We start from the raw sequence: 144,179 nt of genomic DNA on the forward strand, positions 1-144,179 counted from the left end.
ATTGAATTTTGTTTTATTTTTAAAATTTGTTTTAATCAAAATCATTAAACTTTCTTTGGGAAAACCAAAAAATCACAATCATGTATACTGTGTTTAGACTTATACGTTTATATTGACTTTACCACTTGCAGATTTACGGATAAAGTAATTAGTCTCCATCTAGTGATAGGATTCAAAGTTGTGTTGAACGGTACTTAAAGTAGTTGAAACTAGTCTGAATCTTTTAAACAATTGAATGGTCTTTTTTAGCTTATTATTGTAACAAAAAAATTGTTAAAAATAAGCCAATTAATGACAAGGTAATTTAAAACATTTTTATCATTCACTTTTTGTTTATTAGAGCATTGTTAATTTTGATCGAGACGGCTGGACAAGTAGAGTCATAAGTGAAGTTAAGTTTACTACAGTTCTTACCAATGATATTATAAATTATTGAATTATTGTATTAAAAACTTTACAGTGTGTTTAAAGTTTGAAAAATGAAAATTTCATTTAGACACAAGCAGTTTAATTCACTATTAATTAACTTTATTGTAAAATAATAGTTTAGTTATTGTAACGCATAAACTGATCTAAAAGCTGCTGCGTAAGAAAAACAAGAGTTAATAATCTGAAAATTAAAAGAAAAAAAATAGGAGATTGTTATAATATTTTGTTTAAAACATTGGCTTCGCAATGTCTTCTTGCCATTAACTTACAGAACTGCAGGTTTCAAAATTTAGCTCAACCAGTGGTCCGGCAGTTAGGGCAAAAGATTTTTCTGTTCTCATCATTATGAATAATAATGTCTTTCTTATTTTTGGTGGATAAATTTCAAAATGTAGGTTACAGCTTTTATAAAAGAGCACTTTTAAATTACTTTTTAATCACTTTTTTAATGATAAATAATAAAATTAATTAAATCGTGCAAATGTTACCTGGTGAGGAACATGTTATCGCTGGCATTCGTCACTATTTGGCAAGGAAAACAAAAGAGGAAAATAACCACTATAAATCCACAAGTTGTAACAAACATTCTACCTGCGGCCGCCAAGTCTGTATCGATCGCAATCACCATCTTTTTGAAAAAATAAAATATAATTGTAAAACGAAAACATTTTTAGAGCTCAATCTTTGAACTTCAATCAACGTTTTTTTTTCGTACCGAGCTCGTTGTCAAGATCATGCAAGAACAAAGAATAAGCAGTATAGCGAACAATATTGGACTGGCTAATCCATCAAAAAATTCATAGAAACTAAATAATTATTAAATATTAGACTCACATTTGAACAAGTATAACGAAAACTTACTCTATGACAGTTTGGTGATATTGAATAAATTCTTTGAGCTGTAAACGAACCCAATTATTTGCACTTTGATCACTCATCGAAATTTTGTAACTGTACTCAGCATCAATTTCTTTTAATAAATGTCTGAAAAAAAATTCAATGTATGTTTCGGTTTTGGGGAAAATCGCAGTTGTTTAATCGTTTTTTAATTATAAATTACGTACTTCAAACCACGAACCCCTCCAATAATACCAACTAAAGATGTACAACAAATAAAACACATTGCACCTGCTATGATGCCATAATCAGCTAGACAAATGAATTCGATTATAAATATTATGAAAAAATATTTGTCTTCGTTAACCAAGAATTTTTCATGAAGGGGCAAAGCTTTTTTAAAGGTTTTATTGCCTGAATTTATTAAAGTCAATAAATAAGGTATAGCTACTGGAGCTGACCCATAACCAATACAAAGTATAACTAGAAATACTGGAAAGAAAAAAAAATACTGTAAGACTTTCAAAAATATTGAAGTGAATCAATTTGAAAATCGAACTAATATTAACTAGTTTGAACAGCGGTAAGATAGTATCCTTTAGATGCAATCTCTAAAATAAATTTTTTAATATCTTCGGTGGATTTATACCACATTTGAGCCATCATGAACACCAACTAATTTATTATAATTCAATATAATTGATTTAATTAGAACAATATTAAAAATGTTATTACTTTTAAATACTACCCTTCTATTATGTGCTTTAATGTATAAGTAAGCGCACAACAATCCTACAGTAGCGAAAAGCTGAAATACAGCTTCAATCATAGAGTTGCTAAAAATGCCTATTTCTTTCCTCTTATTTCGGATCCAAAGAGTCTTAAAATGTTATAATTATTACTTAAAAGTAGACGAATATGCTCGATGAATAATTACCGTAGTTATTAAAGAAAGACATTGCAGTAGACAATGACAAAGGATTCCAAGTAGATAATAAGTACCTTGGAACGGTTTCAAACAAGTGATTTTTGACATGAAATCCAATGTAGGAAAAAAATTTGACCACAATTTGTCGAATCGAACATCAATATTATCAGAATCATTTTTCCTACTTTGAAAAAATCATATCATTTCAAAATTATTTTTAAATTATATATAAGACATTTTAGCGCCAACTGCAAATTTACTTGGAAATACTCTGCTCAGCTTCACACATGATAACGTAGAACTTAATAACTTATCAAGGCTTAATTTTTTATAATTTACACTTAAATATTTTAAAAATTTTATCGTGTTAACCATTCTAGACCACAACAGTAAGTAAATCTTGAATCTCATTTATAAGCTTTAGAAGTGGTTAGTATGGATATTTTTAAATGCATTAATTAGATGGTGTAGCGGCTGTTGTTCTTTATAACAATACTTACATACGTGTAGGCAAGTAAACATGTAAAGAACGTAATATTAAATTTTAAAAAAAGTAGTGTAAATAAAAAGGGATCTTTCGTTCGTAAATTTTTTTCGTTTATTTCCGAAGTAATTTACGAGTAATATTTTAACTCATTAAGTCAGGATGAGGTACTTTTTACCACATTTTTCAACCGTTATATGTACCGTGAAAATTGGGTCCGAAGTTGAGCAAACCCAATTGAAAATATTATGAACTTTCAGAATTTGATGTTAGATTCTTGGAAAAATTTACAGATAAGGTTACACATAATTTTAAAAATGGAATTGTTTTCGCTAAAAAATTTTCTTTATATTTTTTTACCATATTACTACCATTTAAGATTACAACCATTTAAGATATAATATATGAAGTTTATACAGCCTGGCCTTGAGACCTAGACTCGAAGTTATAACGATTTAAAATAAAAAAGAAGGGTGAGGCACACAAAAAGTGCCATTATAAATTTTATAACAAAGTCAAATTTAGTTTTTTTCATAACATTTTCATTTTTTTTTGTTCTCAATGCTCTATCAAATTCCTAATGTAACAAATTTACAGTAATACACAATGATCCCTACTGTTTCTTGCCTGTGTTCATTGTACTCACTATTCTTTTGAAGTGCGAACGAAGATCAGTCGATCTTTGATGCGCATTAGCGTGTTAATATTTAATTGACGCAATTTTTTATTGCAAAACTGTGTTATACAAGCATTGGTAGTTTATATTAATATTAAATTTTTTTATAATTTTACTCGATGTGATAAGGAGAATATTTATACTTAGTTTTAGAAAGTCGTAAAAATACCTCGAGCAAACCGTTGTCAAGTTTGAATTTTAGGCTGGTTCAAATATTGTAAGAATAATATGTAAACAGATAAATCGGTACCCTAATTGTAAACAATATATGATCTAAAACAATTTTGAGACTGGCCCTGGAACGCTGACCATATTTATAGTAAGATCAAATGGGTATGGAAATCAATACTAAAAGATAAATTCAACTCATTCAATTTTCGAGGCACTAAATAGAAGGATCCTTGGTTTGAGCGGGGCACCAAAATGGATAAAAGTGAGAAGGTATCTGAGGAAATCGTTTCAAAAGATAACTCAAGTGAACACGACTTTGTTGTTTCAAGCGACAAAATATACGCTTGTGATATTTATCAGGAGACATCTACATTCGAATCAAGAATGATAACACACCGAGACACAATTCACAATGAACGAAAGGATTACTCATGTGACAAGTGTGAAAAGAAATTTGAGTTCCGAAGTCATTTGAGTAGACACAAAATATCAGAACACAAAAATTGCAAAGATTTGGCATGCGATAGATGTCAGAAGAAATTTGTGAAACCATCGATTTTGTTTACTCACCAAAAATTAGTACACAAAGATCGCGAAAATTTCACGTGCCAAAAGTGCGAGAAAAAATTTGAAAATAAATCAACTTTACTTAAACACAACAAAATATTCCACGAAGTTTTCAGAGATTACTTGTGTGAAAGGTGTGCCAAGAGATTTGGAAATAAACAGAGTTTACTCTTGCACATAAAGGCAGCACATGAGCGTCGCAAAGATTTTGCATGTAACAATTGCGGAGAAAATTTTATTGAAAAATTACATTTGCTCTTTCACCTGAAGACAGTACACGACGGTCGCAAAGATTTCACATGTGACAAATGCGAAAATAAATTCACCCAAAAAAAGAGTTTGCTTATTCACCAAAAGACAGTTCACCAAAATCAAAAAGATTACGCATGTGATAAATGCGAGAAGAAATTTAGCCGTAAACGGAATTTACTCGACCATCATAAAACGGTACACGAAGGTTGCGTTATAGATTACACATGTGACAATTGTGAGAAAAAATTTACACAAAAATCGAGTTTGCTCTATCACCAAAGAATAGGCCACGAAGGTCAGAGAAATTTCCCATGTAACAAATGCGAAAAAAAATTTGGAAAAAAAAGTATTTTGCTCTCGCACACAAGAACAGTCCATGAAGGTCGCAAAGATTTCGCATGCCACAATTGCGAAATAAAATTTGGGATTAAATCAGATTTGTTGAAGCACCAAAGAGTCGTACATGAAGGACGAAAAGATCACTTATGTGGCAAATGTGAGAAGAAATTCGGACGAAAAGCTGATTTGTTGGTGCACCAAAAAGCAATCCATGAACGTCGCAAAGATTTCACTTGCGACAATTGTGAACAGAAATTTACACAAAAGAAGAGTTTGTTCAGCCACCAAAGGACAGTACATGACGGTTGGAAAGGTTACGCATGCGACAAGTGCAAGAAGAAATTTGGGGAACGGAGCGCTTTGACCAAACATCAAAAAGTAGTCCATGAAGGTCGCAAAGATTTCGCATGTGAAAACTGCGAAAAGAAATTTACACAAAAAGTGCATTTGCTAAGGCACCAAAAAATAGTTCACGAAGGTCGAAAAGATTTCGCATGTGATAATTGCGAGAAAAAATTTGGACAAAAAGAAAATTTGCTCAAGCACCAAAGGACAGTACATGATGGTCGCAAAGATTATGCGTGTGACAAGTGCGAGAAAAAATTTGGACAAAAAGTGCAATTGCTTAGACACCATGAGAAAATACAGGAAGGTTGCAAAGATTAAGTATGCCACAATTTCGGGAAGAAATGATATTGACTATTGTAAATATATATGGATATATTAATAGATTTTTTTTAATCGTCGATAAAACCTTCGTTAAAATGATTGTGTCCTACCTGAATTTCGCATACTATTAACCATCATTACATTTTTGTTTACTGTGTTGGTTGTTGCTTTGTTGGTTTTTTGGATACTTGCAGCTTTTCAAGCAACGATCGACAATTTTTTTACGTCTTGTTTGAAGCTGTAAATTGAGAAAATTTTGAGTCGCTACTAGATTTTTAATAACCCTTACGTAAAAATATAGTCGTTATGAATTTTAATCAAACATACACTTGTAAATTTATGTCAAAAATCCGTGGACGAACACTAATTATTTTTGCTAAGAGAAAAGTGATCGTAATTTGGAAGGATTTTCTAAATAATTCACCATTATCTTTAAAATAAAAACTACTTATTGCTCATGCAATGTTAACCCGAAACATTATTTCTTTGCGGATAAAATAAAATGAAAGCTACATCAAGATATTTTATCATTAAAATAGATGTAAGCGTAGCATTTTCTGATATATAATGAGTGCATTCAAGTTATGAAAGTTTTTTCGAATCTATCTCAAAGGGAAGATAGCCAGCAGAAAACGAATTCATGAATTCAATTTACACACATACTCGCAAGATATTTCAATCAGTGCTGCTGCAAGCTAATGATATGAATCAAAGCCACGTACACAAGGCGCGAGCTTGCAAGCTCGAGATTCTACTGTCTGAACGTCAAAGATTTTTAATCTCTTATCGAAAGCTTAGCCGGCGGGTGTTTGGTAGGATTTCTCATCCATCGAAAATATGTAAAAGTCTGCTTTTAAAACGCTCTTTTGACTTTAATTTCTTTTCGTAAGCAGAATTTGAGCTTTTCTCTAGGCTTCTCCAGCTATATGCACGAATTTTGCAGTCATCATACGCTTCGATAATTACGCGATCGCGCGAAATAAATTCATACAATTCAACTGACCCGAGAGTATGCGCGATGTGTGTAAGTTGGCTCTATAAGCGATTGATTTTTTTTTCCTGCACTTCCAACTTTCGCATTCGAATGGAACTTGTAACTCTTGATTCGGACGAATTGTGCACATGCGGGTACATACTAATATAATACACACAAATGCTGCTGCCACCGCTGCTGCTGGGTCAGCGACGCGCGATCTATAAACTCATCGTGTGTGTGTACGTGTGCTGTGTGCGAGTGGACACTGGGCAACGGCGTCCAATTTTGTGTACACGGGTGCGTTCGAATGTATATATATGAACTTGAGTACGCTCGGACTTTCTCTGGCACTATGCACCCGGCTCGCTTTCTATAGCGCGTTCTATGTCCCCGCGCGTGTCTGTGTGCAGTGTCGTTTGTTCGAGAGAAGCACAGATTCACGTACTATACATGTACGGACGTGCACGCAAATGGAGAGAGCGAGAGAGAGCTTGGTTACGTAAAACGACCGCTATAGATGCGACTAGAGTGTGAGAGAGAGAGAGAGAGGACGGTGGTACAGTCCTGACTCTCCTGACCAATCGATATCCTGCATCTACTCTGCACACAATCTTCTCCGCTGCACATCACACGACGCGCGGAGTACAGATAGATAGGATGGAGAGGCAAGAGAGAGAGAGAGAGAGAGAGAGACATCGCACCCTATTATGCTTTCTTGTTATTATGTAAATACGCTTACTCCGCAGATGCCGCAGCCGCAGCCACGCGCACTGACACAATTTTGAGATTTAAGCGGCGCTTCGAAACGTATACATAGTACACACACACGTGACCCGATCGATTACTTATTCCATTAATTTTCGATTATTTATTTTCCTTTCGACGCTATTAATTTCCAACTAGGTATATTCCGCCTGGTAGGAAGAAGAAAAAACGGAAGATTCTTTTTTGTTCGAATTTTATTATAATTTTTTTTATATCAAAATATCTACAAGACATTTGCACGAAGAAAAGCATAAATCTGCTCTTCGGTGTATTGTAAGTGGGCAGTACTTCGAATTACAATTATAGTTTATATTTCATTTTCCTTTCGACGCTATTAATTTCCAACTAGGTATATTCCGCCTGGTAGGAAGAAGAAAAAACGGAAGATTCTTTTAACTGCTTGGAAAATCTGGTTAACTAAATTCAATTAGCCTATGCTTCGACTTATATGATTATTTTAACTTTTCCTCTTGTAGATTTACTTCGCAACGGGTACTCTCCATCTAGCGGCGAAGATCAGCTTTAACAATGATTGAATTTTCATACATTTACGCTTGAGAGAGACAGAAAGAGACAGAGAGAAACTACGACGTGAATGGCTTTACGGAGGCATACGGGCTACTGTAGTGAACGCGTCGTACGATCGCTCATTAGAAAGTATATTAGTCGCGCGTGTTCGTAGGGCGATGCGCGCACATGGGTCTTTGGACCCAAGCGCCCATCGAATGAACTTTCGTGCATGGAAATTGATTCAGAAACGAGAGCGCGTTATATACTGAAGCTGGTAAAGTGTAATTAATGCATGCAGTTATCAAATAAAGTTAACCCTTTTTTTACCTTAATCATTTGGGCTATAATAGAATGACTAGTACTACTTATTATCAATTTTAGCAGCTCATAAATTTACATTTTGCGGTAAATTGTTTTAACGTATTATTAAAAGAATAAATAAATAAATAACGATTCAACCCACTTACAAGTATAATCTAAACAATTTTAATATTTTTTGATGATTCGTTAATTTTATTAAATTTAATTAATTTGATCGTTTCAATATAATGCATTATGAAAATTGCATCTTTCCCGCGGCTTTTAGGCTCGTGTGTTATAAAATATAGCATCCAACTTGTGCAAATGTACTTTATCAACACAACTGTAAAGGAAAAGCACATCTTCATTTTGTATGAATACACATCAATATGTATTTCGATAAATTTCGAAATATTTTTGTACGCACGCAATGCATAAAATGTAAAATATAAAATACGCACGCATGCAAAGTATAAAATGCGTCAACTAAAATATTACGGTCGCTGCTTATACTTATATAATTATTTTTACTTTGCTACTTGCAGATTTCCAGATAATGGTACTCGCCACCTGGTGACGAAGGATTCAAGTGTTATTAATGAGCTTAAAGTGTCTGAGAAGTGGTTTTTAATTTAATTGAAATAATTAAATTTTCATTTTCAGCTTATTTAAAATGCGCTTAATATTTTTAACATAATTATAAAAGAAAATTCGCCTAAAAACAACCTAGTAAATTAATAGTAATGTATGTAAAAATAATTGCAAAAAATCAAAGCACGGTGTTGGAGAAATTGATTTTTTGTATTCTGTTGGTATATAAAAAATTGTTAGCCAAAAAAAAACGTTGAGCATTAGGTGGTTATGAAGCGTTACAGTTATCGTTGATATAATACGTCCGGTTTTGATAATCCTTTCATGTCCCAGAAACTTTTTCGTTGTCAAAATATTAGATATAAAATTTTTGGCATGTCTACTAGGGGAATTCGTGCGAATTTTTTCAATTAAAAAAAAAAAAAAATGTAAGTTAGAAGACGATAAATTTTTTAATAATTATTCGCAAAACAAATCATTTTGACCCGTCCTTATCTCCAGACCAAAGCTATCGATTATATAACGATAAATTGCGCTTAGCATCTGCCGCCACATTATTCAATATTTAGCAAAGATTCAGAAGTGTGAGGAGAGGAAAGAGAGCAAGGAGAGAGAGAGAGAGAGAGAGAGAATCAAAAAAACTTGATTAAGAGACACGCTCCGGTAAGTACAAATACACCCGAGGCATCTTTAATCGAGCCACGCGCGCGTCTCACGGTCTTCTTATCATCGATTGCGAAAAATTAATTAAGCGTCAATTATTATTTGCTCTCGCGTATTTTTAGACGATATATAGCTGTGATATAATATACAATCCAGTGCGCTGGATTAGCAGCGCAGAACATTTCGTTCGCGTTAGCCGTGAAGACGTCTTTGAAGAGTCGCCAGTGCGACTCCGAAAAGGCACTTGTAACAATATCATCTTATCAAATTCAAGGCGGCGCATAGAGAGCCGAAGAAAGACGAGAGAAACGAAGGAGAGAGAGAGAGATCAGAAAAGAGACAGAGAAAATATATACGTATTTTTCGCGAGTCAAGGGCTTAATAAATTAGGCTTGCGCGCGCGCGCAAAAGGTGAGCCGCACACAGGGTTGAAATATGAAGAAAAACGACGTCTTATCTGCCAACGGAGCCGTGTGGAAATTAATGCCCCTGAGAGTTTCTACGCATACACATAGAGTATTTTTCAGCTCTACGCTTCTTTTCGCGACCGCAGTCCTGTGAATTCTTTTTTCGCCTCTATGATTTTTGCCGCTAATTGAAAAAGACATGTATACACAAGCTTTGTGTTACAGTTTCTTTTACATATAGAGATGCTACAACCCAACGAAGTATTGATTAAATTCGGTTTTGCAAAATTCGCTTGTTTTTCACGTACCATGTGGTACTTAGTTCGATCGGCAAAACGAATCGATCGAATTAGCGCTCAATCAATCGAGAAATCGAATAAACTCGAGCTCTACGTATATATATTAAAATTGGAGCGAGTCGAGCACGACGTATCTTCGTAGTAAATTTGAAAGCCGCACACCCATAGTACTACTCCCATATACGAGTTTATACGTATCGCATGGGAGATGCCACCGACTGCTGCTGCTGCTGCATCATCCTCGTGTTTTTGCCCCCTTCGCGAGCGTTATGACTGCGACAATGCGCGTTTCCATCCGTGCGCGTCGCGATGTGTGCAGCCAAAACTTATCCCGCTGGCGCTGCCGCCGGATTTCGAGCTGGGAGTTTCGTTGTATCCTATATAGGCGACGCAGAGACGCGACGGCGGCAGTCGCGCGCGGTGGCAGTCGGAGCCTGCACTTTATTTTGGCGGGACTCGGTGGCGCCGCGTGTACACTCACCCCGTCGTACATACTACCTACCGTAAAATACTCGCTGGTCTGAAATGCACCTCGGCTATTCGAAAGGCCACGATACACCACTATTATGCTGAATATCGTGTGCAAATACGACGATTATAAATACGTGGTGGGCTTTTATAGCGACGCTATTGTATGATGAATTCGAAAGCACGGCTCGAAATAACTCCTTGAGCGACTGAACAACCATGATCCGAATTTATATATGCGTTTCACGAGAGACAAGAGATTTCGCTCGACAGCGTTGACCTTTTTTTTTACTGAATAAATATTTCAGCATGGAATTCGAAGGATCTTTGGATTTTGTGTATTGTACAGCGGCCGTGACAAATCTCGAGAGCGAGCTTTTATTCGAGGGCATTTTTTCGATCGCGGAGCATCAGGGCTGCGATACGCGTGTGTGTGTGTGTGTGTGTTCGAGAGAGATCGAAAAATCTTGTCGCGTACGTTCTTTTTACCGATACAGAAATCCACGCGGTATTTAAGAAAAAAAAAATAATGTCGCAAATAAGTTTGCGTGGTAATCGATCGTTCGATTCCACGAAATCGTTTTTTAATCTATCAAATAAAAGCTATGCAGCAAACCCTACATCGAATCGATAAACCGAATTAAAACTTCGAATCCTCGGAGTTGATCCGATAGAAAACAGAGAATTAGAGCGCGCCCATTAGTTGATACCGTTTCGAATGGAAGCTCGCGCGCACGTATGTGGACGAATGTATGCGTCGACACGCACTTTTCACGGCGCCTCTCTCCAAAATATCCCGTCGTATTCATGCATAGTCACGTTAAGAACCGCTGTCAATAAATTGGGAAAAGAGAGCTTATACCGAAAAATTTGATAATCTCGTTTTTATGTTTGAAAATGTTAATAAAAGAAAAAATAATTTTATTTGAAAAGTGATAAATTCTAATAACATTTCATTTAGACATTTTTTTTCAACTGTTTGCTCGGACGAAATTAGACAGAAATGAAGACGTATTAGCATTTCAAATTATTCAAATTCATATTTCAGTGTCACGTTCAACATAATACATATTCGGCCGCGAAATAATTTTGTCTCGTACGTGTTAATAAATCTTTTCAGTGATTTTTATAAATACTGCTTTGATGCAAGCTCTGTACGGATAGAAAAATTGCACTGCACGCGGAAAAATTCTGGTCGGCGCATCGAGTAACCTTTTATGATGTGTTAAACTTTGAATGTTGCCATTGCTAAATTAGCTAAATATGGAAAATAATTCGTAAAGACTATTTGAAGTGGGATTGTGCGTAAGTAAAAGCCTTTTCTAATTCATTGAAAGCGAGCCTCTTTCTATAGAAAATAAGTATTTAAACATCATAGTCAAGATTATTGCACTCAGTCACAAAAAAATTTATTTCGAAAAATCGAAAAAAAAAATTTCATCACAATTTCGATTTGTCGCTAATGAGACAATGTGAGGACATCCATGTATCGCAGTGAACTACTGCGTGATGGCCAGTCGATAGTAGAGGGGGAAAGTATCGTCAAGAAGCTATCACAGAAGCATAGGGTCTCCTTGCTAATATGCTAGTAGTGTGTTCAGTCGCTAGCGAGAAGCTAAATTCCTGTAGATGAGCAAGTGTTTACAAATAATAACAGTAAGAGAGCATAGATCTCTGCCTCATCGAGCATCAGTATCGACTACTCGAGGTGTATAACCTCAAATATTTTTTCGGTGAATTCCGTGGAAATTTACAGGGGAAATACATAAAAAATCAATCCAGCGATGGATAGCAGAGAATACGCAGTTAGGTATAATACTTTTTATGCGCGTCATGATATTTTTTAAGCAATCGCTTGATAAACATTTCGTTATTCTTTAGTGTGAAAAAAGAGCCGAATGATACTTGGATAGATGCAGATGACGATTGTAATTTCTATTCGGTGGGCTCGCGTAAAGCCGAAAACGTTGAAACACGCATGGATTTCAAATCTTCGGTAAGTTTATTGATTTGAGTTATGTTCTGTTTATCCGCAATCAAAAATTATTAAGCAATTTTAATTTTAGGCTGACCCAGTGAATGAGGCTATGGGATCACACAAAAAATTACACGAAAAAATATTCGTAGATTTTGAGTGCAAAGATGTGAAACCTGAACTGAAGTCTTTATCAACAACCATTTGCAAAACTGAGGATCAAAGTTACCCATCTATTGTAAAAATAGAAAAACCAATTCAGACCAATTATTTTTATAACAAAGGTCTGATAGTTTTGATAAAAAAACAGTTTGATTATGATAATGACTGTCAATTCAAAGTAGATTCCCGATTAAATGAATGTAGAATTTGTCATAAATCATTTGGCCGCAAGTATCACCTTAAATCTCACTTAACAGCAGTACATTATCTTAGCAAACCCTTTGAATGTGGAATTTGTCATAAATCATTTGGATACAAAAGTCATCTCAATACTCACATAATGACAGTGCATGACCGCAGCAAACTCTTCGAATGTGATATTTGTCAGAAATCATTTGGACGGAAAATTAGCCTCGAATCTCACGTAAATACGGTACATGAGCGGATCAAACCATTTGAGTGCGAGATTTGTAACAAATCTTTTGGTCAAAAAGCTACCCTCATAAGACATATCAATTTAGTGCATAAACGTAGCAAACCTTTCGAATGTGATATTTGTCATAAGTCATTTGGAGACCAACATCACTTAAAAACGCATACTGATGTAGTTCATAAACGTAGCAAACCTTTCGAATGTGATATTTGTCATAAGTCATTTGGACACAAGCATGTATTAAAAAGTCACATAAACGCAGTACATAAACGGAGCATGTGAGATTTGTCATAAATCATTTGGACTAAAAACAAACCTGGAAAAACACATAACTGCAGTACACGATCACAGTAAATTCTTTGAATATGAGATTTGTCACAAGTCATATGGCCGCAAGGAAACACTCAAATCTCCCATAAATGCAATACACGAGCTGAGACAACTCTAGAAGCGTGAGATTTTTTAGAAGATATTTGGAAGAAATCAAGACTTGCAATTAAAGAAACGCAACTTCAGACGATCTTTTTCATTGAAAAATAAATATTGTATCAAATGAAATACTTCAAACTGTTATTGATTTTGTTGCGATTTTTGAAACACTTTTTACTCAACGTTCTTACATTTACATTGAATATAAACAATAAATTTCTTAAGTATCTACTTCCCATTTGTTTTTCTAATACAAAATCGTTGCCTAGTAACAGAAACTATTTCTAAACTTTGAGCGCTTACTCTTTTCAACTAATTACAGTGTAAGCAGCATAAATGTAGATTTTTTACGTCCCGTTTTTGTAATTAATGCTCTTCACGGTTTTCAGACAGGCACATATATAATAAAATCAGACATTTACTGGGAAATCGAATCTAGTTTACAAATATCTTAATCAAATTGTTTACGGCGCCTGCTTTAAAAGCTCGTCGCCTAGCCCAGACAGCTTCTTCATTTTGAGCCGGAATCAAGATGATTGACAAACGGTGCGCCTAGCACAAACGTTTGAGATTGAGCTGCGAGTGATCGAGGATACTCGAGAGTTTGAAATCCGCCTCAACTTTTCGTGAAGTTACTTGCGGTCACGCGATACGCTTTGGACGCTGCCAGCACCAGCGACGTCTCCGTCGTCTACGTCGTCTTTTGTCGCCTTTTAATATTGCGACCTTGTCCTTTTGCGCCTGCACTGCTGCCTGCCACGTTATGAAAAAAAGGCGCGCCTCGGCCAAAATCCATCAGCAACCGATCACGGCTGGGCGGCCTAGCATAGCGGCACAGCAGCAGCCCCTCTCATATTCATCGCGGCCTCCTCTATATATCTTTCCAGACTCGCTCGTGCATAAGCTTGCTGCAGCGGCGGCGGCGGCCAATCTTATATCCTTCTGGAATTCTGTCTCGTATTTTGCAGTTCAGCAGTTTCTCTCCTCATGTTACACGTTTTAATAGGGCTATTCATTTTTCTCCGGCCTGACGTTTCGCGCATATTTTTTAAGCTCGAGCGCAGCTAGCTACCCCCCGGACTAATTTTATGTAACCGAATGTACGTATCATCGCGCTACTCGAATGTCATTTTATTAAAATCTCTTACTCGGTAGATTTTATATCAAATTTGGTCTGCTATCCGGATTTATACAAGGATGATAATTTTCATTTAATTGCGTGAATTTGACATGTATATAGCGTTTGAACGAGTCGAGACATTAAATTGTTCAAAAAATTTTAAGAAGAAGAAAAAAGTTCACGTACTACGTACGATTAATAACTTTTTAATGACATTATCTATTTTTCAAAAGCTCTTTCGGTTACTTTCGCTCGTTTAGCTGTTAATTGTGTCATAAAGCTCTGCAGTCAATTAGCGGCGTTGCGTTTTTGTCATTCGTACGCAATAACAGAACGAAACACACTTGCTTACTTTTCATTCAGAGCTTTTTTCAGTCAAATTCGTTATACGGCATAAGTAATATCTCGCATATAAAAAAAGATAAATGGAACGTATCGCAAAAAAAAAAACAAGATTTATCGCAAAGCATAAAGCAGAAGAAGAAAAAACCATCGAGCGCGCATGAAAAAAAAAAAAAAACGAAATGGGAGGAAAGAAATGATTTACTCTCGCGCCTATATTATATCGAGGCGAGAAAGTGCGTTTTAAACTTATTTGAGGTCACTCTATGATCTAGGGGCATGGACGCGCGACTTTTGGAACAACGCACACGCTCACACGGACGCAGGCCTAGGCCTTGTAGCAGCAGCAGCAATACAGACGACGATCATGTGTGTATATAGTTTAGAAAAAGGCTGGCATCTAGGAATCGAGTAGCAGTATAGCAGTGTCAGTAGCGGCGACGGTGGCCGCAGTAGTAGTAGTAGTAGTGGTAGTGGCAGCAGTAGTGGAGTAGGAATAGCTGCAGTCAGACAGTAGTGGTGCGTAGCATCAGGGGCGCAGGCTCGGGTTTTCAACGAGGCGAGAGGAGGCTGTGGGGGATGCCCTCCTCCTCGTCGTCGTCGTCGTCGTCGCACGCAGGACTACTCGTCGCGTACAAAACGGCTGCACCATCCTGTTGTATACAGTTATACACATACACACACACACATATAGATATAGGCGCTGGATATCGTCGCGTTTTCAGCAGCAGCAGCAGTAGCAGTAGCAGCTTTCGCGCATATACACAGAGAGCGAGATACAGCACACAGACCGGGGGAAAACGGGAAAAATAGAGAGAGAGAGAGAGAGGAAGAAGGGCTCGCTCGACCGCGCTCAGCAGCCGGCGCGCTCAGTTGTACGCTATCCACCCACGCTTTCGCACACGCACACGCGCCTCGCTTAGTGTAACATGTAATAATATAATATATAGAATAGCTCACCACCCCGTATACATATAAAAGCACGTTTTGCACACCTTACAAAGCACAGCTACGACACTCACGTGTGCGCTGTACTGCGCTTCGGTTATTTCTGTTGTTGTTGCTACTGTGGTTTTTGTTTTTACCGCTGCTGCTGCTGCTGCTGCTCCTACTTATTACTAGACAATAACTTTTTAGACTGGCCTTATTCAATTCTATAAGAAAATAGAGAAAAAGAAAAAATACTAGATTTCGACGATAAGCTTTTATACAATAGGTATGTACTTTTTTTATTGTCCAATTCACTTATTTAATTGAGATAAACGTTTCTACAATTTTTAAATTAAATGCATGAAAAAAAAAAATTCAACATCAACCTCTAAGCCTACATCGACTAGTCCGGACAATACAATTTTGCGAGAAAATTCCAACTATCGAGTGGATCGCTCAATCGTCAATTAAATTCTCGAGAGCGGGAAAACACGCGCGGGAAAAGTTAACGACTCCCGGAGCTTTTTTTTCTCTCTCATCGCGACCGTTAAATCGCTGAATCAATTCAGAGAGCTCAACAGTTACGACCGATCCCTGACTTTTTCAGTGCTACCGTATATATATATACCTGCAGCAGTGGCAGCAGCGGCAGTGGCAGCTGCACTTTTTATCGCAACCCGAGCGGCGAGCTACCGCTGGAGCCAGTAAAAGCTACCACGTCCAGCGGATACTGCTGCAATAATGCCCAAGTTCAAAATGAAGCTGGCTCGCAGGCAGACAGTAGCGAGCGCGACAATTACTGATTGCGCCGTCATCGCCACGAGCTCTCGAATACCGAATAATCGTCGTCATCGTCGCGCGGAAATCGTCCGCCGCTTCAGCAGCAGTCATTAGTCCAGCAACAACGACGACGACGACGACGACGACGCGTCAACGCGTAAAATTCACTCGCTCAACGTCGTCGATTGCATCACTGCAATTATACGAAAGGTGAGTGATCGATCGATACATCGCATGCGGATTTTCCATTATTCGGCGTATTATTTGCTTCGGGGCTGGAAATTTATTCCAATGTGGGATATACGGTAAAGTACAACGTTCCTGCGTCGCGACTCGTAAAAGCGCGAAACTGCTCAACTACCTGTAGATCGTGTGCAGCGTTTGGCAAATTCGATTTTAATGCCATTATATTGTGTTCGGGGGAATAAAATTAATGCGAGTCGATCTGCAGCTGTTGAACACTAAATAATTTTGATTCTCGCTTCTCCTTCATTTCGATGTCATTGAATTTGAAAATCACGGTTGAATCGCGCGATGTATTTTATCGTTAATACGTTACAACTAGACGCTTTTAATCATGGACATCGAGTTAATAATATTGCGACGAAACAAATGCTGAGGTTCACCGTAAATAATAATGTCTCTTTCGGGACACCTTTCAAAGTTAACTGTATCGTTGGGAATTAAAACAATAAATTCTACTCGACGTAATTTGCCACATGGAACACAATCGTCGGTCGACGATTCGTTTCGAGAGATAATAGGCTTACATTAAAGTTTAGAAAGTAACGTACAGTTTGCGAAGTGAATGCTCACACATTAAAAGTTGAATCTCGTCGTAATGAGATTGAATTAGGTGGCTCTCTGGATGGTATTAAAACAGTTCTTTCAAGTTTTTTTTTTTCAAGTTATAAGTTTATTACGGAGGTACAAATCAATTTCATTTCTAGCATTGACAAGTTTTAATCAGTTAAAGCGATGATCGAAAGAGATTTGCCGTGCTTTATCATGCGCGATTCCAAGTATAATTCAGATCAGAAAAAAATCTGAATAGTTGATAATGTGCCAAAAATTCTAATCAAAAACGCATCATCGAGAGAATTCAACCTTGAATTCATTTTTTATTATTACGATATAATCTTCTACGGTCCGTTTTGAGGCTTTTAGTATTCCGACGTTATTTTCAATAAAACGACTGCGAATATAAAAAGCTTTGAAGGAAAGCTTTGAATTGGGCAGGAGCACTTCTCTCCTGAAAGATGTCTGAGATACTCGCTCCGAACAAAAAAGAACGGAAGCAAATTCACGGTGAGAGCTTGGCATGGCAACGAATCCTGCGGAGACTATATATTCGACTGTTTGTTTAGTTTTTACTATACGCTGAAGCAAGTTTGTACTGTGAGATTTCACTTTACTTTACTTCCTGTACTAAATCTTGTTTTTAGTTATCTTCAACGAGAATCGTCACGAGTTTCGGTTGTTTCCAGAATTTAAAATTGATTTCGTATATAAAGTACTTGGATGGCAAAAAAACATAAAACAAAACAAAAGTAGCCCAAGACGCGCGTAATTAGGGGACAAGGCTGGTAAACACGTACTTTAGGACTTCTTTTTACGTGGTCAAGGTATGTGTCACGATTTTTCTGTGAATCCCCGGACACGAGATTAAAAAATTTTGCTTAGGCGTAACTTTTAAAAATTAAATACGAAAGAAGGCATGATTACGTAGTTAAACACAGGTGCTACCTCGAAAAGAAAAAAAAAATTTTAGAAGTTTGATATTCGTTAAAGTTTTTTCTCGTGATGAACACATTTCGAAGAATTTTTTTTGATTCTTTGAAAATTTTTTCTCCCACTTTACTTAGCAACTTTTTTTAATCTGCCTTAAAAGTATATATTTTGCGTCTTAATGTAAAACGAAGCAGAGGATTAAACTCTGTGTACTTGGTGACTTGATTTTCTAAAAGATAACTGTAAAGTTATGTTTATTTGTTTATATTTCATCTAAAAGTTTGATCATTATATACCGCTATAAAATTATATTACATTGCTATAAAATTTCACTAGTCAAAACATGTTTTTCATGTTCTACGTATTACCAGTAAAGTAACGCGGCGAAAAAAAAAATTTCATAACAGTATTTAATATCGAGTTCTTAACTCTCTATTCTATTTCCCGATGTAGTTGATATATTTTTAATGCACAGATGTTACAAAACTACGATTCCTTTGCTTATTCTCCTTTTTGCCTTTGACTCGTGATTGAGCCGATTTTACTGAAAATATGTCTGAGAAATGTATACAGGACTTGAAATAAATCTGCTGGATCATATGCGTAAAATCCATACGGCGATTAAAATACTTGCTAGGAATTAAATGACGACGTAATTTATGTTTCTCTGGATAAAAAGTGACCTACTTTTTTTCCTCGGCGTATGAGCCTGCTTTAATAAAAAACGTTCTTTTAATAATCCTTTGATATGGCATCAGCTGTTTTGGATGGTGATTTCAGGGTTTATACGTAAATGCCTTGACGCCTCTGTATCAATTTCGAGCAAAATAAAAAAGATATTGTTTAAAAAATCTTAATTTTGTATATAAAAACGAACCATAATTAAACATCAGCCTGGAGCCGAGAAATGTTTTGTTGACTGTTTACCGCTCTAATGATCGCAAGATTTGCACAACCTGAAACTAAATGATAAATATTTATCGTTAGTACATGCGTATAGACGATGCAGGCCTCAAAAATATTTGCCTTACATAAACAATTATCTTGAGATTGAAATCACGAAGTTACATAATGAAAAAACAAAGACATTTGGAACACGTTCCGAAGTGCATTTCGAGCATATTTTTTTTTTCCTGATAAAAGTTGAAAAAAATAATATCGCGTTGCATGGCTGGGCACGGCATACTTCGCAAAATTTTTGATGTATAGCATTTTGTTTGACGCGCGCTTCAAACTTTCTGCCGAGCGTGAGCGAGAGAGCACTTCACTATAAGCGAGAGAGAGAGAGTGAGACGAGAGGGATGACTTCCGTTGACGAGAAAAAAGACGTGCGCACACGACTGATCGCGCGCGCGCGCGAGAGAGAGAGAGAGAGAGAGAGAGCGAAATACTGGAGGAGCAAAAAAATTACATCTATATCTGCGCGCGACCATAACGTATAGTCACACGAATCATTGATCTACGCTTGCGGGCTGATTTATAAGGACTGGCCGGCGCAATTCGACCGGAAGACTCTCTTGCCTCTCTTTTTATGTTACGATATTTCGGTTGAAAGCTGAAATTGATTTTTTTTTCGCAGTTATCACTTTTATTGTATCAATCTGACGGTAAAGATTTATAATTATTGAAAAGTATAATCGAAATGAATTTCAAAGCTTATCATGTTACAATTATTATACAATTATTATATACTTATACAATTATTTGGACTTAAACACTTGCAGATTTACGAATAAAGGTACTCGCCATCTACTGGTGTAAAGTGGTACAATCGTATTTATGGTGATTGAAAACTTGGTTAAATTTTTTGAAACGAATAAAATTGACATTTGCAGGTCATTTATTCTTATCGGTTAGGCCCATATCAATGTTGAGCTTTTTTATAAGGGCGAATAAAGTAATATAACAAATATTATACACGTTTTACCGACAGTAAAATAAGAAACCTTAAGAGCACAATACGGTGAATCAGTACCCTTGCAAAAAAGACTTAATTGGATATCTCGAAAGAAATAATAGATTGTTAAAGCCGCTATCTCTACGTGCTAATGAAAATAAGGGAGGGTACTTTTCTGTGCGATGACTTTGAATGAAGAAAAATTCGCGTCGTTATTCAATAGCAAGCTTATTGAAGCGGAGAATCACAATCGTTTTTTTTTTCACGAGTCGGTCTAAAAGCTGACATTTTTCAAGGTATACAGAGACAGCATTGGTGGACTATTTCACTCGACTTACGAATTATGGAATTTTTAAATTAATAAACGCTGTATAATCGTTTCTATGTATAAAATTCAAACTATTTATAAAAGTTTATTCAGTTATTACAACACTTTCTAATAAAAACTTGCGCATTGAAAACAGGAGGGTGGGTCGAATCTGAATATGACACACATTTTTAGGGCGAAGTTTATTACGCAAGACAGTAAATTACAGAAAGGCGCAAAGGGAGTCTGTAAAGGACAAAATTTTGGTAACGTAATTTATGAACGCTCTCGGTTTCCTCTCGCTTCGAAAACCCAACGTTTGAACAACATTTTCCTAGCATTCTCCCTGGGCAACCAAAATTTTTTCCACGATTCTCAAATTAATCTTCGGTAATACACGCAATCGCGTATTTATATTTGTTTGATCGACGTGGAATCGGTAACGAGCTATTGAATTCCGTGCTTCGATTGAAATTCATGCATAGCTGCAGCAAACGTATTTCGACAAATAATAATATACCCGCGATAGATATTCGGGATGTGTCACGCCTGTATGTATACAAAAGCTCGCCTCGGAGTTTATATTACGCGAGCTGCGCAAGTTCAGGGGACCAGAGAGAGGACGTGTTTGATGATTTTTATTGCACGACAAAATGTCAAGGCCACATATATAGGCAACGGGCAGAGAAGCACGAGTTACAGATAGCAGCAGTCGTATAGAAATCCACCAGCAGCCCGCTGCAACGGCGACAGCAGCAGCAGTAGAACGAAAGCAAGGGGCAAAGGCTTATTTACTATAACAGTCACGATCAAATGCAGACGCTGCTCATTTCACCAAGCGAGTTTCTCTCTCTGCTCTCTGCTCTCTGCTCTCTCCGCAGCCAGAAATGTAGGAAAGGCCTTGACTATTGAATTGTTGAAAGGGCTTATTTCACTTCGGGGGTACAAAGAGCCTCGTAGATCGGATCTATCATCGAGTATCCTCATGCAAGCAGCAGCAGCAGAGTCAACTAACAACACGAAATTTCCAAAACCACATGCACAAACAGAGTCTCTCAATGATAATCCCAAAATTTCCGTTAAACGTATATACATACCATGCCCAAAGACCTTCCAGGAGGATTCATTATAAGCCATATAGGTAGAATTGCGCGCCTTTGAAGATGGCATTTCTAATCAGGCGCGCGCCAGGTGCTGCTGCTGCTGCTATCGCACTCGTCCTTCGAGACGACTTTAATTTCGAGTCTTCGGGATTATATTATATATACTTCGCGGATAAACGAGGCAGCCTATATGTGATATTGTACGTGGAACGTAACTAGAACTAATGAGCACGATAATCATGATAATAAGCAAAGCTACAAAAAAAGGGGAAAAATATATATGGAGGTTTTGAGATATCGATTCTCATTTTGCACAATGTGACTCTACTTTTCTCTCTCTCTCTTTATCTCTCCTGCGTGTATTAGCTGTAAAATATACGACTGACAAGAGATGGAATTTGTGTGCTCAGCCGGCTCAGAGCAGCCTAAGGATATCAAGGCGTGCTGCAGTGCATCGATGGAGCTCTCGGGCAAGTCTCCAATATAGCTCGATATATACATCTAAGCACACGCCTTTTTTCTGTGCGGTATATCGAAGAAAGGATGAAGGAAAATAAAACGAAGAAAAAAAAGTCCGAAAAATTCATTTGTGTGTGTGTGGATAATATACATTCGCTATCCTTATACCATTTAAAACAACAAAAAATAATGCCGTTGCGCAAATAAACTGTATCGGCTCGGAGCGCGCGGAGGGGGACAATAAATAAAATTCATTGTTAAGTGAGTCCGCGATACGGCGCGGCGCTATTTTCCCTGCTTAATAAATCAAACGGACCATGAGAAAAAGTGCACGCAGTTTTATTTATTTTTTTTTTTTTACCGAAACACAATACTTATTTTGGCTTTATGTCACATACAATATGTACGAGACTAAAATTTCGTATAAAAAATTTATATTTTATATCATGTTGCGGGTTTTAATTATATTATATAATCTTTTTTATTTTCCTTGTTTTGCGTGTGTGTTACAGAACTTAACAGCATGTCGGGGACAAATTTGCATATTGCAGATACCAGCCCAACGCGCCAACCAAGGTAAAACAGAAACACACAAGCGTAGTATGAAAATTTTTCGCAAGAATTAATAAAAAAAAAAAGTTAATTAAAAATTTATCATAAAAAGGAAAGTTGTAACTTTATCTAACGGTTTAGTCTCTTCATCGAGGCTCTGATGCATCGCTTAGACTCTCGTATGAAATGATTATTATTGAAACAATTAGCATGATTAAATTTTCACATAACAATCGTTCAAATAGCGAGTCCAGTTAATTGAAAATCCGCGAGTATGATATAAAATTTATGCTTTTAAACGATCACACACGTGCTACGACTGCTATTCAAACTTGGAGATTTTATGTCCAAACTTAGAAAGTGATTCGTTTGTATAATGGCGCAAAAAAGTAAAAAAGGCCGAAATTGGGAAATCAATTTTATGCTCGCAGACAAAACAGAACTTTCAGCGTCGGACTGCCCGCACGGAGCTCTTTGTTTCCCGATGGATTGATGCCTGCTGGAGATAGCATTGTGCCACCACCCTTGCCCCGACGACATTCAGCAACAGTAGGTTCAATTGAATTTATCTACGTAGCTTCAGAAAACTTTTTATTTCAATTGCCATTATCGGAAGATGGATTTGTACTCTTTCGAATGATTTCCGTCGCTCGAGCATAGTTAAAATTTTTGAATTATCTACTTACTTCATCGAGGAAATGAATTTTAATTAAATTTTACTAAAAGTATAGTCACAAAAAAGTTTTTTTAAAGTTGCGTAACATTGAATTTGCATTATTTTCTCGCAGGAAGTCAGAGTACGTCCGTCATGAGACACAATACAGATGCTTGAAAAGTGTCTCATGTATGATTTTAAGAAAAAAAAATTTTTGAAACGTTAAAGTCATATTAAAGAATATTTATTTTCATTTCTCAATACACTCGCAATGTATGTTACCTTTCTCATTGCAATATATCACAAACGAAACAAAATTCAATTATTTTACAATAAAATATAAAAACATAAATTAATTGTTTTGTTTTGCTACCTACTATCAATTTAACAAAAAAAAAATAAACGAAACTGACACACACAAACCTTTATTTTTCCAGATTATCAATACAAATTCACATACTGGCGGATACTAGCTACATAAACTAATAGACATCTCGAACACACAAACGCAATATCTATATCACGCAATACATAGTTCAAGGCCACCTTAATCATTTATATGACTTACCAGAGATTACACAAATTTGTTTTCAGGTAGCTATGAAGCTTATAACGCCGAATCAATCTTACACGTATCGCAACATAAAATTTACGCATTCACGAACTGCAGTAATAATCGAGCTTTTTTTTTGTATTCAAATCACCGGAACATCGTTAAATTTACTTACAAAACACACTTAGGTTCGAAATTTTCTTGGCGTCGCTCGCAAAGTCGCAAAAAAATACAAAAATATTTACAATCGAGACGGAAAAAATACATACAAGTCATTAAAAAATGTTTTCAGTCGAGCGACTTTATTCAATATATATATAATAATAATATCTCGGCACGTGATAAGCCCGAAGAGAGATAGAGAGAACTTAAGGCAACGTTGATCGAGGTCCCCACGTTTATACAGGCCAATAATGAAAGCACAATTTATCAGCCGGCAGACGTGAAACCACCAATACCAAAGCGCAGCCGAAACGAGCGGCCAATACCGTTAGTCATTCCACCACCAGAATCGCCGCCACCGCAGCAGCAACAGGTTCAAGAAAAACAACAACAACAACAACAACAACACGACCTCGCGAGAAGCCAATCCTGGAAAGAGGCTGCCAATGCTGGCCCCTTCGTCAATACGCTGTCCGATTCGAACAACGAGTGCGAGTCGGACGAGAACATCGCGCTCAATCAAGCCTCGAAAGATCTCGGCAAGAAGCTTCAGAGCATCAGCGGCAAAAGCTCGCACGGCTCTAGGCGCCAGCAGCAGCAGCAACAGCAGAATCTCAGAAGTAATAGGTAGGCCTATTTACTTCCGAGCGAATTCCCTCGGCGCGGTTTATATTCTTGATATATTTCCTCGCCTCGTACTTTTCTCTCGCTCGACGATGCTCACCTGTTTTTTTTTCAATTCCGTGTTTGTTTCCGGATTTCGCGGTGAAATTCTCGTTACCAGTGGCTTAGTCTCTATACATTCGTACACCGTATAGGAGAAAAGAAAAAGAGAAAGACACGCGCGCGAACCGAAGTATCGGTAGTATTGACAGAACGCGGAGGGGCAGGCGCGGGGGGGGGCGGAGGATCGAGTGCTTCCCAACGGAAAATAGATGAAAAGTCACGTCGCGGGGATTACACGGGTGCATTCGTACTTTACATCTTATGTCATATACGAGTGCGTCGTATGTTTGTATATGGAGAAATAATAACTCGTCGTCGCGACGAGCTTTTGTAGAGGACATGATCTGTGGCATTGTCTAGAATTTTTTTTCCATTCGCCATAGTTTATGTACCGATGAAGTCTCGACAGAGAACAAGTGGACACGTGATGTTTATGACAAAAAAAAAAAAAAAAATTACTGCTTAGAAATAAAGTAATTTCGTGTTTATTTACAAAACGATAAGATATTTTTTTTGGAGATTTTTTTTTACGCACACGCGATCTCTTTTCATAAAGTTTCGATTGTGTTCGTTAGTACGTCAAACCTCTCCAATTTCGACAGAAGCGAGCGAGCGAGAAATTTTCAGTTTTTTTTTGGTTTTCAATCGGTGACAAAATGTCATCCTATTCGTTTCTTCCAAGATCGCCCAGGAGGGGTCAGCGCTCGCCGACCAACAAGAGGCAGCAGCAGCAATTTCAGCAGAGATCGGCCGACGACGAGGACGAGGACGACTTCGATCCGAGAATCTCCTCGACTCCGTACTACAAGCAGCTCGCTCACGCACAAGCCTACAATGCCGCGGGAAGGATCTACGAGAACAATCTGTGCTCGCACTTGGCGGCTGGTCGATTTCAGGAATGTTCCACCGGCAAGCACGAGGTTGGCGTTGTTACTTGTGTACAATATTCAAACGAGACAAATGTGTCAAACTTCTTTTCTTTTTTTTTTGCTTTATCTCAAACGCAGCTTAACGATGCTACTACGACGCGCTGCATCGCCAAAACTCAAGACAAGTCGCTGGCGGGGATGGCGTCGGCGGCTGCGGCAGAGGCCAAAGCTACGCAAACGAATCTGCCACCGCCTCTGAGTTCCATCTGCGCGATAAATTCGGCGGCGGCGGCGACATCGAAGCCCGTGAACGCGCGACAAGACAGCAATGTCTCCTCGGACAGCTTCAGCCAGACGAGCTCGCCCAGCTACACGTGCAAGACCATGGAGACGCCTCTGCTGCCCCAGAGGCAGCATCATCATCAGCAGCATCAGCAGCATCAGCAGCATCATGCTAATGGAAAAGTTCCCGGTAAGAAAAAAGTTTTGCCTCTCTACGATACAAAATTTTGAAAAATTGAAAAAATTCAAGCATCGATCTTCGCGATTGGAATATTCTGTTACAGGTCGAGCTCTGCCGGTCGAGCAAGAAAATCCACCGGGCAGTCCGATAACCAAATCGATGAGCACACCGGCGAGTCTGCAGGCCATCGTCAGATTCGAAAACGAAGGGAACATGGCTATGCATCATCACGTGAGTTTCGCTTCCAATTTGATGTTTATACGATAAAAAAAATTGGGCGACACAACGAGATAATTGAGAAAACCGACGACAAAGTACCGAGTTGAGAGAAACCTTACGCGAATGTGGTCAAACGATCGCAGGGTATTATAACCGGATCGCGGCGCGGGCCACGTTGTAATTGCTTTATTGTCGGAGAAGCCCCTGCGCGTGCTTGATCAAAGAGCCCCTCTACCCTCATAGATATGTCAATCGAAAACGCGACTGCCGGGTAAATTCTCGTATAAGCTCATTGTCGACTCACATTTTATAATAAAGTCTTTCTCGTTTACAACCACCACCACCAACAGCAGTAGTAGTAGAAAATGTTTTGTTTCGCCGCATACGCGATGACGCCAAAGTGTACTCTGCAAGTCTTAGGGCTTATGTATACTGCATTACTGTACGCTTTGTTCGTGTGTTCTCTCGAAAGCTTCGAGAAAGTGTGTATATACAGCCCCCTGTGTGTGCCACTTGTGCCACAGCCGCTTAATTTTCGACTTATTGATTTTCTCATCTCACTCTCACACACTCTATGCGTTTCCCGGCTTGCATCGCGCAAAACAAGAGTTCGCTTAATTAATTGAAAGTTCTGTACGAGCTTGTACGAGATCTTTTGTGGAATTAATTTTCGAGGCGAGCGCAAAACTTTTACATAATTTGAATCTTGGACAAATAAAGATCGATCGATCGGACTTATAATTTGTTATCTAATTTACCGCGTTAAAAATCAAACATCGAGTAGCAGCTTTCAATTATACTATATAGTAAATAAATTAACCTTGGTTACACATCTCATTTAATTATGCTCAAGATGCGTGTGGTGAGAGTTTAATCGTCGACAAAATCACAAATAACACAATCGCGCCGTTGTATACATAGTCATCAGCGGCGTGTGTACCACAATTATTATCTTCGAAGACAAACAACAATTTTTAATGGACATTTTATAGCCCCCCGTTCATCTGGCGACGAGGATGTGTTCGAGTAAAATTAGAAACACGTGGATTACGTATATCATAACGTTGTTTGCAGATAATGCGAGAGACCAGGCGCCCGAGTAGTCACTACGTTACGCGAGGCAGATTGCGCTTCAGATTCGCTCAAGTCATCGCCAACGCGTTTGCTCTCATGTTCATGGCGGGCGGCTTGGCTGTCTACTTCAGAAGTAAGTATGCAATTTTTTTGGCCCTCTTGATCGTCGCGGGTGGTGCAGCTGTCTGTTATGTCACAAGTGAGTATTTAATTTAATTTATTTAATTTATTTAATTTATTTTTCGCGCGTAAAACTTGAACAATTTTTATCGTTGATTTTCAATTTTTACTGAAGACAATATTCATTTTAATTTAATTTTTCTCTGTTTATTGTTAATGATATAATTTTACTTATGTCATGAATTAAGCTTTAATTATTTGAGATACGCATTATTACATGATAAAGTTATGATAATGATTAGATCTTTATAATTCAGTTTAAATAGTTTTATCCAGATAACAAGAGTTTTTGGAAATTTTTGCGTTTGATTAGGTAATCGATTGATATAAAAAGATTGATTGAATTTGATTTTTTTTCGCTTATTATTTGAAATAATAAAAAAAGAACATGAATGTATGCGTAATTCTATACAACATTTTTAAAATTCGAGGCTGAAATCGTGATTGAAATTATTATTCATTTATTTCGCACTTGAAAAAAGTGAAATCATTTAAACTTTTTTCTGATTTTGATTTTGACTTTAGGAAATCGAATAAACCTGTAGAAAAATCCACTAGGGTTTGAAAAAATAACATTCGTATAACATTTTCGATTTTTCTTCAGTTATTCGATACTTCAAAGTCAAAAAACTCAAAGAAATGTTCTAAATGATTGCAGTATTGTCAAAGACAGAGTATATAGTAAAAATAAAAACTACTTACGAAAATGCGCAATTTTTCGTCTTCTTGAACACAAAAATAATCATAGACAAACATTTAAATCGTGGTTTTAGCTACGAATTTAAAGGATTTTTTTCACTAGATTGCATTCATAGATTTATAGATTTTTCAAACAGGTCTCGTTTTAATCCACTCATCATAGGGGATTGCAGTTGAGCCGCCGCGATACGCTCCTCATTCTCAACGTAAATGGGATTCTCAAATCCCGTGAAAATTATTTATCGTTCCCACTTTAATTTTTGCATAGATAGTTAAATTTTGAAAAGTGCTAATGATGGCTTATTGAAAGAGAAACTCTATGAAATAGATAAAAAGAGAAAAATTAAGAATGCCTATTAATTAAATAAAGTAAGCTGAAAAATATCATAAAAACCATAATTGCCGCAATCATTAACAGTGATATCTAATAATGGTATTAGGTTTTAGGCGAATTAGCGGTATTTTACATTAAAATAATGGTTATTGATAGTAACTGATAATGCGATATTGTACAATACAGTATATATGCAATGGTTTTATTAAGTATTTGTAATATTATTACAAAAGGTTGCAAGCTCAACGTAACAGATCAAATGGGTAGTAATTGCTACTTAATTGTCATTCGATCGAAAAGAAGTAATTTGACAGAATTCATAGATTTAAGTAAAAAAAACAAATGACCTTTGGTTTCATAATGATGTATTCATAGAAGATAAAATTAGTTATGACTAATTTGTAATTCATTCTAAATTTGTGTGCGAAGTGTATCCAAACGTATCACCCAAATACAACAAAACCGTTGAGCCGACCATCCCCGAACCAACAATGCCGTCGGTACCAGAGAATCCAGCTCCGGGAGTATGTTTGCCGATTATCGTGAGCTTCTGTCAATATCCACAGGTAATTCAAACAGTACATCGGGAATGAAATCAAACACAGATGTTTGAGAAAATTTTCGCTCAGACAATTGCTTTCATTTCGTCTTGACACTAGGTTCCGTACAACTACACGGTTTTTCCCAACTGGATGGGAAATTTCAGACAACGCGACGCCCAGCAAGAACTCGAGCACTACGACGCCTTGATCGACGTTCGTTGCTACGAACTCGCCGCTCTATTCTTGTGCACTATATTTATACCTAAATGCGGAAGAATGAATGGACAAGCGGTTCGACCCTGCAGAAGTTTGTGTTATGGTAAATATTATTCATTGGTGTTTTACACTGTTTAAAGAAACCTTAAATTGAAAGCAGATTAAATGTAAAATAAGTCATTCATCTTCGTTTAAAATTAATGCATTTGTGCTGATTTATATTTGTACATTAACCATGCTCATAAAATGCAAGGTAACGCAATCAAATGCATAGATTTTAATGCAAAATTAACAAAAAACGTTAACGTTGTAAATGAAAGTTAAAATTTCAATACAGATATAATTTTCGTTCATTGATTCAGTAATTTATGAAAATTCAATCAAAATTAAAATCAGCCTTTACCACTAGATGGCGAGTACCTTGATTTGTAAATCTGCAAGAGCTAAAATTAAAGTGATTGTATAAGTCAATGCACGATTTTAATACAATGCATCTTCGCCAATTTCCTGACTCGCCCGACGAAAAAAAAATCGTCCAAGAAAAAGTAAAAGTAGTAACTAACACCATGATATTAAATTATAAAATGTAATAAAATGTAAAAATATTTAAAATTACTAACGATTTCGGACAGCTAATGCATTAAAAAAGACAGCATAAAATCACATTTTCTTACACTTTTTTACATTTTCTTCAATAGGCTATCCGCGTGTGATCGCATCGTCCGCAACAAGTGAATTTCGTGCAAAAAAATGTATTGATTTTTATGAATAAATTAAGACAATTTATGATGGATATGTATATAAATCAAATTCAGTCATCTCAGTACTCCTACATCTATGATGATGTTATAAGGCTTTCTGCTGCATTAAAGCGAGTTCACTTTTTTCACAAAAATCACTTGCTGCGGTCAATTCGATCACATGCGGGCTTGATTGGAATTTAAAACTCATAAGTCAAAATTGTAACATTTAAAATTATTATTACAGAATTTTATGTTTTTTTACACTTTTTTACTTTTTCCGTGTAACTTCAATGAGTTTGAATTCATTGGGTTTTCATCTCTCTACTTATAGGTAAAAAAATATAATAAACTGTAATAAAAAGTAAAAAAGTGTAGAAAAACGTATAACATGTCCGAAATCATAAGTAATCTTACATTTTTTCTCACTTTTTTACTTTTTATTACAGTTCACAACACTATTATGTACTTTATTTGAAAAAAAAATTCCGCTAGGGTAATTACAAAAGCAGAAAAATTATATAAACACATGACAATTGATGTGATTTAAATAAATGTATAAAGAATTGTACATTAAATTTAATGTAATGCTTTCTAAATGGAATTGAATTTTTCAACGTGAAGGAAAAAAAAATTACAACAGTTTATTTACTCAAATGTATAGTTTTATCAATTATACATATGGTAATGAGTGAAAAATCAATTTTATAATTTACAGAAACTAAACGTCGTTGCGGTTTTTTCATGGACGTGTTTAATCTGCCTTTACCTGCATACATGGAATGCGATTTGTTTCCCGAAAGTCCCGATTCCAATGTCTGCGTGGGACATCACGAAGTCATCGAAGCAGCAAAAAGAGCAGCAAGGCCAAGTAAAACTCATCGTCGCCTTTTTTTTTCGAACGAGATTCGACCGAAATCGATGCTAATTTTTTTTTCTTCTCTACCATCAGTGTGCTTGAGCGGCTTCCAGTGCGACGAGAAGCGCTGCATACCGCTGGACTGGCGCTGCGACGGCCACGTCGACTGCGAGGACCACAGCGACGAGATCGGCTGCGGCGAGTGCAGCGACAGCGAGCGCACCGGCCTCGCGGCCATCAGCTCCAAGGGCGGCGGCGGCAAGAGCGTGGCCAACAGCCTGAAGAGCGTCCTCGCGCAGGCCTCGCTGCACTGCGGCGAGCGCCGCTGCATGTCGGCCACCCATCTCTGCGACGGCGTGCCCGACTGTCCCTGGGCTCAGGACGAGCGCAATTGCCGTGAGTTACGAGTTTGAACATTTTTCAAAATTATTTACTCTAATTTCGTGATTTTATTCGTTTCGCGATCAAATAGTTAGATTAAGCGAAGTGAACGGAGACACGGGCAAAGGTCGATTGGAAGTGTACAACGCGCATAAAGGAAGGTACATGTCAGCCTGTGTGTCGCGATGGACGCCGGCGACAGCCAGAGATATCTGTGGACTTTTGGGATACACGTAATTATTCTTTTAATCGCCATGCTCTTTAATTCATGCATGATTTTTTATGGTTATAAAAAAAATTTTTATCATTATTTCTGTACAGGAATGTTGACTCATTTAGGTATTTGATGGCAGAAAGCAATGTAACGCTTAATCCAGCACCCGTAGAAACATCTCCTAAGCTCTGGTATCCGACTCCAAAGAGCTCTAGAAATTTACTCCGTGAATTTCAAGAATGCACGGACGAGAAAGATTACTCCACAATTGATCTTACTTGCTCCAACTATGGTTAGAGAAATCATTTATTTTTTCTCTTTTTTTGCGAAGAAACAAAAATTTGTGGTTTACTAAGCGGCAAATATTTCAACAGAATGCGGTAAAAGGCAGAATTATGGAAATTTGAAAGCGCGCAAGAAGAGAATCGTGGGCGGTGTGGAATCAGCACCAGGTGACTGGCCATTTCTTGCCGCTTTGCTAGGTGGTCCGGAGCAAGTGTTTTACTGCGCCGGGGTTTTGATTGCCGATCAATGGGTTTTGACGGCTGCCCATTGTGTTGGCAAGTAAGTCAAAAATGTTTCATAGTGAATATTGATCGAATACTATATAAATATTAAATATTGGCACATGAAAATTTCAGTCATTCCGACACCTCTGGTTGGACGATACAGTTGGGTATCACAAGACGTCACGCTCATACTTATCTTGGTAAGAAGATGAAAGTAATGAGAGTTATCCCTCATCCCAATTACAATGAAGGAGTACCACACGATAATGATGTTGCTCTTTTCCAAGTAAGTTATTTCAATTTATGCAGATTTCTTTCTTAAAGCATATCGATATATTATACAAATTACTTTCACAATAGCTGGAGCACAGGGTCGAATTTCACGATCACTTACGACCCATTTGTTTACCACCAGCCAATTCAGAGCTAAGATCGGGCACTTTTTGCACCGTGATAGGATGGGGCAAAAAAGAAGATACTGAAAGTAGTTAAATTTTTGATATGCCTAGAGTAAATCAAAGTTATTACGCAATACAAATGAACCTAATTATTTTCAGCCTCGGAATACGAACCGGCAATTAATGAAGTCGCAGTACCTATATTAGACCGAGAAATTTGTAACACCTGGCTTCTGCACAAAGAGGTCAATGTAACTGAGGGCATGATTTGTGCAGGATACCCGGAGGGTGGAAAGGATGCGTGTCAAGTATGAAAAAATAATTAAAACTAATAGAAATTAATTCGCGATCCCATGATAAAACGTAAAAATATGTCGATAGGGCGATTCAGGTGGACCTCTGCTATGTCAATTCGAAGGCGAAGAAGATCGCTGGTTCGTTGGCGGTATCGTTAGCTGGGGTATAAAATGCGCTCATCCGAGGCTACCCGGCGTCTACGCTTTCGTGCCCAAGTACGTACCTTGGATCTCGAAGCAGATCGAGGCGTACACCACCGTCAAGAAAGGATGAGAAAAAATGATAATAATAGTATGCAGCTATCTAATGATTGATTTACAATTACCTTCAATATATGCAATCACAGAATTACAAAAGAAGTAAGTACAAATAACGATGAATTCGCGTTAAAAAGTTGATATTTTGTTATCATCGAACGAAAGTATTTTTATACTGTTAAACAAAAAAACAGAAGGCGTAGAGAGAAATTACTATATGAAAAAAACTATATTTATTTGTCGCGAACTTTCTTGGTTACTGAGAGAGAGAGAGAGAAAAAAAAACGGGGCAAGAGCAAAAATATTTCCTACATTGTTTACAGACGAGACTATCTCTCATATATATTATGAAAATGAAAACGATAAATATATGATAAATATATATGCTGGTCACACATGAATTTTTTAGAAAATAAAGAGAAATATATGAATGTGTTGATGTTAAACAAAAAATATATTAGATATATAATATAAATAACCAGCAAGGTTTAAAAAAATTGCTGCAGTGTTATTCTCAAATGTATCAAACTGTATTATATAACGATTTATGACTATTTATATTGAGGCTCTGTGCTATATAACTTATACATGAAATAAATGGAAACATAGTATTTAAACGACTTGAATCTCAAAAACGTGTAATATCGTATAAGTTGTATTAATGATTGTTTATTTTTTATTACAACTTATCGATTACTGAGACTTAAAATTTTTAAGTTTTTTTACAGCTGACTTTTTTAAATTTGGTTTTCATTTACTTTATACTTTCAAGGTTTGAAGTGACAATCTTCGTTTCGAAAGTCTTGTAAATATTTTGATAAAAAGAAATACTTTTATAGAACTGCGAAATTTGATTTGTCTCACACTCAATTAAATAGAAAAGTTCAGATAAATGGGTCCCTGGGGCAGCATTCGATAAAATATATTGATATACTTTTGGTACTGTACTATTACACATAAAGATTTCAATACTCAACACATAAGATGATTATAAATGCGCATGAAATGCGGATAAAAACATTTTGTAAAATAGATTGTAAAAAATATGTTCAAAAAAAAATAAAATTTTACACTGAGTGTCTAAAACCAACATAATATAAGCAGAAAATTACTCATAGTTACGAGCAAATTACAAAAATGTCAACTCTTATGAAGAGAATATTATTTTTAATTACAAAATTTTAAACTTTCACTAATAAAAAGGGTATCAATATAATAACTACGAAAAGTAACTTCACATCGTTAGAAACCACATTTATAGTTTACATTTAAGAAAAAACAAATATATCTGAATAAGTTAATCACATACACGTAGGACATATACCATTAAAAAAATAAGTACGATCAATGAATAGTTGAAGAATTGATCTTTTTCTTTTATTCCAATTGAATAATTTTCAAAATAAAATTGCAAGATTTTGGATTATTTAAAGATATACTTCAATGAATTTCTTACTTATCATCATTGATGATTCATCAGTTACTGGAATAATTAATTTTAATAATTTGTGTCACTGAATTTGCGTTTCGATAAAGCCTTTGCATAGTGAGTTGTAATAAAAAACGTTATAGTTATTCATTGCATTTAAAAAAATGGAAAAATTCAGTTCTTGCCTAATGTGTAGAAATAGCTTTTTCATTGTTATCACATATATAAAACTATACTAGATATATGTTGTAATGAATCAATGTTGTTGACTGAATCCTAGGAATAAATTAGAAGAATCATCTTAGCACATCATTGATTTACACGAAAGCAGAAATTTTTTTACTTAAGTTGAATGATAAGTTTGTGATAATAAATAATAAAGGGTTTCATTAAAAATGTGTAATCATATTTTTGGAACAAATTTTGATTGATAGTTTTCTACGAACCGTCTAATAGTATTAAAAGAGGTTCGAATTAAAAAAGTGAGCTAAAGATAATCATTTTCTAATAGTTTTAAAAAGACAATAAAGCTCAACTGAGATAGTCTTCCTTAGTGTCCAGACAATGCTTTTATGGTTAAAAATAAATAAATATACTTATTTATCGTAATAAGTATCTGACAATACTGTGTGAACAGACAATAACTAGAGATAAGTTTCCTAAAAAGGAATATAAGTGGTATAATCAATTAACTACTTCAAATAACGATAATATTAATCGAAGTTAGATTTAGATTTAAACATGAATATAGACATAATTCTAATAAAAGTACGTGCTACTATATCCAAAAAATTATTTGAATTGAGTTTTGAAATCTTTCTTTTACATTAACGCAAAAATAAATAAAAAAATTGGAAAACATTCGATAATATACTGATTTCCAAAACTACCTATGTAATGTATACTAAAATAATCAATTTGTAATGAATGTAATGTTAGAAAAGTATACAGTATTATTGTAAGTTGTGTAATGGACTATTAACAAGTTAAATTGTCGTTGATATTTATAATTCGAATTTAGACAGATTGAAAAGGTAAAAAATTTTATGTTTTTTACGTTAGAAAATGAAATATTTACATACTAAAGTTGACCTTGGTTTTATTAAATATATTGAAATGATATTTATGATATTTTGTGACTAAAAAGAACAGTGTTTGAATCAAGTTTATGAAAAAAAAATTATTGCGATCAAGTATGAAAAATTAAGAAGTTATCAGCTCAAATGTTAATGATGAATGATACGAATAATTTAATTATGAATATTTGGCACACAAATACATTAATTATGTAGAATATCAATTAACGAAATGTAGTTTATCATTTTACTAATCTCAAAGACAATAAAGTGTGAAACTTCCGAATCGTTCACTGATTTTCCTGCTTGTTCTTTATCTCAAACCAATGTAGAAATGAGTGGTGCCACCTCTTGTCGACTAGCTGTTCTTAACTTCGTCGCCTCGCTTGATAGCGGCGTTTCTGCATTTTCTCTTGCTGCAATATGCTCTTTTCGTTTAAGGTGGTTCTTTCAGTTTAAGTTTTTCTATAGTGAACTCTTGCCTAGAGCTGTATATTTTGTATGCGCAGTAAGTACTGCGCAGCCTGACATCAGCTGATTTATAGCAAAAACATCGTTTTTTTCACTTTTACGTGAAAAATCTTGATTTTTTGCAGCGTAAGCCCTGTTTTACGATACACAGGCTGAAAGATTAGAATTTTTTCTATAAAACCTATACACTCCGATACCCGAACAAATTAATTTTTGATTAGAAATACCATATGAATGGTGGCCGTTCTATGCTTCCCATGTTAAAATAGCATACTTTGAGATAAAATATCTCGAGATTTTGCAGCGTAAGCCCCATAAATAATTATATCATTGAATTCAGCGTGATTTAATCTATAAGATAGGATAGGTCTCATGTCTCAACAAATATTGAAAGAACCACCTTAATACCGCTCGAGTAGTCATCACACCGGCGAAGTTATTCATTATTATAATAGAGAAAATCTAGCAAATCAACACGAGAATTGTTTGTAAGGTACACTTTCTTCTTTTGCAACAAACTAACATACATAAATTAATTGACGTTAAAATTGTACAAACTATGCTCTAAAACTTATCCAATTATTTTTACTTTGCCACTTGCAGATATACAGAAAAATGTACCCGCCACCTGGTGATAGAAGCTTAACATTTAATAATCGTACTTAAATTAGTTGAAAATTTGTCAGGATTTTTTGAAATAATAAAATAGTCCGTTTTAGGTGATTTAAAGTTTGTATTCGTGTTACATTTAAAACAGAAAAATAGTCAATCAATGGTATGTTTTTTAAAACATTTTAAATGATGGTTTTTCAATTATTAGGTCATCATAAATGTTGAGCATTTCTTCCAGGGCATTTACGGCGAAAATTAAAACTTTTTAAAACAGAATGGAAATGAACGTTTGCGAAGTGTGCATAAAATCTTTTATTAAAATTATTCAAATTTCTCGACGCATCGAACAACGAGCGCAGCTAAAATGATCCGAGGATTGGCATGAACGTCTGGTGCAAATTTTTGTAAATTCAATTTTCGAACGCGCACGCGGTGCCGTTAATTCGCTTCCGTTGCGTGCACCGCCACGCAGCTATTTTGCCGATCTCAGAGGCGATATGGCGAAAATTTCTCTTCTCCGTACAGGCTCTCAACGGAACGAGCCGAGATTTATCCCGTGTTGCGAAACTTTTTACCCTCGAAAATCGCAGAAATTTTTGCACGCTACACAAGAGTCGAGCGCGTGGTTGTAAGCGCGTCCGGCGAATAATGCTGGAAAAGGCGCTTTTATCAATGAAGCTTGCGCGCTCGCAGTAGGCGCGCGCTTATCTCGCGACGTATCTTAATTCGATTACGTCGGTGTGCGCGAGCTGGTGCTGTGTATATCGGAATATCGCGCGCGCGCGCGCGCGCACGTAAATAAATTTCTCAGCGAAATAATCAGAATCCCTAAACATTGGTTCTATGCTATACGTGCCCGAATGAGCTATAACGGTTTTCGCGATGTGCGTACACGTTCGTTTCCTCGTCCGAACTGCAACTGGGTGCAGTGCACGTCGAGCGCGTACGAGTGCGTTATTACAGATGGACACGTGTTCGAGGCTGCCCAGGCTGCAGTCTGTATTCCAGAAGACGCATGCAATCTGAGGATATACGTAGGTGAGCAATTGTATAAAAAATCCTTGAAATTCGAGAATGAAATTGCGATTGAAGTTTTTTTGTCACTTTTTCCGTAAATATGATTACTCATTTCGTATTCGAGTAACCGAAATCGTTTAAAACTTTTCTCTGATACTTGGCATTGGACATAGAATATCGAAAGGAAAATCCACTAAAGTTAAAAAAAAGACTAAACAGTTAGATATGATTGAATAGTACAATGTTTAATATAATAATATAATACTAAAATAATGTATAATATAATGTTCAAATAGTATAATAATATAGTAGTATGAATAGTATAATGTTTAAATAGTATAATAGCATGATAGTATAAATAGTATAATGTTTAAATAGTATAATATCATAATAGTATGAATAGTATAATGTTTAACTATAATTATAAAAACCCTTAGAATAAATTAATGTATTCATAGTAACCGTAGCATATACACCAACAAATCTTTTATGAACAACATGATTTTCTAAAGAGCGAGAATGGTTTTGGAATGATTCATTTTTGGTAGATCTAAAGTATGTTAAAAAATAAAGCATGGAAATTTTAGCAAGCTGAACTGTGATTGACATTAACTTGATAGGTTAAAAATTTTATTAACAATAAATAATGTGTTTAATTTTCTTCAAAAAAATTGATTGATTTTTTTTTTTTAATTTAACCTTGTTTTAACAAAGTGAATATTGGATGAACTTATTACACTAGTACATATGACAATTTTTAAATTATTCTTTCGAACATGTATGTTAAATTGTATACCTTACTAAGTTGTAATGTGCAAGTGATGCATCGAATATATACGTTTATTGAGATAACCTTTTTGCGTGAATTTCCTGTCTCATGTATTGCACACATGCTTGGCACTATTATGCGCCTTATTTACGTGGATTTGGAGACTGCTCTTGAATGAAAATGCCTTTCCACATGGGTTGCACGTATACTGAGAAAAAAATTCATTGATTCAATGAAATCTAATTTAATATTTTATTTACTATTAATTTAATCAAATGATTGATTGAAGCAATGAAACTTTGGTAAAAACAATTAAATATTTTGTTGGATGAAATAAAATAGATTATTTCAATGAAATTATTTCATAGATTGTATTTAATTAAATAATTTTGTTAAACCAATGAATTTTTTTTCTCAGTGTATATTTGATACCATTGTATGCCGTATCGATGTGTCTTTTGAGATTACCTTTCCGAGTAAATGACTTTCCACACTTATCACATGTATATTTGACACCATTGTGCACCGCATCGATGTGGATTTTGAGATATCCTTTTGTTGCAAATGTCTTTCCGCAAATATCACATGTATGTTTGACTCCAGCATGCAACGAAACGATATGTATTCTGAGGGAACTCTTTTCTGAGTATTTCTTTCCGCAAATATCACATGCATATTTAACATCATTGTGCACCGAATCGGTGTGTCTTTTGAGACATCCTTTTGTTGCAAATGTCTTTCCGCAAATAAAACATGCATGTTTAACACCGTTGTGCAACGTACCGATGTGGATTTTGAGACTTTGCTTTGTTGTGACTGTCTTTCCGCAAATATCGCAAGCATAAGTGACACCATTGTGCATCATATCGATGTGTCTTTTGAGACATCCTTTTGTTGCAAATGTCTTTTCGCAAATATCACATGTATGTTTGACTCCAGCATGCAACGAAACGATATGTATTCTGAGGGAACTCTTTTCTGAGTATTTCTTTCCACAAATATCACACGCATATCTAACACCATTGTGCACCATATCGATGTGAGTTTTAAGATTACCTTTTCGAGCGAATGTCTTTCCGCAAATATCACATGCATATTTGACACCGCAAGCATTGTGCACGGTATCGATGTGGATTTTGAGATTTCCTTTTGTTGCAAATGTCTTTCCGCAAATATCACATGCATGTTTAACACCATTATGCATTGTGTCGATATGTTTTCTAAGGTAACTCTTTTCTGAGTATTTCTTTCCACAAATATCGCATACATGTTTAACACCATTGTGCAACGCACCGATGTGGATTTTGAGACTTTGCTTTGTTGCGAATGTCTTTCTGCAAATATCGCAAGCTTTAGTGACACGATTGTGCACCGTATCAATGTGGATTTTGAGATATCCCTTTGTTGATAATGTCTTTCCACAAATATCACATGGATATTTTACACCATTGTGCATCGTAACGATGTGGATTTTGTGACTTGGTTTTGTTGCGAATGTCTTTCCGCAAATATCACATGCATGTTTAACACCATTATGCATTGTGTCGATATGTTTTTTGAGGTAACTCTTTTCTGAGTATTTCTTTCCACAAATATCACATGCATGTTTAACACCGTTGTGCACCTTATCGATGTGGGTTTTGAGATAACCCTTCCTTTTAAACGTCTTTCTGCAAATATCACATGGATTTTTCACACTATTGTGCATCGTACCGATGTGGATTTTAAGACTTTGCTTTGTTGCGAATGTCTTTTCGCAAATATCACATGTATATTTGACACTATCGATGGATGTTTTAAGGTTATGTTCGTTGTTAAATTTTTTTGCAGTTCTTCGTTTCTTACTTTGCTCCACAAAATCAGAGTCCAAATTTAAATTTAACTGATCTACAACGTTGCCAAAAACTTCCCGTTTTACTTCGTCTGCGGGTTCTATTTTAATTGTATTGCTATGTGAGGAATCATCGTAAATTTTTTTAACTATTGACAAATCCACATTGGGCTTTACATCTTCACATTCAAAAACTATTTCTACTTCCTTATTCAATTGACTTTCAAGCTTAATACCACGCTTTTGAAGCGCTTGGGTCTGTCAAAAAATCAAATACGAATTACATATAATTACAATATAAGTTACACATATAATTATTAACTCTTACTAAATCATCTCGTGGGAACGATAATAGTTGAAAATTTTTAAGATCAGGTTTTTCGTCAATCATCTCGCAATCATTTTCATTGAGTAACACCTCAGTAGGCTCCTCCTTCACTCTAAAATAATTCCTATGATCAAGTATTTTGTTGTAATATTTTTTATTTCATTCTCATAAAATGAGAATTACCTGACAGCAGAGTTGAGTAGGTCACTGGATTCCATATTTTTCACTTATAACCAACTAAACACAAAAAGGTTGGCGAGGAGAGCTGTGTCGTGCTCGCTATAATTTTCCAAACTGCGTCTATGTGATAAAAGTTATGTGTGAAAATGGCCGCTCACAGACGCCCTTGTAGCGTAGCGCCACCTATGCTTGGCAAAACGACGTGTGTCAGGTGGCAAACGCAGAGAGGCCATATACGAGATGAGCGACGCAAATAACAGAAAACGAGCACTGCTCTACTTATTTGCTGTTGGTTAGTTTTGATACGTGTAGTTAGCTAAAATTTCATGTAATGAAATTTCGAAGTTTAACCAAGTTCAACGAAGCAAAACGAAGTAAAAAGTAGTTATAATTTTTTCACCAAAGAAATTACATTATGTATTTCATCTAATACATGGTAAAAATTGTCTATATTGTCAATGACTTATTATTATAAAGGTCTCAGTTATTCTTAGTAACAATATGAAGGTCGCCATAGAGCCATTTTTCGATTGGTTGAATTTAGCAATCAGGTCATTTTTATTGCATATAAAAAAAAGTAACTATAGGATGCGCTGACAGATGGCGTTGACCGCGACTGCTTACAACCCGAACCCAGGGGGTCTGCGGTAGCCCTGAGGGCAGGGGCTCTGCCTTCTGTGCCGCTAGTAATATTACATTTTCAATTCTTTATAGAATAAACTGATTACACACCATAATTAAAATTTGATTTGATCACACAAGGATAAATTAAACTTACATGAGCTTCGTTACTAAAATAGTATTTGTTTAAAAATGTCTTATATCATTGTACACATACGCATGTAAACACCTGTGCACGCCCGCTGCATACCACTGCTGTCCCAAAAGCTCACATATATATATGTTGCAGTTATACTCAACGCGGTCTTTAAACGCGTCAAAATTCGAAGATCCCGATGGTGCAAGCATCGACCAATCACGTGTACATGAAAAAATCAATCGATCAAGCGTCAAATCTCAATCGTAATTCAACGGGGAAGAAATCAGTAAGACGTATACAAGTGTGCGTATACGATCGGGGGTCGTTCTTCACCGTCATCATCATCGGAGCGTGCATATGCGCCGTCGACGCGCTAGCTATACGTAGCATAAATACCATACGCCAAGATATTCAATTTTCGATAACGGTCCAAATCTCGTGTATGATATGCATTCACCGTATCCGCGCGTGATCTGCCAGGCTCGATCATCATACGTATACACTGCACACACATACACGTATAGTATATTTACACGCTTGCCGCTTATTAAATTTCGTTAAAATTATACACGCACATATTCTCTGTATATGCCCATGTATTAAACATTGAACGATGCCAAATACTCTCGTGTGTGGCTATATATATACGTATACAAACACAGCACGTGCACATGCGAATAGTATACATCAGCGAGTTGTATACACGGCAGTCAACGCTTCATGTGGTGTGTATCATGGGATACTGGCGCACATGTGTATCCATATACGAGTCACGCGAGGGCCACGAGACGAGTAATATGCATCCTCGTATCTCTCTATGTGTGTACTCTCGGCGAGGTATTATAATGTACGAGTAATAGCGATACAGTTAAACACGTGTATATATACTCGGGCCTCGACGCAGCGCGCGGACTGATGGATTCGCGGGCTGATGATTGCAATTGACTCGTGCGGGGCTTTTATTATTCATTTTTCGTTGTTGCATAGTTATACACGTTTGCATGTTTCACGACTATGAAAGTTGGATCAGAAGTGTCAAAAAATGAGATTTTACCTGGTGATTATACTTTAATAGCTCTGATATTGGCGAACGATTACACTCAATTGGGTGTGGAATGGATCTGAAAAAAAATAAATACATAAAACGTGAACGAGTGCGTTTATCATATTATATGCTTTTCACGATTATTGAAACTTTTATGAACTAAACTAGTCGTGCCGCTCGTAAAACAAAAAAAAAAATGAATAGTGATAAAAAAAATTACTATCGGACTTCAAAGTGCGATATTAATATACTTTCTTTCGCATACTTGGCACATTTACGATATAACTGCATAATAACGAGCGATCGGCGCACGAGGTGCGCGCGTGCGAAAAGCAGCAGCAGCAGCTCGAAGTCATGAGTGCGTCCGCGCGCGATGCCAGTCGTATATACATGTGCAGTGTGCACTTGTTCGCTCGTAACGCCTGAGATAGTTACATTCATTACGTCTTATTTTTCACGCGCGCGTGTGTGTGCTATACACGATTGAAACTTGGGGGGTTACCTTCGATTGCAATTGCGGATGCAAGTCACCGCGCGCGAGAGCGAAGATTGGTCGTTATACTGCCGCCGCGTCGCGAAGAATAAGCAAAAAAAAATTGAAGGAGAAGAGGAAAGAAAGAAACGAAGAAAAGAAAAGAAAAGGGACTAAGAGCCGCGAGGAGTTTATTAATAGTAATTTTTCAATACGGTCAATCAGTCATCCAATAAAAGCTGCTTCGGATGCCGATTGTGAGAAAAAAAAAGGAGAAGGAGAACGTCGGTAGAAACGACTGCAGTTAAGGAAGAGGTTTTTCTTTATGCCCGTCGCGCGTCGCGAGTATGTATCATTATATACGTATATGCTTTGAATTTAATCTTTCGATTGCAAAGGTTGTTAATTCGGCACTCGATAAAATTGCTAAAGTCACATGTATACGCAGACACGCGAACCGACGATCCGCTGCCGCTGCTGCTGTCGGCTGCCGCTTTACAATACAAAGCGTTTTATTATATATCGGCATCGGCCGGCGCGAATGACTGTTGAAGGCAGGCGCGCGATCGGTCTCGAATATATATATAAAGGGCGTACCGATCGAGAGTAAGTGACATTGCGCATCGTCGCTGCGAGCAATACTCTCGCTTATAAAGAAGATTCGCGCGCGCGGCGACTTGTATTATACATATCGTGGCGTCACGCACTTACACACACGCATATATATATACAGAGAGGTAGGAGCTGATCGTCAAAAGGGTCGCGGCCGAACATTTATCACAAAAGGGTCCCCGGCGTGTACTTTTCCATTACTCCGTCATAATGTACTACTCGCGCGCGAGGCCCTGCGCGCGCGACCTTCAACTTGTATACTCGCGAGCTGTGCAGCTTTGTGTGTGTGTGTGTGTGTGTGTGTGTCTGTGCGATCCGTGCGTCCCGTATATACACACGTATACACATAGTCTACCTATATAGAGTCCATTAAAAAACGATCATCGCGTGGTATAGTGCAGCGGTGAGCGCAAGTGCGCGGCACCCGAGTGCACGAGCTCGGGAGGCTATAATATATACGCGCGTATATATGTGCTGCTGTACGCGCCCAGAAAGAGATCGAGAGCGAGAGAGAGCTATGAAATCATGGAGAGCTCTGTATGGTGGATTCTTCACCGCACGCGAGCTCGAATCAAGGCTCTTCTTTCCTCTCGTATATAATATAGCGAGTGCAGGTCACCCATCCCTATACATACGCGACGTGAAATTTCACTGATCGAGTCTCGAGTCGCGCGCGCATTAGCACCTCTCTCGCGAATATATACTCAATTACGTTACATACGCGGCTGCATATACGCGAGCATATACACGTGCTATATGTATAACGCGCCCAGGCCTAACGTAATACACGCATATATATACGGACGAGAGAGATCAGCGGCCTATTAGCGCCCGCGCGACCACCTGCATAGAAATAATGCAATCGGCTGCTGCTGCCGCTGCTGTTACTCCACGCGCAGGACCTTGACGCGCCTCTTCCACATTCATGTACTTTAAGTATGTGTGCGTGTGTATACGAGCCAATGCGTATTATTCAGCGCAGCAGCTTGTGCACACAGACTCGCACACATGCATAGACACGGTGAGCGAACGCGAGCGAGAATCAAGGGCCAAGGACTATCTCACCGCGAGCTGCGCTCGCGGCGGCTACCGATGCGCCAAGGAGCTGCTGCTGCTGCGATTATACACATGGGCGCACGTACAGGTCCTATGTATATGCAGGTTGCCGGCGAACGATTCTTTTTTTTTTTTGGACCTTTTGACTCCTCGCGCTCGTTTGTCTCCCGACTCTTTCTCTCGCTCGACTTGCGCTATCGTTCGTCGCGGTATACTTTGTACGTATATACACTACTCACAGAAATATCACCAGCGTTAGACTCAGCGACTCGCAATTTGTTCTTTCTCTCTCTCTCTCTCTCTCTCTCTCTTCGCGATCGTCTCGCTGCCTTTCGTGCAGCTCCTTTATATGTAAAAGGTGCAGCGGCAGCATCATTCGATCGTGAGCTTGGGCGCGGACTGCACACCTTGAACTTGCGATATTAGCGCGAGTCTTTCGTTCTGCAGTTGCTGCTGCTGCCTATGCTCCAGCTCGCAACCCTATATATATTTGTATACACTCTGTATGCGCGATGATGCGCCACGGCATAATTATATATACGCGTACCGAGTTCGTGTATACGCGCACGGAGAGCAAAGACTCTCGACTTTTGTGCCGGACGGAGCGCCTCTATCAAAAAGCTCTACGCGCGCTAATGATGTTACGATGCATTAAGAAAATGCAACATCAGCGAATAAATTGAGAACTGCGTACGCGTGTGTGTGTCCGTGCACTTGCGCGCGAAATGCAGCAGCCTCTCGAGGCGACGATTACGGCGATCGATTGATAATTCTTTGCCTTTGAAATATAAATTCGGTTCGATTAAATTTGATTGTCTACTGAGGCAGTGCGAGTCGAGGCCAATTCGAGGGAATGAATATTAACATATTTAATCAAAATTGCTCGATGTTGAAGGCGAGCTTTCTCCAAAGAAATCGTCACCTAATTCAAATATTGTAAACAAATTGTAAAACGGATAAATCGTTAGCTTAATTGTCAACAATATGCTGAGAAATGATTTTGAAATAGTCCCTCAAACATTGACCATGTTTATAGTAAAATCAAATTGGTATGAAAATCAAGCGATAATACCAAAAGCTAAATTTTACTCATTCAATTTGTGGCCCTAAATAGAAGGATCTTTTGCTTATTTCAAGTACAAAAATGTGTAAAAGTGATGGACAAGCCGAGGAAGTTGTCTCTCAAGATAATTCAAGTGGCAAAAAATATGTTTGTGATATTTGTCAGGAGAAGTTTACTCTAGAATCGAGCTTGATAATCCACCAAGATACGATTCACGAAAAACAAAAAAATTACACATGCGACAAGTGTGAGAAGAAATTTGAGTTTCGAAGTCATTTGAGTAGACACCAAATGTCAGTACACAAAAGCCACAAAGATTTTCCATGCGATCAATGCGAGAAAAAATTTGTGAGAAAATCGACTTTACTTACTCATCAAAAATTAGTTCATAAAGGTAGCAAAAGTTTCACATGTAACAAGTGCGAGAAGAAATTTGAGTTCCGAAGTCATTTGAGCAGACACCAAATATCAGAACATAAAAGCCGCAAAGATTTTCCATGCGACCAATGCGAGAAAAAATTTGTGAAACCATCGAGTTTATTTACGCATCAAAAATTAGTACACAAAGATCGCGAAAATTTCACATGCAACAAATGCGAAAGGAAATTTGAAAATAAATCATCTTTACTTAACCACAAAAAAATATTCCACGAAGTTTTCGAAAATTACTTATGTGAAAGGTGCGCCAAGAGATTTGCAAATAAACGAAGTTTACTCATACACGTGAAGACAGTCCACGAGGGTTGCAAAGATTACTTATGTAACGAATGCGAAAGAAATTTTGGAAAAAAATCACATCTGCTCAGACATCAAGAAATAATCCACGAGGGTCGCAAAGATTTCACATGTGAGAAGTGTGAAAAGAAATTTACACGAAAACCGAGTTTGCTCTACCACCAAAAGATAGTACATGAAAATCGTAGAGATTATACATGCAACAATTGTGAAAAAAAATTTGGATATAAATGTGCTTTGCTTTTGCACCAGAAGATCGCCCATGAGGGTCGCAGAGATTTCGCATGTGAGTGGTGCGAAAAAAAATTTGGACTAAAATCGACTTTGCTCATCCACCAAAAGACAATCCATCAAGGTCGGAAAGATTACGCATGCGAAAATTGTCAAAAAAAATTTAAACAAAAATCGTCTTTACTCTCTCACCAAAAAATTGTACACGAAGGTAGGAAAGATTTTGCATGCGACAGGTGTGAGAAAAAATTTGGAATAAAAAGAGATTTGTTGCGGCACCAAAAGACAGTACACGAAAGTTGCAAAGATTTCGCGTGCAACAAGTGCGAGAAAAAATTCGGACTAAAACAGCAATTGCTCAGGCACCAAATTACAGTCCACGAAGGTCGCAAGGATTTCGTATGTGACAAGTGTGAAATAAATTTTGGACAAAAAGTGCAATTGCTTAGGCACCAGAGGATAAGACACGACGGATGCAAAGATTATGCATGTGACAAATGCGAAAAGAAATTTGGGATTCAAAACAATTTGAAAATACACCAAAAAACAGTCCACGAAGGTCGGAAAGATTTCGCATGTAACAAGTGTGAGAAAAAATTTACGCAAAAATCGGGTTTATTTCACCATCAAAAGACAGTACATGAGGGTCGCAAAGACTATCCATGCGCGAAATGCGAAAAAAAATTCGGACTCAAATGTAATTTACTTACCCACCACAAGACGGTACACGAAGGTCGGAAAGATTTTGCATGTGACAGGTGTGAGAAAAAATTTGGAATAAAAACAGATTTGCTTCGGCACCAAGAGAGAATACACGAAGGTCTTAAATATTATGCATGCGACAAGTGCGAAAAGAAATTCAGACAAAAATCAAAATTGTTTGTGCACCAAAGGACGGTACACGAATGTCGCAAAGATTAAGCATGCCACAGTGGTGAGAAGAAATTATGTCTGACAATTGTAAATATGTATGAATATTTATGCACTTGTTTTTCTAAAATTTCAATAAAAATTGTGCCGAAATGATGGTACCGTCTCTGAACTTCATCAACGTGTTATCAACTATCATAACTCCCCTTGTGTTCATTGTCATGGTGGTGTTTTAATTTGGCTACTTGGTTACCTGTAGTTGTTCAAGCAAAGTTTTTTGCATATCTTCTTCAGATCTGACTTTTTAATAATCCTCACACAATAATATCGTCATTCTGAATTAATGAAATTCGCAGATAAACTGATTATTTTTGCCATGAGAATTATAAACAGGTTCATTGGATGGCGAAGTGTTTACACCATTAAGTTGAGGCCCTTGGTTGCAGTGGAAAGCAAAATAATCAAGATTATTGGGGTGCAGTCCGGATATATAGCGATAAGCCGCTAGGAATAAGACATGCGCTTTTGGAGATTATTTATAAGAGTGTAAAACTTCCATTGCACGCTACAGTTTTGGAGCGCATGACTTATCTGTATTGTGCTATGAAATTCTATTTTAATATTATTTAGTTGTGAGTGCTTTCTACGAACGAGCTTGTGCCTCCTCTTGAGTCTTGGTCTTCGTACCGTGAAATACGAAGGATGCTTTAAATAAGTAAATCAAAATAATAATTAAAATATGAAAATATTCAATCTGATTGATGAATTTATTCGAAAATGCTGAGAATCGGAAGTATGCTTGTACTTATACAGTTTGTTGAATTTGCCACTTACAGATTTACTGATAAAGGTACTCGCCATCTAGTGGTAGAGATCTAAACTATCGTATTTAGAGATTGAAAACTAGTTTTAGTTTTTTGAAACATCGTGTTATTCTTATCAGGTCTCTTGTCAGGTCCTCTCGAATATACAGCTTTCAATAAAATCTTCATAAAAAGTTCGCGAGACGAGTGGAGGCGAGTTTATATACATCCATTATTTCGATTTCGTAAAATAAATTATCCAGTGAACCAAAGCCTCCTCAATTTCATGCTAAATCTTCATTTTTAAATAATTTGTAACTAATATTGCAATGGTGCCTCTGTAATTGGGAACGACACAACAGCTCAATATTCTAAAATTCATCTTTTAAACTGTAAAAAGTAAATCAGCGCGTAAACACGCTCAACTGTATCACCATATGAATGGCGTGAAATCGACTATGCAACACGTAGGTTGGTAAAAGCAGTCGCGAGACGTATAGGTATTTACCTTGGCCGGTGCAGCCTTACGCTCTATATAAAATGAATCGAGGTGTGTGAGTGGACACGACGTCGCAGCGGCGCCACGAGAGAGAAAGAGCGAATATATAATAATAAGCTCATATATATACAGCGAGGCGCACTTGCATCATCGATCTCTCGCGCCCACGCGCCTGTCCATCTCTCGCCCATGAAGCTGCTGCTGTTGCTAATTTGCAACTTGAATGCGGCTGTATATATAACTTTGTTTCGTTTCACGCACGCCGATCGCGCGGACTTGTTATGAGGAAAATGACGACGACCTCGTCGTCGTCGTCGTTGTCGCGTAAACTAGGCAGACCCGACGAGCTGCTTTCTTTCTTTCTCTCTCTCTCTCTCTTCGTCTCGGGCATCGATATAATAATAACAGCCTTATTAAAACTCGCATATAATAGTGTCGGGCTCGAGCACGAGCGATAGCTCAACTGGTCGTTGACTCGGAATACCGAGCTTCGTTGAAAAATACCCTCGAGGGGATGATGTATCGCTGCTCGAAACGTTCGAGTCGAGCCGAAGACTATATCCTTTCTTGCAGCTCGTCTCTGTGGAATATAGTCCTGCATAGACGCACGACGGCGGCCACACCGCAACGATCGACACTTTTTCTCGTTGCGGAACTTCTTCTTTTTTCTTTCGTTTATAGTCGCTCTTTAGCGCTCACCACGCGCACTCATATATGCAAAGTAGGGGTATTTTTCGCATGTGGAATATCATGTACAGCGATATCTTGAGTATTTTGTGAGATTGGTAGTATATCACTGCGTGTAGAAATTTAAACAGTTTACATGTTTTTTCGATCGGACGGATTTGCTTTGTTCTCTGGTAGAATGCTCAAACTCATATGTCTAGTTAGTAACTGCCGAAAAATATGCTTTATCGTGAAAACGACATTAGAAACATTGTTATTATAAAAATGATTGTATTGTTGTAGAGCACATTGTATTGTTGTGGATAACAATTGTATTTATTGTATTGTATTACTTTGTCGCTTGCAGATTAAGTGATAAAGGTATTTGCCATCTAGCGGTGGAGTCGTTAAGTGGCATTGCCGCAAAAAAATATCAGTGTTTGACTAGATTTTTTGAAGTAGATGAATCGTCACTTTTTGAATTTTCGAAATGAGCTTAATATATTTGTAACATAATTTTAACAGAAAAAGTACCAAAAACAAGCAGATTCGTGGCAATCTATTTTAAAACATTTTAAACAATAATTTATTTGGTCATTAGACATTAATGTTGAGAATTTCTACGAAGGGTTGGTAATACGTTCTAATTTATAAAATTTTATAAAATTACTACGTATGGGAAGCTAACTTGAAATTACTGTTGCCTAAGAAACGAGGCCGATTTCAAATTTATCTAAAAATATTATTAATTTTACAGTTTCAAGGACAGCTACAAACTCTGTAAACTATTGTAGTTACGCTGAGAGTCGCCTGGCAAGTGTCAACAGTCGAATGTTTATAGCCGTCAGTCCGTTCAATTCGTTAGAGTCGACAAGTGCTTAAACGCTCCAATAAAAGTGTTTAGTATGTCCGAATCGAGTTCTAAATGTTGCGTGAGCGGGTGTAAAAGTAAATCGAAAAAAGGAAATTGCCTCACTTTCCATAGATTTCCCTTTAGAATGGAATCACGTCTTCGCAACGTAGTCACGAAGTGGAAAAAGGCATTGAAAATTGAAAAAGTAAGCGACAGCATGAGGGTATGCTCGCGACACTTCAAGAAAACAGACTTTCACACGTCACACGTTCCTGGGCAAGACCGACTCTTAAAATCGTCAGCCGTTCCATCGAGAAATTTATCAAAAGCCCGGGTCAATAAGACTTCGGATAAGATTTCGAATGAGATTTCGGATGAGATTTCGAATGAAAATTCGGACAAGGATCCGGATTACGATAAATTTGATGAAAGATTCAACAGGTCGCGTCTTGCTCGGTTTGAAGGAAGGGCAGCGAGAGAAAGATTCACGAAGAATAGGATAAAGAGAAGTCAGAGATTGGCGGAAAAACTCGAGAAGGAAAGCCAAGCATGTAACACGAGAGAAAGGGAAAGGAGGAAAAGTCAAATGGTGTTTCTAAAATTTGGGGAAGAAAGCCAAGCAGGGGCGAATCAGAGAATAGCTCATGAAAGCGAGGAAGAAACCCATCTTGAACCAAATCAGAGCATAGCTCACGAAAGCGAGGATGAAAACCGTATTGAGCCAAATCAGAGCGTAGCTCATGAAAGCGAGGAAGAAAATCGTATTGAGCCACATCAGAGCATAGCTCATGAAAGTGTGGAAGAAAACCGTATTGAGCCGAATCAAAACATAGTCGATGAGAAGAAGAAAAAAGGAAAAAAGAAGGAGCCTCGGAAAATAGTTCATGAAATAAAAGGTAACAAAAACAAGAAGGCAAAAGTGAAAACCGCTTGCAGAGAAAACCGTATGGAGTCAAATCAGAGCATGGCTCATGAAAGGGAAGAAGATATCATTCGGTTCAGGTGTAACTCGTGCCTCAAGGGATTTGAGGAACAAATTGAATTTCACGAGCACATAAGAGAAAAACACCAAAATGTGGTCGAGCGTTACGAATGTAAATCGTGCAATATTTCATTCAGGCACGAAAAATATATAATGAGGCACAATATAATATATAAATGTATAGGCAAACGAGTCTAAGTTTCAAGCTCAAGTTTACAAATGATAATTTTATAAATTATGCGCATCACAAAAAGACGAATTGTTGTTGTTGACAAATTTTACCGAAAAAAAAAATTGAGCGATACCATTTTATCTAAATGTAAATATGGTACGTCGATGACTCATCGAATCTTTCGATTCAATCTATTTAATCATAAACAAGTTTGTAGAATTTTCGTAAAATTATAGCGAGTTGTATACACGAAAAAATGTATATATGCATAAATATGAGTTGAAAATTCATAATAATTTTGTTTGTAAACTGAACTAATAAAAACTCATACGTAATTGGCTACTTTTTATGATTTTACTCAACTCTACGTAACGGAGTCTTTCAATTTTTTCAGTACTGGTAATAATAAAACGATCGAATTTGGATGCTTCAAAATAAGTATAATTCATATGGACATTTCGAATAAAACACATAAAGAGTAATTTCACAATTATCAGCTCGTCAAGCGGACCCGCGATTGTTAGCGGTCGTGGTGGCGCGATTAACGCCGAAGCTGGTCGTCGGTGGAGCGGCGTTCACCAGATCCTGATTCAGGTCCTTGATCGAGACGCTCTGGTCGGCCAGGACCTGGCCAAGCCTCACCTGATCGTCGTGCATTATCCTCACGGGCACGCTGAACATGTTGGGAGTCATGAAGTTCTGCAGCGTGTTCACGCCCGTGCGGATGGCCCGATCGAACGGATAGCCCATGGGATTGCGGTCCGGATAGAACTTGTCCTTGAGGCCGCATATTATCATGCCGGTCTTGCACTCGCCGAGGGCCGGCTCGCCGTTGCCTTGGACCTGTCGTATACATTTTTGTTTTCGTAAAAAAAAATCAATGATACAGATCGAACATTATGTGTATATAGCTCACCTTATCTTGGCTGTAGTCCGATATCATGACGAAGAGCTCCATGTCGAAGCCGCCTCGGCTTCCTTTGGGCAGCAGCATGTGATGGGGCCAGCCGCAGCCGCAATAATTGAAGCTGTCGAACTCCCTGTAAGAGTCGTCGTCGGGCCTGTTGGCGTTCAGATCGCGGAATATCTGCTTGAACGGGATGGTCACGCCCGAGTCGATCGATCGTCTCACGATGGTCGAAGCGCCGGGACTCACTGCGTGGCCCCACAAAATATCGTTCATTTTTAAAATCAACGCATAATAAAGTTTATTATAAAAAAGGCAACGCGCGCGTCACGTACGTTCGGCGGCAAATCGATCGAGCTCTATCATCAGAGTCTTCTGCTCGGCCAGGGTGGTGGGCAGCCTCTTGTTATTGACGACCGGTGCTATGAAGATGCGCACGGTGCCGATGACCCTGCGCCCGGTGGTGTTGTTCACGCGAATGGTGAAGGCGTACTCGTCGTGGCTGAGATGGGTGACGCGCACCAGAATCGGGCCGCGAGGCGTGAAGTCCAGGCCTCGGCTCATGTCGATGTCGCTGCGCATGAAGTACGTCTGCAGGACGTTTCTGTCCTGCCGGCAGACCTGCTGATCGTTGTACGAGCACACCTCCAAACCCGTCACTTGAATTCCTCCGAATGTCAGCTGTAACGTTGGTATTGTAAATAATTTAAAGCGACTCGATTTATCGAATTGCGGCGTTGCTCACCTCTTCGGCGGTGTAAGGCGTCAAGGTATGCTTGTGCTCGACGAACAGTTGATCGATCACTTTGTGCCATCTGTAGAATACAGGATCTCTCATGGCAGTCATCGTTTCCGACATAACAGCGGCAGATTGCTAATTTAACAATTAAAATTTTTAACAAAATTCGTTTATTTTTTAACTTATTTTTTTTTAATTAAGTGGCTATTCAAGAGACAGCTCGTGCACGAAAAATTTAATAGAGTGTCATAAAATTGTTAATTTTCGTGCACGTAAAATTTGTTTTCACGGGTTCATAAAATATTCGTGATAATCAAAATGTAATGCACGAACTGTCCTCCGAACAGCCAACAACTTTTTTTACTCACGATGTATTGATACTTGGGATCGTGTATGTAAGCGATCGCGGAATGGCCCATATTGTGCAGATTGCCGTAGTAATCGGCGTTGGGCGTGAGTATGCTCGCCTCGACCATGTTGCCGAGCACGTCGATGCCCTGCTCGTTCAGCAGGTCGATGTTCTGGCCGTTGCCGTCGAGGGCGACCTTCTTGTGGATGGCCTCGTAGATGCGCTCCTCGTAGCGCTTGAGATCGTCGATGCTGAAGCTCAGCTGGAGATCGGGCCGATTGATGTCGGTGAGGCGCAGATTGGCCGGTCGCGAGGGCCAGTCGCGGCCCGACACGTCCGAGTTCAGCATCGGGAAGTAGGCCTCCTCGATGGCCTCGTCCCACTCGAGCCGCTTGACCATGTCCAGGCCGTTGCACATGCGCTCGACGTTGTAGCGCGCCAGCACCTGATGATGCATGTAGTAGAAGAGCTCGCCGCGACGGTCCTTGGTGACGACGGCCGCGGGCCCGTCCAGCGGATAGACCAGATGCCAGTGCCAGTGGTGGAGATTGATGCCGAGATCCTCGCGGAAGTAGGCCAGCCGGTGCTCCATGTCGCGATCGTTGCCCGTGAGGTCCTGGGGTATCTCGATGGCCACGCGATCGCTGGGGCTCGCGAGGATGTCGGCCGACTCCTTGGCCTCGGCGATCGTCTGGGCGTCCACGAAGTTGTGCGGGAATATCTCCGATACGGGCGGCAGCACGAGATTCTTCGTGTCGGGCCGGTGCAGCAGGGCCGCCGAGTAGGCGTAGGCGAACAGCGCCGGATTCACGCGTTCGCGCGCGTAAGCCGCGAAAGCCATGAGATCGTCGACGCTCTTGAGACCTGCGTGGAAAAATTTTTGGTCAGCGCCTAATTTCGGTGCGTAGGTATATCGTCGTCGTGCTCTCGATTCTTACCCAAAAATATTTCCAACAGTTTGTTGGCGGCTCGATGGTGCTTGGGTACGAACAGAGAGAACTGATCGCGTCTGTCGACGGTCTGCACCTCGTCGAGCTTGATGTTCAGCAAGTCGTCGCGCAGCATCGAACTTATGTCGATTCTGCGCCCATCTTGCTCGCCGAATCGCGACAGAATTTGAGGTGCTTTCGTCTGGTACTTTCGCGGCTGTTTGACGAGAGAATTTGAAAAAATATAGATAGAAAATTTTAATATTAAAATTTACTCTGTAATTAATAAACTATTACTGTACTTACTAAATATTCCGGAGACAGTTCGATGAACAATGTTTTGTCCAAATCATTTTTCGGATAATAAACTGGCTCTCGTATACGGTAGAGCAACGACAAAAGATCGGATTTGCGTATCGCCGACATTTTTAGTCAGTTATTAAAATGAAAATCAATGTATCAGAGCGCGCTTCTACAATGATGTATAACCAATGGTTGCAAGATGCAATTGCATCCAACTATTTATACACGATTTTCGTAAACTACTGCGAACTACAAAACGATCGGGAAAACGGAAAACCACAAACCATCGACGAAAATCCACGCCAAGCGACATTCGTTTATCGTATCACGCATAAACTCTATTTTTCCTGCGATCGTTGCATTTGCATAGACGGAAAAATAATCTTTTACATATACATTGTTGCATACAATGTATCGAACACAAGTGTTACTTTAGCTACGTTCGTGTGTCATTTCCGCGAAACGAGAGATAAGCGAGGCAGCTAGTCGACGCTAGACAAAATCGCTATCGACGCTTAACCGCACGCAGTGCAACAAATGAGAGCAGTAGTACAGTGTTAGTTAATTAGTCCCGATTTTATTATTAAAATGTCTAGAGGACCTTGAAAGAGCGAACACGATTACACGTAATTATGTCGAAGCTACTTAAATTGTTCATTTTGATGGGAATTGAAAGAAAAACGGAAGTCGATGCGTTAAAGATCGCTCGATCTAACTTGTCTCAATCGCGAGAAAATAAGGTTTCTGTAAAATTAAAGCACCCAACTAAATGCTCGGAGAAAACATTTTTATGCTAAAAACGTGAGTTGCCTCTTTACTTTTGTTTTTTTTTTTTTTTTTAATCCAAGCTTATAAGCCCTTGAGAGCGAGCGACTATCGAACACACACACACACACACACACGTATATCGTTATTGACCGAACAAGTATATGTTGCAGTATTTAAATGGACGAGTTGGAAACATTGTATAGAGGCCCCGCAAACCTTTTATTGTCGTGACCTCAGGTCCGAGCGAGAGAGAAAGAGGAAATTATACATCTACCGATCTCGCTCGAGTCAGTACAAAGGATTTAAGCATGCAGCGGCAATAAAACACTGCAGCTGTATATCGGCTCTCGTGCGCGCGCGAGGGGCACGAGGTAACTAGACTAAGCGGCCAATGATTTTTCTTTATTTGTCGGTGTGTGTGTGTGTGCTTAACAAGCGATGTACCTAGGCAAAAAGTATAACGAATGTATATACATATGTCGCTCATAATTGTACTGTGCTGTACGTTTCTGATTAAATTTTAGTTTTCAATAAGCAATGAGTAGGTACAACAGCCTGACGTACAAACAACTTTTGGCAATTAATATTTTAAATACACAATACGGACCACCTATCAAGTAACTTTTGTTAGATGCCCTGCTTTGACTTATACAATCATTTGTACTTTGCCACTTGCAGGTTTTCATTATGCAGGTATTCGCCATCTAGTGGTGGAAACTTAAAGCCGCATTGTCACATTCAGAGCGTTTGAAAACTGATCTTAATTTTTTTTATACAGTTAAAATTTCGATTTCAAAATTGCCAAAAACAAGCCAATTTAAACATTTCCAACAGGGTCAGAGTATTTACTTTGTTCGACATTTATTGAAACGAAAGTGACATTATTTCAAAGCGCAATTGTAGATCAGAAAAAAGCTGCAAATCTTCATTGGTCTCCACAGTTCTCATAAGTTTCATAACCATCAGGAATTCCGCATTAAGTATGTGACATCGATCGACAAAGTGAATCCAAATACGACGCCGTTGATTTAAACATCGTAAATCCCGAGCCGATTTGACTTGGAAATAGTTTATAACGATCCGTGGGGGGCTGTGGGTCGGCACATAATACAGATACATTAACGCGCGTACATATTGGGAAATGATTTCGCAAGCACTCATATATGTATACGCGAGAGCATAATAACGTATAAATAGGTTTACGCGAGCGCTCGCATAATTTTTATAATAAAAAATTACGTGATAGGCTCGTAGGCATCGCGCAACGATCGGAGTCAGAATTTATACACGTTCTATGTATTATAGGAAAACAGCGAAGCTGCTGTGTATACGAAGAAGAAGCTCACGGCAACGATCCGCGAGGATCTGCTCACCTCCGCGAGCTATATCATCCATCCGGGTGGACAGGTGTCAGAGCGAGAGAACTGCCTATGGTGGTACCCCGTGTGTGCGATTCGAAATACATGTAGACACGCTCCGCGATCCTTATCGAAAGTATACGATATAGGAAAACCCTGCGTATTATAAAGCGGCTTATTTATAAGCGACCATCGGTAGCGTACATGTATAATATAATACACACACACACCCTAAGCCTACAGTGTTATGGCAGCTCTGCAGCACTCCTCCTTTTTTCTCGAAGCTCTCTCTCCGTTGTATACGTGTCTATGATGATGCACCTCGAAGATTCCAGCTCTCGCGCGGTTTTCCAATGGTCTCGTCTTCTCTCTATATCTCGCTCTCTTGCCAATTGTCAATGCATATAAATAAAGTAAGCGTGTAAACGCGCGCGTCCTTGAAAAGAAAGAAAGAAGAAGACTATCTCGACGAGAGGAAAGACGACGATGAAGAAGAAGAAGAAGAAGAAGCTACAACTAGTTCTATTAGATTCGCGCGCGCAAAGTCGACAGATCCCATGGATATAATCGCCTACGGAACGGAATGATTTTTCCGCTCTCTCTCTCGCGAGTCGCGCGGCTGCTGCTGCTGGCCTTCGTCGAGACGAGATATATATAAGAGAGCGAGAGCGACGAGAGAAAGAAAGAAAGAAAGAAGAGCTGCAAGAAAGAACTATTCGGTATGTTGTGTTGCCTCGCTATACAGCAAAGCTCAAGCATGAGAAAGAGAGCATTATATATTATACGAGCGGCAGCAGCAGCATCAGCAGCATTACAGATAGACGTGTATAATATATATACGAAAAGGCGTGTGTGTGTGATCGAAAAGTAGCTTCGCACGCATGTTACAAGCTCGCTCGCTCGAGTGAGAGAGAGAGAAAGAGAGATATGCGAATTGAATTGACGAGGGGGTCGTTAGCGCGCGCAGCTCGGTCGTTATCGGTCGGCTCTTTTATTCATACCCTCGTCTCTCTCTCTCGCTGTGCGCATACACTGTATTATATGCTGCACTTGCTGCGCGCAACCAGGAATTGTTGCTGTTGCTGTTGTTGCACCTCTCGCATGAGCGACTGCTGATGCTGCCGTACAGTTGCAGTAAGTAAGTAAGTAAGTACACGAGCGCAAAAGCAACGCGTGAAAGCCAAATTAGCATTGCCAGAACCGTCACAAGCGATCGCAACGCGCTGCAGCGTGTACATACGCATCACACGGACAGACTCTTGGAGAAGTAGTTTCGGAAAGATTCATGAGAATATGGAATCGCGGAGCGGATTTTGCTTCTGAAGGTTCGACGCGAGGTATATAGACACGCGTGAGCCTTTTATGTATACACGTACTGGACTGCGCGGACAGTTTGATTATATATCGGAGTTGGTGCACCGTGTCCGTATATGTGTGTGTGTGTGTGTGTGTATGGATTATCCTCGCGCTTTCGCACGGTGACAAACGAAGATGTGTAAATTTGCGCGCCAGCCGCGGACGCGCGTTCGAAAAGCTCGACGCACAGAGTCCGCGCGGTCGTTTTGTTCGCGTAATAAAAAAAAATAAAAATCGGATGCATATAAATAGCGACATTCCTTGCGGTGTACCATTCAATTATTTATAATGTGTGTACCTAGCACCTTACGCAGGGGGGCTTCGCGCGCATCTTTATAATGAGTGTCAGTCCATCTCGAGTCGAGGGCGATTTTTTTTCCAATGATTATTCGGACTAGGAATGCATTTTTTATAATCATTTCGTTAGTTTATACACTCCAAATATTTTTCATCGATAATTGGTTAATAATGTTCTATTTCTTAAATTTTTATAAAGAATTACATTGATTGCATCAAGTTTCTCGTTATAAAATGCGCTTGCTTCGATAGCACTTTCAGGCCACAAATTTTATGAAAGGAAAATCATTGCACTGGCTAAAATCCTCTTTTGATTCAATCGATGCTAATGATGATTAATTCTTTCGTACATGATTTTACCCGATATCCTGTCAATCCATCAAGTTTTCATCGCTTCACCTGCGCTTTCGACCGCTCGATACACTCGCACCGCTAGAAAGAAATCGTTCGGAATTCAACGACTTACGCGCGCACGCCCGAGTCTCGTGTAGCAATGAAGAAAAATAAAAGTAAGCACGTTCCGCGCAACATGGATAAAAAAGTCTGGGACTCTATTTATTTGCTGCTGCTACATAGCCGCGGCAGCAGCGGCAGCCGCGACGAGCGTGTCGGACAAGTGTCTGATGGAGCTATCCGGGCTTGTCACGCTTTTTTCTCGATCTCCTATTCTCTCTTTCTCTCTCGGTCTCTATATCTGTCCCTCGTTCTCTCTGTCTTTCTCGTAATGCGCGCGTGAGTCCATCATCTCGGTGGCAGCAGCAGCAGCTACCGGTAGGTCGCGCACCTATTTTATAAAAGCTTGTCACTGCTCGAGCTCTTGTTAACATTATCTTTCCAACGTAAAACGTTCAGAGTAGACGTGGATTTTTCAATCGCCGTTGGATAGCGCCTAATGCGCGCGTTAAATAGGGAAAAAACCAAAAAGTGTCGAAAAGTATTGCAAGCAATAATTTCACCGAGTCTCGATACGTATAATCCTTGAAACGGTACATGCCTGCATTTTTAATACAAAAAAAAAAAAACAATACGTAACGTGAATGTGTGTGAGACCGAGCACGTTGTTCTCTGGAGTTTGCGCTAACGTATAATATTATCGTGTGAGAATTTCGTGACGAGCACGAGCAGACAATGGAGCCGTTCGCGAGCTTCGCAGCACCGAGTAAAATGAAAAAAAAAGAACTTTTCACGCGTTGCGCACAAACTCTTTCTCTCGTTTTGTTTTTATTCATTTATATACTATTTAAAATAAGTTTCGGGAAGTGTAGAAAGATTTTGTTAAAAAAGATTTTAATGGCGTAGAAAATATTTTTAATGTCGTCATTGAAGACAATAAATTGTAATGACAATGAATTATATGGATGTTGAAAAAGTACTATAATGGCACAGAAAATATTTTTCAATGTGTGGATAGCAAGTAGAGTAGTATAAATAGTAGTATAAGTAATAGTTCAAATGAAGACATTTTAGAATTTTACGGATTTTGGAAAGGTTTCAGTGGTGCAAATAGTGAAAAGAAAATGTAACGACTATTTTAATGAATTTGAACAAAGTACAGGTCTTAATAAACCTTAGAATAAAAACAAATAAAATTACAAGAAGAGGTAATCTTATGAATGGTTTTTAATTAGAACCAAAAAACCGTTGTTACGAAAATTGTAAACACGTGTGCATTTGATACCATCATTAAACTGTTATGCCAAGCAGTAATAAATTCAGATACATTCAGATCATAAATAGAATCTTGTACGAATGAAGCTTTGTTTTTTATGCTATGCATCGACATTATTAAATTATGCTGAGAAAGGACTGGTAGGAAGTATTTATACTTTTAGAGCGTATATTTTAAACACTCTTTACCCACCAACTTATGATAAAGATTACAGAATGCAAAAGGTTGATGCATTCTCTAATATTGAACAACTTTTTTCCAACCTAATGAAAATATATCCAAATGTGAAGAGTATAATTACTTGCGAAAGGTGTCAAAATATTATTACAGAAAATATTTCAGCGGTTTCAATTCCTAACCGAGATATTGAAACAGTTTTTCACGTAGCGTGTGCAACTTACCAATGTACTTGGCCTTATATACCTATACCAAACGAGACTGTTTTGATTGCGTGTTGACGCTTAAACGGGCCACAAGCCATCTCGCGTTTGTCATCGGAATTAGTCCTCCTTCCAGGACTTATGCACTCGAAAATTAATTTGAAATCTATAAAATTCAATCAAGTTAATGTCAAATAAGTTAAAAGTGGAAGTAAGACTACAGAAAGAAAGAACCAGCGTAATTGGGACAATATAATAACTTATGTAAAAAAGCATTTTACTATGAGGAAGCTCTTTGCCAATGAATTTTCAGCGACTTTTAATACTGATAAAACTGCCGCGATGTTTTTGAGATGATAATTAGTTTAGAATTAAAATCTATTGCATAATGCACGAAAAAATGTAACGATAAAAACAAATCAATGAATAGGCTATATAAACATTCTGACACACGTGCATTTACATATTATAGGGACAAAAAGCAGCATGTAATCGTTTTGTCAATTTAGATAATACAAGACACACCAAGCGCATTTACATCTTTACGCATATAGCTTCTACTCTCGACTAGTTCACCCCAATTCGATCGATAATGCGATGATACGATTCGCGATCGTTTCCATTCTCATTTTATCGTCCGCGCAATCGATTCAGCGAATTCACGCTAAGAGAAAAGCAGCGCGAATGCAGCAGCACTCGACACACCGAACCACTATAATGCAAGATTCGATAACGTATGTAGTATTGCGTGCTCGATACCACGCGCAGGCACACGAGTTCACTCGCGAGCTATGCTGCAGCGACTCACTTGCACCCGGAAGGCGCGCGAAAACTCGCCTCGTGTGCATCGTATTATGTGGTCGCGTGTCTGCCATTTATAATGCATAAAAAGTGAACCTGCGACACGAGCAGCTCGCGCGAACGTGTATGCGCCGCGCACTTTCACTCGAAAGGAGACAGACGACGACGCACTCGTACTCGTACACACGTAGGATATACGAGCACGCGACACTTTTCGTTGTGGGATCCTATCCTCCTCCTCCTCGGCTTCGTCTCTCTAATTCTCACGCGGTACGCGTGTGCACCTATAATAATATAAAATATATACACGATGCACTCAACGACTCGATGTAAATGGCTTCATTCAAATGTGCGTGTGTCTCATTGTTCGGAACGTAATGGTTCGTTTGTATTACGAATTGGATGCATTTCGTACTTTGATACATAGGCTCCCGTTTCGGCTTGACAGTCTTGATATTAGACACGTAAAATGGAGAACGGAGTAGCGAGCTCCCGTCTAGCTCAAAGTATCAAGATGGGGTCATATCTACTATTTTATCCTCGCGATTTTCAAAAATTACTTCGTCCGCTCGAGCTGACCGTATCATCATTTATCTGTGCATCGTGTTTACAGCCTCGAGCGTCCGCAGCAGTGATTTCTTTGTCATCTCTCTCTCTCTCTCTCTGTCTCTCGCTCTCCGCGAAGACTCTCCATGCAGCGCACATCTCACACAAAGCTGCATTATGTAGTGCACGCGCGACCTCGACGACGAACGACGACGAGCCCCAAAGACAAATAAGCAGTCTCGAGTACTATATACGTTACGCTTGATAATGAAGTTTGCTCTCTCTCTCTCTCTCGGGTCAAAATAATGAAGCTGTTCTTTCGAAAAGCGCTGATCGTTCGGCGAACACGTGTTTGTGTTGTTTTGTGTGTGTTTACTGTTTATGCTCCGAGTGCCGCACACAGAGACAGCAGGCACAAGTCGCGAATCCTTTTTTTCTCGCGTATATACGACGAGACAACGCAACATCGATGTAGAGATATATAGAGAAATACCGGCAGCATCGCGACTACTTACGTCGATATGACGAAAAACTATTCGACGTATAGACGCGCGCGTGCACGCGGGTGGCTCGCGAGGAAAACAAAAACAATGCAGAATAAAGAGAGAGAGACGACGCAACTGGACGCGCTGTGGCACTTATTTACACACATACGCGGCCATTTGTAACTCCACATAGCGAGAGAGAGAGAGAGAAAGATTTACTTTGGCTAATAGGTGGCATACCGCGAGAAAATGTATATCGTAGTACTATACGGGAGCTTCGGGATTCCGCGCATATCGTGTGCCGTTGCACACTGCTCGCTCGCGATACAGCAGTACGACGTAGTAATAGTAGTACATTATAAGATACAAAACCTAAACTAAAACTCATCAGTTGCAGCACTCTCTTTCTCGACGACTCGCGAGGAGAGCTTTTAATTGCGCCGCGCCGCGCGCGCGAGCTACTCTACGGAGTGCAAGAGAAGAACAGAGGTTTCGAAGTACCGCAGGAGGCATGAAGAGAGTATAGAGGTACTAAATGAACATAGAGAGGTACACATGGTAGGAATACACCGACGACGACACAGCTGCTATTGCGCGCGCGGCGCAATTAATGAAGCGACGACGAGCAACAGCAACAGCAACAGAATGAAGGAGACAAAGCAGCTAGCCCTATATATATATACGTAATATACACACACACACATTAGCTGGAATCTCGCTATGTGTAGGTACTGCACCTCGTGCACACGCAGAGCACGGCCAACTGCCGCCGCCGCGAGGTCATATACAGACGGATGATGAGTATCAGCGCGCTCGCCTCGTCCTCGTCGTCCCCGAGCAGCAGCAGCAGCAGCCGAGGATATACGGAAAATCGAGGCTTCGTCGCTTCGCGTCGTGATGCGCTTTCAGTGGCCTCAGCTGCACACCGTATATAAAAGAAAGAGAGAGAGAGACAAGAAAGCCGGAAGCTCGTGTGCCCGTAATTCTCGATCGTTCACACTATACTACGAGTGTATCTGCACGCTGTTGTACGGGCAGACGTTTAGCCCGTTAAACGTTTGCGCGGACACTTTTTACGACCGCAGCGAAGATGTGCTGCGGGGGGCTTTACGGGTCCATTGATCTTGACGAAAAATATTAAGCTCGACTCTTGAGACTATATGATCGATTGTATTTCGTATGGGGGTGAGCGAGCATTGGCCATTTTTGCGTTAACATGCAGCAGTGACTCGAGTTTATTTGGAGGGAATTTCGATAAAATAATTTTTATACGATATAAAATTTGTCATTAGATAAAAGCAAAGACTCACCAGTCGGTTGACATGGCATCTTTTTCCGTATGTCAATTAATATATATTTGGCTGGCGACATTTCCCGAGGAGAAAACTAACAATTCTCGTTAGAAGCCTCCCCCGTATATTTTAACCTCACTACCACTAGTCACATTTACAATGGCGTTGTTACGTACGAAGGGATATTATCTTAAAACGCACTTTTTTACTCGATGCAATATGCAATATGATAAAAGGGATTTTCGTCGTTCGAATGACTTTACACTCGCGGCCGTATTCGAACGTTTAATATACGTTGCACTAGCGACGAGAAAAAGAAACAGAGAGAGAGAGAAGCGTTGGAACGCACTCAACGTTCGAATCGTTGCATTTTTTAAAATGATGAATCTGCTCATCCAATATCATTCTCGATCTATTTTTTTCATAACAAGCCAACACGAACTTGTATCGCTGCACAATCAGTTGGAAATCCCGCACGCGCGTTCCCCCTCCCTGGAATAGTACGAAAATATTGACCTTATTCTTTTGTATTCTACACTGCGTAAAAATCGACGCGCGCGACGCCAGAGCAAAAGTACGAAATATCGTACCAATGCTCTGTGCCTTGTCGGTTCCTCCGTCTTCGTATTTACGGATACACAGCAGTTACAGCACCTTGTATTTCAAGGCTACATATTCCGTGCCCGATAGCTCAACGCACAAGCGACAAATCAGACAATTGATGATCAACAGGTCCGTGTAGAAATCGTCGACTGTAATGGAAAATTTATCGAATATTAATGCTAATAAGGTATTTATAAGATTATGACAATGTTTAATAATTATATGTTTTAATGTAAATTATATCGAAATAATACTTGAAATGAGAAACATATCATCTAAGAATAAAGTAAAGCAATAAGTTGTATACATTGACGCAACAGATTTACTTTTTGAACGTTCGTAATCAATGCGCGTTAAATATTACAGTGAACTTTGTGATAAAATTGTTTTTAAGAAAAAATGTACACTGATTAAATTATTGATTAGAAATATTTGATACGTAACAACTAAACCAAAACAAATACTTATAAAAATTAAACATTGTTACAGTACATTAGCTGGGCAAATTTTTACTGTGCATAAAACTTTTTTTACTGCGGTTGAAAATTAAAATACTAATAACAGCAACAAATAGTTATCAAATGATGCAAATAACAACTTTTGATACATTGCTTTTATAATATTTTTTCAGAAGGCCAAGATGCTTCCACAAATTGTTGAGAGCAATCCCGTTGAAACTTTGAAAACCGTAATGAATAAAGTAGGATTTAATCCTAACTATGAGATTACGGAATTACCACATTGTGCAGAGAATCCATGTTTTAAGTTTATGAGCAAACTCAATTTTCAAGGAATCACCATTCAAGCTTTTGGAAAGTCAAAAAAAGAATCCAAGCAAGCTGCTGCAGTTGCTATGTTACAAAAACTTGGAAAATATCCTACAGAAGAAACAAATATTCAAGCACCTGCTGTGGCGACATCACAAAAATTTGTCAATAATCCTGCTGTAGAAACGAGTGTTCAAGCATCACCTCCACTGAATTCAGTTGAAGTAACGGAGGGTATTTTGCAATCATTGAATGTATGAATTTATTTAATAATTTTTTATTTATATCGCAAAGCAACTCTTGATGTAATTTAACTATTCTTTTTTTTTTTTCAGACACTTTGTAGTAAAGAAGGTATAGAATTACCAGTTTACACAGAACTAGAACCTACAGGACCACAACATTGTAGGATGTTTTCAATGCGATGTACCTTATTGTCAATCAGTACTGAAGGCCATGGTAAATGTAAAAAAATTGCCAAGCAGTATGCTGCTAAATTAATGTTTGAAAAAATAATACAAAATCCTAATGCTTTCAAAAGAGGAAGAGTTAATTTTATTAGTACTGAGTCAAATTCTCAAGATCTGTTACATAAGGTAATAGCGAATAAATCAAAGATAAATAATGATAGTACTGAGTCAAATTCTCAAGATCTGTTGCCAAAGGATGTAGCAAATAAATCCAAGCTTAAAAGTGATGGTACTGAGTCAAATTCTCAAGAGCTACTACTCAAAGTGATAGTGAACGGCAGTAAGCAAAGTAAAAATGAACAATCAAATCTATCTGAAGGTAGTTCTTCTGAAGGTGGTATTAAAAAATTACATCAAAAATTGTTGCATCGTTTGATGAGTAGTTTTGCCGATCCTGGAAATACTTTAAAGACATTACAGGCTATACATGCAGAATGCAATGATAATTGTTCAGAGGAAAATATGTCAAAACTTAAAACTGCATTTCAATCATTTTTAGATTCAGCAAAAATTGACTTCCATCATATGATGGTTAAAACAGCAGAGCCTTTCACAGCAATGCTTGTCATACAATTAAATACAGATCCTGAAATTTTAAGAATAAGCTTAGGTAGTAGCATGGCAGAAGCAGAATTAAGAGTCATGGGCAAAATATTGGCAACTTTGGACTCTATAGTAAATTAAAACTAAAAGTTGATTTTGTTTGTGATAATAATACGACATAAAAATTGTTAGTGCTAAATTTAAATTTCTAAGGTTTGACTTTGTACTTTTCATTTACTTGTTAAGATTGAATTGACTGATATTGATATTATTGTGTGCCTAAATGAATGATAAAAATGATTGGATTATTTTTTAATGGTACGACTGACATAATATAAGCTAACTTTAAGAAAAATTTAAAGTTTCGTTCAAAACGATTATTACTTTTAAGCATTGTAAGCATTGTTCAATATGAATTATTATTGAAAAGTTCAATTTCAGGATGTACTTAACGCAGTATGAAACTACTTCATATTGATTCATTACGTTAATAAAAATTACTGTGACTCAAACCAATATCTCATTGTTAAATTCATTTGCAAACATTCGTAAGATCTGAGTGAACCACTCGCACGAGAGCTTCGAGTCCGAGATTTTATTGATACAAAAAAAACAGCCAAAAAAAAAAAAAAAAGGTAAAAAGATAAAGACTCGCAGCAATACGAAGAGAGAGAGACAGAGAGCTGATGTCGCGCAAAAGACTCGCGGGCCGAGTGATTGTTCGTACACACTAACAGCGCTCGCGCGCGCATAAAAGAGCAATAGCAATTAGAAGGATGCCCGGAATGCGCGCGGCTTCGGAAGCGGCCGCGCGCGCGAGACCAGAGCACAGATGAGAAGAGAAGAACCGGTCATTATATTGGACGCGAAGAGAAGAAGAGAACTTTGAGCTTGGCCGCGCGCGCGCACATATAGGCATGTAATTGCAAGCGAAAGTCACATTACCGCTTTATATCGTCGACGTATTACATATAAATAATGCGTGTAAGTCTACTACTATATATATATACTCTTCAACGCGCCGCAACGCAACGCAGAGGCCCTCGCGTCGTCATCACATTTTCCCAGAAGCTTTTACAACTCAATAAAACGCTCTTGCAAGCTGTGTGCTGTGTAGTAGTAGTAGTACGTCTCGCGCGGCTTCCTCCTATATATACCAACCTGTATACATCTTACCTGCTCTGTGTGTAATGCTGAACTGTATAATACTGCCCTTACTGCTCACTTTCTGTACAGTATATAATGGTTACTGCGAGATGAGAGAGAGAGAGAAACAAGCTTCAGCGGAAGTTGACACTTGTGCTTGTGCTATATGTTATGGGTATTGGTAGGCTATACCAGGGACGACTTGGTCAGGTATAAAAAAAAAAGAAATAAGAAATAAACGCGTTGGAGCTTCACTTTTGCTTTAGCCCTGCAACCCGCAAAAATGTAAAAGTAATGGGAGGGGGTCGACGATTCATCAGCTTTTAAATAAACAATCTGCTTTAGTTTCCTCCAAAAGTTTATTGAATTTTTGAAAAATTAAATATGGTTTTTACATAACGAGATAATAATGGAGGAAATTATTGTATCATTATAAATGAACATTTTTCAATTATTCATCCATGTATACATTGAATTTTGTACGTTCATCCAGCTGTAATGCTTGAGCGATTCTCCGAATCAATGTAGAATGAAAAACGGTTCTCGGTTGAGAATGATTTGTGGTATTTGAGGCAAAACTTGATAGAAAAATTACTACAACCGCATCAAATGTTTGTTATAGAACACTATTGAGCTTCGTATTGGAATTAAATTTGAGACTGCCTCTTATTTGTGAATGTTTTTTGGCATTTATCGCATGTTCAAGTTGCGTACCTTTATGCGCTGCTTTGACTTGCTAGATAAGGGTAGATCGAACTGAAAATATTTCTCCGCAAATATTACGTGCATGTTAGACACTATTTTTTATCGTTTTGGCGTGGGTTTTGAGATGATCCTTTCGTACGAATTTCTTTTGGCCCATTATCTCATGCACGTGTGACACCGCTGTGCTTCGCATTAATGTGTTCAGTGAGACTGTGTTTGCGGAGGAATGTCATTCCGCAAGTATGGCATACACGCTTGGCACCATTGTGTATCGTATCAATATGATATCCAAGACGACCCTTTTGTGTGAATGTCTTTTGGCAGATGTCACATGCATGTCGGACTCAATTGTGCATCGAATCGATGTGTCTTTTGAGACTACCTTTCTGAGTAAATGTCTTTCCGCAAATATCACATGCATATTTGACACCGCAAGCATTGTGCACCGTATCGATGTGGATTTTGAGATATCCTTTTGTTGCAAATGTCTTTCTGCAAATATCGCAAGCATTAGTGACACTATTGTGCGCCGTATCAATGTGTCTTTTGAGACTACTTTTATGAGTAAATGATTTTCTACATTTATCACATGCATATTTGACACCATTGTGCACCATATCGATGTGGATTTTGAAATTATCCTTCCTTTTAAACGTCTTTCCGCAAATATCACATGCATATTTGACACCGCAAGCATTGTGCACCGTATCGATGTGGATTTTGAGATTTCCTTTTGTTGCAAATGTCTTTCCGCAAATATCACATGCATATTTGACACCGCAAGCATTGTGCACCGTATCGATGTGGATTTTGAGATATCCTTTTGTTGCAAATGTCTTTCTGCAAATATCGCAAGCATTAGTGACACTATTGTGCGCCGTATCAATGTGTCTTTTGAGACTACTTTTATGAGTAAATGATTTTCTACATTTATCACATGCATATTTAACGTCATTGTGCACCGAATCGATATGGGTTTTAAGATTACCTTTTCGAGCGAATGTCTTTCCGCAAATATCACATGCATATTTGACACCGCAAGCATTGTGCACCGTATCGATGTGGATTTTGAGACATCCTTTTGTTGCAAATGTCTTTCTGCAAATATCACATGCATGTTTAACACCATTATGCATTGTTTCGATATGTTTTCTGAGGTAACTCTTTTCTAAGTATTTCTTTCCACATGTTTCACATGCATATCTAACTCTATTGTGCACTGAATCGACGTGGATTTTAAGATAATTTTTTAATGAAAATGTTCTTCCGCATATATCGCATGCATGTCTAGTTTTTCTATGAACTGAGTCGATGTGAGTTTTAAGATGTTTCTTCGTTGTACATTTCTTTCTGCGTATTTCCCGTGGGTGGGTTGTATCATTGTGCACCATACAAATGTGTGTTTTGAGTCCGTGGTCGTTGTTGTACTTTTTTGAAATTCTTATTTTTTCATTTTGTTCGACAAATTGTTCTGTATCATAATCGAATATTTCTTTTTTCACTTTCCTCGTGGTTTCGGGAATGATTGCGTTTTGAATTTCATCGCTATCTTCGACATTTCGCAAGTGATTCTGAGAGTCATCGTCAATTTTTTTAATTGCTGATACATCCACATTGGGCTTCATGTCTTCACATTCAACAATTACTTCTATATCATCATTGAATTCACAATCGAAATTCAAATTCGACTCTTCTAAAGCGTCACCACAAAATTCCTTTTTCACTTCCTCTGCATGCTCTACTTTAATTATGTTTTGATTTTTACAACTGCTGTCATCTTTTACATTCTGTAAGTGATTTGGAGAACAATCGTCTATTTTTTTAACTACTGACAAATTCATATTGGGCTTAACATCTTTACATTCAAAAACTATTCCCATATCTTCATCGAGTTCACTTTTAAGTTTAATGTCGCATTTTCGAAGCGTAGTATGGCTCTGTGGAAAAATTCGATTCGAGTTACACATATTTATAATAAAAGTTAAATAATACAATCATCAACACTTACGGAATTTTCTTTCACAAATGGTAGGAGTTGAATGTTTTTCAGATCGGGTTTCTCGTCCATCATTTCACAACCATTCTCAGTAAGTGGCACATCATTGGCTTCTTCTTTCACTCTGAAATAGTCCCAGGTAAGATCGTATTTTTATAATTTGAGTCGCAAAAAATGAAAATTACCTGACAGCAGAATTGAGTATACAACTGGACTCCATACTTCTCACTTGGAATTTCACGAACACTACTGAACTATCTAACCTCTCTGTGACGATCGAGCGGACTACGTTGGACAACTGGCGAGAATAGCACAGAGCTGGGCTCATTCGGTATATGTTTACGTCCCGCGTCGACTGCTTGACCTCTCCGCGCCTTACCCGACGCGCGGTGTTTTGCCGTGCACATGCTATACAATGCGTTATCACACAGGGCTGCGAACGAAGCAGAACTAAATCATTATTATTGTATTTTTTGTGCCAAAGATGGCAACCTGTGCAGTGTCGATTTTTTCATGTTGAAAAAAAAACTTTGAAAATCAATTGACACCTTAAAAATCACTTTTTCGAATTTTTCCAATGAGATTTTAGATCCGCTGGGGTACACAATTTTTAAAAAAAAGTAGACTACCCAATTACATCTACGGAAATAGCATTCGTATGTATTATTCGAAAATAATATGTGTATTTTAATAACGAATAGTTTCAAACTTATACTAAAAATAACTTGTTGACAGTAAAATCAACTGTATTAGTTTGCGAAACAATAAAGTTTTATTACCATGACGAAAATGTTAGAATTATAAGTAAATATATACATGGTGAGATCTAAAAAAATGCACTTCCATCGGCGAAAAAAGTTAAATTTAAGTTAAGTTTCTTTTTGCTTGCCACGGACCCGCACCCCGGTAAATGGTTTCTGGGTATCCTAGGCATGCGAAAAAATGCGTGAACATGAAATCGGAAGAAGGGTATTTTTTAAGCTACTTTCGTGTTCTAGAGGACGAAAAACCATGTTTTCGCGTGAATACGAATGTTCGCTCAGTTTTCAACTCTTTGCAAAAGTATTGAAACACACTCATAAAAAATAACATAACTGATAATTTTCGATAGGAAATTTCCTTCCAAAACAAAAAAAAATTTACTCTCTTTTGCTGATGAAACTGTATTTTTTTTTAGATTCGACCAAGTACGTCTACAAACAGCGATTGACGTTGTACCACAATTAATGTTACGATGCGATCACGATCACGCTCAGTTTGAAGGTATATAAGTTGCTTCGTTACAAAATAGTCTCACTTTGCAGTTGTTTAAAAATAAGTTTTACCCGATCGTTCGGTAGAAGAGTATCGTTTTCGCGATGAAGCCACATTTTTTTCTTTATTTTGCTCTCGTGGTCATCGCCGCGACCGAACTAAAGGCAGACATCAACGCCGACGGCAGCATCCTCGAAGTGATAGGGAATCCTCCAGCGTTGTTCGAAGACTTGATCAAATTCGTGCAAAATTTCTCCGATTCCAAAACGATGATCAATCGCCTGTCAGATTATTCCGTCGTCGCCGTGATCAGCGAGTTAAGCGACGAGCTATCCGCAGTTGCCCAGGAAATCAGAGAGAATCTCCTCGCGAGGCTCGATGAAGTTCGCGCAAAGAGATTCAACGACTTCTTTAAACTGAAGGAGAAGATCGACCGTTACTTCGCAAAATTCCAAAACCATATCACCTTCGGCATGAAGCGTTCTTACTCGAGATCCCTAAAAAAGGATCTGTTTAAAAATGTTCTTGCTGAAGATGCGAACAGCCCAGAGAATATCCTACTCCAGATGTTTCAGAGGACGATAAGCAGGGAATGGGCGGCCCCTTTCCAAATGCTGGCCGATACCTCATTGGTAAGTCTGTTATAGCGCCCATTGATTACTATACGCTTGAAAAATGAATTCTCCCAGCTAAATAAAAGCAGCATCCTTGAAGTGGTTAATAATTATCTTATAAAAAATACAGACATCTACGATCGAGTGCTCGACCGGTCTTCCCCAGCACTTCGTTCTTTACAATATTTTCTTGACATACTGCGCTACCGAAATCAAAGGCGCCATTGTGGACCTGTACATCAGATACGAGGAGGCCAAGCGCAGCGAGAATGAGCTAGATGTTGAAGGGTTTAAAAAGGTGTTCAGCGACGCATTGTTCGAAGCCGCGGTAAACGTTAAGGCCGCCATGTGGACGGCCTCGCGCTCGTATTGGAGCTGCGGCGAACGCAGTGTACATATGACAGAAGGCGGGTAGTTTAGTTCGCTCGATATAATTGATGAAAAAATAACGACAATAACAGTCATATATTGATATTTGAACCGATGAAATTCAAGCGCAGTTCGGCCAGTTTCTTCAAATGTCTCTTGATCTTCGTCCGATCGAAGCGAATGCAACGGAAAATGAGTAAAAACATTTTATCAGGGAACTCCTTTACTCTCGACTATTAGATTCTGAAATTTCCTCATCCACATTTTCGTTTTTTTTTTTTTTTGCTCAGAGTCATAGTCGGACTCCGCTTCAGAATGCAGGCCGGCATGCTATCTATCGAGGCTAAAATGGCCGAACTTTTGCCGTGCGGCCACATCGACACGGAGAGCCAAATTTGGAAGGAATTACCGAATTTCAAGTCGTGTGACCTCGATAAACTCGTTGAATATGAGGACTACGTAAAGCTATCGGAGTCGAGAAGATCGTTCGTCTTGGATGACGTCGAGCTCGGCCACGATTACGCATTGACGGGCGTCAAATTCGTCTACGAAAATGGCTTTATCAAGTTGGCGGCTCGGGGACATAAATTTGATTTTAAGAACGGAACGATTGATACGACAGAAGAAATTTGGATAGTCAGTGGCAAATCCAAAAACGAAACGGAATACAGGTATGAATTTCCCTCAGAAAATCGAAGAAAAGAACCGATTAGACACTTGAAATTTAAATGTTTTTTTTTGTGTAGCGAATTGTTGTTGAAAAAACGAGACGAGCCGCATCCTTCCGACAATTTTGAAGTCAATTCGCACAGTGATAGCAAAAAAAATGAAATCCTTGGTAAATTGCCATCAAAAATTTGAAAATTTATTTTGCTGACGTAGCTCTTTTAAAATTAAAATTCTTTTTTTAGTACAATTCGTAAAACTAATGACGAGCAGCACGGAAACTGATGTGGGACAAAGTATAGTGCCCTTCATTCACAAAGTTACAGTTGTACCAAAACAGTTGCTACCTTTGTCGGGAGTGGGACTGATTCACACGAGCAATAAAAAATCCGGCGGTTATCTGGCTCTTAAGATCATAGGTTATGACTTCGAACCCCAAATTTCAAAGCCAACATTTTATAAATCTCAATATTAATAGAAATAAAGAAAAACTAATCCATCGAAGGATACATATGATTTTTTTTAGAATTTTGGAGACCACCTATCACTTACTTTCAGAGGCCAAAATTTGGCGTTTTTCTTAAATATTTCAGAGACCGAGAGAAAAGGGTAATAGGCGGTTTGATAGAATTTTGTTCCTAAAAATTATTCTTATGACGCAAATGCTCGAATATAAAATAACTATAAACGTCTAGAATAGTTAACTGCGACGTTACACTACAATAAATTTTTTAACGCGATCACGCTCACGCTCATTTCAAAGCTTCTCAAGTTGCGTTCTTTAAAAAAAAATTTACTTCGTAGTTATTTAAAAAAAAATAATTTCGGATTCATCGGCAGAAGTGTATCGTTTTGAAAAAATGAAGTCCGATCATCATTGGTAAATTTGCCAATTTACCTTCCACGACCACCGCAGCTTCGCTTACCTTTACATGCAAATGTTGTCATCATCATAGTAAGTTTGATATAATATTTGTGCAATTGCCTTTAATTTGTGCGAAGCTGCGATTTACCAATGAAAAATTTGAAATTCAATTGACGAACTATGAGTGGAATAGCAAATATTTTAACGTCCACGGAATGTTTGAATATACATAAAGTTTTTTGTTACTTAATGATCAATTTCTTACTATTTTTTTTTTCGTATCAATAATTTCACTTTCAATAAAGTTTAGCTTGATAGTGAAAATCATAATAACATTTTTCAATGCTTACAACGTTTACCTTCACCTACTTTTTAATATCTGAGCTCGAACAGATTATTTATTTGACTGGACAATCGTTGCTTAAGATACATCCCACAATCATTCATATTTCGAGTGATTTATTTGTCATTACGTACATTAATTAAATGAACATTAAAACGCGAGTAAAAAGAAGAAAGAGAACAACGCACACTCGGAGACTCCATGTACAAGAAGTGAGAAAGACAAGGAGAAAAAAAGATAAATGTCGTAAGTTTTATCGAAGTACTTGATATTACGTAACAGAAGCCGTCGAAAAATCTCGTGCGTACGATATCGCATTTACAAATTGCGTGCTCACCGACTCGCGTCTTTGATATCGTCGATCCGGTGCGCTAGCACAGATCAACAGAAGCAGCTTCATTTCGAAAAAAAAGCGACAAAATGTTGGTGAAGTTTTCGATCGCAGTTGGCTTATTGTTGGTTGTATTGTTGGTATTGTCGGTATCATCGAGGGAAACACGCAGCCGCGTGCGACGAGCCCAAAATGAATCGAGTGAGTAATTGCGAATCTTTTTCTTTCGGGCTCTTTTATTTCGTTCGTTCGGGCAAGGGTAAAAATTAAAAATTAATTCAAGATATTCGTGGATGATTTTGTTTCAATATCTTTTGAGGCTGGTGTAAACTTTTACAATAATATCACGTAGAACAATTTTTATTTTCACCCAAACTTCTATGTGACAAAATATAATCAAATTTAATTTAAGTTTCACATCAATAAACAGTTAAAAAGTTAACAATTATATAAAAAAATAAACCCCAAGAGAATTATGAATTCCATTTTAAATCAAAATCAAAAACCTAAAAAAATGTAAAGTAAGTGTCTATTCCTTTTTTGGTTGAATTTTCGTTTTTAAAATTGCATTCAATTATTTTAATGAAATTAATAATTTTCTTAGATTTTAATCTTTTTGCGACTCTTCTTTTATATCGTTGTTGACTTCCGAAACTGTACATAAGTAATATTTCGTTTTTTTATATTCTTGTGATTTTGACTTTAAGCCGAGAATCCATTTGAGCTCGATACAACCAGGGAGAAGGACCCCCGCTGGTATTGGAACTTTAACAATGACAAACCAGAAAAAGGTATAAATATAGTTCTATGAAAACTTTACAAAAAATAAAAACGATCTCTGCAGTTACGTTTCTGATTTAAATTTTTTTAAAGATGTCAATTACCTGGAGTTTGGCCCGCTCCTACAAAAATACATCGCGCAAGAGCAGGAAATTAAACCGATTTCCGGCACACGTTCAGGACATCCTTGTACAGGGGGTTGCTCGCGTTATGAGCTCGGCCGAACTGATCGTACACCAAGCCAAGGTGGTTGTGGGTATCAACTGAGAAATTGTCAAACTTTTGACACAGACATAAACGTGTGTAAGGGAGAGGTAGTGTATTTATCATTAATTTCATAGTCAAATTTTTTCTACCTTAAGTCGATTAAAATTTCTTCTTTATTTTACAGCCTGGCTCGGCACACAAGTACGAATACGTGAAAACCAGCAATGGCAACGTCTATGGTAAATTAGAAAACTGCCATCGAGATCTACTCAATTGGTATCGAACCACTAATTGGTTTCTATACTACAATCAGTGTGAACTATGCTTGTGTACTTGTGAAGAGCACTCAAATAATCGTTCTATTGACCTCCAAATGGTTAGGGCAGCTGCAATAAACAACGAGTAAGACCAATTTATTGGGGAGCTCTTTTTAAACTTGTCATTAACATTTTCACCTTCTTTACTCAGAGTCATAGTTGGTCTTCGCTTCAGAATGAAGTTAGGCTTGTTATTTATGGAGGCAAGAACGGCTAAACTTTTGCCGTCGGGCCAGATCGACACGGAGAGCAAAATTTGGAAGAGAAAAAAATTCCAGTCGAGTGACATCAGTAATCGCGTCGAAGGTGTGGACTTCCTGCCGCTCTCCTGGAGCAATAGATCGTTCGTCCTGGACGACATCGAGCTTGGCAACGATTATGTATTGACAGGCGTCAAATTCGTCTACGAAAATGGCTTTATTAAGTTGGCGGCTCGGGGCCATAAATTTGATTTTAAGAACGGAACGATCGATACGGCGCAAGAAATTTGGGTAGTCAGTGGTAAATCCAAGCCCGAAAGCGAATACAGGTATGAATTTCCTTCTGAGCGTCGAAAAAAAGAATCGATATGACGTTTGAAATTTAAATGTACTCTTATTTGCGTAGCGAATTTTCGGTGGAAAATCGAGGTGTACCAACGGACTATGATAATAATAAAGTTGACTCGTACAACGGAGGCGTTAAAAAAGAAAACATTGGTAAATTGTCATTAAATCTTGAAAAAAATAAATTTTGCTCTAGTAGGCCTTCTCTTTTTAATTTTTAATTTTTTTTTCCAGTACAATTTGTGAAGTTAACGACAAGCAGCATGGAGAGTGATGTTGGACAGAGTGTAGTGCCCTTCGTTGACATAGTGCCAGTTGTGCCGGAACCGCTGACACCTTTGTCAGGAGTGGGACTGGTTCACAAGGGAACTAGAAAATCCGCTGGTTATCTGGCTCTTAAGATCATAGGATACGACTTTGAACCCCACGTTGGGGAGGAATCAATTTAATAAAAAATATGTACTGGTATCTTTTTTATTGACGTATAAGTATCATATTGTCAGTAATGTTAGTAATATTAATCAATGATAAATAATCGATAGGCGAAAAGGATCGACTTAGATCAATCTCAAATTCAATTTTCTTTCATTAGCCTTCCATTTGTATATTTTTTAAATGTAAAGACTCTAAAAAAACAACGTTCAATCTCAAGAGAAAAACATTCATTAATTTCAAAACCATTACTAGCGATTTATACACACATCTAGTCTCCAACCTATCAAAACATTTCAATACTGTTAACATTATTTAACCTATTACTTTTTCATGCGAGGATAATTATTTTTTATTATTTTATAACATTATTCAGGTTGATAGTAATATTGGTTGGTCCATACAGTAACTATTGAGATTGACGAGAAATACGCATTTTTCGAATAAAACCTTATTCTTAATTCACAGCATAATATCTTACATATTTGTTATAATCATACTTAATTGATAATATTTTAAAATAATTTTAAGCATTCATAAATATTATGCATTCATGAACAAGGTGTTAGTACAGACTTTTTCAATTTCCGAAATTGAAACAAATGTCATTATTTGACTTTTCTCGTTAAAAATGTCTACTAAGTTGCGACAAATTGACCTAAAAACTACGCAAAAACAAAACAAAGACCTTGATATAGCTTTTACGAAGCGCGTTACCTAAAAATCTCTAATGACGCGATTGAACTCGAAGTTTTCACCTTGGACTCGGTGTGTCTTTATATAACTCTCGCTCGTGGACAAACACACGCGCTTTACTCCGTATACTCCGGCTGGGAGATCGATGAAGAAAAATTCTCACATTTATCCTATAATGCTTGGAAATTCGAAGACAGATAGATGTTTACCGAGTATCGCGTATACTTCGTTTCGTTTGGTACGGCGAAAAGCGGGTCGGCAATCCCTTCGCATCGATCGCCTTTTTCTCGTATTGCGCGTCGCGAGGAGACTGCGAGAGCTTTTTTTTGAGGGGGGCGACGCGCAGTCACTCCGGAGCTCGCTTATTCTGCGTCGTGCTTGCGGCGAAGAAGCATCTTCGTTTTCGGCACACAGTGTATGTACCGTATATGAAATAAATTTACGCGTTACTTTGTGACTCGGTGACTCTCGAAGCGATTTTTTTGTTATTCCGTAGTATCGTCATCGTGCAACGCGAGGGTGCAATAGTGTAGGCAAAAAATGGACTGCAATCGAACCATGGCTTTCGTAAGTATATCCGCATTACTTACGATAACAAAACTACTAATTTCGTTTTTTTCATCGCGATATTTCAATCTATACATAGAACTAAGCGATCTATTTCTATTATTTCGAGCTTCTATATTTGTGAATTGTTCGTATCTGCCATTGGGCTCGCCGAATGCAAGTCAACTTATTTTAACGATCGTTTAGAATGAAAAGTTGGACACAATTGAAAAATTGTTAGAAATTATTCATCATAGATTTTCATTGATGTAAAAATATTCATTGTATGTCCATTTTCAATGGTAATGGAAAATGTATAAATAAAATTTAAATATCGTCATACTTGAAAAGTGTTTCAATGCATCATAAGTAATTCTCGAAAAAAAGCTTCATTATTAGTCATCGGAAATATGAGATATCCTAAAATGTCGATAAAAATGATGCCTGTTTTCAAACATTTAGACACAATTTTTGTATTGCTTGCAATGTTTTCTTATTCAAAGTGACAATAATAAAAATATACCATTTGGTAGGAAAAATTATAAACTTTCGATTGAGTACACACACTAAAATTATTGGAAAGTCCAAACCCTTTTCTGGAAATATACGATCACTTTTAAAAAAATTAATAACTTGCAGCGTGCTAAATGATACGCAATTTAACATGATTCTCAATTTTTTACAAATATACTCATTGTAGCAATGTCTCGTAAAACGTTGTAAATAATCGATAGATAGATATCAGTTTGTGTAGGACATTGACGCTTTCGCCTGGATGTGCGTGAGCTTCTATCGTTGACGATCGATAATTGTATATGATACGAGATTACTGAAGAAATATTAGAGAATTTGCAAGTTCTGTTGCTATGTATGGTACAGTGTACAACACAAGGGTACACTCCTTTGCAACCCATTATAGATTAATTATTTCGACTTATACGATCATTTTCAATTTACCACTTGCGCATTTACAGATGAAGATACTCGCCATCTAGTGGTGGAGGATTGATGTTACATTATCGTATTTAAAGTGATTGAAAACTGGTTTAAATGTTTAATATCAAAATTACCAAGAATAAGCCAATTAATGCACGGGGTGAACAAATAATAATTTTTACTCCTCCGGTTGGTGAAGTAGAACATCCAGTAATCACGCTTCTTTCACCAGGGCCATTATTAATGTTGAGCATCTCTATTATGATCTAAAAATAACGCTCACGACAAGTGTTTTAAAAAGTAGAAAACCAAACTCCAACTAGATTGGTAGTAAATACAGACAAATTTGACAGCGGCAAATGTTTTTTTATTCGCTGAGTAACGAACGTATATAAAAAAAGCTCGATTTTAATTCGCTCGAAGTCGGAAAAAGCGCCAGTGCATCTGCAGCAGCTGTATTAGTAGATCTAATTTATTTTTCTTCGTATAGTGACTCTCCTTGCGTTAGGTTTACGAAGGAGCTGATTTATATAGAGTTTAAATAGGTGATACTTGAAACTCATATAGTTCGAGTCTCGAAGTTTACGTCGATGTCGTTCGTTGATTTATAAAAATAAATATTTACGTCAAGCCCGAAGAGCTCGCGCGATGATTCATTTTCTGACATTACCGTGCGCCAATAACTATGACCAGTCAATTTGTTCGGTTTTATTCTGCCTTTTACTTTCCAGTTAAACTATTTTTTGAGGAATTATTCACATGTTCTTGGGTTTCAGTTATCTTAATGTTGCACGAATTTATTAATTTTATGAATTTATACAATTCTTTGATCAAATTTATTGACTTTCTCGAATTTGAAGAGCTTAAATTTTAGCTAACATACTGCCGCACTCATTACACCTTACTGGCTTCATGAATTCCTCCTTCAAACGGATCAATTCTTTTTGAATCTTACGGATCTGCAGAGCCGCCTTCTCGTCCTTCGTGTCTATCTCGCGCAGCCGCAGAGACTTTTTTTCGATCTCGCGGATCAGCGGAGGTAGCGGTCGAGCCTCGCGGATCTGCACCCGTCCGTCCTCGTTGGCGAAAGACACGTCGGCGCCTCTCGCCACCAGCAATTTGATCAACTTCGAGTTGCCGCGGATAAAAGCCACGTCCGCAGGTGTCCGGCCTTCCGCGTCTCGGACATCGACGTTCACCGTCCGACCAAATGCGTCGGTGCATTTGAAGAACGCCCTCAACAAGCCATCGTCGTTTCCCTCCATATTGCAAATGTGGTGCAGAGGAGTGGATCCATCCCGATAGGCCGTGCACGAGTCGACGCCTCTGCTCAGCAGTAATTCGATCAGCTTCGAGTTGCCGCGTGCCAGAGCCACGTCCAACGGTGTCCGGCCCATCGTGTCTCGGGCATCGACGTGCACGATCCGCAGCAATCTGTCGTTGACATCGAAGAACTTTTTCAACGAGTCGTCGTCGTGGCCCTTGATGCTGCAAATGACGTGCAGAGGAGTCGATCCATTGTCGTCGGGAAGGTTTGGATCGGCTCCTGCTCTCAGCAGTAATTCGGCTGTCCTCTCGTTGTCTAATTCCAAGGCCAAGTGTAGCGGTGTACGGCCCATCCTGTCCCGGACATTTACGTGCACCGAGGGATCTTTGTTCGCGTTCAATAACATCTCGACCAATTTAACCTCGTCGTACTTCGAGCATGCGACGTGCAGAGCAGTCGATCCGTCCTCGTTCGTCAAATTAGGGTTGGCGCCTAGTCGCAGCAGCGATTCAGTCGCGACGCTCAATCGATTGTCCACGGCGAAGTGCAGAGGGGCGTTTCCGTACGCATCCAGGGCATCGACCGTCAACGCCTCCGCCTGGACGGTATCGAAAAATATCTCGGACAAGTGGCCGTCGTCGTTTTCTCTCTGGCAAAGAACGTGCAGAGCGGTCAATCCTTCTTTATTGGCCACGTTGGGATCGGCGCCCCGGCTCAGCAGCAATCGGATCAGGTTCTTGCAACCGTTAGCCAGAGCCATGTGCAGCGGCGTGTCACCCGTTTCTTCCCAGACGAGATTGGGATCCTGGCCGTGCTCGAGGAATTTTTCCACGGCCTTCGCGCAACCGGACACACAGGCCACGTGCAAGTGACTGAGGCCGGAATCGTCCGTGTAGTTCATCTCGAAATTGTCGTATATATCAAAAAGCTCACGGCGTATCTGTCTCGATCTGTCGGAGAAATAACGTCTGGCCGCTTGGTGTACCGCGGTCGTGCGAAGCTTGGATGGTTCGCCCCCTAAAGGTTTGTCCTTGTAGCCGGTCTCCGCGATGAACTCGAAGAGTAAATCTGCCTCGATTACGTGGTTTTTGTTGGACTTCATGGACTCTATGAGTAAGTATTCGATCTCTTCTGCCCGAAAAATGTCCTCGAGCTTCGGAACTGGACCCTCCCAAAATCTTATTAATTCACAAAGCATAATGTAAAGGCGATGTCGATCGTACTCGAACTCCCAATTGACACTTTTTCGTATAAACTCCAGTTGCGCTAAACTTCTCCTTGCCGGAAGCGTCGAGAATATCCCTGAATTTATTTTGGTATTTCCTATTTTTTCATACAAGCATTTCAGATCAGAACGGTCCATATTCAAAATATGATGAAAAGAGTGCGCTATTTCTCTCCGCCAGATTTCGATATGATCCATTGTCGATCGCTCGATATTCATCTTTTTTTCTTTTTCACGATAATCACTCGCTGCGGTCGATGCGATCTCCGTATATAGCCTGTCTGTATACGCAGCGGCGCCGTAACGTGTACTGACCTATACGATTTGAATTATACAGAGCAATAATAAGCACGCGTCGGAAGCAACGAGAGGTAGAAGTGGCACTCGAGATGCGTAGAGTAACGAGAGCAAATCGCACGTGTATGGCATGCCGCGGCAATAATTGCGACGGCACGTGGTAAGGCAATAGTCGTCGCTCCTACTTCGCTGGACTTTCCAATCACTTCCGAGTCGAGCAACATCGACTGTCACGACAGTGACGTTTCGGAAGCATGAAATCTGATTACTAGTATATAGTAGAGGGGAGCTTAAAGCTAGATCTCGGCACCGCGTCGATCGTCGGTTGATCACAGACCGCGAATTTCTCTGTGTCTGAGCAACGACTAAATTCAGCTGATCTAAAACAATAATAATATCCCCATAATACAATGAGTTGGTTAACAAATCGATCGATATTAATACGGCTAACGAACGTTTACTCAAATTCTCAACGTCTCTATTCCCGATGTAGACAAAATTGTCTAACACAGAGATAAAAAAAATTACTCGTGATTAAATGATGACCAGCAGAGGCTAGATCTATTGGGTGGCAGTACCCACAATCAGATAACATAATAACATCTTTTTACAAGTAAAAACCATGCAATTATATTTCGATCTTTCGGCCCTTTAAAAATATTTTTCCGGTCGATTTTCTGTGTTTACTGCTTTTACTAATTTTTCAAAGTAACGAACTCTTTTTTTAAATAATTTACATGATAATTTTTTATTACAGTTGACTCTTTTTAGACCAAGCGTTACATCGAAATTTCTTCGTATTAAGACTGAGGGACTCATATGGAAAATAGTGTACGCACATACGAAGCGAAGTCTATTAACATGGAGAACCTTTCATCTCTGGACCTGAAAATGTATACGTGGTCTCTTGGTACCTATAATGATCAAGCCCCCTATAGTTTGTTTGAACCAATAGGCCCGTTAACAACATTTTTGAGCATAATCACGTTTTTAATATTATTTAATGTACCCGAGGCTTAGGTAAGACACAATCATATAGGCTCTATTTTTATTGAAATTTTAGAAAAAACATCTCTATAAGTGCCTATATACTTTTATATACAATTGTCAATCATCATTTCTTTTTGAAATGTCGGCATGCCTAATCTTTGCAACCTTCGTTAACGAATGTTTGGTGTCTCGTCAAATTAATTTTTTCCCAAATGACTTCTCACCCTTGTCGCATGCAAAATCTTAACGATCTTCGTAGATGGCTCTTTGGTGCTTGAACAAATCTGATTTTTCTCCAAATTTCTTCTCACACTTGTCGCATTCATGATCTTTATGACTTTAGTGGACTCTTTTTTTATGTCTGATCACATGTGACTTACTCCCAAATTTCTTCTCACAATTGTTGCATGCATAATCTTTGCGACCCTCGTGGACTATTTTTTGGTGATGGAGCAAATACGATTTTGTTCCGAATTTCTTTTCGCACTTATCGCATGTGAAATCTTTGCGACCTTCGTGAACTACCCTTTGGTGCTTGAGAAAATCTGATTTTTGTCCAAATTTCTTCTCGCACTTGTTGCATACGAAATCTTTCTGACCATCATGTACTATTTTTTGGTGTCTAGTCAAATCACTTTGTTTTCCGAATTTTTTCCCGCAATCGTTGCATGCGTAATCTTTGTGACTTTCGTGGACTGTTTTCTGGTGTTTGATTAAATTGCTTCGAACCCCAAATTTTTTGTCGCAATCGTTACATGCATGATCTTTTCGACCATCATGGACTGTCCTTTGGTGGATGAGCAAACACTGTTTTTGTTTAAATTTTTTATCACACTTATCACATGTAAAATCTTTGCGACCTTCGTGTACTATCTTTTGGTGTTTTTTCAAATCACTTCGTTTTCCGAATTTTTTCCCGCAATCGTTGCATGCGTAATCTTTGCGACTTTCGTGGACTATTTTCTGGTGTTTGATCAAATTGCTTCGAACCCCAAATTTTTTGTCGCAATCGTTACATGCGAAATCTTTTCGACCATCGTGGACTGTCCTTTGGTGGATGAGCAAACACTGTTTTTGTTTAAATTTTTTATCACACTTATCACATATAAAATCTTTGCGACCTTCGTGTACTATCTTTTGGTGCCTGATCAATTCCCATTTTTGTCCAAATTTTTTTTCGCATTTTTCACACCCGTAATCTTTGCGGCCTTCGTGTACTGTCTTCTGGTGCAAAAGTAGATACTGTTTTTGGGAAAATTTCTTCTCGCATTTGTCACATGCGTAACCTTTGTGTTTTTCGTGGACTGTCTTTTGGTGCCTGATCAATTCCCATTTTTGTCCAAATACCTTCTCGCACTTGTCGCATGCGAAATTTCTTTCGCCTTCGTGGACTGTTTTTTGATGTTTTATCAATTTGCCTAAAAACTCAAATTTTTTCTCACACTTGTCGCACGTGTAATATTTGCGACCTTCGTGGACCGTTTCTATGTGCATGAGCAAATTCGGTTTTTGTTTAAATACTTTTTCGCAATTGTCGCATGCGAAGTCTTTGCGATCATCATGTATATTCTTTATGTGCAAGAGCAAACTATGTTTAGTATCATATCTCTTCGCGCACTTTTCACATAAATAATTTTTGAAAACTTCGTGGAATATTCTATTGTGCTTGAATAAAGTCGATTTATTTTCAAACTTTTTCTCGCACTTTTTGCAAGTGATATTTTCGCTATCTTTGTGTAATAATTTTTTGTGCGTAAACAAACTTGATTTCTTGACAAATTTCTTTTCACACTGCTCACATGAAAAATCATTCCATCCTTTGTGTACCGATATTTGGTGTCTACTCAAATGACTTCGAAACTCAAATTTCTTTTCGCACTTGTCGCATGAGTAATATTTTTTTACGTTGGGAATTGTATCTCGTTGAGTTATCATGATTGATTCTATAATGTAAATGGCTTCTGACAAATTTCACAAACGTATTGTTTGTCGACAGAAACTACAATGTCTTGCTCATATGAATTATTTTTCGAAACAACATTTTGGTGCTTAAAATAAATGATTATTATTTCTATGAATTACCATGAAAATTGAATGAGTAAAATTTATTTTCTCGTATTATGACTTGTTCGATTGAGAAAGACAACGTTCGTACTAATTTGATTTTACTATAAACAATATCAGTGTGTCGAGGGAATATGTCAAAATCGTTAATCATTTTATTGTTTACAATTAAGTTACCGATTTATTTATTTATGTATAATCATTACAATATTTAAAACATTAAGACATTAAAGAGACAGACATTTTTCTTGCTATTATTGATGATAATAATGTACGAGACAATTTTTGCACCTAAATGCGTTTTCATTCAAATTTTGGTGCTGTTTTGATGACGTGCGAATGTTTCAATGAGTGTACCGCCGCTGTGTGCCTATCTGTGTATGTCCAGTTTTCAATGGAGAGGGAGAGTGTCGACAAGAATCTATATCAGTCACTGCGAGTCGCTTCGCTGAGCTTAGTGCGAACAGCCGCTAACGAGGACTGAGGAGCTCAATTCCTACAGTGAACTAATGTTTACAAATTGGTCAACTCGAGGTATGGTCTTGGTTACTCGAGGCACATAACCTCCATTATTTTCCAAGTGCAAATCGTGAAAATTTACAGTGATTACTCGTAATCAAACGAGTGACAATGGAAAGCGGAGCGGACGCGGTTAGGTATTAATTTTTTTGTGCATGCCATGATGTTTTTTTAAAACGATCGCTTCATTAGACTTTTAATATTCCATAGGGCGAAAAAAGAACCTAATGATTTTTGGTCAGATGCAGACAATGATTATGATCCTAAATCGGTGAAATCTAGTAGACCAATAAACTTGGACACATTCCAGTTTACACCAGTGAGTTTAATCATTTACATTGTGATTCAATTTTTCACTATCACAAGCCATTTACAATTACACAATTTTAATTATACAATTTACATTATACAATTTTAATTTTAGGCTAATATCCCGAATGAGGCTATGGGGTTACAAGAAAAATCAAACGAAAAAATATTCGTAGAATTTGAGTGCAAAGATGTGAAACCTGAACTGAAACCTTTATCAACAACCATTTGCAAAACTGAGTATCAAAGTTACCCATCTATTGTAAAAATAGAAAAACCAATTCAGACAAATTATTTTTTTAACAAAGTTCTGATAGTTTTGATAAAAAAGCAGTTTGATTATGATAATAACTGTCAATTCAAAGTAGATTCCCGATTAAATGAATGTAGAATTTGTCATAAATCATTTGGCCGCAAGTATCACCTTAAATCTCACTTAACTGCAGTACATTATCTTAGCAAACCCTTTGAATGTGGAATTTGTCATAAATCATTTGGATACAAAAGTCATCTCAATACTCACATAATGACAGTGCATGACCGCAGCAAACCCTTCGAATGTGGTGTTTGTCACAAGTCATTTGGACACCAACATCACTTTAAAACGCATACTGATGCAGTTCATAAACGTAGCAAGCTCTTTGAGTGTGATATTTGTCACAAATCATTTGGGTACCAGCATATACTTAAAGATCACATAAAAGGAGTACATGATCGGAAAAAACCCTTTGAGTGTGACATTTGTCATATATCATTTGGACAAAAAAGTCACCTTAAATCTCACATAAATACAATACATGATCGGAAAAGACCGTTTGAATGTGAAATTTGTCACAAATCATTTGGACTAAAAAGTGACCTTAAAAGACATATAAGTGCAGTACATAATCAGAGCAAACCCTTTGAGTGTGAGATTTGTCACAAATCATTTGGACAAAAAAGGTACCTCAAAGCTCACGTAAATGTGGTACATCATCGTAGCAAAATCTTTGAATGTGATATTTGTCACAAGTCATTTGGATATCAAAATAATCTCAAAACTCACATAAACGTAATACACTATGGTAACAAACCCTTCGAGTGCGGGATTTGCCACAAATCATTTGCACAGAAAATACATCTCAATGTTCACATAAATGCAGTACATGATCGTAGCAAACCCTTTGAATGTGAGATCTGTCACAAATCATTTTCAAGCCAGAGTTACATCAATATTCATATTAATTCAGTCCATGATCGAAGCAAACCCTTTGAGTGCGAGATGTGTCACAAATTATTCGGCTATAAGAGTGATCTCAAAAAACATATAAATACAGTACATAATTGTATCAAACCCTTTGAATGTGAAATTTGTCACAAATCATTTGGACAGAAAATTAGTCTCAAATCTCACGTAAATGTGGTACATCATCGTAGCAAAATCTTTGAATGTCATATTTGTCACAAATCATTTGGACTAAAAGCAATTATTGGTAGCAAACCCTTCCAGTGCGATATTTGCCACAAATCATTTGCACAGAAAAGGCATCTCAATTATCACGTAAATTCAATACACGATCGTAGCAAAACATCAAGTGTTAAATCTGTGCAGAGAAATTTGTAAGCATTTAAGACCTCGAAAATTTTATAAAAAATTCTTATCAATATCCTGTAATAATGCCTTAAAAACAATAAAACATTTCAAACTGTGCATACTTATTCAATTCGTTCTCTAAATATTTTTAATAAATCGATAATTATTCATGAACTTGATCGCGTCGATCCCACAACTGTTTCCCGTACCCTCAAAGAATCAACGGCCTGAATGGTCGATAAAAATCTCTGCAAAAAACTATTTAATTAGTTCAACTCATCCGATTCGTATATCCGAGGACGAATAATAATTGCAAAATAATTCGTCTCCGATCGCGACCATGCACCAAAAATTCTTATTACATGTAATCAAACATATATTCACGAATACAATTATTAATTCGTTGTGCATTCACGAGTCGCATAGAAAGTTCATATGCAAACAAAAAAAGCGCAACGCGTTTATTACGCACGTGACACGATCAGGCCATCAGTTTTTGAACAGAGAAGAGTGTTTGCAACTCGTTTTTCGCTATCCAGTTTTTACTTTAAAAAATCTTCTACGCAACGTCGAGATCATCGTGCGTAAGAAATACAACGTCATCTACTCTGTCGCGTAAACACTTACGCCCGGCGCCGCGCGTCAATGGAGTTCAATGCAAAGTGCGCAATGCGCAAGTCCGCGCGTGCATAAACTTTTGAATTCCGAGCAGACTCGAATGCGATACGAGCTCGCGCGCCAACTGTCCTCTCCACTACCGGGCCCAAGTCCCCGCGATACCGCACATTTGCCTGCGTGTGCCTCAACCTTCGAGCACATAATATAAGGTAAGCACTACAGTGTGAGAATACGCGAGTGTGCGTTTCACATCGCTGCGTACATACGTGCGTGTGTGCGTCGTCGTCGTCGTCCGCAGGTTGATATTACATTATAGGAGTCGGTATATAAGTCGGCGCGCGGTCAGTGTCCGTAGTCCGTACTATATACCTCGTATGTACGAGAAGTTGTAACTTTACAGCAGCGTAGCGCGGCGGGCCGTAAGGCGCCAGAACGAGACGGATAGAGATACAGATATATAGAAAGAGATAGAAACGACTGCGGCTCGCGAGAGTCGTCTTCGAGTCTCTCTGACTAATCGGCTCGCTCGTATATTATGAATTGGTAGTAGTGTATGGAAGTCAGTACAGCAGTCGGCATCAATTCGGTGCGTGTGCGGTGTATTGTATAGTGTCGTGTATGTGTGTGTGTGTGTTACTGTCAAGTGTGAAACAACTACACATAAGCACAGCAGACGAGAAATAACGAACGAACGGGCGGACGCGCAATCGTCGTTTCTACATTAAGCTCATATAGGTATATTGAATAATATTCTGTCTTTCTTTCGCAATTGATAAGCAGATCGGTCGTGTTTGGGTTGTTTATCGTTCGCCCACTCGGCCGATCGAAGAATCCATCTTCTTCGATATCATCGTAACCCGCGAGATTGATGCAATGCGACTGCTATCGTTATACAGTACATGTGTATGCGTGCGTGTATTATACATAGATGACTCTCTTGTTGCAGCAGCAGCAGCAGCATGGAGAACATATGAGCACACGCCGACACGCGTCGTATTGCAACAGGCAGAGTCCGACTTCTTACATATAATATTATTCCTCGCTGAATCGGGCGCAAAGCAGTAGTAGCTTCTTCTTCGCACCCTCGTTATAATACCTTGTAGTCTCGTAACGGTCCCGCGCCGCGACTTTTTGTATTGTATATAAGGCGGTGTACGGGCGACTAAAAATATATAGCTATATACACAAACAGTGCAGCGCGCGACGTTTTATATATAGAGCACATCATTGTGCGGGCGATATATAATACACAACACATAGCCAGTATATATAAGTACAAAACGGCGCAGCGAGTAGCGTACGACCAAGGGCGTGTCGGTTCGGAATACACACACGCACATACTTGTGCATGTATAGTAGCGTACGTATACACATACACGACGAAACGCGAGTACTCACCTACGTACCTATACAGTACACATATGGCGTATACTGACTCGTAAGCCTCCAATTGACGTCGCTGGCCGCGGCAGTAGTAGTCGTTTTGTCGTGGGCCCCCGTATGCGCCAATCATCCTGCACATCGCGCGAGTCTGTACTGTGCGTTGTTGTTTTTTTTTTTTTTTGTTCGTTTTTTCGTTTGTTTTTCGTCGTGGTGCTCGCCAAAAATAAACAAAACGTGCGCTCGCTGTTGTCTTGTGTTTCAATTGTGTGTGTGCATTAAAGTTTCTCGTGCCTCTGTGCGTTAGTGCGAAGGAGAACAAAAAAATAATCTACCGCGAAAAGTGCCTTATACATATAAAATATAAAATTTTTCCACGCGCGCTTCAAAGCGCGCAGCCGAGGACACACGGCGGCAGCTACGGCTGAGATCATCAATTCGTCATCCCCGTGTACAAGTGTGTGGTATATACACATTATCTATATATTAATATACGTGCTTGCCCTTGCCCGGTACGATTGTTAATAATCGCAATTATCCCGCAAACGCGCGCACACACACACACACGCAGACACGCAGGCATGCGGTTGCATTTCAGCAACGCTTCGTAAATGTGTACATACGCACGAACCGACTCTCCGAGCCGTGCGTATCCTAACCCCCCTTTTTTGTTTACACGAACGTATACGACGGAAGAAATACAGCAGAAATCTTACTTTTCATTCGATACTGTGATGCACGGAACCGGTATGCTAATTGGTCTTCTGTCGTCTTCGTGTACATTGTTTACCTTTTTTTTTTTTACTCGTGTATATTTTTGACACCTCGCGAAGTCATTGCTCCGCGCGGTATCGTTATTACCGAGACTCTCGACAGCCGACGATAATCAACAAACGTAATCGTGAGCGCGACGTTAAAAATTCGATAATTGCAGAATTTATTATTCGCTCGTTCTTTTAACTATAAAAACGTTTGTTTCTCTGGCGATGAGCATCGTGTTCGTTACGTGTAATTTCACGATAATTGACGTAACACGAGCTCTGTTAAAAAAAAAATAATAATAATAATAAAACGCGAGCGTTACAAACGAGGCACTTAACTTTGCCTGCTCACGATTAACGTGTCACATATTATTACAAGTACATTGTTAAAAAAATATCGTATCTATCAGCTGTTCACCATAACAAATGAAGTGTCGTTCGTTCGATTGATTGCAGGTGTATCCTTTGGCCGGTAAAATGGGTTGCGCATCGAGCTCGCACCTCGACAAGGCCGCGGCCGAGCGGTCCAAGAAGATCGACAAGGATCTCAGGGCCGAGGGCGAGCGCATCGCCAACGAGGTGAAGCTGCTGCTCCTGGGCGCCGGCGAGTCCGGCAAGTCCACCATCGTCAAGCAGATGAAGATCATCCACGAGACCGGCTACAGCGTCGAGGAGTGCAACCAGTACAAGTCCGTGGTCTACAGCAACACCATACAGAGCCTCATCACCATCATACGCGCCATGGAGTCGCTGCAGATCAAGTTCGCCGATCCGAACAAGTACGCCATCGCCCGCGAGTACTTCGCCCTCGCGGGCTCGCGCGCCGAGGGCGAGATGAGCCGCGAGATGGCCGTGCTGATGAAGTCCCTGTGGGAGGACCCGGACCTGCAGAAGTGCTTCGCGCGCAGCCGCGAGTACCAGCTCAACGACTCGGCTGCCTACTATCTCAACTCGCTGTATCGCATCACCGAGCCCGATTACGTGCCCACGCAGCAGGACGTGCTCAAGACGAGGATCAAGACGACGGGTATCGTCGAGACCCGCTTCTCGTTCAAGGGTCTGCAGTTCAAGATGTTCGACGTGGGCGGTCAGCGCTCCGAGCGCAAAAAGTGGATCCACTGCTTCGAGGACGTCACCGCGATCATATTCTGCGTGGCGCTGAGCGAGTACGACCTGGTACTGGCTGAGGACGAGGAGATGAACCGCATGATCGAGTCCATGAAGCTCTTCGAGTCCATATGCAACAGTAAGTGGTTCGTCGACACCTCGATCATTCTTTTCCTCAACAAGAAAGATATATTCGAGGAAAAAATAACCAGGAGTCCGTTGAAAATATGCTTCCCCGAATACAATGGACCAAATACTTTCGAAGCTTGTGCCTCTTATATACAAATGAAATTCGAAGATTTGAACAATCGTAAAGAACAAAAACAAATATATTCTCATTTCACCTGTGCCACGGATACAAGTAATATACAATTTGTATTTGACGCTGTGACTGATGTGATAATTCAGAATAATCTCAGTAGTTGTGGCTTATTGAGTTGAGTCATTTTCGCCGTAATGTTTGCAGCACAAGTTTAAGTTTTTCTAGGTGAAAATTGATTTTAGTAGTTCATTTTGTCTTGATTTCATTATCTACTAATGAAAAAATCTATTAAGAAATTTGAATGAACATTTATTTAACCAAAGCTTTAGTTATAAAGCTGTGCAAAAAATCAAATACTTATTCTTGGTAATTTTTAATTATACAAATGTTCATGCCAAAAAAATATTTGATTTTCATTTTGACCTTACAAATTTAAGTACCCATATGATTTGTAGACAAACACTAAGACTCACTCTACTTTTTATAAATACATTTATTGGATAATCAAAATATTCATACCATGACTCGTAAATATAATATTTGAAATTTAACCAGTCAGCTGTAAAATTAAATGAACAAAAAAGCTGACATTACTTGATTAAAGCGTGTGTGATGCATATATTTTTGTGAGTTTTTAAACATTTTATCGTGAAAATAATATTCAAGCGTATAGGTGAACAATAATCTTATTATCGATTGCACAAATTGTACTATTATACTTCTAGGGAAGACTTTTTCAGACTGTTAATAATATAGACACAAGAAGTATTTTTGTAATGTATTTACAAATTTTAACGAGTACAAACTTATCTATTGTGGTGAAAATTATTGATTTCCAAACTAAGTCAAAGCATAATAGTTCAATTATAGCCAATACTTTTTAAGTATTCTAATTTTAATAGATAAAAAAATTCATGTACTCTACATCATACTTCTCAGGCAATTTCACTTTTATTTTTTTTTGTATGCGACTTGCATTTGTGATTTTAAAATAATCCTCTGTACCATTTGCATAATTTTAATGTATTATTACGCATATAAAGTATTGCTCAAAGACTATTTTTAAGATTTAATGCGTCATTACTATTAACCAAAAGAAATTATTATAATACTTTTCTTTTAAGTTGATATTTTGTTAACCGATCATGAAATCCTGTGAAGAAACAATTATTTAAACAAATGTTTTGGGATCAATTTACTGTAGTGCTGCTCTGAGCAGCGAAAGATGATCTTTGAAATGTGTAACATGTAACTTGACAAAACGAGTCGATGAAATGAATTTTTAATTAAAAAGATTCAACTGACTAAACGAAATTACATGTAATATAAAACAATGATGTAACTGATGTCTTTGCCTTATTATTATAAATAAAACTATTACTATAAACAGCAGTATTTGTACTCTGACTATCCTTCAAGTGTAATTAATGAAATATCCGTGCATGCCTTCTACTTTCACTGACACTTTAGCAAACTCGATCTAACGCTTTGAGATTTTTACAGAGTCAGCATGAGTAGTCTCGAAAGACCTCTCTTGAAATCCCGAATTTTCGGTACATATACGTGCATGTATAGTAGCGCGAGCTGTGCACGTTCAGCTATGTGCATTGTGAATGCATTATATGCGTTCAAAGGTGCACCACCACACATACACACGGTATAAGATAGGTACGTGATCTGCATAGAGACAGCTGCGCCAGGCTCCATCGATTTTGCAGGTAGTAGGTATATATTCCCTTATAAATTTATACGTACGTGTATGCACGTGTGTGTGTGCTGCATGGCGAAGATGCTATAGTAGCATTTCAAGTCTTGGTCATAAATCACGAGCTAGTCGCGAGCGCATCTTCTTCTCTCTTTCTCTCTCTCTCTCTCGACTCGGGGGCAGAAAAAGAGAGTCCTCGCTCTCTCGCCGAGTGACTTATGGAAATCGTGAATAGTTCGTGCAATCACCGTTAAGTCTCCGAGAAAATAGCAACAACCGAACGAACGGACGAACGAACGACGACGACGACGACGACGACGACGACGACGACGAGTCAGCGTCGCCCGATTCAAAGCTCGTATACGCAAATACACGTATTTATGAAAGCGCGGAGAAGCTCTTCCAGGACTCTATATGTGTGTGCATTATAATACCTAACAACTGCCATCGTAACGATAAACACGTGGGACTCTTTTTCTGTTTTAAATTCAAAAGATCGGTAACTCTGATAAAGATCGCTTGAACCTTTTGTCCGAAATATCATAATTTATTTTTTCTCGAATCTTTCATCGTTCATCGGCGTTGATACGACGTTACCGCACATTCCCCTTAACAAATACATCATATACTGACGCTCGTACTAATAAATCCGACATACGCCTCGCGCGTCCAACGTATATAGTAATAATCTCTCCGCGATAAGGGCATGATTTTTGCGCTATACAGTACTCGATCGCGAATCATCTCTAGGCTGCTGCTGCATATACACGTACGTCGACAAGGATTAAGTCGTCGTCTTCTCGGAATGACATCTCTCTCTCTCTCTCGCGGGGGCACTGCTCCTCGCGCGGATTAGCGCGCCAGCGGCAGAGGCCAATGAAAATTATGACATAACGAGTGCTGTAGCGCGTAGTGCACGCGAGTCGTTGGTTGAGCGACGCGCTGCAGCAGTTACACATGTGTCGTGTACACGTCTCGAGGTATTACGAGTTTCCCGGGGGAAGGTATAATCCTCGGCGGATCCTCGCTGCAGTCCGTCAAGTTATAGTATGCAGTACATGAGAGTTTTTATCCCGCAGCAGCATGCGCGCCAATTGCCGCGCGACACTTTGTGTTACGCGTGTACACAACAAGTAATTCTCGCTCGAGTATTATTGCACACGTAAACTCATGCAGAAGAGAGATCAATTCGAGCGCGTTAAATATTTGCTGTGATTGCAAGGAGGAGATATTATATACGTGACGAGATGTGAAAAAACAAATCATCGAGCGCGTCCCGAAAACGACTTATCGATTATAAACTGGCTCGAGTGGAAGAGATAAAAAAGTAATTATTAATTTCTCACGCGTATCATGTGTAGTAGTAACAGCCCCGATCCTCCCTCAACGGATTGTTACGTTTATTTTTTTCGACACAACAACAACGACCAAAACGAGCGATATCGAGTCGAGACTCGATAAGGTAAGGTATACATTAAATTATAGCGTATCGAAACAAAAGCTCCACGCAATAGTCTCGCGCGCGCATGGTATACTTGAAAGCTCGAGTTCTCATATGAAACACGAGCGATATGTGTGTTGTAGTCGATTAGTTTTGTGCTCGTACTACAAAATTGGTTTTCCCATCGGAACACGTGTGTGAGCTATACTTGACTGGACTATAGTTGATTATCATAGCTTGACTAGCATCGATTTTTGAAGCCCGCGGGGATAAAAGCTCAGTGTGTTCCAGACGAAAAAACATACGAGGCTGATTATTAAAAAAACATGTTGGATAAAAAAATCAATTTTGTATACTTGGATGTGAATCTTGTCCCATAATTTATTGCAGCTTTAGTTAAGTGAAAAATAAATATTAATATGCAATATTTATTAATGCTGAGCGAAGCGAAGTCTCTTATCCTTTCAGCTCGGTACTTTTTAACCTATTTTGTGTCAACGGTTCCTGGAAAACGGCGTTACGAAATGGTCTGAAATTTACTAGGGTGGTTGAGGGCGGTCAGCTGAAGGTCTGATTGCCACATTCCGTCGACCTGGTGCACCAGGTCACCGATCTGGCCCCTGTGAAGGCTTCTTCGGTACAAAATTTCCGCCGAATTTTATGATATATTTTTCTATTTATTAGATGTTATTGGTATGTGTATGAGTGTGTTTGGATGCGCGATAGTGTGTTTATTATGTGCATAAGTGTGTTATGGATGCGTGATAGTGTGTTTGGCGTGAGTATAAGTGTGTTTTGGTGCACCAGGTCGCCGATCTGGCCCCTGTGAAAACTTCTTCGAGAATTTTCGTTATTATTAGGTTGTGCTGAATGTGTAAAAAGTGTCAAACCACATTCCGTCGACCTGGTGCAGCAGGTCGCTGATCTGGCCCACGTGAAACCTTCATCGAGAATTTTCGTTATTTTCGGATCGTAGTGACTGATTGTAAAGTGTAGAACCGGATTCTGTCGACCTGGTGCACCAGGTCACCGATCTGGCCCCTGTAAAAACTTCTTCGAGAATTTTCGTTATTTTTGGGTTGTACTGACTGGTTAAAATGATACTAAATCATTTAATTTTTACAATACCTGTACAAAAACCCCAATTTAATCATGTTCCAACGCTTATTTATATTTGCAGAACAAAAATATTATATTTTTCAACGGGTGCAGTAATGGCTTTTTAAAAAAATGAGCGATGATGGCACGAGCTGAAAGAGAATTTTCAGCTCATCCAATTTTTAAATCATTGAAAAAGCTAACACATCTAACACATTTAACCTTTAGAGGGCTGGGATTTCAGAGGTCATATCAACATCCAAAACATCTAACATATCTGAAAGAGGGTGAATGTGCTTGGCCACCATCCAATTTTCGGCCAATCAGAGATATCATTCAAATAAATAGAAATATATGCAAAATTTTGAAGCAATAAAATATTTTTTCAATTCTACAACTGTTATTGTTTCAGAGAAAATTCTTAGTACCCTTGAAAATTATTAAATCAACGTGCTGGCATAGCCGACACTCGTGTCTTTTTCCGCACACTCGTGCCCAAAAACGCTTTTTGCGCACTAAAAAATGTGCGAAAATAGTTATTTATGTAACAAGTGCCCAAAAAGCTGGGCACGTGTTGCATACAAAATTTTATGCAATAGTAGGCGAAAAATACGTTCATTAAAATAAGGCGTTTTACCGCACACCCGTGTCCAAAATGGGGCATTTTACCGCACACAAGTGTCCAAAAACGCTTTTGGCGCACTAAAAAATGTGCGAAAAAAGACATTTTTCGTCATACTATTGCATAAAAAACTATTATGCAATTGTAAAGCGAAAAATCCCCTTTTGGGCACACTTTTTAGTGCACAAAAAGCGTTTTTGGACACTGTTAAGCGGTAAAATTTCTGATATTTTGTGAGATATCATGCTCGTTATTTGTGCACTTTTTGCATAGTATTTCATAAAATGTCGTATGCAGCAAGTGCCAAGCTTTTTCCCCAGAAATTGCGTGAAACAGTTCTCTTCTCGTGCAAGCGTAACCGGCACTCGTACTCACAAAATGGTTCCCCCCCACTTTCCCGACTCCGCTTTCACGACAACCATTTTCACGACAAGTATTTTTCCCGACAATCGAAAATCCCGAATCCAATTTCACGAAAACCATTTTCCCGAATAAAATTTCCCGACAACCATTTTCACAAGTATTTCAAATTTTGTACATATGATGATGGCCCTAGCTTATGTTCCCGTAGACGATGTGTTGCCAACATTTAAAGCTTTTCAAAAAGAAGCTCCAAGTGCACTGAAGACTGTCTTCAATTACTTCTCCGAATACTATGTTATTGGCATTCCAGCAGTTCAAGGAAGACGTCCTAAGAAAGCTACACCTCCACGTTCTCCTATACAGTTATGGAATCAGTATGATGCTGTGCTAGCAGGGACTCGAAAAACAAATAACGTTAGTGAAGGATGGCACAATCGCTTTGGGTTAATTGTCGGCAAACACCATCCAGACTTGTACAGTGCACTGAGGGAGTTCCAAAAATAACAGGCCTATGTGGAGATATGCATCGCAGAGTTAGGATTAGGACGCTCTATAAAAAGAGCACCAAAACTAAAATGGATTGCTCAGCATGAAACTATCTTCGACAGAGAAATATCTTCGTTCATTGGCTCACACTATAAATCTCTGATAGATACTTTCATTTTTTAAGTTAATAAATTTGTTATTACATATTCATTGTCATTATTCTTTATGATCGACGTCGGAAAGAATACTTGTAATAAGTACTTTTGATGTAAAAATACTTATGACTCGATAGAACATAGTTAAATGTAAATCCCTAAAAACTGCGCGGACGTCTGACACATTTTTTTACAAATTAAAAAAAAATTCAATTTTCATACTTTGAAAATACGGCTCATCATATTGTATGTAACTTTCTTAATTGGACATTACAAAAAAGTTTCACTAGATTTACTCATGTTTGATTTGTGTACAGAAATACTTCAGTCTCGATAAGATGTTTTGGTATTAAATACACAATTCTGATCTTTCATTAGTTTGTTATCAGTAGAAAAATTGAAAAACTTTTTTTGAATTAATTTATTTATTTGAACAATACGGAAAATGTGCAACATCAAAAACGACTAAAAATGTGGTTAACGCCATCACGAACTTATGCTTATCTAGACTCTTTGGGCCGTGTTCCCTAGAGCAAGGTTATCGAGTTTGCGAACGAAAATGTAATGATATTTGAACACCCGAGAAAAAAAAACAACATATGTATAAGTATCTACACAAATTTAAAATTGTCAATCGTCATTTCTTCTCGCATTTGTTAAAATCAAAATCTTTGCGACCTTCTTGGACTATTTAATGGTGGAAAAACAAACTTGATTTTTGTGAAAATTTCTTCTCGCACTTGTCATATGCCTAGTCTTTGCGATCATCGTGGAGTGTCCTTTGATGCCTGAACAAACCTCCAGAAGTTCCAAATTTCCTCTCACAATCGTTGCAAACGTAATTTTTCTGACCTTTGTGTACTATCGTTTAGTGCTTTAACAAATCCCATTTGTGCCCAAATTTTTTCTCATATTTGTCGCAGACATAGTCTTTGTGTCCTTCATGGATTGTCTTTTGGTGGAACAGCAAAGACCGTTTATGTCCAAATTTCTTCTCACACTTGTCACACGTGTAATCTTTACGACCTTCATGGACTATCTTCTTGTGTGTAATCAAATTGCTTTGATTTCCCTATTTCTTCTCGCAATGATCACATGCGTAATCCTTGCCACCATCATGGACTGCTATTTGGTGGATGAGTAAACCCGATTTTTGTGTGAATTTCTTCTTGCACTTGTCGAATTCGTAATCTTTCTAACCTTCATGGATTGTCTTCTGGTGTAAAAGTAAATTCCATTTTAGTCCAAATTTCTTTTCGCACTTGTTGCATACAAAATCATTACGACCTTCGTGGACAGTTTTTTGGTGTTTTATCAAATTGCCTCGTTCCCCAAACTTCTTTTCGCACTTGTCGCATGCATAATCTTTGCGACCTTCGTGAACTGTCTTTTGGTGGAGAAGCAAATATGATTTTTTAACAAATTTTTTTCCGCAATGGTCACATGCAAAATCTTTGCGACCATCGTGTATTCTCATTTGATGGTAAAGCAAATTCGATTTGTGTCCAAATTTTTGTTCGCACTTGTCGCATACATAATCTTTTCGACCTTCGTGTACAGTTTTTTGGTGGGAGAGTAAATTCAACTTTCGTGTAAATTTCTTATCGCACTTTTCGCATGCATAGTCTTTGCGACCTTCGTGAACTATTTTTTGGTGTCTGATCAATTGCATGTTTCGTCCAAATTTTCTGTCGCAATTGTCACATTCAAAATCTTTGCGACCATCATGTACTGTTTTTTGATGGACAAGCAAATTTTGTTTTTGCACAAATTTCTTCTCGCATTTGTCACATTCATAATTTTTGCGACCCTCATGGACTGTCTTTTGATGCCTGATCAATTGCCAATTTTGTCCAAATTTTTTTTCGCACTTGTCACATGCATAATCTTTACGACCTTCGTGGACTGTAATTTGGTGCCTGAGCAATTGCTGTTTTAGTCCAAATTTCTTCTCGCATTTGTCGCATGCATAATCTTTATGACCATCGTGTACTGCCTTTTGGTGTCTGATCAATTGCATGTTTCGTCCAAATTTTCTCTCGCAATTGTCACATTCAAAATCTTTGTGACCTTCGTGTACTGTCCTTTGGTGCTCAACTACATGGTGTTTATGTCCAAACTTCTTCTCGCAATGGTCGCATGCAAAATCTTTCCGACCATCGTGAACTGCATTTTGGTGTCTGATCAAATCCGATTTTTTCCCAAACTCTCTCTGGCATTTTTCACATGTATAATCTTTACGACCTTCGTGGACTATTGTTGTGTGCAAGAGCAAACGCGATTTATTTGCAAATTTTTTCCCGCAATGGTTACATAAATAATTTTTGCAGTCTTTCAAGGGGAGATCCTTCTGACCTTCGTGTACTTTCTTCAGGTGTAAGAGCAAATGCGATTTTTCAATAAATTTTTCTCTGCATTTGTTGCATGCAACATTTTTTCGATCCTCGTGTACTGTCTTTATGTGTAAAATAAAATTATGTTTAGTATCAAATCTTTTCGCACACATTTCACATAAGTAATTTTTAAAAACTTCATGGAATATTTTTTTGTGCTTAAGTAAAGTTGATTTATTTTCAAATTTTTTCTCGCACTTGTTGCATGTGAAATTCTCGCCATTTTTGTGTGATAATTTTTGGTGCGTAATCAAACTCGATTTTTCCACAAATTTCTTTTCGCATCTGTCGCATGCGTAATTTTTTTGTTCATTATGAATTTTATCTCGATGTGATATCATGCTTGACTCTAGTGTAAATACTACATGACAAATATCACAAATGTATTGTTTTTCATTTGAAATAATAATTTTCTTTTCACTTAAATTATCTCCCCTGGATATCTCCTCACTTTTATCCATTTCGGTGACTAATTTAAATGATTATATTCATTATACCACAAAAATTGAAGAAGTAAAATTTATCTTTTGGTACAATAGCTTGTTTCTGAAGGGATCACTACATTCAAACTAATTTGTTTTTATTGTAAACATGATCAGTAAGTTGAAAAATGTCAAAGTCGTTTACAGTCATACTGTTTACATTTAAGTTACCGATTTATCCGTTTAGACATTGTTATTACAACATTCGACATTAATGTAGGTTTCCTCAAGCAAAATAAGAATACTGTAAAAACCCTGTAATATTGAGTCGACAAACTTGATTTAAAATATTTCGAAAATCAATATATTGAATCTTATTGTAACTATGAAAATCTTCCAATTTTTCGTAAATAAATCGTTCATTATCGGTCAAATTGATTCTTATTATGTACAGATTTTGACTCTTTCACATGCAAAAACGTAGAACAAATCAACTCTAATGAACAAATCAAATGCGAAAAAACATACTGCGTTTGTATGCAAAAATGTTTTTGTACTTGTCACGTACGTAATCTAAACGACCTTTGATAATTTTCCGATAATTGGTGTCTGTCAGTTTTATGAACTGCTTTTCAGTGTCCATTAAAATTAACAGACGACATGATTCTTCTCGCATTTGCAATTTTTGCTACCTTCTTGAACAGCTTATTGGTGTTTAATTAAATTTTTTTGATACCTGAATTTCTCCTCGTATTTTTTGTGCGTAGAATTTAATGATCTTCGTGGACAGTAATTCGGTGCTTTAATAAATTTGTTTTTTGTCCAAATTTTTTCTCGCACTTGTCACATGCAAAATCTCTACCACCTTCATGAACTGTTTTTTGGTGGGTAAGCAAATGCAGTTTGTGTCCAAATTTCTTCTTGCATCTATCACAAGCGAAATCTTTTCGACCTTCGTGTATCGTTTTTTGGTCCAGTAGTAAACTCGATTTTTGTGAAAATATTTGCTCGCAATGGTCTCGTGCATAATCTCTGCGACCTTCATGGACTGTCTTTTGGTGAGAGAGCAAACTCGCTTTCTGAGAGAATTTTTTCTCACAATTGTCACATGAAAATTTTTTGCAACCTTGGTGTACCCCCATTTGGTGCACGAGCAAATGCGATTTATCTGCGAACTTCTTTTCGCATTTGTCGCATGCATGATCTTTATGACCCTCATGAACTATTTTTTTGTGCTTAAATAAATTCGATTTTTCTCCAAATTTCTTCTCGCATTTGTCACATGCAAAATCTTTGCGATCTTCGTGTACTGTCTTTTTGTGCCTGATCAAGTCCGAATTTCGTCCAAATGTCTTCTCGCAACTGTTGCACAGGTAATTTTTGAGATTTTCGTGGAATGTCTTTTTATGGACAACCAAATGGTGTTTTCGTCCAAATTTTCTTTCACACCTCTCACATGCGAAATCTTTGCGACCTTCGTGTAGTGCGTTTCGGTGTGAGAGCAAATGCGATTTGAATCCAAATTTCTTCTCGCACTTGTCGCATGCGTAATTCTTAAAACCTTCGTGTACTGTCCTTTGGTGAGTAAGCAAACTCGATTTGTTTCCAAATTTCTTTTCGCATTTGTCACATGCAAAATCTTTGCGACCTTCGTGTATTGCTTTTATGTGCAAGAGCAATTTCGATTTTCTTCCAAATTTCTTCTCGCATTTGTCGCATGCTTTATCTTTATGACCTTCGTGTACTCTCTTTATGTGCAAGAGCAAATTCTGTTTATTAGCAAATCTCTTGGCGCACTTGTCACATAAGTAATCTTTGAAAACTTCGTGGAATATTTTTTTGTGCTTGAGTAAAGTCGATTTATTTTCAAATTTCTTTGCGCATTTGTTGCACATGAAATCTTCACGCTCTTTGTGTACCAATTTTTGGTGCGTAAACAAAGTCGATTTTTTGACAAATGTCTTTTCGCACTTGTCACATGAAAAATCATTCCGTCCTTTGTGTACCGATATTTGGTGTCTACTCAAATGACTTCGGTACTCAAATTTCTTTTCGCACTTGTCGCATGAGTAATTTTTTTGTTCATTATGAATTGTGTCTCGATGAGATAACATACTTGATTTTAGTGTAAATGACTCCTGACAAATGTCACAAATGTGCTTTTTGTCGTCTAAAACAACAACGTAATGTTCACTTGAATTATCTTTAAAAACAACTTCGTCGTATTTCTTCTGAATTTTATCCATTTTAGAGCATTAATTAAACAATCGATTCCTCTATTTGTCACGTACATTGAATGAGTAAAATTTATTTTCTGTATTATGGCTTGATTTTCAAATTAATTTGATTTTATAGTAAACATGATCAATGCTTGAGAGACTATTTAAAAATTGTTTGTCAGCATATTATTGACAATGAAGTCACGGATTTATCTGTTTATATATTTTGTTTACAACATTTGAACCAGTTTAAAATTAAAACTCTGTGATGATTTTTTCCGGGAATTCTTTAGCCTTCTAAAACTAAGTACTCCAAAAAAAAAGCTTCCTTTGACATCGAGTAATATTATAAAAATGTTTAATATTCATTCTAAAATTTGCCGCTCCCACGATATGGCCTGATTGGTGTGCTTCATAACCCGCTACTGCCTACCATTTTTTCTTCTAATAAGATACATTTCCACTGTACAGATTCTCATTTATAGAGAAATTCTTGTCGAAAATTGCCGGCTCTTATTTTCGTCGGACTATTTTATTCACCGTCTAAACAAATTTCAGACTAACGACTTTTTAAGGAAAAGATAAGAGAAGATATACCATATTGTTAGGAGTGATTCGTAAGCTTAGACTCGCTCAAGGTCGTTCAAAAATGCAGCACGCGATACATAAGTATGAATCGCGCATCGCGCGGACATATACACAGAAGCTCGCTCGCCAATATGTTTATATACAAACAAGCGGACGTGTGGGCGTTTACCCGTGCTGCAGTCACATGCAGCCGATGGCGCGTATATATACATGTAGGATCACGAACGAAACGACGAAACGACGACGTCGACGCGATATGCCTGCCACTGCCTCGTGGCAGTGCAGTAGCCAGGCTCGGACGTATAAATAAATCAAGGTGTCGTTCGTCGTATACACACACACACATGTGCAGAGGAATAGGCGGCTCGCGAAAGGTCCTAACGAAGCTGCTGCTGAAGTCCTGCACGCGCGGACGAGCCTAGTAGCAGCAGCAGCAGCAGCAGCAAGAATGCCGTGATGACCTTGTCCGGTGCGCGCGGGGCCCTCTTCTCTCTCTTTGAGGAGCTGCAGAGAGGCATCGCGCGTCCGCATTTGTTATACGCGAATCTTTTTTAACTGCATGCGCGGCTTATATAGCTACGACCTTCATTATTGGGGCCAAATTGAATTCTCTCCTTCTGTCTTTCTCTCTCTCTCTCGCTGGCTGTTTGCCGTTGCACATGCTGCACTTGGAAGCTCGAGAGACTCGAGAGCAATATATGTATTATACGCGTGTGTACGAAACCGCCTCTCATTATTATTTCGCTTCGAACGTGTACGCTGCCATGCGCGGCTCGCTAAATTGCAGCAACGGCAGCAGCATCGTGCCTATACGTACACCGTATTTGATGATTATTTGCTCTACGATGCTTCGTCGTATATTATGCGCTTGTACGCATACTATACGCTGTGCATGTATGGAGCAAGGAAAATCAATTATTATTAGACGAGTGTTCGGTGCTCGTGCGAATCGGACGATGAGTGTGCCTAGATGATACTCGAGCTCGATGATTCATTTACCGTAAATTTCGACGTTCTCCTCCTGCGCTCTATGAGATCCCGCGAGCGCCACACATGCTCATTTATGAAGAGCTCGGAGATGGGGAAAAAGTGACTGTGACGGCTGAAAGGGATTTTTCCACCCTCTCCATGCTGCGGGAGATACTCTCTCTGCAATTGATGCGCGCATGCTGACATCATTCGCTTATCGAACGAGCGTCATGATAGTAGAATTTTGAATGATATGGAATTTTGAAGATTTTATATACTAAATTCGAGAACAACACTTTTGGATACTGCATTATTATCATTAGCCACCTGGCGTATAAAATACAAATTACTGATATTCGTAAATACACTTCTCTTTAAAGACAATTAAACTTATTGTCTCAATATTTGATACAGCCATCTAATTCATCGTAACGATCGCTATTTAATAATGTCAGATTATATTTATCAACGTTAATCATGCGTGATGGTAATTCAAGTATTGCAATTAAAGCCAAGATTGATTTCCCCTCGAGATGTTTATTTCGATTCAATTTTTGGCAAAATAATATATCATAAACAAGGGAACAATACTATTGGTTATTGTATCAGTATCATTTGCCACCTAGCGTGTAATGTACAAATTATTGATTTCCCTGTAAGTTATCCTGTACAGTATGAATGATATAATGCTCTTGAGATTTGATGCAGTCATCGTTTTTCATACAAAAAAAGTAATACAATGTAATGCTATAAAACAAAAGCTGCGCTCGGTAACGTGCAAAAATATTTTTTTTCCTTATATTCAAATCAACAGTCGAGTAGGGTGTGGTAGATAAAAATGTCATACTTTAAGTTGCCAAGCTTTAAAATCTCCTCGACTTCGTGCAAGGCTCGCGTGGTGCTTAGCTTGAACAGATTGGAAATCACCGAATCACCGAATACCCGAGAGTGAGGCTAATAATTACGATTTTAAAAGGGAATTCTTATTTCCCCGTCTTCCAACCATTTCTACTTTGGGAGATTCAAAGCCGACCACCAGGTGGCGCATCACCAGAAAAAAGACTGACCCGCAAGAGAGAAACATTTCTTCAGGATACAAGTATATCATTTTCGCAAAATGCGAGTACACATCGTCATATGTCTTTTGAGTCCAATTCAATTCTGCTGCGTTCCGTATTATTTGATATGCGTTAATGAGTTCATCAGCAATCCTTGGCCAATCCAAAGCTAATAGCTTTGAGACGTTGAGATCTCGAATCAGGGCAACTAACCCGTCTTCATCTGCTTCGTAAATCATACGATGCAAGTCGGTGCTGTATTGCGTATGTAATACGCAACCAGTCAGTTGACTGCTGTACATGAATACAAGTATACGTTTCACTTATTACTTGCGTTGTTATATTTGCACCCGATCTCTTCCTTTTCCTATCACAATGTGGGTGTGTAGCATAAAACTGCTAGAAAACGCGCCGCTCACGCGATGTTGAAAAAAAAGCGAGGAGTAAAAAGTGAGAGAGAGAGAACGAGAGAATTTTTACTTACATTTTAGTCATACATAGCCTGTGTCCTCCTAGCTGAAGAGTTCATGAACAAATGAAGTATACGTAGTTCGATCGTGCAAGTATACGAATAGGGGGGAAGAACGAAAAACGCACGTATGAACGTTTTGCCAAATTGCTGTGTCTGTGTCGCACACGAGACTCACACGCCGAGTACCGCGCATAAAATTCCTTTGATTGGCAACAACGCTACATTCTGCGTAGTGTGCACATGGCACACATACCCACTATTACGCGCAGCGTTGTCTGCTGCTTTTTGCTCGGACAAGTTTCAACGAGATAAGTGCAAACTACTATAGAAACATTGTTTTAATATGGGACACTTGCTGCACGAGCATTAAATGATTGTGTTATAGTTACCTATAAATTCTTTCTAAAGGTAAATTCAACACATTTTACTATATAAAAATTGTTTGATCAATTTAGAAAATAATAAACCAACCAAATATTGTGCTTGTGCAAGTATTTTAAGATCTTCTGATGCCTTTGTTTGAGTTAAGTTATTGTATGGGACTTGAATCGACCGATCCACCGGGTTTAAAAAGATTGGCCTATCGTCGGGTACGTGCGAAAAGAACCATTATCAGGGCCCGACTGCGCCAATAACCCTGTCTTCTTCCGTATCGGAAATTTGAGATGTTTTTTTAACTTATTTTGAAACGCAAATGAAATCAAGCTTTGTTTAGCTTTGATTTATCCTTTTTTACAGACTGATCTGCCAAATTTCATTATCGGCTATTTTGTTCCTGCGCATTCCGAACGCTCGGAACTTGACGTTACACGTAAAAATAAATACCAAGAAAAATGTATCTACTCACCAATACGAAGCTCAATTTCTTCTTTGTTCGTTTGTTTCTGCGGCTTTAAAATGTCGAACTGAATTGATCGGTTGTTCAACTTAGGTCTGCCAAAACTTGAGACAACGTTGCCACAACCGAATCTTGACTGGCAATGAGGTTAAAGTTTACCCCCCCCCCCCCCNTTTCCCCCCCCCCCCCCTCTGTAATAATAAAAAAGCAGCTAAAACAATATGTTTAATGTTTATAGTGACCCAATTACTTATTCGGTAAAAGATCTTATTTTTTAATTCATTGCTAATCACATAAACTAAAAAGGCGGTTCTCGAGTTCGTGTTTTCGGCAATGCTGGCGCGACGTGCATCGTTTTAATCCCCAATTCACTGGAAATACCTAAGTGCGTGATTTCTTCTTCAATTTCAACGATTTAAGCGCGATTAGATTAATTGATTTCACGCTCGTACATTCGCCGTTGTGCCGATCCCAAATATTTATCACGAATCTCTCTCTCTCTTTCAACGATCGTTGATTCGACGCGATAAACCTTTCATCATTATTACTACTATCATTACGAATTCCAACACTCGGGATGCGCCCACTCGCGCCCGCGTATACTCGTAACGTACGATGCACCATGGACACACGCTTACACACGTTCGTATAAAATCGAATACCCGAGCTAATTATTTTCTCGCTTTACTCCGACGGGTACGGACGCGCATCGCAGTCGTAGTATTTAAATACGAGCGCGCGTACGAGCTCAAATGTAATTTACGAAATCGCAAATTAGTATATAGCACGGGCAGTCATTAACGCGCGTACTCCCCGCGAATCGCGTCGCGCGGCCGATTAACACGCGGCTCACGTGCAGCTGTACATACATATAACATATAAGCTATGTACGAGATCGCCCGGGCCGTTTCGTTGCGATCGCGAGACTACATAAATACAAGTTCATAAAGATATTGATATTTGATTTTGCGCCGGCCCGGCACTCGTGTACGCGCGCGCTCGGCACATATTACATTAATATAGCGTATGTATATGGGCTTATAAAACGATGCGCGGCGCGCATTAAACGGGAAACGAGTTTTCGTGACTACGCGCAGTGGGCAGTGCGTAATATCGTAAAGACACGCGCGCGCGCGCGACGATGATGCGCGGATCACATTTGCCGAGGATTTTACGAGCTCGCGCGCGCGCGCACACGAACGATATCGTAAATGCCCATGGACTCGGGCTCTCGTCGCCTGTAGTAGAGCATGTATAATATAGTTAATAACGCGACGCCGAAATTGCAGTCGAGCTCCGAAAAAAGCAAAATTTCAATTAGACGCGCGTATGCTGCGTTGTAAGTGTGTGCGCGCGCCTCTGCGACTGCATCAATCCCGGCAAGAGAGTATACGATTCTTTACAGCGAGCCTGCCCTCTACGAATTTTCCTTCGTTCGAATCACATTCTCCTGTACGCATTTGTACGTATGCCGTCGACGAATTACAAGTATGGTACGATGATTTCGACGAGTGCATGGGAGGAGTGCGGAGTAATGAGTTCTTTATATATGACGCGCGCGTATGGCACCCTTATTTATTATCGAGCAGAACGCGAGACCAGTAAAAGGGCGCGTTCTCCACATCGTCGCGATATAATATATAGGTAATTTTAGATCTTATAGATCACGAATAGGTCATGCGCGCTTGAGATAATTGGAATCTGTTTAAATCTTTTCACCGTTTGGAACTCTTCTCGCGTGGAAAGCAACGAATACAATTTTTTCACTTTTTGGTTCAATTTTAAGTAACTTTTAACACTTTTTCATTACTTTTGCTTCTTCATAACGGCGGTTCTGAGTTACAGGCTTGAAAACGATTCTTTGTTGGGACAATTTGAATTGCATATTTGTAAACTACATTGATAAACCAATGAATTTATAGCTATCGTCATAAGTTTCAAAAAAATACCTATTTCTAATAAAATTTGGAAACATAAATGACTTGAATAAAAGAAAAACACAAATTCCTTTTAATCATTGGATATGTTTTGCACTAGATATACTAAATTGTTACTATTCACAGAACTGTTTAATCGATCATTGATGTTGTAACATTTTCTGCGTGCACAAGAGTCAGTTGAAGGAGTCAGCGTGTGAAGTTTGAGGATAATTTTTACTTTAAGAAAAGTATTTTCTACTGACATAAGTACGTATGAAAGAACAAAGTGGAATATTCTGTTTGAAATTTTTTTGGTGTTACATTTTTATCCAATTTATTATTATACAGTTATATGTATTATTATACAATTTTTTATCTATTCCACTTTTGGGAAAGTTATTCACAGGCATTGAAGTGTCGATAGACTCTGATAGAAATCAATCTGGAGTACGAGTATTTTTCATTATGCTTTCAGTACTCGATAGTTGTTAAAAAAAAAATAAGTAAATAAAACAGTGAAAATTTACCATAGTAATTTTTTTCATTTATACTATTAATATGTGTCATTCATGTATAAATGAAAAATTTTTGTGACACTCGCAAAATAGAGGTGGCCAACAAAAAGTTCACTTCAGCCTCGATGTAAAGCATTTACGTAGTAATAGTTACGTATTCATCGGAACTTACTATTCAATTATCTTAGTTCATGTAAATCGACGTTTCTTTGTTGGACTAATTTATTTAAGTTAGTTTAGATAATTTAAAAACAATCTTCAATCGAATTTTCGGAAATATATATCCCAAACTCGAGAATAATACTTTTGCGTATTGTATTAGTTTCGTTAGCCACCTGGCGTGTGTGTTCTCAAGATTTGATGAAGTTATCATTATTATGTATGTTATATAATTTCACCTTATTCACAGTTCCAAAGAAAACGTGAAAAGTAGTAATTAGAAGTAATCAGTTTAACAAAAAAGCATTAACAACGACATTGGACAAACGTGCAAAAATAATTTGCACAATTTTTATTAAAAATATAGAAAAACATCTACGTAAGTATCTATATATAATTACAATTGTCAAGAAAAAAATCAGCGCTATTCATTATTTCAGTTATACGCTATTTTCTAGGAATTTTTCCTAACACATAGCTCTAATAATTTCGACAAATTTGTATATAAAAAATTAATTATTCATAAAATCATCTGAAATAATATTGGATGCAATTACGCATACTTGCGATTATGATAAAAATCGCTCCAAAGATTTGTAAAAAGTATTAAATAGCAAAGCCAACCATATTTTCGATAAATTTGAGACTTCTTGTCTTGTCACATTCGTCGCGAGCTAAAGAAGATTTAGGTAAATCTTATTGGTTTTTGTGGACCATCATTTAGAAAACAAATGTCCATTTTGTTTAAAGACCTTCTCGCATTTATCTCGTGCCAAATTTTTAATACCTTCGTGTACTGTCTTTTGATGCAAAACCGAACTTGATTTTTTCGCCAATTTTTTCTAATAATTGTCACATTCGTAATCTTTTTGACCTTCATGAACTGTCCTTTGGTGCCTGAATAAATTTCGTCTACTTTCCAAAAAATTTCTTTTCTTTCCTTTTACCATTCTCGCATGCATAATTTTTCTGACCTTCGTGTGGTTTTCGGTGTCTTATAAAATTGCTTTGATCCCCAGATTTCTCCCCACACCTGTCGCATGCCTAATCTTTTCTACCTTCGTGGACTTTTTTTTTATGCTTTCTTAAATTGCTTTGATCCGCAAACTTCTTTTTGCACTTGAAGCATGCGTAATCTTTGCGACTTTCGTGCATCGTCTTTTTGTGGACAAGCAAAACCGGTTTTCGTCCAAATTTTTTTTCGCACTTGTCACATTCAAAATCTTTGCGACCTTCATGAATGACCTTTATGTGTATAAGTAAACCCTTTTTTTCCATAAATTTTTTCTCGCATTTGTCACAGGAGTAAGTCTTACAACTTTCATGGACTGTCTTTTGGTGTTTAATCAAATTCGATATTTGTCCGAATTTCCTTTCGCACTTGTCACATGCATAATCTTTACGACCTTCGTGGACTGTTTTTTGGTGCCTGATCAAATCCCATTTTTGTCCGAATCTCTTCTCGCACTTATCACATCCGAAATCTTTACGACCTTCGTGACGGGTTCTTTGGTGTCTGAGCAAATGGGATATTTGTCCAAATTTTTGCTCGCACTTATCGCACGTGTAACCTTTAAGACCTTCATGGACTGTTTTTTGGTGTTGGAGCAAATGCCCTTTTTGTCCAAATTTTTTCTCGCATTTGTCACATTTAAAATCTTTGCGACCTTCGTGGATTGTCTTTTGGTGGACAAGCAAATTCACTTTCTGTCCAAATTTCTTCTCACACTTGTCGCACGCGTAATCCTTACAATTTTCGTGCACCGTCTTTTGGTGCCTGATCAATTCCACTTTTTGTCCAAATTTCGTTTCGCACTTGTCACATTCAAAATCTTTGCGACCTTCATGGATGGTCTTTTGGTGGACGAGCAAATGATGTTTATGTCCAAATTTCTTTTCGCATTGGTCACATGCGTAGTCTTTGCGACCTTCGTGAACTATTTGTTGATGTCTTTTCAAATTTTTTTTAGCCCCAAATTTCATCTCACATTTATCGCACGCATAATCTTTGCGACCATCGTGTACTGTCCTTTGGTGGGCGAGCAAAGACGATTTTCGACTAAATTTCTTCTCGCACTTGTCACATGCGAAATCTTCAAGACCTTCATGAACTGTTCTTTGGTGCCTGAACAAATCCGATTTAACTCCAAATTTTTTCTCACAATTGTCGGATGCGTAATCTTTGTGACCCTCGTGGACTATTTCTTGATGTCGGCGCAATTCCACTTTTTGTCCAAATTTCGTTTCGCACTTGTCACATTCAAAATCTTTGCGACCTTCATGGATGGTCTTTTGGTGGACGAGCAAATGATGTTTAGTTCCAAATTTCTTGTCACACCGGTCGCATACGTGATCTTTATGACCTTCGTGGACTGTTTTTGTGTGCAAGAGCCAAGAACTTTTACTTCCAAATTTCTTCCCGCAATTGTCGCATGCGTAATCTTTGCGACCATCGTGTACTGTCCTTTGGTGGTCGAGCAAAGACGATTTTCGACTAAATTTCTTCTCGCACTTGTCACATGCGAAATCTTCAAGACCTTCATGAACTGTTCTTTGGTGCCTGAACAAATCCGATTTAACTCCAAATTTTTTCTCACAATTGTCGGATGCGTAATCTTTGTGACCCTCATGGACTGTTGTCATGTGCAAGAGCAAATGTGATTTATTTCTAAACTTCTTCCCGCAATGGTCACATAAGTAATCTTTGTTGACTTTGTAAGTGAAATCATTTTGACTTTTGTGTACTGTCTTTATGTGCATGAGCAAACTATGTTTAGTATCACATTTCTTGGCGCACTTTTCACATAAGTAATCTCTGAAAACTTCGTGGAATATTTTTTTGTGCTTAAATAAAGTTAATTTATTTTCAAATTTTTTCTCGCACTTGTTGCATGAGTAATCTACGCGATTTTTGTGTGCTGATTGTTGGTGCATGAACAAAATCGATCTTTTCACAAATTTCTTTTTACACTGTTTACATGGGTAACCTATCTGTTGATCGTGAATTGTGTCTCGATGTGTTATCATGCTTGATTCTAGTGTAAACATCTTCTGACAAATATCACAAACGTATTTTTTGTCGTTTGAAACAACAATGTCTAGTTCACTTGAATCATCATTGGAGATCATTTCTTTTGATTTCTTCTCCTTTTTCTCCTTCTTTTGATTTCTTTTATCCATTTTAGTACTTAAAATAAATGATGGATCCTTCTATCACAGATCGCGAATGAGTAAAATTTATCTATAATAGCTTGTTGTGTCGCTAAAGATAATTTCAAACTAATTTGTTTTTACTACAAACATGATCTTCGAGAGACAATATCAAAATCATCAATGATGATATTGTTTACTAATAAGTTACTGATTTATCTGTTTATACATTGTCTTCCAAATTTGAACCAGTTTGACGAATTTTCGTGGTTTATTAAAACTAAGTACTTTAAAATGACTTCTAGTTATAATGTCGATTCAATAGACCTTCAAGCGAGTAATTTTTTATGACAGTCGCAAGTTTCTTAAATGTACGAGAGTAGATCAGTTTCCCTTATACAATAGCTACAAACAGGTTTGTACGAATATCATTACTTCGTTTCATAGATTGAATCATGATTATAATTAATAATTGAAAACTCGATCAAAACATGAAAAATCTTCATTGAGGGCTTTATAAGGTGGAGGTTCTTGCACCAAACTTGCAGTAAAGTATAAGACAAGATTCAAATGGTCAATTATACCAATTTATGATATTTTGATGGATTATTTAATGATTTTCTATCGGACATGTTTTCTTAACAACAAGGATCGCTGAGATTTTTGTCTCTTACATCAAGGAATTCAAGAATCGGGATTTCGAGTCGAGTTAAAAGAAGTAACTGTCCGCGACTTTACTATAATATAAGAATTTTCATCGCATCGCATTGCGTTTCTGTACGATAAACACAAGTCTCGTATCGATACGCTCTTCGGCGTGCGATCCGCGTGCAGCTGATTCTTCGTTTTTACCTCGCGCGAGCTCCGATCGAGAGTAAACATTTTTACGGCCCAATGAAAGTGAAACCTTCGACTATCTCACACTCTTCCTTCCGCACGCGTGTCTCGTTCCAATATGTCGAACCGCCGATCGTCGCGTTGAACCTCGCATCGTGCGTATATATACGCTACGAGAACAATTATATATATCCCGGACGAGCTTTGGGTAATGACTCTCGCTTTACGCGCGCGCCTCGGCACTTAAATTAAAAGGACCTCGTTACAACGAGGTTACTCTGTATTGTATATAGATATATACGTTATTTATAAGCAGTTGAACGATCGCACGATGATGCGGTCACGCCACTGACGAAGAAACGTTATTATATACGAGGCACCAGCGACAGCACCTCCTGCTTTTTCGTTATTCTTTTTTTTTCTTTTTAATTCATTAATTCTTTTTTTTTATATACTTCGTTTCGAAACATCCGCTGAAGTGTGCACGACCGCAGAAGTTCGACGTTGTATCGATCGATACGAATTCGAAAATTTAATTCGCGTGATATGTTATATTTAAATTATCGAGCGTCAAATCGCGCCTACGCACGAGAGATATTTACCGCGTTCATCGAGGATTTTTCATTCGATTTTTTGAGCCGCTTCGTTGCTTTTTTTTGCGTGTAACAACGATGTATAATTTTTTACATCGACATTTATTTTTTTGATTCATCGGTGAGGCTGGTGACCAAAAAATGCCGTTTACGTTTTCGAATGATAGAGCAACGAGCGGAAGTAAAATAAAAAAGATGGATGACGAAAAATCGATCAAACAACTTAACTTTGTCGAATGTGCCTGAAATTATAAAATCTAACGGATTTAATCACCTTACTTGTGTACATAAGGCGCTAACTCTGCTATTGTAATACAGCTCGCAACCGGACGAAAAGCAATTGTCACTCTGCCCGTACATAATTATAATCATTCCAACTCCAATCTGTAAATCTATCATTCAATATCGTGCGTTCGATGCAATTTGCAAAAAACCAGCTAATCATTATTTTTATTAAAATGAAAAACAGCAGCAGCAGTCGGAAAAGAGACATACCCACACGCACACAAAGCATTATAATCCGGCATATCTCACGCAGACACAGCAGTCAAAGTACTACATTTTCGCAGTGGCGAACGCGTTTTACGCGTAGAGAGAGAGAGATATACATATAGGAGTTCCGCTATGCACGCCGCGAATCTTTCTCTTTCTTTTTCTCCGCGCGCTAATGCTGCCTTCGTATATATAAGGTAAAAGTACCAATGGCTGACCACTGACCAATGCCTGGCCACTCATATGATTTTTTACGATTATTTACGTAATTTTATACTTTACACCCATGAAACTCAGCAAGTTAAATGATTTTAATGATAGCTATTGATGTACCTATAAATATTAATAATCAGCGACTTATTTAGCTTAAAAATCAATTATGATTACTCGACTCGAACCACATGCCATCTGCCTATGCTTCGCTTACGTTGAATCTTAAGAAATGAGCAGTTTTTGTTAAGGCGATATTAAGTTATAAAAACATTAAAATCAACGTGTCAAAGTTATTATATAATCTTGAACACATTTTTTAAGTATTACACATCAATTTAATTCTGAAAATATTAATTTTACACTAAAATTTCGAATGGTCATTCATTGATACCGGTAAAATTCGCTTGCGTTTTTATGCTTGTATGTCTGACCAGTCAAATATGACGGTGGCCATGTCATGGTACACACTTTTTTTCTGTGCTACTCACTGACCACGTGTAAAACTGAAGTTGCCGAGAGCCAGTTAATTATATGTAAATTAACATTTCTGAATTAAAGATCCGTGTAAGTACACAAATTCATATTACTTCAAACATATATTATTCGTAAAAACTTATAATTACGGTTCAATGTCGATTATTTATGATATAGTACAAAAAAGTACCGGCATAACCTTAAATTTTTATCAGCTCAACTTCAGCTATTTATATTATTTTCTATTTCTGTGCAGTGTGATGAAGGTCATTAAAGGAAAAGAAGAATCAAAAAAGAAAGATGAGAGAAAAGGCTTGAGAAAGACCACGAAGGAACTACGATCCATACCCTCAGCACCAAAAGTAAAAAAGTATACGCAAGACGCTGTATACAAAGCTCTCGACAGCATTGACAATGGCATGACAACAAGACGGGCTGAGCAAATATACAACATTCCACGAAGCACTTTATATGCAAAACAGAATTTTATTATTCCAGTAGAAGCTTCAATGGGTCGCTCTCCTTATTTGTCAGATGAAGAAGAACAGAAAATAGTTGATTGGGTGTTCCAGTGTAGCGATAGAGGATTTCCCATCACTAAATGTGTACTACTGAAGTGTGTCCAGAAGCTTATTATAAAATTGAAAAGAAATGTGCCTTTTAAAGACGGTAAGCCTGGTGAAAGTTGGTGGAAATTGTTCCGTAAACGTCATGATAAAGTTGCTCTCAGGGTTGCCCAAAACTTAACAATAGGTAGAGTATCAGCCACTGAAGAGGTGATACGTAATTGGTTTAAACAAGTAAAAACATATTTAAACAACCATTCATTACTAGATATTGATAAATCAAGAATTTTCAATCTAGATGAGTCAGCATTTCTTCTTTCACCAAAAGGAGATAAAGTATTAGCACGCAGAGGATCTAAAACTGTTTATAAAATTGTTAATGGTGAAAAGGAGTCAATAACTGTACTGTTTAATGTGAGTGGTGCAGGGGTCATGCTACCACCAATGCTATTGTTTTGGTACGAACGTACACCAGCTCTTATAACAAAAAGTTTACCTTCTGGATGGTTACTTGGCAACACTGAAAAAGGCTGGATGACTTCTGACAAGTTTTTTGATTATATTACTAATAAATTTTATCCTTGGTTGAAGACTAACCATATAGAGTTTCCTGTCATACTTTTTGTTGATGGACATTCGTCTCACCTATCATTGCCTCTGTCAGTATTTTGCAACGAAAAACAAATAGTCCTCATAGCTCTGTACCCGAATGCAACTCATATACTGCAACCACTAGATGTTGCAGTGTTTAGGCCTATGAAAAGTGCATGGAAGAATACGATAGATGATTACAGATTACGAACAAACAATCCAGGAATAAGAAGAGAGCATTTTGCTCCTCTTCTGAAACAAGCTATTGATGGCATGGGAAATTTGCCAAAGATTATCGAAAACGGATTCACAACTTGTGGGCTAACACCATTAAATCCAGATGCAATTGACTACGGACTAACAAAAAATCCTAAAAAAAAGTTTATTTCACTAAAACAACAAGAACAGCAGCAGCAACAACAAGAAGAGAGAGCGAGAGAAGAAACTTCAGAACAATTACACTTTTTTGAAAAAAACTTGGATCAAGAAACTTTGACAGAATTTCAAATGGTTTTTTCGAATAGCTCCCTCAAGATTACTAATTCAGAGAATGAAGGACTCTATCAGTATTGGAAGAAGTTAAAATCAAGTGGTGCAAATTAATTTTTATCTTTCGAAAGTTTTATTTTAATTTTTTTTTTTTTTTGTAAACATTTTTTCACAGATTTGAATATTGTAGTATTATGTATAGTTCTGTATATTCAATGTGTATTTGGTTCGTATTTCCTAGGAGAAATTGAAATTTCAGCAACGACAGAAGAGTGCGAAGTGAATAAAAGTGAAGATGTAGGCAAGGTTGATAGCTCAGAAGTTGTGATAGAAGTGATTGATTCTTCAATCTTCGAACCAACATCTGATAGCTACAGTTTCCCAATAACTGAGTCGGAATTTTCTTCATACTGTGAGAATGGTAAATATTATTTTTGTAGATATTGTCAATACTGACTAATTGATTTTACAAACCAAATTTTCTATTATAGGCTTAACTTTGGAATTAATGGAGTCGAGCTGTGCAGACATTTATTGTGACAAAGAAGTAGATTGCCTTACCCCAGTAGCCATCATCAAAAAACCAGTCATCAATGTAACGCTCCAAAATTTACCTATAATTGACGAACCAACCATTGATGTACCTGTCGCTCATCAACTTATTTGTAATCAAAATGCCCTGGATTTGACCATAATTAAAAAAAATGTCTTGAGTGACATAACTAATAATAATGTGGCTAAATGTAAAGGTAAATTATTTTTTTAATCGTATAATATATATATATATATATATATAAATGTATCATCATAATTTGAAATTTTACAGAGTTTTATCAATCAACCATCGAGCTTGATTTCGACGGTGTCATGAAGGAGACTTTCTATTATCCACCAGACATGACTAAACCACAAAAGAAGGGTAAAGCGAAACTTACACCGATTCTGTCGTCTGAAGAGTTCAAGGCACAAAAAATAAGAGTAATAGAAGAAAAAGAAGATGCCCAAAAAGCAACTCAAGAGCGTAAGAGAGTGACAGAAGAGAAAAAAATGAAAAGGATTTTAATTGATGAAAAAATTAAACAATTACAAAATGAGAAAAAAAACTTGACTGCCAAAAGGGTTAAAAAAGAAAACATTGATAATTTATAAGCTGTTTATTTCATAGGTGTTTATTTATGTCATGTCATAAATATGATTTTAAAATGTTCCTGCTAATGTTAACTTAAGTTCATAAAAAAAGTGTTATTTTTGTTATAGAATTTTATGACTTAAATTTTAATATTATTTAATAATGTTAGAGTGAATCATATTTTATAAGATAACTTATCTTTGTCATTTGTCTCGTCATTACTGCGTAATTATTGCTGTACAGAATTTGTGAAAAAAGAATAAAAAAAGTTGATCTTAATTAAGTATTTATTCATTTTTATTTTCCAAACCATGCAATTATACTTATTCTCATCTAATGCATTCATTAATTTCAAGAATAATGAATTAATCATAAATATAAACCATTAAATAGGCATCATTGTGTTTTTCAACTACTTAAAATAATAGGTGGCCAGGCATTGGGACATGGGATTTCAGACATTGGTACATCGAAAAATTACATTGGCCAGTCATTGGCATGAAGTGAATATTTGATCAATTCAGCAGTATTAATTGTTTAATGGCTTATGATGAGTTATTTATAGTCCCTCGTGTCCAAAATCATTAGTTCTCAAGAATCCAATAGTATTTTACAATCAAAATAACTCATTTATTTCATTTCTATGCATCTCTTTTCAGCTAAGCTGCTTAAGTGGCCAGCCATTGGCACATTTACCTTATACAGTGCAGAGGAGGCGAAAGAGTAAACCTGTGTCTATGTATGTGTGTGTGTGTGTGTGCTCGCGACTTTACAAGTGCGAGAGAGAGAGAGCGAACGAGCGAGATGGACGTCGCGCTCGCAGAAAAGTCTATCCTTATATATATACGACGAGTATAAGATAGAGAAAGAGCGAGCCTGCGACTGCATCGTGCGCCGCGAGTGTATATAGTAGTAGTATAGAGAGCTGCTGCTGCCCCCACCCCACCGGCCGCCTCACCACCGCCGCCGCCGCCGCGAATTCGCGAGAGCAGCCGCAAGTCGTTCGGCGCTGCTGCTACCTACTACCTCTCGTCGTTCGATTCGCGCGCGCGTCCGTTAGTTGCCTCTAGTACGGCCGCCGCGCGCGATCGACTACATTACATATATATATAAATATATTTAGTAATAATATCGCTCTCTCTCTCGGTCGTATATACCCGTGTATAGAAGTGTGTGTGCAAAAATATACTTTCATCGCGAGCTCAGTGCGGTGTTGTATATACCTGCCGCTCGTGTGTGACTTGGCGTATATATATATTCGTTCGTTACGAGATATATACCTGTTGTGCGATACACGATATATTGTTGTAATATCGTTCGAAGATTAACATCTCTCTCTCTCTTCGTCGTCTCTGTAGTGCTTTTCCTGTTCTTTTCTCTGTGTGGTGTTTTTTGTTTTTTTTTTGGTTTTTGATCAATTTTCGCGACGACGACGACGACGATCGAGTCTTCGACGATAATTCTCTAGTATCGAGTGCACAAGTTTTTTTCAACAACGGTTATACTTTATTAAACCCGTCAGTGATTGTTATTTATCGTTACGTGGCAATTTCATTTAGTTTTGAATAAAAGTGTTCGACGACTCTATCAAACGTATTCGTTGTAATGTAATCAGTGACAACAACGACAAATATATTTAAAATCAAGTGGCAATTGTGAAACATAGAAAAAAAAAACAACAACGACAAAAGAATCTCGGCGAAATTTCAAATCGATTCGCAACGACGTTGAATTTGAAAAAAAAAGTTCGACAATCGGCAAGTCGCAACGGAACGACGACGAGCGGATGGTATTTTTGTAACGAGAGTTGCAAGCAGCAGCAGCGACTAAGAAGGAAGAAAAAAATAACCCATTAGCGCCCGTGTGCCGCTGTGTGTTGTCGTTGCCTACTACTACTATTACTATACCACACAAGTACGACCGCTGCTGATGATAACGCGTGTGTGACAGTGCTGTGAGAAGGTAATTTCTCTACAAGTTCATCGCTCTTTTATAGTGCTTTAATGGGTAAATTTGCGGTGTCGGTGTCTCTAATGCGTGCGACTGTGTATGTGCGAGTGCATGTGTTCTTTTTTTTTTCGTTCATTTCGAGCTCTAATCATTCCTTCTCCTTCGACGCTACTCTTCGCGGATTAAATACGATCGCAAGAAGAGAAGAGTTCGTTTTCTGTTTTATTTTGCTCTTTTCTTATTATCGATCTGCTCGGAACGGAAGCTCCGAAAACGAATCAATTAATATACAAAACGCTCGTAAATTAGCCACCGGTATAATTTCTGGTTGCGAAAAAAAAGCAAAAAAATAAAAAAATAAAAAAAGTAAACGAAGACGAGAGTCGAAGAGAAGAAGATCAGTCCCGCCTGTGCGCTACGACACACGATCGCGCACACAGACGAGAAGCGAGAGTAGTCGGTAACGAATGTGTGCCGCGCAAAAAAGATTTCTCTCGCCCGTAATAACATTCGTACATAACGTAATAACATTACTTACACGGGCAATACGTCGGATCGTAAAGGATCGATATCGCGCATATTACACGATATAGTATATAGAGAACACCCTGCGCCTCGTATCGAACGGCCTTTTTTTTTTTTTTTTGTTCAAACTCTTCGTTTTAACCGTTTCGCTCGAGTGTGCAGATATATATATATAAACGTTTTTAGGTGCAACGCGTGCCGCCGCCGCAGCCGTGTGTAATAGACGTCGTTCGCCTGTATATGATACACGAATCGAAACACGATCCCCCATACATGTAATCCTTTTTTTCTCTTCTTTTTAAATACGAACGAGATCCTCTTGCTCTTCGTTCACCGCGTTACCATAATTCTCCCGACGGTGCACGAGTGCAATCTATCGGGGCTTTCTATTTCTAATATTATTGCGCGTCCGCGTGATTTCGTTGCCTCCTCCTCCTCCTGCCTCATCCACCCGTTTGAAAATTCGAACGTGCAGCGGATCACAGCGGCGCGAGGTGTGCACCGACAACGACTCTCGACTCGATACTCATAATGACTCTCCCGCGCCTTTGGTTTAAGTGTTTTTCGCGCGAGATATTTATATGTATGTATATATCGATGCTCCGCCGCGCCGAGTGATTTTGCAATTGACTTTGATGCGCATAATCGGGCATAAATTCAAAACACTCTCGACGCTCGGAATACATATATATAGAGCCCGCGCGAATATCGACACACTCCGAAGCTCGTCGATGCCGTAATTGAATATTGTTGCCGAGCTCTCTTCGTGAGCTTATGTATATGAGTTATCCGTGTAATGGGTGAGAGATGAACAATGGCACTATATAGTTGGTGTCTACCGTCTACTAGGCGATGAGTGATTGATTTCGAAAAATGTTCTTTAATTACGTCGAATCGCAGGTGTAATATCGACGTTGAGCCGCGCGAGTGAAAATAGGCATTTCGATCGAGTTCGATCTCGGGAGTTTTGCATCATCGAATCCAAAATTTACAGGTTTCGCGATCGTCGATTGAAACATTATATACGATAAAAGAAAATCTGGTTCTTATAAAAAAATAGGAATCGAGATTTCAGCTGAAAAAAGATCAAATGTAGAGCGTGAAATGTTGAATAGCGAGAGAGATAGAGAGAGAGAAAAAAAAAGTACTCATACGGAGCGCCATTGAATAGGTTGAGTTCTCCTCTGTAGGCCGTTTGCGCTATAGCACTGCATTATTATATGTGCTAAGCAGTGACTCGCGTACGCAAGTACGTGCTGAAGTTGTGTGTGTGTGTGTGTGTGTGCTGTTTATAGTGCACATGCGAAACAGGCCATGCATTAAGCCTCTCTCGCGAAGTGGCGTAAAAAAGTGAAATTGAAACTATATACGGCAGCGAAAATGTGTATCACATACACACAGATGTATATAATACACACACACACACACGACGTTTTCGCGCTTTTCCGCTTTAAAACGAAGCGGCGCGATAAGGCGAGCCTCGTTATTTTTCCTCTATCCTATATATTATTGTAATACATGCAGTGATTGTGAGCGAACAAATTTTTACACGCATCGCACACATTCGAAAACGTTTCCACTGCGCGCACAGAGTCGTTTCTCCTGTTGTTGTTGTTGCCTTTTTTTCCTTCCTTCTTCCAATTTTTACTTTTATAACGAGCTTAAAAAGCCGCACACGATCATCGCGTGCGGTAGCGGTAGCAGCACCCTGTAACTACGTGTACGTATCTCTTTATAAATATGCGGACGCAGTCGATGCGCGACGAGCGTAAACACACATACACTTTCGGTTGTTGCTGCTGCTACTCTTCCGCGAGCACAGCATTGGGTTTAAATAAAAGCGATCCGGTTAAAACGGAGTATCGAGTTGGAAATCGATTAAGTCGGTCGAATCGCATTCCTATGAATACCGATTTTTCTTCTTGCCTTATCCTCTAATGGCGATCCTCTTTTAATACGCAGTCGCAAATACGTTTTCGTGAAAACGGTGAAAAGATGCAGCACACTTGCGTACACGCGTGTATAACGATAAAATAAATATTCTCAAAACGCAACCTATATACGTAGCTCCCGCTAGTGTACAACGCGCGCCTCGTTACATAGCGTTGACGAGTTAATCGACGTGAATGGGGCATTTAAAGTCGTGTGTGTGTGTGTGCGTTGCCACGCGCGGAATATATATATAGGTGTACAGGTAATAAGAGCGCCCATGCGAATACTCGCACATGCAGAAGAGACAATAGGCAGGCAGGCAGGCAGCCGCTTAGCAGCAACATCAAATGCGTAGGCGAGAAAAAGCGCCGCGCGTGTGTATATGCCATCCTTGTACTATACTGTCCCTGTTGCTTACCAGCTATAGTATAGCTAGCTAGCTGAATCTCGGTAGGGCTCTAAGTTGTTTGCGAAGAATCTCGCCTCATTAAAAGGAGCTTGCATAATTTCCGAGAAATATATATAGTGTCGTCGCGCGTTTCTCTCTCTCTCGCAACGTATATATACGCACACCTCGTCTATGTTATATTCTTTGAATTCACCCGTGTTATATATGGTGGTCGGGAAGCGCCTTTTTTAATGCTGCGCGGCTAAATAAACAAAAATCTCGGATGTAAACACAGGCAGCATCGGCGAGTCGGAGTTGTTCGATTGAATTATTCGCCTCTCGGGGTAAACGTCTTGAGACTATTGATAATTACGTGTACCTATACGTAGTGCGCAGTTAAACAATGATCGAGAAACGACCCTCGATCTCTTGTGTTTTATTTTTCTGTAGTACATATATAACTGCAGCTTTCGTGCTCCGAGCGATCTAACGGATCGCCCTTTCTGCTGATGTTGCTCTGCCGTGGGGTGAAGATCGAGCTGCTGCTGCTGCATGACCGAGTTCAATGGAGCTCCGAGGGATTAGGTATATATATACGCGTGTACGGTTGTAGATCATGGAAAATGCTTAGGAAAGACTGCGAAAGGTTCCCATTAGTCCAAGTGGCTGATGCTGCTGCTGCATGCGCGCGTTCGCTCGCGCGGATCAATTAAATTGCGCCAAACGCTAACGGACAGTTTAATCGGCAGCCCTTGCCAGCGATCGTAGTTTAACTCCATAAGATACGTTTAAATACCTTGAGTGTGTGTGTGTGTGTGTGTGTGTGTATAGGTATAGATACGCGGACGTTCAGTTTTCCTCGGGAGATGCGCACCGCAGCAGCAGCAACACACAGTGTGTACAATATGTAATACGCAAGAAGCGTGAGAGATTTCGCGGTACTCGGTGTACGCGCGGCTAAAGAGTCCCTAAATCGTCTTGAGGAATTTTCGGAGGTAATTTGTACGTATATGCGGTCGAATGCCATGTAATTCGGAACGCGCCTGCGGGGGGATCCAAACACTTTTTTCCACACAAAATAGACTCGTCATCTCGCTCGTCAATCGACACGCGAGTCGAGACAAAGTATATAATAATATTATAAGAGTCGTTTCGAGCTACTACTCCTCTCGTTTAAGGCCGCGCGCATTACACGGTAAAAGCTGCCCACGATACGTACACGATAATAATAATGCACGAAAGTGTTTTTTTCGGGAGGGGGCTTTCAGCGGGCTTTAAGCACGCGGCACCGCGAGGCACTAATCACAAAGGCCAACACCTGCTTACAAGACGTAGTACCGCATCATCGACTACTTTGCTTCACATATATACGGAACGATTACGAGATATGTAATTACAACGTTGTCTGTATTCAAGTTGTTGTTGTATGCTGCTCTCGGCTCGTCCATGAAAGTGTTTTTTGCGCCGAATCAATTATTCGGTCAGCTTCGACTCTGTATTAGCCATACTACAGAACGAATCTCGTTTCGATATTCGCATATTATATACGATGCATAATTGACCGTAGACGTGAAAAAACCCAACGTGTTTTGATCGACGCGTGTAATAATGGATCAACCGTGCGGCGTTCGTGATCGTGTATATACAGTCACGAGGCGCGAAATGCGTCGAGACGTCGTCGCGCGCTTCGAAACAATTTAGCGCACGCGAATAAAAAAGGGGCAACGCTCGTGTGTGTGTAAAGTCGCGTGTGAGCTCAGAAGCCGTCGTCGTCGTCTCGCGCGATCACCGACGAGAGTACAACCCTTTATGTGTACGACGGGCTCTTCTGCTGCTTCTGCTTCTGCCGCGCGGTGCGTGAATATAAACACACGCAAACACGAGCTGCTGCTGCTGCGGCTCGGGCTAATTATTTTTGCGCTGAAAAAAAAGGCATTGTCCTCTCGCTCAGGATGGAGTATATAAGAGTAGGAGCAGCTCCGAGTCTCGCGGAGAATGAGCAAACGCATAGATGAAGATATCTTCAAGGGGGCTTGTGCCACAACACACACACACACATCCACGCTCTTAAACGCACGGTGGATCTTTCCCTAATCGGGACTCGACATCGCTTACTATATGTATATACTCGCTGCTGCGGAGCCCCGTGCGCGAGTGTGTGTCGCTCCACAGTCTGCTCCGTAGTACGGCCAAATAAACGATCACTCCGCGCGCACCCGCGCCAAGAGTATATACATTATATGGATACACGAACAATTTAACCGTGAGCGGGTGCGAGTAAATTTCAATTACCATCCCGGATTTCGCACGTCTATATATTTCACTCTCGTAAGCTAGCTGCTGCTGCTGCTGCTGCTCTCGGTACGATGCTATAATATGCTTGGGCGCACGCCTTCATTAGCAACGAACGGATGCGCCGTCGTGGCGTTGGGCGCGCTTTATCGCGTTGTCTAAGCTTTTCTCACTTGCAGCGCACTCGAGCATTGGTGTATGGTACGACGATCGGTTTTTGGGAGGCGCCTCGCACAGCGTGACACTCGACGGCCGAAATCAGCATCTGCTCTGAAATACACCTGTTTGTATCGAAGTCCCGTACGAATTATCGCGGAGCAATTTTCTTTTCCGAAAACCGATTTGTTTTTATGTTCCTAATGGCATTCATATATATACCAGTGATCTCAAATTCTTCTCGAGAGTTTCCTTTTTCTTAACTGTAAATTAATTCATAAATCGCACTTCGATTCTGCAGTTTATTCGCGAACTAAATATTCATCCGGGCCTTTTTCCTCCGTACAATCTTTTCATCGCGTGATAAAACTTTTTTACATAATATTTTGAAAATATTATTATTCCAAATTTATCGCGCGCAGTTTACGATTATCGATGCTCGATTTTGAATTACAAATCGGCCGGGCTAGCGGGCGGCCTACGTACGCGCGGAAAATCCACGCAGTTAAACGCCTGCAATTTCGGGCTCATAAATTATGTATCGTTCGACGAATGGAAGCAGCAACGCGGCCGAATGAGTTTCTCGCTAAATTATTTCCATTTCGCAATCGTATCGTTCTCTCTATATAAGACGCTCGAACGCTATCGTCGCGCGTGCGCGCGGCCCGCAGGTTGTAGCTGAAAAAATTTTTGTGCACAAAGCGTCCCGTTCGCGTATAGCGCACATGGAATAAATCTCGTTCGTCTCGAAGCTGCGGTCCGTTAGAAGGAAGCACAGCGAGCGCAAGTAGATCGTTCGTGCAACAAGTGTGTGTGTCTGTACACCAGCTGTATACAATTAAAATCATCCACGAAACGGTATACGTGTGCTCCGTGTATGTAAAGAGTATCTCTGCGTACGCAATATGCATACTGCGTGCGCGATCGGCGAAAGAGAATTGGCAGCAGCAGCAGTAGCAATTTTTCTCCGAAAAGAAACGAGTGTGTCGCGTTGTTGAAAACCTGTGCGTGCGCGCGCGATTGCATAAAAAAAGTTCTGTGTGTGCACGTATATGCAAGTATCGAAAGTCCCTATGCATACTATACAGTGTCGAAACAATTGACCGATAAATCTCTCTCCGTCTCTGTCTCGTGCGCCGGCCGAATCGAAACGGCACTTGTTATTGTTGCCGTTGTTGTAAAACAGTCAGCGAGAAAAGAACGAAAGAAGCTCGAATTACCGAGTTTGAAGCTACGGTCGGAGTATAGTGTATTCAAATACGTAACTTGGTAATACAAATCGGAGTGATAATTACCGATTTCGTATGCGTATGTGCAACAGGTAGATCGTTCGGCAGTATATGGTACGGAATCGAGATTGAAAATTTGACACGAGTTCTGCTAACGATGGATTAAAAGTACGTACGCAGGTGTCTTCGTTCGGTCGTTCGTGTAGGTAACGTAGCTTAGACTCAAAGTCGCCGCTCATGTTCCTGTATACGTGTAAGCACAGGAGGTCCTGTCGTCGATCGTCGCACGGGGAATCTCATCGCGAGCTATAGCCGGCCGCTCGAGAGTAGAGTATTATATAATAAAACGCGATCGCGAACGAACGGATAGATACGATGCGCCCAACTATATAGCTCTCAAACAGCTGCGCCGCGCAATATATATAAACGTCAGTGGACTGTATATATATACACGTACTCTATCTATTGGACTGATCGAGGGCGCGAGCGAGGCAACTATATATACCTGCGCGCAGCTCGAGTCATTTTTCGCTCGTGAAAAGGCTCTCTCTCTCTCTCTCGCAAGCAAGGCAAGAGTCCATACCCATACCCATAGCATCGGCGGCGGCAGAAAGTGACCTTGACTCGATGGATTTTTCGCGAGAAGGAGGCATTCTCTTGGGCTCGTAAAGAAGAGCTGCTGCTGCTGCAGTATCGCCGCTGCACCTCAAAGCTTATACGACTCTCTCTCTATATATACCGATACTCCTCGCTGTACAATAACGCGCGGCCGAGTCAACGATCCTCTCTCTCTCTCTCTCGTATATATATAGCTTAGCACAAGCACACGGAGGAACAACGCGCCGGACTGCAGCAACACACAAGAGGCGAGAGAATAGGCTGCTGCTGCTGCTGCTGCTGCTGCGAGGGGGAAAAAGGGGGCAAGTTCGAACGTCGAGGCGATTGCTCTTTACGCGTATATATAATATGAATGAATTTCAGTCGACTATTTCGCTGCTTCGGACGAAGACTTCAACGCGGGTATAGGCACGACCTGCTGCTACCTGTTGCATTCGTATATTATAAGCCGCGTGTGTCTATCGGTTCAGCCCCACCAGCACCACTACGCCCACTAAATGTAGGAGAGCTGCGTTGAGTTTTTATACGGCGGACGAATCTCAAGTGGAGCAAAGTAATTTTCCGAAGCTTTTCCACGCATAATAAAACGGCCCGATCTCGAAAAAATAAAAAAAATAAAAAATCCAGCTCCGTACTTCGATCTAGAATTTCCGTGGCGCAGAGGCCTGTGCGTGTGGCACAGCGAAAGAGATCATCATCTCGGGAATTCAGGTTTATTCGCCTTGAAATATACGCGCGCAAATACTCTACGCGTGCATAGAGAGCAGCATCTTGCATTATATACGTACGAAAAATATTTTCACCGAGAGAGAGAGAGATTAGTTAAAGCTACGTCATAACGGTTCATCGAGAGCGAGTTCGTAATCGAGGGCGAGGTGGCGGCGGCGGCGATTCGCATCATGGTGCACTCCTGTTTCGCGGACGATCCTACCGCTGCTCCTGCTGCTGCTGTGCGTGTTCGATAAATAAATCGGGCGGATGTACGAGCCGCGGCTCCGTTCCGTTAATATATATATCGATCAAATTCCTATATACGATACTTGGATACTCTACAGAATTTCGTATAAAATGAATTACCTCGTTCGAGGTGGAATCTCGTCTTGGAGTATGTATACACGACAATAGTATCGAATGTTGGGTTTTTTGTTTTTTTTTTCTACATGACTTAGTCAACCTCTCCGATCGCCCTTGAAACGAATTCGTGTACGTCCGATATACAAGCCACGAATGAGCCTTCGACGTCCAACGATCGATATTATAAATATTTCTATGTAAAAAATGCATCTGCTATATTCGGCCAGTTATGCTAATCTCGTACGCCGAACCTCGATGCGCGTATAACGTAATGCACGTTGTGTATAAATAAATGACGCGCAATAAAATCCGCTCTCTTTTCCTCTGTGGCCGACGCGCGCGCATTTATTCCGATAAATCTTATATACCTACCATGCGCCACAAGCCACAAGTACTCTTAATAGCGTGTGTGTGTATGTATCTGCGCCACATATACAGTCGTTTATTGGCTGGGGACCCCGAAGATACATACACACATACACAGGCGGTTCAATTTTAATTGACAAAAGTAACAAGAGACAAAAGCAAGAAGAAGTCGTGTCGGACGTAGTAGTAGTAGTAGTAGCAGCTCCGGGGCAGCGAGCAACAACAATGTTTCATGCCGCAATTTGTTTTCTCTTCTCTGAGTGCCATGCAGCAGCAACAGCAGCACATGGCTTACGAGGACATTGTACATATTACAAGTATGCGCATTATATCGGTTAATTCAGAATCGTCTCTTGGACAAACACACGTATACATAAGGAGTCTGGGGCGCGCGAGGAATCGTGTTGATCCGCGCGCAAAACATGTAGTATAGTTGTGCCAACGGATACACTAGCGTCCGAAAATAAGGACAAAAAGAAAAAAAATACGATGACTCGTCGTCGCGGTCGGCATTCGGTCGAGTCTGCTTTAACTTTTGCTGCGCTTCCATACCTCTTCGTTGTCGTTGACATTTATTTTACGATTCGTCGTCGTCGTTGTCATCGTTGCAATCTTATATTCCTCTGATCGATTCACCGTCTCCCCCCGTAGATGCGCACACGCGTATAATACGTCCCATCTCGGGCCGAATGTTTTATTTAATTGTTGGCATTCTTAGTTGAATTATTGTTATGTACAGGATTCTTAATACCCAACCGAGAGAGAGACAGAGAGAAAGACGGAACAAACGACTCTCGACCCGCGTGCGCTTCCAAGTTTGCACTATATACCACTACTACTACTGCTGCTGCTGCTGCCACGGACGACCGCCGCGAAGCTGCGCAATAAACGCGCAGTCGGTGCACAAGTGCAGCGCACGAGTGAACGCAAATATAAACGTAGCATAAACGCGCGCGTATTAAAGGCGCACACAGACGCGCAGAGGGCGAAGTATTATACGTATACGCGCGCGATCGCTCATTCGAGTTTTTCCAGAAAAAGAGCAGAGAAAGGGGCAAAAAATTGCGCTTGATTTACAATTGCTATGCGCGTACATACACTGCTGCTTTAATAATAAACAGACTTTAAATCCTCCGCGCGCGCGGGTCGAGCGAGAGAGAGAGAGAGAGAGAGGGGTTTGGTATGTGCAACCAATTTAGTGGCAATAAATCGTGCGGTTCGAAGAGAAAAACAGCGCGAATATACACCGGCAGCAGCCCCTACGTGTATTTTATAGATATGTATATAGATCGAAATGTGCACCTCGATCCGTAATAGCATCAATTATGGCAGGGAGAGAGAGCGAGAGAGAAGAGGAGCCGCGCGGCCGCCGTATGTTTTTCCGGACTAGGCAGTGCTGCTGCTGCTCGTGTACATAAGAAATTGCTAATTAATAACGACTCTTAATTCTTCCTTCGGATATAGTTCGCCTTCGTATCCGTGGACCATCCCTCTTTAATCTTAGCCAAATAGCTTTTTCTATCTCTCTCGGTATATGGGCATTTAAATTGTCTCGCGGTCGCACAAAAGTTCAGAGAGCTTGTGTGCCTTATTAACGTCGACGATCGTTAAGTAGCTTGTTGAAAGCGATTCAACCTCGACACACGATTTGGCTCCCATTCGGCATTTAGTGGATTTCGGCACTGCGAGCGATAAATAAGCTATTTAATTACGGCAGGTATGAAGGAGCTGACGAGGCTTTGTGAATTAGATACAAGCTACGAAGGTACTACAACCTGCCAATTTTCGACGAATGGGATGGGATTATTACAAGATTTTTAGGGTGGGGACCTTGGTAATAGAATAAGGACATTAATAATAGCATAATATTTGAAAAAGAACATTTATAATGTTTTAAAATATTCTTACATTAATTGGCTTGTTTTTGGTATTGTTTCTGTTATTAGTTATGTTGAAAATATTGAGCTAATATTAAATGACCCGACCCCTTTAAATACGGTAATACCAAGTTTTACCACCAGATGTCGAGTACCTGTAAATCTGTAAATCTGCAAGTGGCAAAGTCAAAATGATTGTTTAAGTCAAAAGGATTAGGTTGGTTTATGTCTTGCTAGTCTATGAAGATGGGTTGATTACATAAGAACAGGGGACGCTTTTATCAAAAAGCAAGAAAATCGAGCTCGCGTTGGATCGGCAAAACAGCGCAAAAAGAGCCTCTATTTATAGTTACATTAGTCTCTCGCGTGCACGTAGTGCGCGAGACGCAGCGAGCGATATTAAAGCCCCGGCGCTGACCTTGCGTTATTACCTGTAACATATCCTATACGCATATATAATAATACGAGGCCTGTACATAGACCGCGAGGAGGCACCGAGCGGCGAGCGAGAGAGAGACTCGAACGTATCCGCGCGAATATACAGGGGGGTTATACGCTCTCTCTCTGAGCTCTATACCGAGATCGCCTCGCGAGAGGGCAGCGAAAGAGAAATACGACTCTGGTATATATACGTGTGCTCGCCGGCGCTGCGAGGTTGGAGCACACGAGGAGGTGGAGGAGGAGGAGGAGCCCTTTTAAAAGAGCGATGAAAAATAGAAAAACACGTGTGTGCGTTGTGTGCATCAAGCTCGGTCTCTCTCTCTCTCTCTCTACTCGAGTGCTGCTTTTTCTTCCATGAAGAGAGAGAGAGAGAGAGAGCCGCGGCCCCATTGTATACTGGAATAAGGGTGCGGGGGCCCCCGGTGCCTCAGCGCGAGATGTATCTTAATTCGCTAAGCGTCTCTCGTCTCGCGTAATTTTTCCGCGAGACGTTGTTGTGCGCGATGGATGAACATTTATAGGATCGTTAACCTTGCCGCCGCCGTCGCAGCCGTCGTCGTCGACGAAACGACGAAGACGAGAGATACCGTCGTCGTTTTGTACCAGACGAAAAAAATTGTCTATTCGCGCACGAATTTATTGTACTTACGTACACACACACAATACATACAGAGAGGGAACTGTGTTGGATGCACTCGAGATTCCGAGCGACGATTCGTGCATTTTAAGCGCAATTGCGAGCGAGAACGCGCGACGTTCGCCTTGATATATATATTATCGTGCGTGCGTGCGCTGCGCTCTGCGTGTCTCGCAACGCGTATAGTGCGCGCACTTTGGATGTGTATCGTCGCGTCGACGCGAGTTTATTATTGCGAACGCGCGCGTATACATGTGCTAGGCCGTTGTTGCACACACCGAGAGATGTGCACTCGGCTGCGTTTATATGGCTTTTTTATTCAGCGTATGTAGTAGTAGTATTAGTAGTAGTAGTAGTAGTAGTAGTAGTTGCAGTACACTCACGTATTAAATAGCAATGTCGTGTGACTCGCGAGAGCACTGCAGCCCACGCATCCACATAGCCACGGTGTAACGTCGATAAATCCAATTGTTTTCTCGCGCGCGCGAGCTTACTCGCACCGAGAAAAAAAGCCATTACATTAAGGTATCTGCACACGCTAGCGATTTGGCACTTGGGTTATATTCATATATTGTATATAAATGTAGCTATATTTGCACGGAATAGACTTTTCACGGTCGCTTATAGACAAATGCGTATGATACATACGCATCGCGCGCGGCAACCTGAACTGGCGCATTTGTGTTGCATGTGTGTGCCACAGACAGAGAGCCTTTCATACGCCATGTAGCGCGCGGCCATGGCAATGATAATGGGCGCTGCTTGCACACATACACTGCACACCGCTGCTGCTGCTGCTGCTGCAATCAGCCACATAAATATCGCGCGCAATGCCGCTGCAGCCGTGGCTCGTCATTCTTTTGCTGCCACTGTTATACTATATACCACATATACACGCGGGGAGAGAGACAGAGAAAGACGGAGCAGCCGGGTAGAGTCTCTCTCTCTTTTCTTGATGAATGCCGAGTAGTATACGGCGCGCACGGTGCACTCGGCGCGCGCGATAGCGATCGTAATAATCTGTCATCCATCTTTATTAACATCATCAAGCCTTTGCGCGAATGTGTGCCTGTGCATGTGTATATAATATATATTTACAATCATCATTATCATTATCATCATCATCATCATCAACATCATCGTCGTCGTCGTCGTCGTCGTCGTTACAACAGCAACGAAAAAAAAAAGAATAAAAAGAAGAACAGACAATCAAAAATGGCATCGCGATCTCGTATATAGCCGCGGCAGACACGCACAATACGCGGCGCGTATATAATGCACGTTCGTATATATATGGCAAAGAAAAGTGAGCTTTATATGCGAAGCCGGGGCACGACGACCGCGTGTACAGTATAATACAAGAGAGTAGGTAGCCACTGTCTCTTTCGTTCATCTCTTTCTCATGGGCGCGCTCGCGATAATGTATATCTCTTTATCGTCGCAGCTCTCTCTCTTTCTGCACTGCAGCGACGAGGCATACACACACACACGCGCACGCGGGAACTGGCGCGTTGTCGCCACATAGTGTGCTTTGCGCTTTGTTGTCGTTGTTGTTGTCGTCGTCGTTGCAGACTCGCGAGAAAGAGCGAGAGAGTCGCGCGCGCGTTCGCCTATGATAACAGCCCGGCACAGCCGTGTGAGATGGGATCGTTGACCTAACCCTGTGCTATATGGCTCGAGAATCGTCGTTACCGAGCTCGCGGAAGGAAAAGCTCGTTTGCGATGATATTCATAATTCATGGCATTCTTAACAAAATTAAAATATTAAATGCGTTAATAACAACGATCAGCTGCGAAAGCTAACAGAAACTCAATAATGCTAATAGATCAGCGTGTTGCACGTTTTGCATCGCAACAACAACAACAACTACTACTACTACTACTACTTTCACAATAATATACCCTCATGGCTCATCATCAATTATAATACCTTTACGTATATAAGTTTTATACATAGTAAATAAGAGCCCGTAACAAGCCGCGCGAGCGATCGACGTTTGCTATTTTACAGCGCATGCAGCACGGCCCGGCAAGCGCATACACAATATCGTTCATTATTATCATCGTTATTATTGTTATGAAAGCTGCGATCCGGCCGGGACGTAAATATAGCACGTCGTTCGTCATAAACACGAATATGGGGACACGTCGATAACCCCCCCATCCGAGAACGTCTATAGCTCTCTCTCGAGTGTCATATATACGTACATCGGCCGATACACGTGTACGTAACAATGACACTATATCATCGGATGCACGCTTCGTCTTCTTTCTTTCTTTCTTTCTTTTACAATATAATACTTCCATATCGTTGTCGTCTTGGTCGAGCAGCTGTCGTACCGTATATATATGCCGATAAATCGCTCTGCGCCATATATATCCGACTGCCTTACTTATTATACATGCGCCTGTATCGAGTCCTATATCGCGAGCCTAGCTGTCGAGCGTCGGCGGCGGCGACTATCACAACGACGCGAGACGACCATCATCTGCAAGTCTGAGAGTCTCTCTCTCTCTCTCTAACACATATAAGCTGTACTTGTTTAATTATAGGTCGCGCAGCTCTGTCGTTGTGTCGGGGGGGAGGGCGCGAATATATAAAAGTATCCTCGCGTGCTCTTTGTCGCTGCTGAAGCGTGCATCCGAGAGGCGCGTGAGAGATCGATTAACACAAACTCTCTTCCCTCCCGCATCTCACCCGTTGCTTAAGCATATATAGCGCCACATTTATACGACGACCGAGCCTGGAGAATATTCTAATGCTTGTCGAAAGTAGGCTCTGTGCTTCTTCTTCTTCGCTGCGGAGAGAAAACCCGAGGTCTCGAGCGCAGCTGCCTTCGCTTCATCGAGAGCCTTTCTTCCTGCTCCTGGAAAAAAAAATCATCGACGGCGTCAAAATTAAAGCTCGAGAAAATCGGCTCGTCGCTCGCATTTGAATCGCAGGACAGAAAGTATATAGAGATCGGTAATGATCTATGCAGCGCAGCAACGACAACAGCGGCAAAAGCTGTGACAAGTATCGTCGCCGCCTCGTAGGAATTGGAGCAACAGTAGCAGCAGCGGCAACGACATCGACGCGATGGTGCAGTTGCAGCCAGCGAGCGAGGAGCAGCAGCAGAGAGCCCGGCGTCTCCTCGAGCTCGCCAGTCTCGGCCGCGACGACGAGCCGATGATGATGCAGGACGACGAGGAAGGTGCTCGACGACGCAGGCGCAAAACGCCCGAGCGCAGCGTCTCCTTCAATCGCGACGTGCACGTCAAGAGGATCGCCGGTGAGTCTGCATTCAACAACATGAAACAACAACAACAACTACAGCAACAACAACCCCCTAACTCAACATTAAAAAAAAAAGCTATGTCTGCCTGTGTCTGTGACTACTTGTCTCTCACTCTCATTCTCTCTATCTCTCTGTATTGCTGCTGTGTACCTTGGCTGCCTATATAATACAAGCCGCTGTTCCTTGCGCCCACCAGAACTCGAGGCTGCAGAGGAGCTGCTGCGGCAGGCGTGTGCGAGGCAGCCAGCAGCAGCGGCAGCTACAACCACTAGTGCTGAGCTGCAACATATCTCTCTCTCTGTCTCTCTCTCTCTCTCACTTTGCTCGTCTTGCTTCACTAACGAACGCCTCGCTCGGCGTTGCGCTGCCACTGCAGCGGAGAAACGAACAATGACTTTTCCCAGCCCCGAGAGCGAGAGCCACCTCGGCCAAGAGAGCCTCGTATAGCTCTTCTCGCGCACGAGACTCTTATACTACTACTAGTAGTAGTAGTACTACTACTACACTCACACACACGCATACACACACATACACAGACGTACACGTACACCTGTCTGTTGCCGGTGCAGATATACTTCTCTTTTCTCGCTGCTGCTGCTAGGTACGCGCAGCGAAGCACCACGGTGTTTGTCTCTTTATTTTTACACTTTTTCGCGCGCTCCCGCCGTCATCGGTGTATATAGGGGCACAACACCGCGCCTCAATTTACTCGCGCGCTTAGAGTATATATACGTGCATTTAGATATAGGTATATAATATAAGTGCCGCGCGCGCGCGCGAGCACACATTTCACGCTTCACTAGCTCCATTCCTTGGGTGCATCCTCGGCCTCCTCCTCCTCCTCTTTCTCCTCTTCTTCTTCTTCTTCTTCTTCTTCTTCTTCCTCTTTCCTCGCCCGGTGTACTCGCCCATGAGCATAAACTCGCTGCTGCTACGTACTATGTGTGCGCTTTGCTCTTCTAGCCTTCGTCGTTTTACTTGGTCTCTATACATACATAGTCTGTACACAAGTCATACCTATATAGTACTACTGCGTCGTTCGGACTCCGTATTCTGTGTATGTTCGTTTTATACGCGTCGTATATATTTATATCGATTTATTCGTTTAGAATTGTTACATATCGAATTCTCGGAATTGCAAGACACGCGCCTCTACTACGAGTTATATTTTACTGCAATTATTACTTTGTTTCTCTCATTTCCATCAATCTCGACAGAGAGCATCGCTGCTTTTGCGTGTATAAAATACCGATTTCGAAACCGATCACGCGCGAGCTTTCGGAGTTCCTGCCGCTGCTGCTGCTGCGTACACAATAATACGCAGTGAGTACGTACCGCGCGCAAAGTACAGTTTTATCGTGTATACGCGCCATAGGGTCCGCGATGATCTCGCGGGCAAAATAATCATCTCGTGCGGTGGTTGCTCGGTTGCTATACATACATATACGGTATGCACGTATACCGGACAGCATGACGTAACGCAACTCGAATTACAACATCGCTCGCATATATACGTTCGAATATATAATGTAAGTGTGTATACGCACACACGGATGCAGACGGACAGACAGACATCGACCGTCTATGTGTGTGTGCGTGAACTGCATATAGGCGCACGCGTTATCCTTATGTATGCGCGCAGTTCTGCATAATACTCGCGCCGCGAGCTGCTACCGCCCATAGAGTATGCCTACGTAGAAAAGTGCGTATACGAGCTCCATCGCGTGGTCAGCTCTTTTGAATACACACACACACACTCTTTGCAGCAGCTTGCTTATATATATATTGCCTAGGATACTGCTGCTGCTGCTGCTGAAACTGGAAGATGTGTGCTGCTGCATGAGTTGCTTGGCGATCGCAGCAGCAGCAGCTCGCGAGAGAGCTGTGTGTTGCGATTCTCCTGTCCGTCAGTTCCGCACCGAGCTAGAGAGTTGGCTCTCTCTGTATGTGTGCTGTGTGTGTGTGTGTGCCTTGGCTCGCGCGCGCTCTCCTTTGTGCTAGGCGCATTGCCCCCTTCATGATCATCCTATGTATAAGCTGCATCAGCATCAGCAGCATCAGCAGCAGCAGCCCTTTCCTTTCTCGCACTGACGCGCTCGGCTCCTCGCGCTTCACGGTGCATTCCTTCAACGGCAGCAGCAGCAGCAGCAGCAGCAACCGCCGACTACGAGGATCCTATTCTTACTTCCTCCTACGGTCTATATTACTTAAATACACGTGCGTGTAGTAGTGCGTATACACCGTGTGTCTGCATATTATGTGTATAAGCGAGAAAACATACTCTCTGTGTCTCTCTGGCGAGAGAGAGAGAGAGAGACAGGCACGAGTCGCCTTCGGTCCAGTGTGGGCGATTTTTTCGCTCTTGACCCACAACAGCAACAGCGACTCCGCTTTGTAATACGCGCGCTGGTCTCGTTGTTATCGCTATCGGCACGCGTGTAAAAAACGACGCTTCCGTGTATGCGCGCATCTCTTTTTGCATACACACTCGTCTCTATGTATGTATTTCTTTCGACTCCTTTCAAACTCTCGCTCTCTTTTCCTTCTCTCTCTCTCTCTTCTTTCTCTTTTACGTTTGACAGTTGCGACAGCTCGCTTATAAACTTGCGCTGCTGCTGCGGCTGCTGCTGCTGCTGCTGCTGCTGCTGTGTATATAATGCCTCGTGATGTGGGAAATCGATTCCCGTCCGTTTGCGAACACGATTTTTTCCTTGCAGCACGTATATATACTCGCGCACTGGCACACGTATCAGACATCACATATATACACATACACTTGTGAACACAAATGCTGATCTCGCGCTCGTTCGCTCGTGCACGACTCTAAAAGACCTATAATCATAATCTCCCGGCTCGTTTGAACCGCCTTCGTATGTTTTCAAAATTACACACACTCACACACACACACATATAACACAAGTACTGCATATAGCCGATCTCTGACTCCTTCGAGGCATTAAACAACAATAACAGTCTCTCTGTCTCTCTCGTGCTCTCTCGAACGACAAAACTTTGGCAGTCGAGCGAGATACGTCGGACGAATATAATAATAATAATAATAATAATATAACAACGCAATAAATAACAGAGTCAAGCGACTGAGAGAGTTTTGAGGAAAAGTCGAGCGTTTAAAATTAATAATTTTTAATACGATAATGTTGCGTGTGCCATAATATTTATTAACCAGTCTTCTCGACGAATCGTAACGCAATGCATATGACTTGTTCGATTCTGTCTCTGCGCATAATAAATTTACGTATATTGCATCGTGTTCATTGTGATCTAATTTTAACCGAAACGAAGACTAATTAGTCAAACGATATAACGACATCGAAATAACGTCATTCCGAGATAAATTAATTATGCAAGTTAACGAAATTAACTTTTAACAATATATTATTTTATTTGTTCATTTTTATATGCTACATAGAAGAAAATGTTATAATGTTTTCAAACATCATTTTCAAAACTCATCTGAAAACGGTAAGACAGCTGTAATGATATGATTTCAGATTTTTATTTTACATAAATACACACATTTGTTCGATATGAAAAGCTCGACGTACATAAGTATGTATATTAAAAAAAAAAAGAAAAAAAAAGGAAGCACTGGTTAAGATATCTCGGCACCATGCACACAACATCATCGAGTTATATTATGACACCCGAGGCAAACGAGCCTTCTCCGTTTTCTTACCGCATTTAAGTATAATATAATGCACGTATATATATTATATACGCACGAGCCGAGGATGAAAATTTTCGAGTCGGTAATAGACATCGCGTATGAAAATTATTAACGTGCCAAAAAACGAGAGTCAAATTTTATATACGTATAGTCGCACGAAGCAGTGAGAGACCCCGAGGGCTCGATAAAATACATCCGATCGCGCGCGCGCGCGCGTGTCCAATTATAAAGTATCGGATTCGCGAAACGATCACCGCCTTTTGATTAAAAGAAAAGGAAGAAAAAAATTTGCTTCATTCGGAAACGGCCGAAAGAAGACAGCAGCTATATACGTGTATAAGGTGATTCTATGTAAAAAATTATCCCCGGCTATACAAAATCGGCAAACGATTTTGTACACAGCGCGGAGCCTCCGAAAAATCAGCAGCAGCAGCGGCTCTGGCCACGTCTTATATTATGATAATGCGAAGCTTACACGACGCTCGAGGATACAAATGGTAGGATTAGGAGATAGATGATATTATCCGGGCGCTCGCGTGTATAATGTTCTAAGGTGCACCGACCGGAGTGGGTTGTGTGGGGTGGGGATGGCGACGATCGTGTCACGCTACAAAATTCCCTGGCCTGGGCACTCCCGTGGACTAATTATTAATTGCATCAGAGAACGAGAGAGAGAGAGAGAGAGAGGAACGCGTTTATACTCGGTTGCCGCTCTGTGTGCCTCCACTCACCCTTTAATGTACGTGTGCGCGTGATTTGCAAATTAATAATTTCATAACTTACGTGTGTATCTCTCTCTCTTATTCATGCATGTGTGAATGTGTGTGTGTGTATATGCGTATATATACACGCAAGTTGATGCACTATCTCGCGCACGCACACAAGCTCGAGCTTGGACGCTCTCTACAGAGAGAGATGCATATCTATGCGGGCGCGTTATGTAATTACGTTCGCTCTTTTTATATTTATATAATATATAACGTAAGTCTCGAGATATACATATATACGAATACGTACGTGCGCGTCTAGATGCGTGTTGGCGGTCTATGCGTAAAAGTCGTGTATATATATTTTATGGTGGATTGCGGTGGCGTACGCACACACCCCCACCCTCTCCTCCGCCACCTCTTCCTCCTCCTCCTCCTCCTATTTCTGTAGTATATCGCTGAACCGAGTATGGCGGCATCGGTGACTGCACACGCTTGTACTTATATACCTACCACGGCCAGCTGTGTATGTGCCGAGCGCATCCATCGCGCGAGCACTGCGCAGCGTTAGATTTTTGCCCGATAGCTCATTTATCACCGGCGGCGGCGGCGGCGGCGGCTCGAAAGAGTGAGACAGAGACCGTAGAGAGAGCAGTGCACTTACAGTGATTCTTTTGTGGTCGCAAAGCGCGCATTGTACCTTTGGAAAATATCTTCTCTTTCTCAGCTGCTGCTGCTGCTGCTGTTACAGCTCGAGTCGCGTCGATCGATGTTATATACCGAGAGCAGCAGCAGCGGCAGCGCAACGTTGCACTTATAAGTGTATTAGAGCGAAGGGGAATGCAAAGAGATCATTACGAGTGCGAATAGAGAAGGCAAGAAATGGAAAATAACAGAGAAAATACATTAGGGCCTAGGCGGCGGCGGCGGCGCTGTGGGCTCTCGCGGAGATGAAATGAAAAAAAAAAAAACAGAAGAAAAAAAAGGGGAGAAAAAAGGAATGAGTTTTTAAAGTGCAAATATAGCCGCGGGATTTGTCAAGTCCGCAAGACTACAATGTAATGTCTATAGCGCGCGACGATGCTCCTAAGAAGTATTCAGTGTATACGTATATAATATTGTGTACACTTTGTATGTACGTACGGGGAGTCACGTGCTCGCGCCGCGCATATGGCACTGAACTGCACCAACGAAAGATTGTGCAGTTTATATCTATGTGCGAGTACTCGATGGAAAACTGCGTTTTTTCTTCCTATTTCGCGCACAATATACGAGGCGAACGTGTGGCGCGGTTCTCGATGTAAAAATAATGCCCTGCCGCGCGGACTATGGCACAGCTCTCAAAGGTCCATACGGAGAGGCGAAAGCGAAGATTAACCCGAGCGAGAAAAAAATCCTTCGGCTGCATTCTCAAGGTTCTGGTGTTCCTGTGTATGTGTGTGTATGTACTAACTACATATACATGTAATATCTACGTATATCCGACACGACGCCAACGTCTTATATAATTCAGACGTATCTCTCTCTTTCTCTGGAGGCTTCATAGCTATACACAGCCCTATGCCTCTATGGAAGAGTCTAAGAAACCGAGGTACATTTAGATGAAAATCGGATGCATTATAAGTTAAGCCTTTTGAAAGGGAAACGAGGCTTGTATGTGCGCGACGTATCTGTATGTGTGTGCAGTGTATATTTACGTATTGCACATCTATGCGCCGAGAGCCACACGGTATATAATACCCGGGCAAGGAGCTTCTTCGCGCGCAGCTGCCATCACCACGACGTGGTCCTCTACACACGACCGGCTCTGATTATATACACATACGTGCACTTTCATATACGCGCAAATCTACTCGTCGCGCATGTAATGTGTGTATAAGTATGTAAACTCCGAGTCTGTGGCGGCTCTCGTTCAAGGTGACGACGAGAGAGAGAGAGAGAGAAAGAGAGTTGACTCTTAATATTATATATACTCGGAAATGCGAACGAGCCTCGATCATCGTGCATACGTATATATACGTGCATTCGCAAAAAGAACCAAAAAGGGCCGAGCTTCTCTTGCGTTGATAAGGCGCCAAGGCTCGACTCGCTACGCGATAGTTGCGCGATAGCAATTTCGTATCAAGACGAATTAAGATAAGCTCGACGCTGCGTCGTAAGGCTTATTCCTGAGAGAGAGAAAGCTGCGGTACACAGTCATAATTGTTCGATTAGGGCAATATTTCACGCTGAAAAACAGCTATAAGGAAGTTACTCGCTGCAGCAGCAGCACGTGGTATTTATAAACGAGGAAAAAAAAAATTACATCGATGCACAGCATGCTCTCCGTGGTGGTACCGCGGAGCTTCGTAACAATATAGCGTTCGAGGGCGTTTTGCGCGCGCGCGCGGTGTAAATGACCTGCGAAAGAAGGAAAGGTACTCCGCAATCACGAAGATATACTCGTGCCTTATACATAAAAGTTACACAGCATCGAAATCAGGAAGAGACCCTTGGAATGTTTATTTCAAAGTTGACATACATTTCGCGTGTGGGAAGCGCCGATACATCATCTCCAACGTTTTTGTTGTGTTGTGTTTTTTTTTTTTGGCAAATTTGGAGCCCATCGTATCGTACGCTACTCCATGCTTAAATAAATTCGGATCGTCGTCGTCGTCGTCCGATATATTCGCATGAATACGGACGTTCATCATCGTTTCTTCGCTGCTGGTATATATCGTGCAAAAACAAACGAAGACGATAGAGAGAGAAAGACAAGGTAGAATGAGGCGTGCAGCAAAAATCGCTCCATCGATTTTCAAGTTATTTAGCAGTTTCTTAGCCTCTCTCTCTCTTTCTTCGGGGAATCGTGCACTCGATCCTTTTTTTCGTGGCACTTGGTCGCGCGCGCGGTGAACGTAGTCGACGGCGCTTATAACTTATATCCTTTCAGATTTTGGGTGATCCCTTTTTGCGCTCGTCCCGCGTCCACTTCGATGATGAATATTAATATCACAACGTATCGAATGCTTACACGTCGCGCTCGGAAAAATATATCGGTATGCGTGGCTGTCTACATAGCAGAGATGCAGCTATATAATGTGTCGGATCGGCAAAGTCTCAAATTATATGATAAATTCTCATAAAATTTGGAATTTCAGGTAGTTCTCGTATGTAAAAAATTGAGTTGTTTGAGAGGTTGCAGTGGCCATAAATTTACTAAAACATGTTATTTTCAATGTTAACACGTATTTATTGTTCTATTTTGAACGTTTACTATTAACATGTTTGTCAAAAAAACGCGTAATTGAAGGAAATTGTTAACTATCAGATCCTGAAGTTTCAACTTCTTGGCCCAACAAAATTCAAGGGTCTTAAATGTTTTAATTACGAGTTTTTATAGCAATTTCAATCAAACCATTTTAGTTTGAGTATGACATTAGATTGTCTGCGTTCATTTTTGCATTGAAAAGAATTTATGTCGATTGCTTTTTGAGAGTTGCCAATTTGAACTCACTCGAGTCCCCGATGGCTTAAAGTCATCTTTCACCGCTAGATGGCGAGTACCTTAATTTGTAAATCTGCAAGCGGAAGAGTACAGACAATCGTATAAGTCAAAGTCAATATTGGAAAAATATATTTGTCTGATTTACAATTGTTTATACTCATTCAAAGTTTCGATTATCGAACAGCCGGGCTCATTTACATGCCCGCTCGGCTCGATACGCGATCGAAATTTAAATGCACCTAGCGTGCGTGCGCGCGTGATAACGCGACTACCGATTTACCCGAATATACGCGTATACGGATTCGAGTCAGCGCGTGCGCCATTATTGTTCAATTATTTGGCGGTTATCCGCGCAGTTCCATTATGTACGTATATCGCCGTCGAAAACTCGAGTCGTTTCACGTTGCCCATGCATTAATCATTCTTCGTAACTATTTTTTTTTTCGTTTCTTCAAAACTCCGATTGCCGCGACTATCGCGAGGGAAAACAGTGCGGAGTACCGCTCGGTATATTACGAACAAAAAGTGCGCAATTACTCGGTGATTTGATACATTGCGAATGTGCGGGCGCGCGCGCGAATTACGTAAGTGAAAGTATCCGTGGCGTTATTATCAGCGATTATTTTTATTTTTAAACTAGAGTACGATTATCTACGAAAAAAAAAATGATAATAATAATAGCAACAACAATCGTAGCAATGGCAATAAAAATGGCCGGGAGCTTGCGTAATGCGCGCACAACGACACTGTTTACCGTTTAGCATACGTATACGGAGACAGTGAGAGAGAGAGAGAGAGAGAGAGAGAGAGAGAAAATGATTAATGAAACGGCAGTGTGGCGCTGCAGGCCAAAAGATAAGCGCATATATCCCTCGCTGCACGTCGCGTTTCCTTCCAACGCAGATATGTCCTATTATAGGTAACCGCGCGCACTCGTGTATAGATGCAATTGTGTACGGTATGGTATGTATGTATATGGTATTCGAGCAAAATAAGGAGGGAGAGGGAAAAATGTCCCTTAAAGCGCGCACACTTTTCGCTGTTGTATATATATTACGATACGTGTGTGGCGTGCGCGACTCACGGATGAACTCGCGCATAGTAGTAGTAGTAGTAGAGCCATTAATCAGCCGATGTCTCCATACACATTCGTCCGCGGGCGCCACCGCATCTGGAAAAGTAGTACGCACTGTATATATAGCTATGGGATTCCCCTTTTTTATTCACATCGAATTCATTTCGCAAGTCCAATCCGACTGTATATCATTTAGTTTTAGTAGCGTAGGTTTTTCGTTCCTTGAGAATTTGCCCGGTCTTTTTCCTTTTCTTCACCCCCTGTTGTTACAATAGTACCACATGGATTTTGAATGCTATATGTAACACTTTCTTTGATTTCTCCTCTCGCGGCGCCTGCGCCGCCACGAATCAACTTTATATAGTAGTTGTCGCGCGCCGCCGCCGCCGCCGAATTGACATCTGACACGCGCGCGCTATCTCAGCGATGCAATCGATTCTCCTTATCGTTCTTTATATATACCAATCATCGAACGATATATAATATAATATATGTATGCCTCGACTTTCTCTCGGGGCCCTTTCTCGTACTTGCAATTTTTCTCTTTTTAATTTACATTCCGTATAACCAGCGGCTGTATCCGAACGGTGAGAAAATTGATCCATACCGTCACTACCTTATACGGAGTCGAATATTTTTTTTTCAAGACCCGATCAATGAGCATCGCAGCTCGTGCGCGTTAAACAACGCATTTTTTCAATAATACACACGTATTAAGCCCTTCGTTGCCGCTGCTGCTGGCCGAGTTGAGCGTGACGGAGAACATTTTCAGCCGTATAATCCTAAATATAGCTGTATATGTATACACACTCCAGACACGCCAGAACTGTAGGTTTCGTGTAATTTGTCCATTGAAAAAGAGCAAACAACGTGTTTCGGAGGCCTCTCTCTCGCGAGCTCGAGGCAGCTTAATTGAATCGTGAGATTCTCAAAAAATAGCCAACCTGGCGGCTGTTCAGTACTACCACTACTACTACTACTACTACATACAGCACGTGTGTGTGCAAGCGCGAGCTATATACGTCGAGAGGAGGATGTTGTGTTCTTCGGGGATACCGTAATGATTGCCCAGGGTATACACTCGCGATATATATGCCAGTGCAGTGTATTATATAGACCTGTGTGCACTTGCGTGCCTGCAGCAGCAGCTCGAGTTCTCTCTCGAGTGAGAGAGAGCAACAGCATACCCGCAGTACCGCTTCGCGTTTTAGGAGTCGGGGGCGCGCTATTCGCGATCAAAATGAGGCATTTCTTAACTCTATATAAGAGCACAGTGCAGGCGCACGTATTTGTGCCTGTGCGTGCGCAGTGCTGTACGTACTGTACTGTTGCGTTGTAGTGGTACACGTAGCTACGAGGCGAATGTCGGTTGCTGGGTTAATTTCATAGGA

At 39.5% G+C, this 144,179-nt stretch overlaps 11 protein-coding genes across 15 annotated transcripts; 8 read left to right on the plus strand and 3 right to left on the minus strand.

Annotated features, from left to right (window-relative positions):
• Positions 1–3,777: 3,777 nt before the first annotated feature.
• On the plus strand, positions 3,778–5,136 carry LOC111693688 (zinc finger protein 271-like; the record flags this gene model as incomplete). Its single annotated transcript, XM_023459092.1, has 2 exons — positions 3,778–3,795; positions 4,429–5,136. Coding segments are annotated over exons 1-2 (726 nt in total), but the record flags the coding sequence as incomplete, so codon positions are not given.
• A 6,809-nt stretch (positions 5,137–11,945) lies between these two features.
• Positions 11,946–13,498, plus strand: LOC106654348 (gastrula zinc finger protein XlCGF8.2DB-like). Its single transcript, XM_014374165.2, has 3 exons — positions 11,946–12,141; positions 12,213–12,327; positions 12,398–13,498. Exons 1-3 carry the CDS (start codon positions 12,116–12,118, stop codon positions 13,181–13,183), a joined length of 927 nt encoding a protein of 308 aa, XP_014229651.1. The 5' UTR covers positions 11,946–12,115; the 3' UTR covers positions 13,184–13,498.
• A 2,159-nt stretch (positions 13,499–15,657) lies between these two features.
• LOC106654346 (atrial natriuretic peptide-converting enzyme-like) lies at positions 15,658–33,293 on the plus strand. The gene is made up of 20 exons (XM_014374163.2): positions 15,658–16,008; positions 16,330–16,712; positions 22,512–22,575; positions 22,983–23,100; positions 24,193–24,548; positions 25,330–25,567; positions 25,655–25,988; positions 26,083–26,210; positions 27,273–27,405; positions 28,915–29,051; positions 29,145–29,346; positions 30,702–30,854; positions 30,936–31,238; positions 31,315–31,456; positions 31,545–31,729; positions 31,812–32,001; positions 32,079–32,232; positions 32,307–32,430; positions 32,504–32,652; positions 32,726–33,293. The coding sequence occupies exons 3-20, from the start codon at positions 22,523–22,525 to the stop codon at positions 32,912–32,914; spliced, it is 3,288 nt and encodes a 1,095-aa protein (XP_014229649.1). The 5' UTR covers positions 15,658–16,008; positions 16,330–16,712; positions 22,512–22,522; the 3' UTR covers positions 32,915–33,293.
• Positions 33,294–50,253: 16,960 nt separating this feature from the next.
• On the plus strand, positions 50,254–51,772 carry LOC106654300 (putative pre-mRNA-splicing factor ATP-dependent RNA helicase DHX16). Its single transcript, XM_014374094.2, has one exon. The coding sequence runs from the start codon at positions 50,329–50,331 to the stop codon at positions 51,454–51,456; it is 1,128 nt and encodes a 375-aa protein (XP_014229580.1). The 5' UTR covers positions 50,254–50,328; the 3' UTR covers positions 51,457–51,772.
• Positions 51,773–51,855: 83 nt separating this feature from the next.
• On the minus strand, positions 51,856–54,831 carry LOC106654299 (phenoloxidase 2-like). Its single transcript, XM_014374093.2, has 7 exons — positions 54,661–54,831; positions 54,364–54,571; positions 53,445–54,289; positions 53,083–53,211; positions 52,673–53,018; positions 52,347–52,585; positions 51,856–52,273 (listed from the first exon to the last, which is right to left on the minus strand). The coding sequence occupies exons 1-7, from the start codon at positions 54,778–54,780 to the stop codon at positions 51,932–51,934; spliced, it is 2,229 nt and encodes a 742-aa protein (XP_014229579.1). The 5' UTR covers positions 54,781–54,831; the 3' UTR covers positions 51,856–51,931.
• A 9,369-nt stretch (positions 54,832–64,200) lies between these two features.
• LOC106654315 lies at positions 64,201–66,508 on the plus strand. 2 transcript variants are annotated; one of them, XM_014374111.1, is made up of 3 exons: positions 64,201–64,399; positions 64,844–65,233; positions 65,315–66,508. In XM_014374111.1, the coding sequence occupies exons 1-3, from the start codon at positions 64,367–64,369 to the stop codon at positions 66,131–66,133; spliced, it is 1,242 nt and encodes a 413-aa protein (XP_014229597.1). In that variant the 5' UTR covers positions 64,201–64,366; the 3' UTR covers positions 66,134–66,508. The 2 variants fall into 2 exon arrangements, with proteins under 2 accessions (XP_014229597.1, XP_014229599.1); XM_014374113.1 differs by having other exon boundaries at positions 64,201–64,341.
• Positions 66,509–69,011: 2,503 nt separating this feature from the next.
• On the minus strand, positions 69,012–70,115 carry LOC111693223. The gene is made up of 4 exons (XM_023459093.1): positions 70,025–70,115; positions 69,852–69,963; positions 69,127–69,780; positions 69,012–69,062 (listed from the first exon to the last, which is right to left on the minus strand). Exons 1-4 carry the CDS (start codon positions 70,057–70,059, stop codon positions 69,012–69,014), a joined length of 852 nt encoding a protein of 283 aa, XP_023314861.1. The 5' UTR covers positions 70,060–70,115.
• Positions 70,116–79,603: 9,488 nt separating this feature from the next.
• Positions 79,604–81,370, minus strand: LOC111693689 (serine/threonine-protein phosphatase 6 regulatory ankyrin repeat subunit C-like). The gene has a single exon (XM_023459094.1). It carries the CDS (start codon positions 81,368–81,370, stop codon positions 79,604–79,606), a length of 1,767 nt encoding a protein of 588 aa, XP_023314862.1.
• Positions 81,371–85,046: 3,676 nt separating this feature from the next.
• LOC106654336 (zinc finger protein OZF-like) lies at positions 85,047–87,109 on the plus strand. Its single transcript, XM_014374145.2, has 3 exons — positions 85,047–85,239; positions 85,313–85,421; positions 85,527–87,109. Exons 1-3 carry the CDS (start codon positions 85,214–85,216, stop codon positions 87,012–87,014), a joined length of 1,623 nt encoding a protein of 540 aa, XP_014229631.1. The 5' UTR covers positions 85,047–85,213; the 3' UTR covers positions 87,015–87,109.
• Positions 87,110–88,136: 1,027 nt separating this feature from the next.
• LOC106654337 (guanine nucleotide-binding protein G(i) subunit alpha-like) lies at positions 88,137–92,504 on the plus strand. Of its 3 annotated transcripts, none has more exons than XM_014374148.2 (2): positions 88,137–88,337; positions 90,200–92,504. In XM_014374148.2, exon 2 carries the CDS (start codon positions 90,221–90,223, stop codon positions 91,289–91,291), a length of 1,071 nt encoding a protein of 356 aa, XP_014229634.1. In that variant the 5' UTR covers positions 88,137–88,337; positions 90,200–90,220; the 3' UTR covers positions 91,292–92,504. The 3 variants fall into 3 exon arrangements, with proteins under 3 accessions (XP_014229634.1, XP_023314869.1, XP_014229635.1); XM_023459101.1 differs by lacking the exon at positions 88,137–88,337 and adding an exon at positions 88,884–89,446; XM_014374149.2 differs by lacking the exon at positions 88,137–88,337 and adding an exon at positions 88,884–89,439.
• Positions 92,505–114,303: 21,799 nt separating this feature from the next.
• Positions 114,304–117,347, plus strand: LOC106654278. Of its 2 annotated transcripts, none has more exons than XM_023459073.1 (5): positions 114,304–114,383; positions 114,550–116,042; positions 116,115–116,360; positions 116,431–116,688; positions 116,766–117,347. In XM_023459073.1, exons 2-5 carry the CDS (start codon positions 114,554–114,556, stop codon positions 117,086–117,088), a joined length of 2,316 nt encoding a protein of 771 aa, XP_023314841.1. In that variant the 5' UTR covers positions 114,304–114,383; positions 114,550–114,553; the 3' UTR covers positions 117,089–117,347. The 2 variants fall into 2 exon arrangements, with proteins under 2 accessions (XP_023314841.1, XP_023314842.1); XM_023459074.1 differs by having other exon boundaries at positions 116,181–116,360.
• The last annotated feature ends 26,832 nt before the right edge of the window (positions 117,348–144,179 follow it).

This window comes from Trichogramma pretiosum, unplaced genomic scaffold (genome assembly GCF_000599845.2).
Source record: "Trichogramma pretiosum strain Unisexual culture from Peru unplaced genomic scaffold, Tpre_2.0 scaffold54, whole genome shotgun sequence".
Lineage (NCBI taxonomy): Eukaryota > Metazoa > Arthropoda > Insecta > Hymenoptera > Trichogrammatidae > Trichogramma > Trichogramma pretiosum.

Coding starts and splice junctions, on each gene's coding strand:
- LOC106654348 (XM_014374165.2), top strand. CDS start 12,116: ATGGATAGCAGAGAATACGCAGTTAG. Junction 12,142..12,212: donor AGCAGAGAATACGCAGTTAG/GTATAATACTTT, acceptor GTTATTCTTTAG/TGTGAAAAAAGAGCCGAATG. Junction 12,328..12,397: donor GCATGGATTTCAAATCTTCG/GTAAGTTTATTG, acceptor TTTTAATTTTAG/GCTGACCCAGTGAATGAGGC.
- LOC106654346 (XM_014374163.2), top strand. CDS start 22,523: ATGTCGGGGACAAATTTGCATATTGCAGATACCAGCCCAACGCGCCAA. Junction 31,239..31,314: donor TCAGGACGAGCGCAATTGCC/GTGAGTTACGAG, acceptor GCGATCAAATAG/TTAGATTAAGCGAAGTGAAC. Junction 32,653..32,725: donor GTGGAAAGGATGCGTGTCAA/GTATGAAAAAAT, acceptor ATATGTCGATAG/GGCGATTCAGGTGGACCTCT.
- LOC106654300 (XM_014374094.2), top strand. CDS start 50,329: ATGTCCGAATCGAGTTCTAAATGTTGCGTGAGCGGGTGTAAAAGTAAA.
- LOC106654299 (XM_014374093.2), bottom strand. CDS start 54,780: ATGTCGGCGATACGCAAATCCGATCTTTTGTCGTTGCTCTACCGTATA. Junction 53,019..53,082: donor CGCCTTACACCGCCGAAGAG/GTGAGCAACGCC, acceptor CCAACGTTACAG/CTGACATTCGGAGGAATTCA. Junction 52,586..52,672: donor CGATCGATTTGCCGCCGAAC/GTACGTGACGCG, acceptor GGGGCCACGCAG/TGAGTCCCGGCGCTTCGACC.
- LOC106654315 (XM_014374111.1), top strand. CDS start 64,367: ATGGAAAATTTATCGAATATTAATGCTAATAAG. Junction 64,400..64,843: donor CGAATATTAATGCTAATAAG/GTATTTATAAGA, acceptor ATATTTTTTCAG/AAGGCCAAGATGCTTCCACA. Junction 65,234..65,314: donor GTATTTTGCAATCATTGAAT/GTATGAATTTAT, acceptor TTTTTTTTTCAG/ACACTTTGTAGTAAAGAAGG.
- LOC111693223 (XM_023459093.1), bottom strand. CDS start 70,059: ATGGAGTCCAGTTGTATACTCAATTCTGCTGTCAG. Junction 69,964..70,024: donor ATACTCAATTCTGCTGTCAG/GTAATTTTCATT, acceptor GGACTATTTCAG/AGTGAAAGAAGAAGCCAATG. Junction 69,781..69,851: donor CATTTGTGAAAGAAAATTCC/GTAAGTGTTGAT, acceptor ATTTTTCCACAG/AGCCATACTACGCTTCGAAA.
- LOC111693689 (XM_023459094.1), bottom strand. CDS start 81,370: ATGGACCGTTCTGATCTGAAATGCTTGTATGAAAAAATAGGAAATACC.
- LOC106654336 (XM_014374145.2), top strand. CDS start 85,214: ATGGAAAGCGGAGCGGACGCGGTTAG. Junction 85,240..85,312: donor AGCGGAGCGGACGCGGTTAG/GTATTAATTTTT, acceptor AATATTCCATAG/GGCGAAAAAAGAACCTAATG. Junction 85,422..85,526: donor ACACATTCCAGTTTACACCA/GTGAGTTTAATC, acceptor TTTTAATTTTAG/GCTAATATCCCGAATGAGGC.
- LOC106654337 (XM_014374148.2), top strand. CDS start 90,221: ATGGGTTGCGCATCGAGCTCGCACCTCGACAAGGCCGCGGCCGAGCGG.
- LOC106654278 (XM_023459073.1), top strand. CDS start 114,554: ATGAAGGTCATTAAAGGAAAAGAAGAATCAAAAAAGAAAGATGAGAGA. Junction 116,043..116,114: donor GAAGAAGTTAAAATCAAGTG/GTGCAAATTAAT, acceptor ATTTTTTCACAG/ATTTGAATATTGTAGTATTA. Junction 116,361..116,430: donor TTCTTCATACTGTGAGAATG/GTAAATATTATT, acceptor TTTCTATTATAG/GCTTAACTTTGGAATTAATG.